The 141690-nt window shown below is 40.2% G+C and overlaps 10 protein-coding genes and 1 long non-coding RNA gene across 18 annotated transcripts; 4 read left to right on the forward strand and 7 right to left on the reverse strand.

The window, feature by feature from the left end:
• Positions 1-7717: 7717 nt before the first annotated feature.
• emilin3a (elastin microfibril interfacer 3a) lies at positions 7718-10976 on the forward strand. Its single transcript, XM_085260760.1, has 4 exons — positions 7718-7934; positions 8067-8186; positions 8287-8798; positions 9016-10976. The coding sequence occupies exons 1-4, from the start codon at positions 7774-7776 to the stop codon at positions 10974-10976; spliced, it is 2754 nt and encodes a 917-aa protein (XP_085116886.1). The 5' UTR covers positions 7718-7773.
• Positions 10977-19964: 8988 nt separating this feature from the next.
• On the forward strand, positions 19965-33293 carry opn7d (opsin 7, group member d). Of its 2 annotated transcripts, none has more exons than XM_085260102.1 (6): positions 19965-20280; positions 27285-27375; positions 27447-27609; positions 29770-29897; positions 30018-30352; positions 30669-33293. In XM_085260102.1, exons 2-6 carry the CDS (start codon positions 27285-27287, stop codon positions 31146-31148), a joined length of 1197 nt encoding a protein of 398 aa, XP_085116228.1. In that variant the 5' UTR covers positions 19965-20280; the 3' UTR covers positions 31149-33293. The 2 variants fall into 2 exon arrangements, with proteins under 2 accessions (XP_085116228.1, XP_085116229.1); XM_085260103.1 differs by having other exon boundaries at positions 27465-27609.
• Positions 33294-35423: 2130 nt separating this feature from the next.
• On the reverse strand, positions 35424-38626 carry LOC146550680 (uncharacterized). The gene is made up of 4 exons (XR_014890179.1): positions 38389-38626; positions 37078-37140; positions 36539-36592; positions 35424-35920 (listed from the first exon to the last, which is right to left on the reverse strand). It is a non-coding gene; the product is annotated as an uncharacterized LOC146550680 (long non-coding RNA).
• A 4269-nt stretch (positions 38627-42895) lies between these two features.
• On the forward strand, positions 42896-51828 carry rad21l1 (RAD21 cohesin complex component like 1). Of its 3 annotated transcripts, none has more exons than XM_085259919.1 (14): positions 42896-43001; positions 43303-43469; positions 44130-44259; positions 45255-45354; positions 45630-45733; positions 45855-45962; positions 47232-47333; positions 47491-47613; positions 47717-47946; positions 48769-48850; positions 49216-49358; positions 49472-49582; positions 49836-49910; positions 51066-51828. In XM_085259919.1, exons 2-14 carry the CDS (start codon positions 43323-43325, stop codon positions 51252-51254), a joined length of 1644 nt encoding a protein of 547 aa, XP_085116045.1. In that variant the 5' UTR covers positions 42896-43001; positions 43303-43322; the 3' UTR covers positions 51255-51828. The 3 variants fall into 3 exon arrangements, with proteins under 3 accessions (XP_085116045.1, XP_085116046.1, XP_085116047.1); XM_085259920.1 differs by having other exon boundaries at positions 51069-51828; XM_085259921.1 differs by lacking the exon at positions 51066-51828 and having other exon boundaries at positions 49754-49889.
• A 100-nt stretch (positions 51829-51928) lies between these two features.
• On the forward strand, positions 51929-59491 carry snpha (syntaphilin a). Of its 3 annotated transcripts, none has more exons than XM_085259916.1 (5): positions 52099-52228; positions 55075-55191; positions 55630-55761; positions 56241-56390; positions 56558-59491. In XM_085259916.1, exons 2-5 carry the CDS (start codon positions 55148-55150, stop codon positions 57825-57827), a joined length of 1596 nt encoding a protein of 531 aa, XP_085116042.1. In that variant the 5' UTR covers positions 52099-52228; positions 55075-55147; the 3' UTR covers positions 57828-59491. The 3 variants fall into 3 exon arrangements, with proteins under 3 accessions (XP_085116041.1, XP_085116042.1, XP_085116044.1); XM_085259918.1 differs by having other exon boundaries at positions 52208-52246; XM_085259915.1 differs by lacking the exon at positions 55075-55191 and having other exon boundaries at positions 51929-52228.
• A 778-nt stretch (positions 59492-60269) lies between these two features.
• Positions 60270-66307, reverse strand: fkbp1aa (FKBP prolyl isomerase 1Aa). Its single transcript, XM_085259923.1, has 5 exons — positions 66173-66307; positions 66024-66071; positions 65407-65519; positions 61706-61877; positions 60270-61465 (listed from the first exon to the last, which is right to left on the reverse strand). The coding sequence occupies exons 1-4, from the start codon at positions 66207-66209 to the stop codon at positions 61746-61748; spliced, it is 330 nt and encodes a 109-aa protein (XP_085116049.1). The 5' UTR covers positions 66210-66307; the 3' UTR covers positions 60270-61465; positions 61706-61745.
• Positions 66308-66972: 665 nt separating this feature from the next.
• Positions 66973-80324, reverse strand: mfsd2al2 (major facilitator superfamily domain containing 2a-like 2). The gene is made up of 14 exons (XM_085259975.1): positions 80223-80324; positions 79476-79595; positions 79279-79403; positions 79061-79187; positions 78263-78341; positions 78021-78172; positions 75603-75693; positions 75040-75161; positions 74837-74920; positions 74631-74714; positions 74448-74560; positions 74066-74209; positions 73807-73974; positions 66973-70479 (listed from the first exon to the last, which is right to left on the reverse strand). Exons 1-14 carry the CDS (start codon positions 80322-80324, stop codon positions 70107-70109), a joined length of 1884 nt encoding a protein of 627 aa, XP_085116101.1. The 3' UTR covers positions 66973-70106.
• A 521-nt stretch (positions 80325-80845) lies between these two features.
• On the reverse strand, positions 80846-84691 carry fam110a (family with sequence similarity 110 member A). Its single transcript, XM_085259922.1, has 2 exons — positions 84339-84691; positions 80846-83284 (listed from the first exon to the last, which is right to left on the reverse strand). Exon 2 carries the CDS (start codon positions 83096-83098, stop codon positions 81818-81820), a length of 1281 nt encoding a protein of 426 aa, XP_085116048.1. The 5' UTR covers positions 83099-83284; positions 84339-84691; the 3' UTR covers positions 80846-81817.
• A 117-nt stretch (positions 84692-84808) lies between these two features.
• Positions 84809-108162, reverse strand: prickle3 (prickle homolog 3). 3 transcript variants are annotated; one of them, XM_085259913.1, is made up of 11 exons: positions 107945-108162; positions 99762-99841; positions 92498-92681; positions 92208-92321; positions 91507-91644; positions 91046-91249; positions 88872-89058; positions 87787-88128; positions 87390-87695; positions 86895-87287; positions 84809-86803 (listed from the first exon to the last, which is right to left on the reverse strand). In XM_085259913.1, exons 1-11 carry the CDS (start codon positions 107984-107986, stop codon positions 86343-86345), a joined length of 2451 nt encoding a protein of 816 aa, XP_085116039.1. In that variant the 5' UTR covers positions 107987-108162; the 3' UTR covers positions 84809-86342. The 3 variants fall into 3 exon arrangements, with proteins under 3 accessions (XP_085116039.1, XP_085116037.1, XP_085116040.1); XM_085259911.1 differs by having other exon boundaries at positions 99762-99844; XM_085259914.1 differs by lacking the exons at positions 99762-99841; positions 107945-108162 and adding an exon at positions 95873-95976.
• Positions 108163-110520: 2358 nt separating this feature from the next.
• On the reverse strand, positions 110521-117746 carry plp2b (proteolipid protein 2b). Its single transcript, XM_085260187.1, has 5 exons — positions 117396-117746; positions 113188-113343; positions 112998-113096; positions 111961-112057; positions 110521-111859 (listed from the first exon to the last, which is right to left on the reverse strand). Exons 1-5 carry the CDS (start codon positions 117489-117491, stop codon positions 111846-111848), a joined length of 462 nt encoding a protein of 153 aa, XP_085116313.1. The 5' UTR covers positions 117492-117746; the 3' UTR covers positions 110521-111845.
• A 1884-nt stretch (positions 117747-119630) lies between these two features.
• On the reverse strand, positions 119631-139616 carry LOC146550688 (proteolipid protein 2-like). Its single transcript, XM_085260720.1, has 5 exons — positions 139256-139616; positions 122453-122608; positions 122261-122359; positions 121189-121285; positions 119631-121087 (listed from the first exon to the last, which is right to left on the reverse strand). The coding sequence occupies exons 1-5, from the start codon at positions 139349-139351 to the stop codon at positions 121074-121076; spliced, it is 462 nt and encodes a 153-aa protein (XP_085116846.1). The 5' UTR covers positions 139352-139616; the 3' UTR covers positions 119631-121073.
• Between the last annotated feature and the right edge of the window lie 2074 nt (positions 139617-141690).

Raw genomic sequence — 141690 nt, forward strand, 5'->3', positions numbered from 1 at the left:
AACCCAGCTGACTGGTTTGAGTTTAATTGGCAGGGTGTGGACATGAGTCGTTTCTGCAAAATCTTCTGAGGAAACAGAATGCAGCATCAGTGCTCCTTTTAAACTTTAAGCATTGGCACATTTGGCCTGGTTAGAGCTCTAAAAGATGAAAGGAACTGTTTGAATTTATAGTTTCCACAGGAGAGAACATCAAAGAGCCTCAAATATTAATAATAGACATTTGAGGCTTACACTCAGCAGCCCGGCTTTGTTTTAATGTTTGACTGAGGAATTAGATTTTTTGGTCAGTCCAAAAAAAAAAAAAACACCCAAAAAACCCCACTGGGCTCAGTTTGTTTAAATAAATATCAGACTGTAACAGTAAGAGATGCAGCCAGAGCCAAAGTTTCTTGTATTGTGATCATATTCCAAATTTTTTTTATCAGTTGATTGCAAAAACAGAAAATTAGAAGAAAAAGGGAGACACTGGAGTGAGGTGTAGTTAACACAAGGGGGCAGTCTTAGTTTGATAACAGTGAGACATTGTGCGTAGGTTGATTTTGTGAAACATGGGACAGGATTATATGAAATGTGCAATGTGAACAACACAACACACAGCAGAAATCCAACTGAGGCCACAAAATACTTAATTACCATCATTATTATTAAATTATTCACATTGTTTAGTCTACATCAAAATGGACTGATTCTACTGACTTTAGCTCCATGTTTTTATTCATGGACTCTACTAAAGCTACTCTGCGTGATCCACATTTAAAAATAGTTGGAAAATGAACCCTTTTTATCCCACTCATCTCTGGAACTGCTTCTCATTAAAACCTGTTTTCTTCTGATTGGCTGTCCTTCACAAACACAAGGTCTGGACTTCTGGTAGGTGGGACTTCTGTGCTCACAGTCAGACCTGTATGTCTGAGATGATCATACTGTGGATATTCACACTCTTTGAGATTCAAAAGTAGACAAAAACGGTCTGAAATTGAGCATTTAGAGCAGTTTGATGGACTCACAGGGATCACTCACACATACACTGACCTCTTTAGTCAGTTTGCATGTTTTCCTCGTGTTTGCATGGGTTCTCCCCAGGCACTCAGGCTTCCTTCGACAGTTCAAAGACAGTTAGTTGGAAACAATAAATTGCCCATAGGTGTGGATGTCCGAGTGAATGTGAGCGTGAATGGTTGTCTCTGTCTCTGTGTTAGCCCTGCGACAGACTGGCGACCTGTCCAGGGTTGCCCTAAGACAGCTGGGATAGGCTCCAGCGCCCCCCACGACCCTGAAAAGGATAAGCAGAACCGAATGGTTGGATGGATGGATGTGTCACATTATATAGAATGAAAAAAATCATAATGGCTCCCGTTTAAAACTATCTAAAGCATTCAAATAAATTAAAAATAGCTGAAAATTGACTTATCAGCTGTTTGTCTTTGAAATATCATTAATCTGTAAAATCCAGCATGTTAATACAAAATAAATGACACTTTTTGCCCATCTTTCTTCTGCGTGTTGCTTTTCTAATCTGTTGAGAAGGATTGCAAAATAATACGGTTTTTTTTCAGTCAATCTGTTGAATAAATTTTCGATCAACAATCCAAATACATTCTTAACCTTAGCGAGACTGAAATCATCAGAAATTTGCTGATCAGTGGGTTAAATTTCTGTCAACAAGCTAACATCAGTTAACCCACTAATGCCTTTAGCTCTAGGGCTAAGAGACAATAATGGAAGAGATGGCATCTCTTCTGTTTGAATCAAATCAATGAGGAAATCTGCAGAGTGCTAAAGGATCCCCAAAGGCCGTCCAAACAGGCATTTAATTATCCAGCTGTCTATATGTGAGTCTGTAAATATAATGAAAATATACACCGTGGAAAGAATCCAGGAAATCTCAGGATTTTCTCTGTTGTTCAGATAGTGAAATGCTGAGTCAGGACTCCAGCTGAAACCTGTCTGTTTCTTTTTGCTGCATTAAAGTCTTATATAATTAACTAAAAGTTAACTTAAGAGTTTTGGACAATTCAGCACCTATTGCATGTTTCATGAGATTTTTAAGTTGAACTGTTGAGCTGTTTTGTAAAAATGGCTTTGGTGCAACCATTTAACCAGAGTGCTGCCAGTGCCTGAATGATTTGCCCCAACAACTATACTCTTTTTTGATACATACATAAACACAGGTTAATAATCACTCTCTGTGGTTTGTTATTAGTATGCAGGCTGCTGAAATGTCATCTTACGGTTTTTGATTGAGCGACAAAATACTTATGAATACAAACTCATGAATTAAACAAAGGAAAAGGGTACAGAATGCAATGTATTTAAAAAAAACAGTCAGTATTGTAGAATGTTTTTCAGCAATGGTAAAAAAACAAAACAAAACTGTTCCACACACAAACAGAAAACGTAAGACTTTTTATCAGCAAGACAACAGAAAGCAGGAAGGATCACAGCGGAAAAAAAACGAGAGCTTTCTAAGCCAATTTGTGGCAAAACAGTTTTTGCATCCGTATGGAAATGTGTGTGTGTGTGTGTGTGTAGGTGTGTGTGTGTGTCTCCAGATGTGTACACAATGCTATGAGTCTGGCACCGACAAACACACTAAACCTCTTAACAAACCTGTGAAGTGCGCCGTGACCCCTGGCTCCACATGTGGCCACTAAATTAGGTTTGCTCAGGCCAACATTTGTCTTATTTATTGACTAAATCTTTTGAGAAGGTGAGAAGAAGGGCTCACAATCAATTCAGCATCCCAATTAAACAACTAAAACACTAAAACACTGACTTAAAAATATGCCAACATGGATTCACCAAAAGCCGACGGATTTGACATGAAGAGATTTAAGAAAGCACATAAAAGTGGACACACAAGCGCAGGAAACAAGCTCCAAGTTTGCAAGGCGCTGTTTGTTCTTTCACACAGCTGTGAATAAACAATAGTGGATTAAGACCACTCTAAGAAACAAAAAAAGGGCCACAAATAAAGAGGAAGCTGTAACATTTGCTACAGTTATCATGATGAATAAGTGCTGCACTGACTTTGTAGCTGTTGCTATATCATCATATAGCAGAAAGAAACAAACAGGCTGCTGAGGATTTGAAACCAGACTCGACTCACAACACTAAGTTTACTTCACTGCAAAAAGAAACTATAAATAATATATAGATCTTTTATACACTTTGGATTGTGCTTCAACTCAATAGTGATTTAATTTGCAAATATTATATGAGTCAGCACTGTTGGGAAAGTGCTGCAAAAGCCCCACAGTCCTGCAACACAGACTTAGCTGAAAACTTAAGGCACACACAAAGAGATTTACAGGCCAGTTCAGAATTTGGACGGTTGGTGTTAAAATTAAATAAGCACAAAAAAACAAAGAAAGGAGAAACAACAATGCAGCTCCCCATATGCTGCAAAGTTATATGGTGCTCAGTTATTCACAGGCATGCAGGACTAACCCTGCGTCCACCAACAGCTCAAGTCTGACATAAGCATTATGACGGGCAGGTGAGTGGAGGCTAAAACACTTGTAACTGTGTGATGCCATTCAGGGAAACTTCAGGGTGGAGCTGAATAGAGAAGAAAGCTGCACTTGTTTTACAGGAGCAGAGCTCTGCAACATGTTTCACGTGATACAATGAGAGCTTGTTTACAAATCAAGAGGGTTAAAGTGCTGATGGATAATATTAAAGAACACACATGCTGCTGTGTATCTGTGCTGATCCGGTGTTTCCAGGTAAAAGAGGTGGGACCTGGTATAAACAGGAAACAGGAAATGGGTCTGCTTCTAAAACAAGTCAATCAAAAGATCTCGGCAAAGTAATGGATATAATGTGAGTTTTGTTCAAAATTAGGTCGAATGTCACATTTTTCAGAGCCTACGGTGCAATGGTAGCATGTACATATAGACATCAGCAGGAGGAAAATAAGAAACTCCAGATCAAATAAGTCTGTCAGTATACGCCAGGTGATCATTGTAAAATATTAAAATTAAAAATCATATTCTGCACTCATGTGCAACACATAGGACACGATGAGGTTATTAAGGAAGCAGGATTTTACTTTTGTACAACATATGGCCCCTGAGGGGCTGAAACATGAAGTGCCAAAAACCAAAGTTCCTCTAATGGGAGCTTGCGTCTGGCTCCAAAAGCGAGTCTGTCCCCATAGACACCCATGTTAAAATGCTCAGCTTTACAGCAGAAATAAACATGTTTACATCCTGGGAAAAAAAAACTTTGATTCTATAATTTCCCAAAACTGTGACAACTGGGAAAAAAAGATTTATTCACTATTATATTGCAATATTTTGTGTAGTGATACTGTATCGATACAGGGACAGGGATTTTATTAAATAAATTAAAATACTCATGATGGGAGATAACCACTCTGCAATCATCCGCAGTCTGACTTGGACTGACTGCAATCACTCAGAGACCGTGCTATCTAATTTATAAATGCAGACATGTTGCCATCAGTCTGAATGAGTCTTCTTCCATGCATGCAGGTCATGGGAACTCAACTCAGCTGGCCGCCAGCTGATTTAATTCTGGTTAGGCTTCTAAGTGCAAATGTAACAGTTAACTGTGGACTTCCATTAAATGTGAATTCCTGTTTATGTAAACAGCAACATGTGAGTTTTACTGATTTATCAAATTTAATTAGTGTATTATCCGAAATAGATTGCATGTAATTGCCAACCTGACCCCATATGATCACAGACTGACTCTGTTTTATTAAAACATCTATGTTAGGGACGGTGTCAGCCTCCTCAACAATCTCATTTTGCAGCAAAAATCAAGTGTCTGAAGTGAGATAACTTTATCAAAGTTTAACTTTCAGGACATAATTTGCAGTTTAAAATGGTGATAAATCGTTACATTAAATGTTAAACAACTGGATAATTTCAGTTTTTCCACACACATCCATTCCTGATCTGGCTGTTCTAACTTTACAGTTACTATAATTTCAATCCAAGACTTGAAGAGTTTTACAAGTACCTGTAGATTCAGTCTTTACGAATCGCACTCAGCATCTCACACAATGTTAAAATCACAATTGTGTGTTGTCTGGTGATTCACACCTCTACCAAATATGTTTAAAAAAATGAACTTGACAAAGAAATTGATGACATCATTGTTGCTGCATCTTTTACATACAGTCTATGTGTAGAGTTAACTTTACCAACATTAAATAAGCAATTTAGCCTCCACTGAAGGGTTAAAGATGAATGACAGGGAGACTTCTGCTTCACAGTTTTCTTTGTTGATGCTTCCTTAAATCTTTTTTTGTATATACTTTTGTATAGTATATATATTAGACCCATAAAAGCTATTTAAATAAATCTATCTGCAAAGTTTATTTTCAAGAAATAAAAAATAAAAGCTGGGTCTGAGCCAGGAAACCAACCAATTTAAATGAATTCTAAAATTTTCTGCCCAGAACAGTGGTCAAATATTCAGCCAGAATTATGCCAGAAGCTTGTCAATGGCCTCCAAAAGTGTCTGGTTGAGATGCAACTTGCTAAGCAACATTTAACCAAATATAGAGCCTGTATGTACACTTTTAACTCCATGTGCATTATAAAAATATAAAATAAAATCAAACTTGGGAACCCAATTCTTGCTTTTTAAGTCATTAAAGATGTGTGCTGCACAGTTAATTCACTCTGAAAAACAAAATTCCCAGATCAAATAAATCATTAAAAGATTCATGCCCATGAAGAGTGTATGTATACTTTTGACCACAACTGTAACAAAAGTAGCACTCAAAGACGCATCATCTGCCAACAACACCACGGTTTTAAAAATAGATGAATCCTGAATCACGACCAGAACTTAATGAGGTCATGTTTTGCCCATGACTCATCTTTTCATTCATGTTATGAAAGTCATCCTGGTAGTTCTTGTATAATTTTGCCAACAAACAGCAGTAAAAACATAAGAAAAAGTTAAATTTTTTTCTTTGTAAATGAATGAGGTATGAAGCTAATACTGCAAAGTGGCAGAACTGAAATATGAGCCTAAAAAAATACTTAGTTTACCTCCAATGTTTGTACAATACTTTCCATGTTATATGGCTTTATGCAACTAAAATGTTGCTTCATATAACCAGAAAGTGGAAAGTGTCCTAGCTGTGGTGCAATGGAGCTCCCGGGCGTGTTTCTGTACCCAGGGCGGTGAACTTAAACTGGACAAGAGCCGTGTTGTGCATGAATGTGTGGAATTGTGGGGCTCAGCACTCAGTCATGGGTGTGTACTGTCAAAGCCTTTAACACAGGGCATTTGTTTCTGTTTGTTCCCCTTTCTGGAGGTTTGCTGTTAAATGAAGGCTCAGACCGTGTCAACGTGTATGTGTGAAGTCAGGGAGGCCAAGATGTGTCACCTCATATACTGTCAGGTCGTCACATAACCTCAACACTATCATCACAGCTCGGCTGTTCTAGTGAGAAAATGTGTGTGCCATCCCATTTGGGGCTCATAAAATATTGATAGCACATATTTAAGATTACTTTTTTATGTTAGCATCAAGCTAAAAGGTCAAACATTTCCTGGTTTCAGCCTCTGAATGTGAGAATTTTCTACTTCATTACTTCTACTTCATGTTACACTGTGTTATATATTATGACAAATTACTAGCTAACTGGATTTACTTGAATGTTTTCATATTATCTAACATTGCTGTATGCTGGATGCAAAGACTATATCTGATATATTCTTCACATAGCATTCACTGGTGTTGTCAGCTCATATCAGGCTATTGGCAAATAGGATGACATTTACTGATATCAGAAGCTGATTTTTTTATTTTTGTGTCACATCAATTTTACACTGGCTAAAAGAGCAAAGAAAATGAAAGAAAGGGCTATCTCTCTGGGGTGATGTAAACAAATAACTGGAAAAAAAATTGGATAAAAAATGGCAGCTATGAACACATGATATACAATCAAATTTTACATTTATTAAAAATCTATAAATCAAATCTATAGCAATAGTTACACATCAAATCAAATCCATTTGAAGACCTTCTAAACATTAATATTAGAATAAGCAGTAAGTCTGTCTCTTGACTGCTTCTTACTTACAGCAGTGAAGGCATGTTTTCTTATTTAGTTTTTATATTAAAACAAGGCTTTTACCCTGAACATGATGTTCTTGTTTTGTTTTTTCTATATATAATGTTTATGCATGTCTTTCTTACTTTATATTCTAAAGGGTGAATAAATAACCTTCCCATTTTGGGACAAAGCTGGGTACTATACTCGTTGGAGGTGATGCAGCGTTTCCTCTCTGGTTTGCCGTGATGTCACTAAAGGAAAAAAGCTACTGAGAGCTCAGCTGCTGTTCTGGTTGGTGAAAGCAGCTTCCAGAATTCTCATATATTAAAATTATATAGATGACAACCACAAAAGAGTCACAGGTGGGACATTAACCGGGGAGATGATGGGTTTTTCCCTCCTGTGTTGTCAATAGGGTGTTACTTTGAGGAGGCTGAGTGGGAGGAGATATGCAGATGGAGCCGGTGGAGCCTTTTTAGTGGCGTCTGTAGTCCCCCCCCCAAACTCACAGTGGACTTTTGTCACGGGAGTCCACTACAACCACAGCCAGCATCAGCACTCACAGGGTGGCATTTTGCTGTATAACCTAGAAATTCAAGTCTTTTTACAAGCAAGTGGAGAATATTTGAATATTTGTGGCCTCTGCTGTCCCTTGATAAAGGAATACTTTTTTCTGTTTTCAGTTTGAAGAGTTTTTTCACTCAACTTTTCACTGGACACGTGAATGCTCAGGATGCTTTTCTCAGGCGTTTTGAGCCTTTTTGTCTTCATGGCCCTATTTTCATCACTTGTTGAAACCAAGATCTACAGACCATTTGAATTTCACCAGTATAAACCTGGGCTTGGTCAACACTACAGCCAAGGAAAACCCACCAGCAGGCACAAGTAAGTGCTGTTTCTCTCCATCTCTGTCATACACATCACCACGTCAGATAATTCAGTGACAAATCTTGTAATTTTTTAAAAATTGCATCTAAGCAAGTTTTTTTCTTTCCTCTTTGATTTCCACTCTGAAAGGAACCACTGTGCCTACGTCACTGAAAAGACAGTGCCCTTCACCATACAGGATGGAGCAGCACCGTATGTAAAAGCCGAGTACAACAAGTGTTCACTGGGCCGCAAATGCCCAGCTCTTTTGTGAGTAAACGCTACTCGTGTGATAGATTTTAATTCAGGTTGCTTCACAGTAAAAAACACTGAATTTATGTTTTTAACCCATTACTGCTGCTCCCCGCAGGTATCGCCTGATGTACAAGCCACTTTACAAGGTGGCACATAAAACCGTCACAGAGCTGGAGTGGCGTTGTTGCCCTGGGTACTCTGGTTATGGATGTATGGAGGGACATCCAGTTTATCAACACCCTATGAAAATGATGCCACCATTCAAGGGCCCACCAATGAGAGAGTCCCAGTTTAAGGGCCCCCCTAGCAAAGTCCCGATGTTCAAGGGCCCACATGTTAACACTGCTGTGAAAGCCAGCCCATGGAGTCATCCCAAAGGCCCTCCTACTGGCAGTTTTAACCCCTTCCCAATGCATCCCTTTGGGCCTTCAAGGTCCTCCTCCTACCCAGACATCCCCTTCCAGCCTTATCCATCAGAATCAGAGCCAGCTCCAGAGCATGAAGAGCCACATTACACAGAGACCAACCATGAACATGAGAATAGCCAAGCACCTGAGGAATTTATACCTGAAGAAATCCCCTCTCCTCCCCCCTCTGGTGGTGAACAGCCTGTGGGAGAGGCCACAGGTATGTCCCCATTTTTGAACTGTCCAATAAAGCTAACTGGGTTTTAAAAGTGATGTACCTGAATTTACTTTCTTTTTTTTTTAAGTAAAAGAACAACAAATTCTTAACAAGTTCTTAAAATGAACTAGATTCAAAATGCAGTCACATCAAAGCATAGTGTTTGGGATTTCTTTACTGTGTTTGTCCCCCTTTTAATAGCATCTCTTTATCTCTTCAGGCCATGCTCTTGACAGCGAGACGGAGGAGCGAATATATCATATGGAAGAGGATGTGCGGCGTCTAAATCAGGGTCTGGAGACTTTGAGGGTAACTGTGAATGGGCTAGAGGAAAGCCTGCGAACCTCACTCAGAGAGGATGCTAACAGGATGCTGTCAGCTCTGCTCTCTGCTCCCCCTGGTACTGGTCCTGGTCCTGTTCCTGTTCCCCCTCCAGATGTAGCCTCTCATCCATCCACCTTTGGGTTTGTAGAAATTCCTGGGGGAGACCTTGACACAGGAGATCTAGATGGTAGACATGTTGTTCCAGACCTCGCAGAACTGAATGAAAGGGTTGAAGAGCTTAGAAATGAGGTGCAAGCCAAGACAGCTGAGATTCAGGAAGTCAAAGTGACAGTGATGAGGCATGATGAAGCACTGAAGAAGATTTCTAATAGAACAGGTATTAGAAATCTTTTGGTATCAAACTCCAATGGCAAGCTTGGAAGAGCTATGGAGAAACTGATGGATGCTAAATTAAGCACAGCCAGAACAGAAATTCTTGGCGGATTTGAGAAGCGTGTGGAGAGCGCAGAGGACCGATGCAAGGAGAAAGCTGGGGATGTGCACCGTCAGTGCCAGAAGCAGCAAAGTGAGCGGCAGGAGCAGATGGAGGATGCTCTACAGGAAAGCACCATCAACCTAAGAACAGAGCTGAGAAAGCTCCAAGCACAGATCAATGGTTGTAATGGTACTGAGAGCTGCTGTGGTAGGATGAGTGGACTTACAGAAAGGGTGCAGCTGCTGGAAAGGTCAATGGCAAGCCTCAACCAGTCCCAGGAGCATCTGAGAGTGGAGCTGGGTGGACACAAAGACCACATAGAAGGAATGCTGGAGGGGCGTCTGGCATATGTAGAGGCCAAGCTCAACCTGACTGGGGAGATCAAAAGTGAAGAATCTGGAAGGACAAGTGGTGTCCCAGACAGAGATGCGACTGGACATGCTTTGGAGGCCAAAATGGAGGTTAAGTTGAAGAATCTGGAGTGTCGTTTACTAACAGCTTTGGAGGAGCTGGGTAATGCAACTGCTCTGGAGGATCACATTGTTCCCACTCTGGAGACAGAGCTGGAGTCACTCCGAGGCAGACTGGAGGTGGATGTGGACAGAATGCAAAAGCACCTCAACAATTTGGAAATGCTCTGCACCACTTCATGTCCCTCACCTCAAACAGTTACCATCCAAGGAGACTCTGCTGTGCCAAGTGAAAACCTGGCTTTGGAGCAGAATGTGAAGGAGGTACTGGATATGCAAGGCGACCAGTTGAACACACTCAATGTTACACTGCAGAACATGCTAAAGCGTCTGACCCTCAGGGAGCAGCAGGAACAAGCAGAGCAAGATTCTTCCATCCAGGGTGAGCTAACAATCCTCAAATTCAATGTGCGCTCAGTTAACCACACCCTGAGAGGACTCCAGGATTCCCTGGGGACAGTGGTCCACCAGGTTGGTGAAGCCAACAGTTCTTGGCATCAAAGAGAGACTCGTCTGGCCCAGCAGATAAAGGGCGTGGTGCAGCTGGTTGGACATCAGGCTTCCATGCTTGGGGCAGGTGAGCGCAGACTGACCCGGCTTAAAGGTGAGCTGCAGGAGATGAAGAGACGGCTAGCTGAAGAGGTACGGGGGTGCCGAAGATCAGCTATGGTGGTCCAGAAGGAGGTAACTGAGGTTGGTGGGCGGGTTGCCAGCGTAGAGGACCAGTGTAAGGGCTTAAACTACTTGGCAGACGACCTGGAGAGAATCAGGGAGGAGCTGGAGAGACAGTCAAATGGTCTCCTACTGCAAGTCAGTGGGACTCTCTCTAGCCATGCACAGCAGCTGTCTGAGCTGAAAGGTGAACTGAAAAACTGCACCTCCAAGGCAGAGCCAACAGAGCAGAGTTTAGAGGCTGCAGAGACACGAGGGGATACCTTCGCTCTGAATTAGTTTACTTCATATGGACAATGAATTATAAAACGGCGAAGAGTAAATATTTTGCAGGCGTAAAGGGGTTCCACTAAGCCCATTATTATACAGTTTTTACAATGCAAAGGTTTCGAATGTGCACTGAAATAATGATGTTTTGTCAGCTTACAAAAGGAGAAAACCAAAAGGCAGCTAACTTCAACCGCACTCACAACTGAATCTTGAAATCTAATCATGGTGGTGCTAAGAATAATCAGAGCCTGAGTGATTGAGTGAGAGATAAACAACTGCACCTGTGTTACTCTAAAGCTTTTAAGAAATCATAAATGAACAGTCATTTAATAATGTTTACATGATGAAGTTTTTGTATTGTTTTTTCTTATATTTAGTGTAGATGTAATGTTTTTATATGGCTCTGGCTTTTGAGCATTAGTCTATATTCTTACTGCAGTCCTGCATGAAATGTTTAAAGTATGTAAAGTTTAATTTTTAAGTTTTTCAATACAGACAATTCAATAAAAAATGATTTGATCTTCATGTTCTCTTTTCTATGTTAACTTAGCAGTCAAAGGACTTTTTACTACAAGTCAAATTCACTCATTCCTGCACACAATATAAACGTATATAGCACTTAAATATATATGCTTTTAAGCATATACTAACTATCACACCCACACACACACGCAGATTCACTCAGGGGCAATGTTGTGTTTGGTATTTTACCCAGGGACACTTCAGCATAGAAACAAGAGGAACACTGGAGAAACCAAAAGTAAGCGTGAAAAACAAACAAATAGTTAATTAACTAAAATTAGAGCTAATTAGAACTTGATCAGTTTCAACAAACATGCACCAAGTACTTTTGTATTGTACTACTGTACAAATATAATCTATCCATCCATCAAAATACTTTATTTCATATCTAAGTCTAGCCCCATATAATGCAAATGTAACACTGTGGTGTGTGCTCCAAAATATTTACACAACTCCCTAAAAGGAACTAAAAATTAGGATGAATTGAATCTTATTATGATTTCCCTTGCTAGTGTTCCATCCATCCATCCTTCCATTCATTCTTTTCCAATTATACACTTCATAAGCATGTTTGGACTGTGGGAGAAAGCCTGATTACCCTGAGGCAAAGGGTGAACCCGCACAGTCCACACAGAAAGGTCCCAGTCTTCAAACTCGAAACCCTCCCTCCTGCTGCCACCGAAGGCAAGCTGTAACTCTGCTATAGTTCTGTAGTCATGTTTCACTCTGGAAGTGAAAAGTGTTGGTGCAGAGGAGTGAGGACACCACAAGAGGGCAATAGAGAAGCATTAATAGACTCAACTGAAAAGTGCAGGGAGCATTGAAGTATGAGTGTAAATGATGTCTCCCTTCCAAAAAATTAAGTTCGCAGGGACAGGCCGTGCTTGCCAGAGGAAAATTACAAATTTGCATTATAGCCAAGGTGATGGAGAAAGACAGCCAAAGAGCCCTTCAGTGCAGCAGAAGCAGCCTACATCTCATTCTCTCTCTAGGCTACAAATTTACCAGCCCAGTTTTCTGAGCGCAGTCCTCATTGGGCAGTTACAATGGGGCAAAAGGTGACCTTGCTAATAACCTTCCCCTGTTAGTTCCTGTTTCCCCATCGAACAAACAACCATTAAAATGACAGCTACGTGGGAGATGAGCCCACTGCTGTGAGAAAACTTTTTAGCCCGAGACACGTGGTGAATAATAATGATGGAAAATGCCACGGAGGGAAGGAGGGCAGACGGAAGAGATAGACACCAAATTTATGTCTGCTGAGAAGATGAGCGATGGAGCAATCTCAAGACCAATATACACCTCGATAATAATGATGCAGGTCTGCACATGCATATTGAGGAAGTGAGGGGGAGAGATGTCCACGGCTTACAGAAGCAACTGCTGCATATAACTGCCCAAAAACCATAAAAAAGTATTAAACTATTCTGTCTCTGCTAGACTACAAATCCCACATTATCTTTTCTTAGTTTGAGTGTACGTATTTTTATTATTCTTGCAGTGCCTCCACGTTCATACAAACCCAGACAACAACACATTAATCATGTTTGTTTCCAACTAGACACTTGGACAGAAAGGGCAGCCAGGACTCTGGCGAATTTGTCCCCTCTGACTCTCTTCACTGCTCACTCATGGATCCGATTCAGAGTTACATTTCCTGCACAACTCACAAACAGCGCCTGGCCAAAGGAAGCTCCAAAATCACAAAAGGCAAAGCTTTGGCACAGACACAGAGGACAAAGGATACAGAGTAAAAAGGGGGGCACACTGGAGGAAAATGTGAATCATCTGATAAAATGTCCTCTGTAGAAGTTTAAGGTGAGAGGAGAGATTTTGTCCCCATTATAGTGATGGCCAGAGAACAGACAGGGTTGATTACAGCTGGCTCAGAAGCAAGGAAGCCCAGGAGAGGCTTACCTTAAATCAAGGTCTCAGGGCTACTTAGTAATAAGCTTCAGGATTTGGCATTCTCCAGGAAGAACTACTGGGTGTTTTGGGGTGTATAGCTGAAAAGTTATTGGTGAAAAGTTTTACTATCATAAAAATCAGGTTAAACAACAATAGATCCAAGTTGTTTGTACTTGGTTTGTGACCAGTTGCATACAATTAAAATAAAATTAACCATCATTAGTTTTGAAAATGCAAAATGAGGTCAAACTTTCTACCAGGAGGAATAACATATATATTGAGAGACAAACTTTAAATTACAAGAGTGGCAATGTGAAAAGTTTGCAATGACACTAGAGAAACCTGCTCTCCCTAAGGAGTCCCACCTGACGCCAGTGACTCCCATTACAAATACCCTGCGTGATTCCAATTAAACAAATTGAATGACAACAGTAAAAGCCACTCAAGGAAAGTGAAGAAGGTTTATCATTCTGGAAAAAGAAAAAGAGGAAGTGAGGGGAAAAAAGCAGGACAGGGGTGAGCAGATAATAACATTTAAATCTAAATCTAATTAAATATAAATAAAAAATAATCTATTAGTCTAGGCTTAACTATGGGGGAGAAATTGCATAACGTTATATCTTTTCCTTACTTGACATTTAACATTAATGAACTGGTAAAGCACCCTGGTGTGTCCAGCTCGATGTGATCGAGTCAAGTGCGACTCCAGGGGTCTACAGCAGTCAAGTTACTGAGTAACAATCAGACTGAAGAAATGTGGAAGCCCACCAGGATCAGTGAGTCGTTACATTAATAACACATCGTAAACAGTCATCTCTGTCTTGGGCATTGTTACCAAAATAAAAATGGTTTTTGGAATGGAATTTTTGCTTAGGCCCTCAACTGACTCACCAGTATCTCCATTGGGGACGACAACAAATTTTGAAATCAAAATGTGGGGGCAATGTTTAAACTTTAAATTCTGGCTATAAAAAGTCAGTCAGAATAACTGTTTGATGTACTTTTTGAATTGACACATGGATTAAAATTGACACAGGAAAAGGATAGCAGAAGGTAAATGAATTCGTACCTGTAGAGTGCAGATCGTTCCATAAACATGAAGATTTAATGAGGAAGAAGTGCATAAAGGTCTTCCACATATGAACTATAGATCGTGAGATTTAATAATTTATGGAATGTGCACCGGAGGTCAGGAGCATCAAGGTCGCACAAAACTAAACTCTATACATTTAAAGACCTCTTTTATTCAACACATGGTATTTTATGGTTCCCTGACATATATCCTTCAGTCCTGGATTTAATTTGGATATTATTTTTGTTCATGAAGTACTAAAATTGGCTTTAGCTTCATTACACCAATGTCACGTAAAATCAGTATTCAGTTTAATAATTACATTAATAAAAAAAATAGGGGGCAGAAATGTTCTTCAAAAAGTTACTTTTACTTTCTTACTTTGAGTACATTTCTGAGGTTGTACTTTTTCACTTTCACTTGAGTAAAAAAGTTGTTTCAGTACTTCAACTTATAAAGGAGTATTTTTAACACTAGTATCTGTACTTCTACCAAAGTACAGCCCTGATCATACATTAGAACTGTGATGCTCATATTAAACATTACCAAAGTTTCAACAAAAGTAAGTCAAAACTGCTCTAAATGCTCTACAAATCTGAAGAAAGTTGGCTTAAAGGTTGAGGAACTCAATGCATGAGCTGAAGGGTTGCAGCAAGGTTACAATATCTTAGAGTGGCATGAACTATGTCAGGATGTGATCTGTGGCTTAATCAAAGCTACAATACTTTAGTCCAAGATAAATATATAAAGCTGGCATTGAGGACAAGAGGTTCCTACCATCCTGCAGTGCAGTTGTTAGCACTGTTGGCTCATAGCAAGAAGGTCTTCAAATCTATTCCAATCCACTGGCCAGCTGGGGCTTTTCTGTGTGGAGTGCATGGTCTTCCTGTGTCTGCATGTTTTTTCTCTGAGTACTCCGGCTTCCTCCCACAGTCCAGAAATCCATGTTAGATTAATTGACATTTCTAAATTATCTGTAGGTGTGAATGTGAATGGTTGTCTGCTTCTGTGTTAGCAACAGATTGGTCATCTGCCCTTGGTGTACCCCACCTCTTGCCCTGTGATAGCTGAGATAAGCTCCAGCCCATCTGTGACCCTGAATTAAATGAGTGAAAGAAGATGGATGGATTTTATAAGTAGCAATTATATTTTTTTAATGATAAGAATCGGGCCTATCTATAACCATAATGGACCGAAAGGCATTTCACATTTTTTCAACAACATTTACCTTCCCGGTCAGTCATGTACAGTTTAATCTTCCTTGAGATCACAATGAACAGAACCATTTAAACAGGGATTTCCAATTTAAATGAGAATGTTGGTACTAAGATGATGTGTTTACTTCAGTCAGTATAGTATAGGCTCCTTAAGTGAGTGGAAAAACTGAATGAGAAGACCTTTTTATGTGCAACCCATCAATTTTCACATTTTTATTATATCAGATTTAGCTGATGTTTTTTCCTTCTGTAAAACACATTAAAATCAATCAGTCTCTTACAAATGGGGGCGGGGCTTGTATTTAGAGCTGCTGGACAATTAGGATTCACTATGTAGACACATTATGTGCCATTAGGCAAGCAACGATAACAGCTATCAAACATCAACGTTATTTTTGCGTTGCTTGTTATGCTCAGTTTGCACTTAGCGTTCATCTCCTGCATATTTATTGAGATCAATATGTTTCCTCTTCTTAAGAACCTCCATTACCATCAAAACAAAATTTTTTGCAAGGGACATGATAAAAATCTAGAATCACTGATGTTTCTCTCACATCTATTATTGTATTTAATAATAGACTTATTTAACAGAAACTTAATGTCAAGTGAAATGTTTATTTTTAACAAACATGTAAAAACATAATGAAACAAAACTGATGAAAGTTTGTATTAGTTAAACGAATTGTGTCATTCATGCACCCACCTAAAGACTGAAGCATTTGTACCAACGGTAGCCCACCTATTCTGGTGAATGCTGTGCCTGCACACCCGTGATCTGTCTTTTATGCACAGTACCTCATTCCTAACTAAATGCTGTTTCCTCTCTTGAGATGCTCTGCCAAGACTTTGCAGTTACACTCATTTGTTTGTGGGTATTTCTGCATTTAGTTTTTATTTAATACTTGAAAACTCACTAACTTGGTCACTTATTACCATTTGATCTCTTTGCATTAAGAAACTCGAGTTTCTGTTGCAGTATACTTTGGGTCTTAATCCATTTGCACTGTGAAGCAGTGTCCACTCAGTTTCGCAGCATTTGGCTGAATCTGAGCAGAGACTACAGCTCTGTGCACTTCAGAGTCCTTCCTGCTATTTCTAGCAGAAGTCACATCATCAATAAACACCAGTGACCCGGTTCCACTGGCAGCCATACATGCCCATGCCATAACATTGCCTCCAGCATGTTTGACAGATAATGTGACAGATAGCATGGTATGCTTCAGAACATGAGCTGTTTCTCTTCTTCTTCATACTTTTCTCTTTCCAGCTGATACAAGAACATCTTGAATTAATTGGTCAGAAGATTTTTTTAGAACCTTCTTGTTCTTAAGTGTAACCAGTGGTTTGTAGTTTGTTGTAAATTCACTTGATTGCAGACCTTAATAATGATACTCCTACCTTAACAAGACTATTCTTGACTTAGATGTTACAAAGGTTTTTTTTTCTTAACAATAGAAACAATTCTGCAATCATTCCCTTTGTCATATGTGGTCTTTTTAGAGCTTTTAGTGTTGCTGAGCTGAGCAGAGCTGAGCAGTGCTTCTTCATCAACAGTATACCACGTTGTTGATTCGGCCACTACTGGTTTTGTCGTCTATCTGATAGTTTTGTTTTGTTTCTTCAGCCTAGTCATGGCCTCCACCACTTGCATCAACATCTCTTCACAGTAAATCATCATCATCATGCTGCAGTCTCAAAGTGACGCCTGAAAAGTGATAAACAAATAAACATTGCATGTTTACTTGTATTCTGGTATCGATTACAGACCGTTTCATCTTATCCTTTACTTCTTCCTGTCAGGTTGAAGTTATTTAACATGTCAGTGCTGTTTTGCAGCTCAAAATAAATGCCTCAGAGTGCATCAAATGTTCTCTTCTGACTCAGGCTGCTGTGACCAGGACAATGTGGTCTCAGCATTCTCTGTCTCGCTGTCCCTCAGGCAGGTAGAAATGACCCTAAAGCTGCAATTTAATCCTCAACACGAAAACAGACACATGATTGAAAATCAACTAAAGCACCAGCTTATGCTTATGGCATTGTTAGTAATAGAGTAGGATCCAACATGGCTATGAATGGGTATTAAACATACTTATTTGCTTTTTTGTTTTTATCTCTTTCCAAGGTCGTTGCTTTGGAACGAAAAGCAGTCCTCTAGTAGATATTGGGGAATCATCTGTTATGTAATTTATTCTTTCATTTCTTTTTTTCTGGCAATAAAATTAAATCATTTGATACTCTTATTATTTTCTCTTTTTCGAGAACATCTCAGTCTAGAATGAAGCATCCAATAATCAGACTGACAGCTATGTGAAAAGGAAGAAAAAGGGACTTTTTTTTATATGTAAAAGCTGTTTGCTTCCCTTCGTTCAAATTATTTATTGGTAAAAAGCAGACCAATTTCCTGCAGCACCAATTAATCACATTGTAGGGCCTTATCAGATAATTCTGTACCCTGAAGCTTTCTAATCCATGCTCTTAAAAGGGCTGCGGGTTGGCCTCTGCTCTCAGTCAACTGCCACTGCTAACAAGAGCTGAAAGATTTAAGCATCTTCCAGGAAGAGAAACGTATGAAAAACAAATGATTTGTAGCCACTTTTAAGCAATATTGTCAGAGTAGTAAATTGATATTTATTTCATGTGTCAGATTTACCGGTAATGTTGGTTACGTCTTTTCTGACTTTGGTGGGTAACTTTTACTTTTAAAAAACAAATGGAAATAAGAATTCCTTTGTTGATCGCTGTAGGAAAACTCATTCCCTGCATTAACCGATGCTAGACATTAGAAGGAGTAGGGCCTGGGGAGCAACTCCAGCTGTAAGGCAGTGCCTTGTTCAAGGGCACAGTGATGTGAGTATTTACTCAGCATGCTTTGATGCTGGAAGGAAACACAAGCACAAACATATCATGAAAATGCCACACATAACCACTGAGCCACCACAAGTATCATTAATACAATGAAATAATTATAGTCAAGGTGTTTTTTCTCTCCATATTTTGTTAAATTAAATAAATTAAATTCAAAAATTGTATAAGGCAAAGTGTCTGTTGACTGCATATATAGGTTTGGGGTTTTATCTTTTTATTTGAGTATTATATTATTTTATCATGCTGATATTTCTCTTCTGATCTCAGCTTTGGACCACCTAACACATGAAAACATGATCTAGCATTGTTTAAAACTAAGTGACTTGACATTCGCGCTGTCTTCAGGTCCAGAAGGAAAGTGACTGTGCTCACTTTCAACATGATCTCTAATAATTTCCACTTGCTCTGATCACTTCCTGCCATGTCCAATATTACACTAAAGGGACATCATACTACTGCAGCCACTGGCTGTGATACTAAGTTCATCTAAACGTGTCTGAGCGAGCAGCCTGAGAAGGACCAGAACCCTGTGCTGAGGTATTAATATGACAGCCCAGCTCTTTACAGCTTTGACAGCCCTGCAGCCTCGGCACAGCTCAGCGAGTGAGCCCACGCTCCCTTAAGCAGCTTTCCATGACTGTCAGTCTGGGAGTGGTGCTGCTACAAGCAAACTGCATTGGTGGGTATGATAAAGTGGGATGACACAGCGCTTCAGGTGGAGTTCAGCTGCTCCCTACCAGGACTGGATTTACTGTGTGACCGAGGATGACACTTTATTTTCTAAAGTGGCTGTCACATTCATTTTAGACTTAAATTACAGAGAGCCACCTACAAAATTCATTTTTAGTCACAAATTACACATCAAATTCCAGATGCCAGTAGCACAGCAGCAGACATACATTGATCAGCACCATAAGCCATTGTTGCTACTTCCATTCTTTGCTTTGAACTGGGACCATGACATGAGACCATTATAAGCCAAAATGATGAAACCGTGATTGAATTCAAAATCGAATGAAAATACATCAAAACACCATTGCCTTCATTCCTATAAATTTATAATCAATTGCTGCTTTTCTCTCCTGCTGGCTACCAACCTCAAGATTCATTAATTAAGCGATTTGATACCAGCAGCTCACAGCAGCATGTGAGTCAGCTGTGGAGACTGATTTGGGAAAACCCACCTTACACACTTGAATCGCATGCACGATTCATTCATGCAAAGTGAGAGGATAATCCAAAGTGTAGGGTATGTGGGGAAAAAGTAGTGGTAGTAAGAGTGGGCAGAGGAAATGGGGAGGGGAGCGGTACTTTGAGTCATCAGTGACACTCGGATCTTACCAGTATTATGCTGATCCGTCTCTCTCTCTCTCTCCCGTTATTCTCTCTCTGGCCTGCCGTCACTGTGGGCTTTTCGTTCTCCATCAGTTGAATGCCAACAATAATGATCAGCGCACATGCTGTAAGATGCAGCGAGCATGTGTCCACCTGGCCAGCTGCATGCAAGTGTATGTCACTGAAGGGGAGGAGGATACCTTAACCGGACTCTTCAGTGTGAGGCTGAAATAGAACCAGTGCTCCCCTCTCTCTATCCTTCCCCCCCACCTCTCTCTTTTTCCTCCACTCTCTGTCTCCTTCTCGGTGGCTGGCCAAGCTCCTCTCCTCTGTGTCCTGCTCTCCACCTGGCCTCCATGAGTTTAATTGAGGACAAGCCATTCGTCCCTGGAAGGTAAGCAGCGTAGCCGCGGGGTGTCAATTTTCAGAGCAATAAAAAGAGATTAGACAATAACAGAAAAAAAGAGGGGGGGATCAACAATGATGTCGCATTTATGATGAAGATGAAGGCTCAGACCTCACAGCGGACTCGTGGGACCTCCGGCAGGATTAGTGACGAGATCCTGATTATCCCACTCTGTAACAAACGAGTGCTTTTCTTTATCTGGTGGTCCAAGTTGAAGCCGTCACAACACTGACCATTTGCAAGACAGCCTGCCTTGATCCTGAGCCGCTTGCTGCACGTTGTTTATCTGGATGGGTTTGCCTGCATGCATGAACTGTTTCCTGTTGTTTTCGTTGTTGCTTGTGCAGACATATGTGATTGTGGCTCACTCAAAGCTCTCTTCGCAGAAAATCAATAAGTGTGGACAAAGACGGATTTTGTTGTGAAGTCCTTCTGTTGGATACAACATAATTTAACAAAGTGACTGAGCTCCAACTGCAGATGAGAATCAAAGGCAAATAGGAAATGAAAACAGCTGTTTGAGGGCATGACACTGACCTAATCAAAAGTTTCTTTTTCTATACTAATCAGAGATTAATCACACAATAGTTTGTGTGATATAGACTGATGAAGATGGTGATGTGCACATAGCCACAGAGGTCCATCTGAATATTATAAAACAACTTAAAATTATAAAGCTATTTTATAGCATTGTATATTAAAAAATATTTATGCCAAGTTAATCCAATTAGGATGAGCGACACGTCACATGACCAAAAGTTTGTAATTGCCTGCTTGCATCAGACCATTTATGATTAATTGCCTCAGTTGCAATCAGCTAAATGGCAATCTGTCCTCTATGTTACCACAACTGCAGAAGGTCTATGCTACAATCAAATCATGCGCCATCTCCCTTTGCTTAATTTATTTACCCGTATAATTCTGCTGACAACTGATTCACAGTTACATTAATATGATGCAGTGCTTGACTTCTTAAACACATCATGTGAACGCAGATTGCATCATATGTTAATTCTCCAGGTTACATAAGATATGTCGTATGCCCAGCAATGTTTGAAGGAGTTGCCTCCAACCATGCTGTCATGCCGCTAAAACTTGCTGTAAATATTGTACTGTGATGGCACTCGCTTGTCACTGTCAGTCACTCTCAGATGAGGTGGCAGTTCCACACAGCGACGGTGACAGTTGACTTTAATCTCACAAAGGTCTCACTAGGTTGTCGTGGCACGTACCACACAACACACTGGACATCATATTTGCTGCTTTGATTTTAAATACTGCTCAACTCAAAGGGCTTTACCACCGATTTCCAGCATCTAGTGTGGTAGAGTGCTGCTGGGTGAGGCTGTCGGTGGTATAATTATGTTGCCCTGAACTAGAACACAAGAGTTTGAGTTGTATGCACCATATCTTGCTTTCTTTTTTTTTTCCTTTTTTCTTTTTTTTGTTGACTGGTTAGGCACCAGTCAAACAGGCCTAAAGACTGGTCAGCGGTCCTTGACAACCACCAGTTGCTAGGGAAAAAATGTGTATTCGTCAACCAATTGGCAAGTGGTTGCTGGAGGCTATGGGCCATCTGTGAAACTAGCTGCTAGAGCCACCGTCACAGAGGCCTAGACACCAGTAGGAGGCGCCCGGGCACCCACCAGTCAACAGGGAAAATATATCAATTCCTCGTCTGGTTGGTAAATGGTTGCTGGAGGCTGAAAGTGGTCACAAACAGACATTTGGTGCTGCACAAAAAAAAACCTCCTTGCAATTGCTTTGGTCACTAGTCAGTTGGTACAGTTGCCATAGTTTATATGGAAGATGCTGACTTGCCTGTAAACACTCGCCTAATGGTAGTGAAACTGTCTAGTGCTATGCTGTCTATTTGACTTCAGTGAAAATAAGCTGTGGATCACACATTTGTGATAAGTGTTTCACATCGCTGGGGAGGAATGTTGGCCCACTCTTCTTTCCAGAATTGTTTTAGTAATTCAGTCAAATTGAAGGCATGAAAAGAATTTCAATATGATTTAAGTTTTTTGGTTGAATTGTTGTTGTGTTTCAGATCATTGTCCATAACCCAAGTCCTCTTTAGCTTTATGGTACAAACTGATAGCTGGATATTATCCTTCAGGATTTTCTGGTGGAGAGTAGAATTCATGGTTTTAGTGTATTAGTTTTACACCAGCTATCTGAAAATGTAACTTTTGTTTGTTCAGCCAACAGAATATTTGCCCAAAGTCTTGGGTAGACGAGCCTTTGGGTTCTTTTTGGTCAGCATTGTTTTTTCCCCCATGCCATTTTTGCCCAGTTTGTTTAGTACTGTTGTATCATGAACACTCCCCATAAAAGGAGACAAGGGAGGCCTGAAGTTCTTTAGATGTTTTTAGGGGGTTCTTTTGTGACCTCCTGGATGAGTTGATGACGTGTGCTTGGAGTGATTTTGGTAGAACATCCACTCCTGGAAGGTTCACTAGTGTTCAACTTATCTCCATTTGTGGATAATGGTTCTCATCATAGTTCACTGGAGTCCAAAGGAATTAAAAGGATCTTTCACTGTAGACCGTGGTATGATGGGTTGCTTTTAGAGATCTTTTAATTCTATTCAATTCAATTCAAATTTAGCTATACAGTGCCAAACAGTTGCCTCAAGGCCCTTTTAGCCTACTTCACTTTGTCAGGCAGGTCCTATTTACATGAAGTATTGATTCAGCAGCTCTGCCAGGTAAAAAAAAAAAAAAAAAAAGCTACATTTTTTATTTACTCTGGTTACATTTGTCTAGTGTTAAAATTAGTTTGATGTTCTGAAGCATCCTACTTTTAGAAATACTAAAAAAACAGAAAGGAAAAGGAAAGGGTCAAATACTTTTTTATGGCACTGTACACTTCTGTTTCACTCTAATAAGGATGATAATTTATAAACTAAACATAATGTTAAACCTGAAATTAGTGAGTGACACTATAAACCCCCCAGGAATTCATTTACAGAGGTCATTTCCCCATAGACGTCTATACAACCAGATATTTTTTCCCAATCAGAGGAGACGTGCCTGCTGGCTATTAGAGGGAATACAGGCTTAAGGCACTTCCACACTGGTTTCACTTTTCAGGTTATTTTTTTCAAGCATATTTGTAACACAAAAAGGCATAAATAAGTAAAAACTGCTCAATACTGCTTTGAAATGTACATATATAAACAGTGTAAATGCTCAAGGGACAGGGCTGGTAAATCAAGCCAAGCATGCAAAATTAAATGTGACACTTTGCATTCAGTTCACATTCGATCACAAACATTTTCTGATTCATAATGTCAATGCACATACACTGAGAGCCATTATAATGGAAAAGAGGGTAATTTACTTTAGATAAAAATACGAATCCTGTTGGTAACATTTTCTGAAGGAAAGAAAATGCTGGGTAACAGATTAACATTTAAACACAAATCAAAAATTGAGACTGGCTGGAAACCATGCAGATACACAACCATTGCCCTTGAGCATGTGGTCTCTTTGCTCTTTCACTCGCTGACATGCCTGTCAGCCTTTAAATGGCTGCTCATCTCCGCTGACTACAGACATTTAAAATGGTTATGAGTGACAGTTCTACTTTCAGTGGCACCGCAAATCTCACAGTTTGATAGCCTGCCTCAGGCAAACTTGTTGCAAACTTAATAGATAACTTGTCATGCTGACAACAGCAGTAAAACTGCAGAAAGATTATTTTAAATATCCTCTGCAAACCACATGATTCTACAGGGTCAGAGAAGGAAAGGATAGAGTGCACATGTGCTTGAAAAATGAAATAATAAGTCAGGTAAGCAGGTGATATAAGGTACATTTCTCACGTCATCATCTGGAGGTCAAAGTCCTCATGTCCCTGTATCAAAGGCGTCCAATTATTAGTTATTCAGGCAAGCTCAGAGACATGACAGTTGTGTCATAGCCCACTCAACTTCAAAATACTCAATCTATCACAGCAGACCAATGACAGAGTTTATCTTTCCATAACAGCTCCCTTTTCATTTCCACACTCGCTATGCTGATCCGAGTATTTCATAAACTGCTGATCTGCTGGGATTTTTCCCACACAGCCATGTCTAGTGTTTACAGAGAAAACCTCCAGTACATGGCAGCCCTCTGGGTGAAAGCACCTCGTTGATGCTAGATGTCAGTGGATAATAACCAGACTGCCTTGAGCTGATATGAAGGCACCTCTGAATGCAAAACCTGTTAAACCTTGAAGCAGCAGAAAACTCGTCAGCAAATCTGCAACAACTATGTGACGCTATGATGTCAAAATGGGCCAAATGGGCCATGTCCACACTAATACATTTTCATTTGAAATTGCATCCTTTTGTCTCCATTTTTGTCACGGTCTGGAGGGCAGACCGTGGGGGATGTAGGAGAAAGGACCCAAAACGCAGACTTAATGGAATGAACAGTGGGTTTATTTACAGTGAGGTAATTGTACACCACACATTAAATCTCCAAAAGTGCTCCCTCGACTCCCGTGACGTGTCTTCTCCCAAGTGCTGGTATCCCGTGCTCTCTGCCCCTGTGCCTTCACACACCCCGTGTGTCTTGCAGTCCTGTGTTCCGCTGTCCTCCTGGGGAAAAACACAGACACAGCCGTTATGGCACCAACTCCGGCAGGCATACACTTTAACAACACTAGAAACACTGACATGGAGTCTAACTCAACGATCCTGCGCCGGAGGAAGCTCCATCGCTCTGTTAAGTAGCTCCCCCGACGATCCTGATCAGAAGCAGGTGTGTGGTAAGCTAGGCGTGACCAGCAGCTGGCAGGGCCACACCCATCAGGCCTGCAGGTGGCTGTCCTTCATCCTCCAGCCTCACACACACACACCAGCATGGAACACAAGAGCACAGTGCAGCAAACATACATCCAATACACTAATAACAATAAAGGTCCACACTGTTCACGAACCCCGAGTCCCCGGAACCGGGTCCGTGACAATTTTGGCCTTCCGTCCACACTGAGACGGCGTTTTCAGTCAAGGAAAACGCAGTGTTTTGAAAACGCTTTCTAAAGCGGATACATTTGAAAACGCCGTTTGGACAGCGAACCCGGAGCCTTTTCGAAAACGATGACACATTTTTTCTATGCTCCGCTGCTTTTATATATAATTAAGAATGGATGTCTCTAATATATCTCAGACACAGTTTAAAGAAGTTGTACCCACCTGAAAACGTATTTATGAAGGGCAACCCATCAGACAAAAGTTGGCATAAAGGGACAGGAGCTTAAATGTCTTTTAGCGTCAAACAGAGGAGCTACACATAAACCCAATATAACATAAATAAGGATCATATTTTGAAATTTGAACTGTGCAAAGCTGCTTTTGTTTTATTATGGAGCTAATACAAAAATAAGCATATTATGATCCAATTAAAAGGAAGATGCACGCTTTCTCAGTTACAGAGCCAATTTTAAAAAAAAAGAAAAAGCTCAGTCAGTGCTTGGTGAGAGTGCTTGAGCTTAAAAACCAGCACACTTGAGAGAGAAGCATGTGCACATTCAGATCTGTGCAAAGGATGTTTATGATTAATATCAGCTTTAAATCTTCCAAAACCTGACAGTTTCCCCTCCCAAGAGATCTCATGAGATGAAAACATGTTTTGCACAGATCTGAGTGAACACACATTTTATCAGAACACATGCTCTCACAAACTGTATCTATCCCAGCAATAACAGGGCTGATCATTAATGTGGTAACAGTGTTGCTTTTAATCAATGCTGGAGATTAGATGCGGAAAGAAATACGAAGAATTGTTTCTTCAAGGTAATTAATTTGGGGAAGAAAAGGCTTTGGAATGATAGTAAACGTGTGCTACGCCAGTTCCATCACTGATTCCTAAAACACCTGAAGGGAAATTTACTTGATTGAGAATCCATTATTGTGCTGACACAAGAATGAAGTTCATGGAGTTGAGTGGTACTAAAATGGGTCACAGCTTTGTACTCCGCTGAGTCTCCTCCACTCAGACTGACTGGACATTTCGTCATTGACTGGCGTGCTGACTTGCATAGTAATGAAGCTTCATCCCTGTGATTGCCTAAGTCCTTGAACATCAATATTGCCTCTACATCATCTCTGGTAGCTATCCAACTCTTGCTCCGCATTTCGTCCCTGCACCATCCTTTCCTTCCCAATTTCCATTGTATTTTTCATTTTCTATCAAGCAAAGCATTTTCTATCAAGCACTGAATAGCAATCATTATCTTGGTTGCAAATAGCTGGGTAAGAAGAAGCCGACTGGCTAAAGAATATGAGAAGCATGAATGCCTCTGACAGTTTTCAAGTGATGGCGAGAAGACTCCATTAAGAATCTTCCAACAATGTGTTAGAAATCCTGGAGAGCCTGTCAACTCTGTTTCATGGCAGGGAAAAAAAGAATCACACTCTCACCTCGGCCCATTATGTATCTCTTCGATCACTTCGGTGTCTGGATTGCAATTGCATGTGTGCTTGGTGAATCATGCTTAGACTGCAATTTCACAAGCTTTTTATTCCCAGAAAATCTGAGCACATTTGGTCTTAATCATAATTGTTTTGTTCCCTCAACCGCTTGTACCCCTGTTGTAAATCCTAAAAATGGCACCGTGCTTTAATTTTTTCCATCTGTCAATGCTTTTTAGATATTTGTATTTAATATGAACAGTCCTCAGCTTTTGCAGAGGATTATTTTTCTTCAAAACAGCTTTTTTTATTTATTTCTACATCTGATCCTGTAGGCTGCAGATATTTCTTGCAATAACAGCAGTAGGACAGCTTGTAGTGCACTACAGACAGTGTGCAGTGTTTGAAATGCTTCAGAAACAAAACAGTTTGCATTGATTTGATTTTACATAGTGACTACATATACTTCCTTTTTGCATGTTTTCATTTTTTTAGGATCCTAAGTTGAGTATTGACTTTTGTAAATTCCTGGATTATTTTCAGCTTTATTGACCATGAATTAATTCGAGTGGTGACATTTCAGATGGGAAATGCTTCAGACACGTCTGCTGTGTTTACCTCCACCATCTCCAAGGAGCATGACATCTTCATGGGTTCAGTCTACAGCTTATTCTGTGAGTCCACACAACATTTTTTTTATGCTTTATCCATCTTTAGCACAACTCAATCTCCTTTTCTTTCACAGGTGTACTGTCCATCATAGGCAACTCCACACTGCTACTTGTTGCTTATCACAAGCGGTCAACCTTGAAACCAGCAGAGTTCTTCATCATCAATCTCTCCATCAGTGACCTTGGGATGACACTCACTTTACTTCCACTGGCCATACCATCGGCGTTTTCACACAGGTATCGTAAAAGCTCCTTCTATATTTTTATTTCATTTCAACTTCAAATTCATTTATCAGTAATCATTAAATTTTTTTCTCTATTCACTATAAATAGCTACATGTTATAGCAAAAAAATGGAGATTGATAAACATTTTGTGTAGTTGTGGGCCTTAACTATATTTTCAATCTAGCCCCATGTGGAAGGGCCTCCACATTTAGTGCCATTCCTAACAAACTGATGTGAATTCACCAATTTCCTTCTGCATCAGGACCAGACTGTGGAGGCCTTTTACAGTGAACTCGTTGTCACGTTCAAGAAATCAGTTTGATTCGTTTTGTGACATGAAATAGAACCAAGATGGATCCATGCTTTCATATGTCACAGCAGAAACTGAGACTCATTAACATTTTTCCAATTTTCCTATTATCTAAATTTGGTAAACCAGTGTGAACTGCAGCCTCAGTTTCCTGTTGTCAGCAGACAGAATTGTCACCTCTTCTGCTGCTTTAGCCCTTCTACTTGAAGGTTCAATGTGCTGTGTTTTTAGAGATGCTCTTACCTTGGTTGTAACAAGTGGTTATTTGACATCATCATTCTCCTCAGACATCTGGCTTCACTCAAAGAACTGCTGCTCGCTGGATATTTTCTTTTCAGCTCGCGCTTGGTAAACCCTAGAGATGGTTGTGTGGGAAAATCCCAGTAGATCAGCAATTTATGAAATACTCAGACAAGTCTATTCAGCAATCCAGCAAAAGTAAATCCGCATTCTTCGGCATTTTGATGCTTACTTTAAATTTCAGCAGGGTGTCTTCATCGTGCCTACATGCCTAAATGTATCAACATATTGCCACGTATTTGGCTAATTAGATATTTGCTTTAATGAGCAGTTTAAACAGTTATACCAAATGAAATGCCCAGTGAGTATATGTTACAACATGTCTAACCTAAAAATCTATAAAAAAAATGACTTTTAACAGATTTCCTGTTAAAGTTTGTGCAGTTCCTTTTTTTCTGTCACTCTGTCTAAATACCTACTTACATTTTCATCATTGACCTCAAACTCCAACTCTTGCTGGGAAAATCAACAGTGCAAAACTCTGAATGAAAACATCTTCAGTGGAGGACACTGCAGTTTCCAAGCCTGACGAAGACGTGTTACGTCACGAGCATTACCAGGTGTTTGCTTTCGGCTTTGTTTTTTGTTTTTGTCTTCACACTCACAGAGTTTTGCACTGTCAGTTTGCCCTGAGTTCAACAGCTACATCCCAAGAGAGGGCATCTGGCAAAACTGCGGTACATGTCATGAAAATGTCACCATTTCGGTAAACAAAAATAAATCTGTGGTCTCTGTTACTCACCACCATTCTTAGTTGCCAGATTTAGCTGCCTGTGAGTTGCTCTTGCCAGAAACTCATATTCAAATCAAGGGTCTCTGCTGTTACAAGGTGGAGGAGATCTAGTATGCATTTCATACGTGAAAAAGTGATCATAATCTGACTTGCAAAGAGCAATTCCAGCACTGCAGGAGAGCTTCAGTGCTCATAAAGAAACATTAAGGTGGAGCACATTTACGTGAGGTCTCTTGTCCTTGTTTTTTATTGACACAATATCCAGAGGTCCTTTGGTGCAATTAGCTTAGCAAACAGTCAGAAAATAGTCATCTATCAACCAAAAATATACTTTTTAAAAACAAAATAATGCGAACACTTTTGCAGACACAAGATACATGATGGCCTCCAGTAATAATAATGTACCTGATTTAAAATGTATTGTTCTAAATTAGCTTAACTGAACCTCTGGTTTTGAACAGGGGCTTATTGTTGTTAGAAGAGATTAATAATAACCAAGAAAGAATGAGAATGAGGAAAAGTGAGAACATTTTGGAAAGTGGTTTATTTCATCCTAAATGCCTGAATGCAACTGAAATGGATCATGTTCCAGCAGGTACTCTTAATACTGTATCAGATTGCAGAATAAATATAAACAAATTATATTGGAAATCTATGTTCGGGATGGAGAGGGCTTCCCAAAGCTTGTTATTATACTTCTATCCTCACACTCAATAAAAAGACCCTCCAAAGCTGTGACTGAAACTCTACAGTTACACTCAAACAGGGAGCAGTTTTCTGGGCCCTAGCCTCTATTACATTTTTTTTACTCATTGTCTGTGTGTACAGGTGGCTGTTTGGAGAAATCATCTGCCAGGTGTATGCTATGTGTGGAGTGCTGTTTGGTCTCTGCAGCTTGACAAACCTCACAGTGCTTTCCTTAGTGTGCTGCCTTAAAGTCTGTGTCCCCAACCACGGTGAGGGTGGAATAAATTGATAAGCATGATGTTGTCAAAGCTACAAAAAGTTTACCAGCAGCAGGAGTAAAACGAGCATAATAACTTCAAGGCACTTTTTTCTATTTCCTCTCTTATCAGGTAACAACTTCTCCTCGTCACATGCCCACCTCCTGGTGGCTGGAGTTTGGTGTTACGCGTCTGTGTTTGCTCTGGGGCCACTGGCACACTGGGGACATTACAGTCTTGAGCCTTATGGGACAGCGTGCTGCATTGACTGGCATGCACCCAACTATGAGCTTTCAGCTTTGTCTTATATTATCTGCCTTTTCTTCTTTTGCTATGTAGTCCCCTGCACTATCATCTTCCTCTCCTACACTTTCATTCTGCTGACCGTGCGGGGCTCACGTCAGGCCGTCCAGCAGCATGTGTCACCACAGGCCAAGAGCACCAATGCACACGCTCTCATTGTCAAGGTCAGAGGTTATGGCTGTGTCGCTTCAGCACCACTGACTATAGCTTTTATAGCTAACAGGATCTGAGTAGGATATGAAAACATAAATAATTAGAAGGTTATAAATTAAATTGATTACTTTCTTTATCTCTGTACAGTCTTCTGATGCATATGTAGACTTCTGAGTGGATAGATTCAAAACTAAAGTTATAATACTTAAGATATATGTTTTCATACAAATTTGCCACTAACATGAAACTAAATTCTGCATGTCATGTTTTTTGTTCAATGTTGTTTGAATATCTGCATGCATATGTGTGAATGCTCCTTCTCCACAGCTGTCTGTAGCAGTGTGCATAGGCTTCCTGGCTGCTTGGTCTCCATATGCTGTCGTGGCCATGTGGGCTGCTTTTGGGGATGCCACGCAAGTTCCTCCTGCTGCTTTTGCCCTTGCCGCAGTGTTTGCCAAGTCTTCTACCATCTACAACCCTATGGTCTACCTCCTGTGTAAGCCCAACTTTCGCGAGTGTTTATACAGAGACACTTCGATGTTACGACAGAGGATCTACAGGGGCAGTCCGCAGTCCGAGCCGAAAGAACGATTCGGATCCACATCACAGCGCAACAAGGACATGAGCGTCTCCACGCGCTTTTCAAATGGACAGCAGGAGAGCTACGGGGCGTGTCTGCACTGCACTGACAATGCAGCTCTGTGTCATGTGACACCCCAAAGGACTGCCTGCATCCTGACTGGATCCACCTACACAGAGGTGACAGTCGGCCAACTCTCAGCCAAACCACAGGCCGAGTTCCTCTAGTGGAACAGCCTGATTCTTTCATAAAGCAAACAAAGGACGACACGTGATCAAAAAGACAAAGAGGTTACTGAACAATAAAGTCTCAATGAGACTTCACCACCTTTGCAAGGACCTTTCATGTCATCCTTTCTGAGTGACTCTTTCATTGTGAAATGAAAACATGATACAAAAACTTCTCGGAAGATTTGCCACAAAAAAGTATACTTGCAATGTCTTGACGTCTACTTCTGTGTCAGCTTGTTTCCTGTTTCATTTAAATGTGCAGTAATTTAACAGGATTCCAAGAGAGCAGAAAATGAGACAGCAGAACCCCCTCCAGCTTAAAGGTTAATTAGGAAAATGTGTACCTCAGTGTGCATCATGAGGATAAACTATGTTTAATATTCCACCAGCGCCAACTGAGTATATTATAAGGCAAGGCAAGGCAAGGCAAGGCAAGGCAAGTTTATTTGTATAGCACAATTCAACAACAAGGTGATTCAAAGTGCTTTACAGAGACATTAGAAACAAGAACAAATAAAAAGCATGATTTAAAATTGATTAAAACAAGCAAATAAACTAACTAACTAATTAACAAACAAACAAAACAGTATATAAAATCAAAACAGATAAAATCAGAACAGTAGATAAAATCAGTAGTTAAATGTAAGTTTTGAAATTTAAGCTTAAAGTGTGGATTTGGTGCTTTATTCAAATGCAGCTGAGAACAGGTGAGTCTTCAACCTGGATTTAAATAAACTGAGTGTTTCAGCTGATCTGAGGCTTTCTGGGAGTTTGTTCCAGATATAAGGAGCATAAAAGCTGAATGCAGCTTCTCCGTGTCTGGTTCTGACTCTGGGAACTGATAAAAGACCGGATCCAGATGACCTGAGGGATCTGGATGGTTCATACTGGGTCAGGAGGTCATTGATGTATTTTGGTCCTAAACCATTCAGAGCTTTATAGGCCAGCATCAGAACTTTAAAGTCTATCCTCTGACGGACAGGCAGCCAGTGTAAAGACCTCAGAGCTGGACTGATGTGGTCCACTTTTTTGGTCTTAGTGAGGACTCGAGCAGCAGAGTTCTGAATGAGCTGTAGTTGTCTGACTGATTTTTTAGGTAGACCTGTAAAGATGCTGTTACAGTAATCAAGCCTACTAAAGATGAATGCATGGACTAGTTTTTCCAGGTCCTGTTGAGACATCAGATCTTTTATCCTTGATATATTCTTGAGGTGATAGTAAGCTGATTTTGTTATTGTCTTAATGTGTTTTTCTAAGTTTAGGTCTGCATCCATCACTACACCCAAATTTCTCGCCTGGTTTGTGGTTTTTAGATGTATAGATTGAAGTTCTCTGGTGACCTGTAATCGTTTTTCTTTGGCGCCAAAGACTATTACTTCAGTTTTGTTTTTGTTTAGCTGGAGAAAATTGTGGCACAACCAGTCATTAATTTCCTCAATGCATTTACCAAGAGCCTGTACAGGGCCTCGGTCTCCTGGTGACATTGTGATATATATTTGTGTGTCATCTGCATAGCTGTGATAGTTTATTTTGTTGTTGTTTATAATCTGTGCCAGTGGGAGCATGTAGATGTTAAACAGAAGGGGTCCCAAGATGGAACAAACAAACACTTGTCTGCTCAGATGTGAAGTTACCTATTGATACAAAGTATTTCCTGTTTTCTAAGTATGTTTTGAACCAGTTTAGTACAGTTCCTGAAAGACCTGTCCAGTTCTCCAGTCGTTTGAGTAATATGTTGTGGTCAACTGTATCAAATGCTGCACTGAGATCCAGTAAAACTAGGACTGACATTTTTCCACTGTCTGTATTCAGACATATGTCATTAAACACTTTGGTCAGAGCGGTTTCAGTGCTGTGGTTCTGTCTAAAACCTGACTGGAAGGCATCATAGCAATTATTCTGTTTTAAGAAGTAACTGAGCTGTTGAGAAACTGCTTTTTCAATGATCTTACTTAAAAACGGGAGATTTGAGATCGGCCTGTAGTTGTTCATTTGTGTCTTGTCAAGATTGTCCTTTTTCAGTATAGGTTTGATTACAGCAGTTTTTAGTGATTCTGGAAACACACCTGATAATAAAGAAAAGTTGACGATCTGTAACAGGTCTGACTCTAAAGTCTTTGAGACCTTTTTGAAAAAACTTGTTGGCAGGACATCTAAACAGCAGGAGGAGGAGTTCAGTTGACCTAAGATGTCCTCCAGGTCTTTGCTGTTAATAGGTTGAAACTGTTTCATGGTGTTTAAACAGTTTTTTGGTGGACACAGTACATATCCTGGATCTGCTGTTGATGTACCAATTGCTTGTCTAATTTTTTGGATTTTTTCAGTGAAGAATTTGGCAAAGTCATTGCAGGCCATGGTCGAATGAAGTTCAGCTGCCACTGACACAGGAGGGTTTGTTAGCCTGTCAACTGTAGAAAATAAGACCCGAGCATTATGGCTGTTTTTAGTGATGATGTCAGAGAAGTAGGACCTCCTTGCATTCCTCAGTTGTAAATTATAATTGTGAAGTTTCTCTTTATAAATGTCATAATGAACCTGGAGGTTTGTTTTTCTCCATCTGCGCTCAGCTTTCCTACACTCTCTTTTTTCTTTTTTCACCAGTGTGGAGTTTCTCCATGGAGACTTTTTCCTTCCAGAGATAACCTTCACCTTAATGGGAGCAATAGTGTCCATTACATTTAACATGTTAGCATTGAAGCTATTGACGAGCTCATTGACTGACCCTCTGGGCAGGTCAGGTGTTAATGGGAAGACCTGGTTAAAAATTGCACTACTGTGTTCAGTTATACACCGTTTTGTGATCACTGTTGTTGATATATTTGTGTGGGCTGAGATTTTACTTTCAAAGAAAACACAGTAATGATCAGACACGCCCACATCAGACACAGTAACCTTTGAAATGCTCAGGCCTTTGGAGATCAGTAGGTCAAGAGTGTGTCCTCTATTATGTGTGGCCTCTGTTACATGCTGAGTCAGCCCAAATTTGCCCAGAGTGTTACTCAGGTCTTTAGTCCCTTTGTCCTGAGGGTTGTCCACATGAATGTTAAAATCCCCAACAATAATTACACAGTCAAAATCAACACAGATCACAGACAGCAGTTCACTGAGGTCATTAAAAAAGTCTGTGCAGTATTTGGGAGGCCTGTAAACATTAAGAAACACAACTTTGGATGGGGCCTTCAGCTGTAAAGCCACATATTCAAAAGACTGAAAACTTCCAGGAGATAGCTGCTTACATTGAAATGATTCATTAAATAAGAACGTATTGCAGTCAAGGACTGTGAAAAAGATTGTTTAGGTTTCTTTACATTGAGGACCGTGATACTGTACGTAAAGGGGTATTCAACCTAAAATGATCAAGTATTCACCGCCTGTAGGAGTGAATGTCTGATCTAATGTTTTGTCCTTGTCAATAGTGGGATGTACTGTAACTGAGACATAAAATCAAACTGGCAGCTGCAGTTTTCTGAGATGAACAACACAACCAAATTTCCCCACTTCGTCCAGCCTGCAGGGTCTTTGAGAGGTTTAATGTTAGAGAGAGTGCTGTAAGCAGAAGATCACTTCAGTCAAGAGGCCTGTACTTGCAGGGCTCCAGTGCAGCATGTAACCTGCAGTCATTTTCTAAACAGAGACTGTAGAACAAAATAGTTCCACATTAATTTGTACATAAGTTTAGATTTTTATTTCATAAAAAGCACTGCATGTGACTCCCTTTGGTTTACAGAAACTCCCATTTCAGTTGTGGGGCCTCGCTTCTCTTCTTATTTGGATCTTAGCAAACCAATATTAAAGGGAACCCACGCTATTAAGAAAACTTAATAACCTGTCATTTCAAATCATTCTATTTAAACAATCGACTGATTAGGAATCAAGGAAAATCAGTTTCAGCAATATTTTACATCAGTACAAAGAGAAAGATTTCCAAAGTAGGCCATGGTTAAGACTGAAGGTCCTTGAGAATTATTTTGCTTTACAGAGATTTTGTCTTGCAGTTTATTTTCTGCTAAAAATATGCATTTACATCCATTAGTTAAAAAAGCGATTCCTTTACAGCAACGATGATGTCTTTTCATCCATGTCAATGCAAAAATACAAAGAACTATGTTAGATTTAATTTTAGTTTCTTTTATAATGTGGTCCTGTGCTGTGTGACATCATGTGTATGTATATATGTTTAAAAAGTATCATGTATGTATTTATTTCATTATAAAAAAAGTTCTTGTTTAGTATTATTTACTAAAAACACAAAAACAAACGGATCATTGCATTGTTTTGGGGGCACAGAAAGTTGCATCATCTGACAGAAAGTGAGAGTTCAGAAAGATTGAAATAATTTCAAATTATTCATAAAAACACTTTAAAACATGAGGGGAAATTGTAAACACAAATTTTACTGAAAACGATCGTAGAACAGAGATTATAATGGAATGTTTAAAATCAGCTCTTATTTTCTGTGAATGAGGCAATCTTAAATTTTTTTTTTCCGAGCACTTTAATTATCTGTGAGGAAGCTGCTTTGCTGGGTGTTCATTAACTTGGGAGCACAGCAGGTTCAAATTTACTGCCAATGCAATTTTCCATAAAGCAGTTTATTGACATTATAGGAGACACCTCTGTTTAAAATTCCACGGATGGTGTGCGTTGAGCATGAAATTTGCTCTCAGTTTTTAGAGAACTGCATTAGCGTTTTTGTGAAGAAGCTGGATTTGAAAAATGAAGCCAAATCATCCAAATGTCCTGCTTGTCCTGCAGTGGATATGGCATTTCTGGAAGGGAAAAAGGCATAAATAAATGAATAAATATTGGTCTGAATGAGGATAACCTTGGACAGCTTTGGTTTTAGGACTTGAGAAACAACCATCTTTGTGTGCCACACACAACATTTCAGGAGAAATCTTTCTGAGAAGGCTAATCAAAAATCAAAATTCACATTGATAGCAAAGCTGCAACTGTGAGGTTGCCTTTCCTATGACGATTACATGCATGTGCGTTTTAAAACATATAGGAAGCCCCATCTCTGTAATGAAAAGTAAAATCTATAGGGCATATGACCTAAAGTGATGTACTTGTATTTTTGCTAAACTGAGCTGAAATGAAAATCTTAACCGCAATCCCAACAGGGAGCACAAGAAAATATGCATGAAGGATCAACTTAGATGCAAAGTAATTTATTTTCCCCCAGTTTGAAAAAAAAAAGTGCCTGTAGGATAAGCTTTCACTGGCAACCAATATAGGGAAGCAATGAGATACAGCCAGAGGAGGAATTAAAAGAAAAATAACTGATATGGCACATCGCATTAAGAGAAACTGGCAGTATAGTCCTACTTGGGTGCATACTGTAGCTGGGTGCATTTTTGAAACTGTGTATAAAAACAATTATTTACCTTTTTGATTACTGAGACTAATCATGTGAGATTCTTCATTCTGGTCCGTGCAGTCTGTTTGTAGAGCCAGATGGAAATTGATCGGTAAACATGATTGAGATTATTACTGAGTACACAGTTTTACCATTAAAGACTAAGTTTACCCAGCACAGCACTCAATTATGAAATAAAGCTTCAATTCAACAGCCACTTCAGAAATAATCGCTGCTTCTCTTATCTTCATGTGAATTTCCTCTTTTCAGTCCCAATCTCCATCACCAACTCTCTTATCCTCAGTTTGTCTGTTCCTCTTAAAAGCCCAGACTATGACTTCCTATACCAACTGTTCTTGTGCACTCAGACAACTCAAGACATCATTTTAGTGCAAAACACAATTTATTTTGGCGGGTTTAATTCTCTGCTAGTCGTCACTGCCTTGAAGGTCACTAGAAGAAGGATTTTTGCTCTTAAACATGGATATGTGAGAGAAAGGCAGGTCTATGAGAGACAAAGGAGAGAGATTAAAAACTCCTCTATGAGTTTAGGCTCTTTCATCTTACCTCTGGTCGAGGAAAACCACAGTCATACCTGGCAGAATCACCCTGATGTCAGGCTGTGACCTCCTGTGTAAATTAAAATGTATCTGGTTATCATAGTGCACTGAATCACATATTTTACTAACACTGAACTAATTTTTCAGTCAATTAGTTGATTAATCAGTCTATCAGCTAAGATTTCTGTTGGATCAATGAATTGCTTAATATGGAGCCTATTTTCTTTCTTGGCTCTATATGATGTTAGGGAGAGCAAATATCCATAACACGGTCATCCAGGAGAATATCTCTGACTATGACTGCAGCGGTTCCACCCAGCTGTTATTCACACTTCCTCTTTATGAGCAGCATCCAATCAGATAATAATTTAATTTGGAGGAGCTAAAATTGCTTCATGCAAAACAAGGATGAACTTTATAAGATAAATACTCATTATTTTGAACCGTAACACATGCACAGTGACTAAAGATTTGGTGCTGGAAATGAGCAGAAAAGGTCCATTTTATTTTATTTATTTATTTTTAAAAATTTTAAGTAGAATTTTAAATCAGTTAAAATCTTGGAAAATGAGGTCAAAATTTAGCACTCTATGATACACATACAAAGTATTTACGGTAACTCTCTAAGTAAATTAGTGTTTAAGATCCAGGACGTGATGTTAAAAAGCTGACATAAAATACGTTTATTAAACACAGTATGTTTTTATTAGAATAATGAAAAGAAATATAAAGAAAACAAATGACCTGAAAATGATTATTCAGCAGAAAAACCAGACATGAAAGTTAGTGTTAGGTGCAACACTACATCTCAGCAAGATTTAACATTACAACTAAGGTCTGCAATAGACTGTGAGTAATTACTGTGCACTTCTTGTAAGGTTTCACTATATTTAATCTTCAACAGAGGGTGAAAGTTACATTCTAACCCAAACTTTGACACCGTGGCTCTGCTTGGTTTTTCCCAGCATGCTGGTGCCCTCTAGTGCATACAAACAGAAAGACAGTGGAAAGACAATAAGCCTTCATTTAGTTATATGTAAACAGATATTGTAGAAAGGTGTATGATTATTATTATAAATTTTGGGGGGAAATAATACATTTTCACATATCAAAGGGGGGAAAAAACAAGGAAGAAAATAAAAAACTGAACCACAAAGAGCAGAGGAACAAATGTGCTGTCTATTGATTAATGGAATATACACACTTTCTGGCCACTTCATTAGATGCACATTGATAGTACCTGGTTGGACCTTATTTTGCCTTATTTCAAAACTGCCCTAATTCTTCATGGTATAGAAATGCTGGGAAGATTCCTCACCGATTTTGGTCCATATTGAGATGATAGCATCAGTTGCTGCAGGTTTGTCAGCTGCACATCCATGATGCTAATCTCCCCTTCCACCACATCCCAAAAGTGGATTGAAACTGGCATGTTATCCTGCTGGAAGCAGCCATCAGATGATCTGTACACTGTTCATAAAGTGATGGATATGGTCAGCAACAACACTCAGGAAGGCTGTGACATTTAAATGATGCTCAGCTGGTACACCATTAAACCACCACCACCAGTTTGAATCAAGTCTTTCAAGCTTTCATGTTGTTTACATCAAATTCTGCCCATTTTGTAGTGAAACTGATACTCATCATACATGGCAACACTTTTCCAGTCTTCTGTTGTCCAAATTTGGTCAACTTTTGCGAAGTGTAGTCTTCATTTCCTGTTTTTAGTTGACAGGAGGGGCACCCAGTGTGGTCTTCTGCAGCCAATCCCATCTGTTTCAAAGTTTGACATGCTGTGGGTTCAGAGAAGCTCCCCGGTATACATTGGCTGTAATGAGCAGTTGTTTGACTTCAAAGTGGTTGTGCGGAACATGCCAATAGATCAGCAATTTTTAAAATGCTCAGCCCCCCATCTGGCTCCAACAGTCTAGTATCTTTCGTCCTCATTCTGATGCTCACTCTGAACTTTAGCAGGTTGTCTTCACTATGCTTACATGCCTAAATGCAGTGATTTACTGCCATGTGATTGGCTGACTAGATATTTGTGTTATCTGTGTTATATCTTTATCTCTGACCAACGCCCGGTCGAAGATAAACATATCAGGTCAATGCTGATGCTGATGGACATCTGAAACAGGCAGTTCATGCTTGAATTTGTTGAACAGAACAAGGGAACAGAAAACCTTAAGGACAAAGTGGCAAATAAAGACTAACACCTCCTTCAACCTCCTATATATTGGAATAACATTAAGCTGCGTAATCTTTATTTTTCCAATACCCATAATTCCATAAAATTCATCTTTATGTATCCTGTAGCTGTAAATAAGTGGTGGATAAAATTACTTTTAAACTTATTACTGCATTAACACATCCCAAGCAGATACTGGATGTCTGCAGACACTGTCCATTGCCTGGGGATGAGCTCCAACTGAAACAGGTGATCAAACCTTCATCCCGCATGTGTTTGAAGGAGAAACTGGGGAAAACATACACGATAACAGGTAGCACATGCAAACTCCACAGATAAGACCGCTGCCTGAGCATGAACTCTGCTGTGAGCACTAAAAACTGAGCCACAATGTTACTGTGGCAAAAGAGTCAGTACGTCAGTACGTTCCAAAACTGGTATTTAGGTTTACATTTTAAGATGTGCTTCTGCATACTGGCGCTTTTTGCAGAATGCAAGCCAGCATGTTTTTGAGGGTTTTTTTGTCTGTGTCAGCTACACATAATGCATGACTGTCAAAGTACAAAGTGCCGTTATGATGGAGTATATCCCAGTTGTACGCATTCTGCATGCAGCAATACATATTTTGTAAGAGCAGCTGTGGTATGCATTAAAGGGAAAAAATATTCAGTTTGGGATGCAGCCCAGAAAATTAAAAACACCTGTGTGTGTCTGTGCACTCCTAAATAAGATACAGTATGACAACCTCGTGCTGCACCCTCGTGCTTTTCCTTCACATGTCCACTGGTCATTAGGACCAAAAATATATTAAATCATTTTGAGGATTTAAACACAAGTAGAAGAAGTAGAAACACCAAACATCAGATTACCACATGAGAAGCATTTATGATGGACTGCTTTAAGAATCCACACCTGATCATGTGTGAAATGAAACTTGTCAGACTTTACAGCAGTAATCGCAGTAATTTGTTACTTTTTCTTTCAATACAACATCTGTCAGTGAGAGAAATTATATAATCACATAGGTTTTTAAATGACTTTCCTTTTTTTACATGAATAAGTTAAGAGTCTGAGGACAAACCAGTTTGACTCACTGAATTTAAGCCCACTGGGGCATGAAGCCTCTGAAAAGCATTGCTTGTGAGCTGTTTTCTTTAAGACATAAAACATTAGCTAATGTGTAAAAAAAAAATAAAAAAAAATTGAATTGTTACATGATTCTGAGTGTGCTTTAGTTTTAAGAAACATCAGTTTAACAGAAACATAAAACAGTTATTTAGTGCTTTTCTTGCACAAATGGACAACCTAAAACTAAAAAGGAGTCATGCTGTCAAATGTGACAAACAGTAGGCCAATTATATCTTTTTTTATATCAATACAATTGCATTTTTTTACTTTGTGATTTTCTCCCATTAATATCTCTTTCTTCAGATCTAAATGTATAAGGTCTTCATCTTAAGCAGATGTCACTCAGATATGCACAAAATATGAAGTAGCTTATCTTAACTGCATCCATAAACTGTGCCCCCTCAATCATTAGCAAATAAATTAAGCATAGAATAGAATAGTTTAGATTTTAGTGTAGAAGTTGGAAGCAGTATAACATAGCATTACCTAAAGTCTAAGTAAAACCAGGGCCATCACTGCCTTCTGGTTGGCGCCTCAGGTCAATCTGGTCCCACACCTCCAGACTCACAAACAGCTTCTTCCCCTGGGCCATTCGGACTGTCAATAAACACTATCCCCCCACGCCCCACGCACACGCACCTCACCAATCTGAGCCAATGTTTGAGTAACCTTATCACTCAGGCCACTCACACACGGACTCTATTCAGACCAAGTCTTTTCTTTGCACTACCTCCAAGCACTCTGTGACTATTTTGTTCTCCAGTGTGTGACTTTCTATTATTTATATATATTCCCTTGTTTTGTATATATATCCCTCTTGATTGATTCCTGTTTGCTATTTATCCCTGCTGTCTACTATTTATATTTTATTCTGGCACAGTTGGTGTGCAGTACCCACAATTTTGTTGTACATGTACAGTGACAATAAAGGACTATTCTATTCTATTCTATGTAGATTAAAGCTCTCCTTGAGGAAAGTACTTACATATAACAAATTAAGAGTTGTTTCCATGCTGTTATCATACATTATCAAACATTATATTGTATATTAAATAGTACTCTCAACTGGGACTGGTGGAAAAGTTGAGAATTGGGAGTGGGCAGTTTTATGGAGTACTTGCATATATGTATGTCTTGGTAACTTTATTGTAGTGGTGATTGGGGCATAAGAGTACTTTAGGTACTTAACATATGGGATCTCCATGGAGTATGACGTTTGCAGATGACAATGTGAACTATGGTGAGAGTAGGGAGCAACTGGCAAACAGCCTGGAGGGAAGAAGAATAAATGTCAGTAGACATAAGACAAAATACATGTGTGCAAATGACAGGGAGAGATGTGTCAGAGTGAAGCTGCAAGGAGTAGAGGTAGTTAAGGTAGATTAGTTTACCTGGGAGAGAAGGATGTTAGGTTAGGGTGAGATGGATTCAGATGATCTGTGGCGACTATTAAAGGGAGCAGCGAAAAAGGAAAAAGAAAATAGGCCATATTTTCTGGATAGATGGATGGAATTCAAAATCCTGCTCCTCACATACAAGGTCTTAAATAATCAGGCCCCATCTTATCTTAATGACCTTGTAGTACCATATCACCCTATTAGAGCACTTCGCTCTCGCTCTGCAGGCCTACTTGTTGTTCCTAGAGTATTTAAAAGTAGAATGGGAGGCAGAGCCTTCAGATTTCAGGCCCCTCTTCTGTGGAACCAGCTTCCAGTTTGGATTCGGGAGACAGACACTATCTCTACTTTCAAGATTAGGCTTAAAACTTTCCTTTTTGCTAAAGCATATAGTTAGGGCTGGACCAGGTGACCCTGAATCCTCCCTTAGTTATGCTGCAATAGACGTAGGCTGCCGGGGGATTCCCATGATGCATTGAGTTTTTCCTTTCCAGTCACCTTTCTCACTTACTATGTATTAACAGACCTCTCTGCATTGAATCATATCTGTTATTAACCTCTGTCTCTCTTCCACAGCATGCCTTTTATCCTGTCTTCCTTCTCTCACCCCAACCGGTCGCAGCAGATGGCCGCCCCTCCCTGAGCCTGGTTCTGCCGGAGGTTTCTTCCTGTTAAAAGGGAGTTTTTCCTTCCCACTGTCGCCAAAGTGCTTGCTCATAGGGGGTCATATGATTGTTGGGTTTTTCTCTGTATCTATGAAGCGCCTTGAGGCGACTTTTGTTGTGATTTGACGCTATATAAATAAAATTGAAATTGAAATTGTGTTGCACTTTGCAAAAGTCCTTGAGCACTACTTAGACAGCTAGAGACCAGTATTGTTAGAGGAAGACTAACTTTAATGACAATGAACATAACTAATGGAAAGCACTCTTTTGCTGTTCTAATAAGTATTCTTATGAATAATTGATTAAAAATTATTTAAATATCTGAATTTCTTTTCAACTTAAGCTTGAATAGTGAAATGTGTGATTTCTTGTTTTTTTTAATACCACAGGTACTTTTATAATGTTAGTAGTTTTTAAAAAAAAAAAAATATTTGTGGCCATTTATATCAACTGACTGTTGTTGTTTGTTTTTTAATTGACGTAAATGGCGCCAGAATAACCCCTGGCGGTGTTATGCTGTTCAATGTCAAAAGGCGGCACTTTCAAAGTTAAGGTAGGCGGCTGTGTTTGTATCGGGCCTTTACTGCGCTTGTGTAAAATTAATTATTATAACCCCTTTATGCTTTTAGCGTCACTGATAACAGTAGAAGTTAAACTCACTTGAAAAAATTCTGATAGGCTTACAGCTTCGTAGCTAACTCTTAGCTAACTTCGTTAGAGGACATTGACAGTAGAAGTCAGGCTTAGTTAGCGGTCAAGGAAACACCTATTTTCTAAACTTAGCTAAATCAGCATGAGAAAATTCAGCCGAGACGTGAAACATAATTAAACAAACATTGATATTTCCCTCACAGGTGACAGCTAACTTACCAACATGATGTTCTACACACAACTCTTCACTTCTAAGCGCGGATCACTAGCCAAAATCTGGCTAGCAGCCCACTGGGAAAAGAAGCTAACAAAGGCCCATGTTTTTGAATGCAACCTGGAAACAACTATCAGAGAAATAATTTCACCAAAGGTAAACGTTTTCAAAGCGCATATCCATAACCACATATTATGGGATAACTTAAGCCAGTTATTATAGTTTTATGTTGACATTAGCTTTATGATTTTTCGTTGTGCTTGAGCAATGACAATAAAGGACCATTCTATTCTATTTGAACTGTTTTCATTTCCGTTTAGTTTCAGTCAGTTCCTAAAGTGGATTTGCTTGGTTCATTTCGGTTTTTATGTTATTTTTAGTTTGGGGTTTGTTTGTTTTTTTTGTTTTGTTTTTTGTCTTTTTAATTATTAGAGTATAGGAGGTATTTTCCCATGGGCAAGTAGATAGCACAATATGAACGTGAAACTTTACAGTGAAGGCAGCTGACACACAACACAATCAGACATCCCAGTCTTATTAAACAAATAGTTTTCTTAACAAATTTAACCACAGTGATAAAGACTATTGCTTTCCCTTTTCTGGGTTTATACAGAGCACAGGCAGGGTGGAGATGAGTGTCAGGTGTCTACTTTTTTAAGTTTAAATAAACACACTTTTTTTTAGTCTTTGAGTTAAATAATCATGATTTCATCCCTGAAATAACTAAAACGCTTTTTAATGGCTAGTTTTAGTTAATCTTTTATATTAACTATATAAAGAGTGAGTCTGAGACGTCAGTTTGTGTGTTCTTTGTAGGTGAGAATTGGTTTGCGGACATCTGGTCATCTGCTCCTTGGTGTGGTTCGAATCTACTCCAGAAAAGCAAAGTATCTCCTTGCAGACTGCAGCGATGCCCTGATTAAGATTAAAACAGCTTTTAGGCCAGGTAACCCCGCCTTGTTGAAGTTTGTGTGTGTGCGCGTGTGTGTCTGTGTGTGCATTAAATAATTTAAATTCTTTCAGAATAACATTGTAAAATATTTTTAATCGGAGCAGCTATTGTTGTACAGTTTATGTGACAGTTCCTCGTAAATCAATAAAGCTAAAACCTGAATTTTAGCAGAACCAAAACTTATTTCACAATCTGATCAGAATCAGAAAGACTTTATTTATCCCCAAGGGGCAATTAAGATACAACAGAGCAGCGTGATGTTGAAGATGAGGACAGGGCATAAACAGGCAATAGGAGTGAGATAATAAATACACAGAATATACAGTATATACACAGTTTTAAAATTAAAGTGACTAAAAGGTAAATAAATAACTGTAAGTGACTAAAAGTGAGTAAAGTGTTGGCAATATAAAAAGAGTGTAGAGTAGTTTATGTTTATGGGTGTGGGAAATAGTCTTACCGGCTGATAATAAGGAAAGGATGGTTTTCAGAAATGGATTAACTGCCATGTAAAAAAAAATTCATTCAGATTTTAATACGATTAATCCAGTCTAACAATCCTACAATTAATCCTGGGTTTATTAAAGTTACAGTGTATGGTACATAAGACTGTGTGTGTTTGTTTTGTTTGTTTTTGAACCAACCATGTAATCATTTATTTTATATTAGCCATTTATTTGTAATGCAGCAAAAAGCTTCAACAAAAATGGCACATTGCAATATTCATGAAAGGAGTATTTATGAAAACATGCTCTATGTGTTAGAATGCATTAGTTTCACTTATATGTATCTAAAGTGGTAACAGACCGTATCCCATTTATGACATAAGTGCTTAACCAACATATTTTAAGAAGGAACGTTTTCAACCCCAAGAACTTGAGCTGATTTGTGGTTTTCTCATGTACACGATCACAGCAAACAGTCTTTCATCAAACCTATGGTGTGAAAACTTAATTTACCTGCATGCTCTTTCTCTCATAATACACCAGGTCAGACAGATCTGCCGGTGGAGGGGCTTGAGGCCACAATAAAAGCGATTACCTTGGTCGAAGATTTCACTACCTTTGATCCCCAGCTTCCAGACCCCAGGCACTGTTTTCCTCACTTCTCCAACACGTCTAACCTGTCATTTATAGAATTGATTTTTATGACATGCTTGTCAATATAAAAGGATATGAATAAAAGGATTGCTCATATAAAATATATAAAAAAATATAAGGCTGATTGTGGACTTACCTATTTTCTAAGTTATAATTCTGTGTTGACTTCCTAAAGTAAGGCTGCCCTGCAATCATACATAATTTAATTACTTGTTATTTATTTAAACCTGGTGAATAAGTATTCTGTTTGTGTCCACACACCAGTGACATAGATGTTGTGGACCACTTTTCACTGAACCAGTGTCGATTGGAGGAAATCACTCTGAAAGAGGACTTTGGAAATAACTTTCTAAACTTTGCAGACATTGGTAAGAGCTGAGTTGTTTTCTTGCTTAAGTTGAGTTGTCATTGTTTTTGTTTCTGTTGAGCCTGATTTCATTCTGTCATAGAATATTATTAATTTCTTCCCTTACTTGTCGTTGATTGTAGGAGATGAGCGCCAAAGTTATCATAATGTATTGATGGATGTGAGCTTCCAGAGCTTGGCTCAACATGGAGATGCATTCGGGGATGAGGACCGAGGATTTGACTTACTCGGTATTCCATCCATCCATTTTCTTCCACTTATCCGGGGCCGGGTCGCGGGGGCAGCAGCCCAAGCAGAGAAGCCCAGACCTCCCTCTCCCCAGCCACCTCCTCCAGCTTATCCGGGGGAACACCAAAGCGTTCCCAGGCCAGCCGAGAGATATAATTTCTCCAGGGTGTCCTGGATCTGCCCCGGGGCCTCCTCCCGGTGGGACATGCCCGGAAAACCTCGCCCAGGGGGCATCCTTGTCAGATGCCTGAACCACCTCAGCTGGCTCCTTTCGATGTGGAGCAGCAGCTGCTCTACTCTGAGCCCCTCCCGGATGGCTGAACTTCTCACCCTATCTCTAAGGGAGAGGCCAGCCACCCTTCGGAGAAAGCCCATTTCCGCCGCTTGTATTCGCAATCTCGTTCTTTCGGTCACTACCACTCGTGACCATAGGTGAGGTTAGGGACGTAGACCGACCGGTAAATTGAGAGCTTCACTTTTACACTCAGCTCTCTCTTCACCACAACAGACCGGTACAGCGTCCGCACCAATCCGTCTGTCGATCTCCCGCTCCCTTCTCCCATCACTCGTGAACAAGACCCCGAGATACTTAAACTCCTCAGATTTGGAGGTGCTGATTACTCGGTAGTCTTACGTGAATTGATGAGGATCAGTTTACAGTCAGTTTTTAGCCAGAAGAACATTTAAAAACAGATCCCTCTCTGGGATACTGACTGACTCTAGTGTTACCTTTACTGTAAAGTTGTGATGCCAGAAAATATTCTTTCAAATATATCAGTATTCAGCAGGCCATTAAAAATTGGTGTTTTGTCACCAAATGCATACAGATCAAAAAAGGAGTATAAACCATTCTTGCAGTAGGTGATTGAGTAAAATGTCACAGGATATGCTATAAACTCAATCAAAGCTCTCCTTTTTCCAGTGGTGTTTGCAATCCTTGTCCTGGTTATAAACGGAAATGTTTGACCTGGATTGCTCACATCTGCTATTAGCTTTGGTGTTTGTGAGAGGAGACGGTCTGTCTGGGCCTTCAGGTCCTTGACAGGACTCATGTTCCTGTATTCTCTCAGGGATCCGACATCTGAACTGTAACACAAAGAATAAATAGCCTTTGAGACACGGCATGGCTCCTATCTGCTTTTTAGTTTTTAATAATGAATGGTTGTATGGTTGCAGATGGTCTCTTTTTTTGCTTTTTCACATATCAGAATTAAAATGGAATTAAAACATATTAACTATATGTTTTATTTTTTCCTCCACTGACTTTGTAGATTTTCTGGCGCAGTCCAGTGATAATGCTGAGGCCACAGAATTCATCCAGGAGAATCCACAAAATGAAAACCTGCCGAGCTCGCCTTTATATGATCAGCAAGGTGATATTTCATTGTGACTGTATTTTACATTAGCTATTTAAATCACATTTTCAATTTAATTTAAACAGCTGCAAGTGATATGCGCTTGATTGTACAGCAGCGCAAGGGAATTGTGTTGTTCATTAAGAGAGTAAAGAGCTGTGTTTGCTCTGAACAGAGCCCATATGTTTGGCAGATGCTAACAGAACGGATTCCATGGAAGTAGAGACCCCGATGGCGAATCAGACCACCCTGCTCGCTAATGAGGAGGCCTTTGCTCTCGAACCTGTGCCCATCACTCGTAAGCACCAAGCATGCCAATCAAAAGCCACTCACATCAGAACAGCTGAAATGCCACTCTTTTTCTCACATAAACTCTTGTATGGTTAACTGTTTTTCTTCAGCAAACTCTGAGAGGAAGAAGGGGAAGAGGAAACGCAAGTTGGTGGTGGATCAGACTAAAGAGCTGAGCAACGAATGCATCAGAAAGCAGCTTTCTGACTTTTCAGATCTGGTCACTCCTTTGGACATGGCCCCGCCCACTGTGCAGCTAATGCAGTGGAAAGAGAGCGGAGGTGCAGATAAACTCTTTGCACAGCCGTGTTCCACTGTTTTATCGCTCCAGATAAAGGAGGTGAAACCCTGCTACATTCTCAACAATATTAATCCCACAATAATATCACCACTATTGTCTGTTTTTTCTGGGAGTCACATAAATGATTTTCGCCTTCAAAAACCTTTTCTGGTCCACTTCCAGACAGCTTCCAGCGCTGCTATTTAAGCTGAGCACTCTGCAATTTCACGACAAGCTTTAAACGTATTTACAGAGGAATCATTCATTTGTCTTTTAAACTAATGTAACTTTTGGTAATGATAGTGAATTCGATCGCTAAAACTAGTTTTCAGGTAAAGCCCGAAAGACCAAAAGCATCACGAGTGGGACCGGCAACATGCTTGTTGCTTTAGCTTGTGTTGGGTTTTCTGGTGATTGTCTTCATCTGAAAATCGCTGAGTTATCTGAGGGAGGGCATACGGTGGAAACGCTGTAATGATTACTGCAAATACACGGTTTGATCCAAACGCAAGAGACTTTTGGCTACACTGAAGCAATCATAACTTGTCACTTGCCAAATTTGCTTCCCTGTGAGTTGCTTCACTTGCACAAAATGTAGAATCAGTTAAAGGATTCTCATTTTGACACGCTGCAGGAGATCCAGCATTCATTGCTGATGTATATAGTGCGAGAGGACACAATGAGACTTCCACCAAGTGGTCTCAAAATAGCAGCCGTGCTCGAGGCGTTCTGGAGGTGCATGGGAAGATAATAGATAAGCCAGTTTAAATCAAGTAAAGGCTTTTTGATTTTACGAGGTGATTTTGATTAAACTTTGCATTTTGGCGCATAGACAAAGGTGAATCCCTGCTATTAATGTTATGTCACATTTTACATTTCCAGCTTTTTGCTAGGAGTTTTTTCCAAGTGAAGCGCCGTGGTGTACGTGAGGATGTTGAGGAGATGCGCCACGAAGAGCATAAAGGTATTTTATGTTTGTTTATTCATTTCTATGGTGTTGTTTCTGTTATTACAGTACATGTGTAATATAACAAAGTTAAAGCTGAGAGGCAGAAGGGTAAAAAGACAAAAGAATGGTGGAGAAAGTAGGAAAGATTATAATAAAATGATCTTTCCTCTGAGCTTGTTTCTGCCAGAGGCTTCTTCTTGTTGAAATTAAGTTTTTCCTTCCCACTGCTTTCAAGTGCTTGCTCATAGATTTCTTTTGTTGTTGTTGTTTCTGTATTATTGTAGGGTCTTTACCTTACAGTATAAAGCGCCTTGAGGTGACAGTTGTTGTGATTTGGTGCTATATTGTTTTTAATGTATGTGCTTTGTCCTGCTCCTTAGCTCAGAGGGAACGAAGTGCCCTCACTACAGAAGTCAGTGTCATGGATTTATCAGCTGATCCTGAAAAAACACACAACACTGAGCTGACTGAACACGATCACGTCAACGACAGCCAGCGTGAGAGCTACTCACAGCTCACACAAGTAAGTATTAACATGTTATGTAAAAAAAAAATATATATATATATTTATTATAGTTCCCCTGCTTTCACTGTTTTTCATTGTCCATAGCTCATAATCTGTGCTCTTTCTACCAGGATGAAAACAGGTCAGAGCTTACTCATCCATCACTTCCATCTGAAGACTCCATATTTGTCCACCCGCCTTACTTGGAGCACAGCACGCAGTCAACTTCCCTCCACACTCAGGTGCTTGCAGACACAAACAGTTACAAATAGAAGCAGGGCAGGAAACTGTCCTCTGCCAACCTCTGCTTCTCACCGACCTTAACTGTGGAATGAAAGTGAACTAATAATGGATGATTGTGTGTGAAAATAGCTAATACAGTAGATGAGCTCCAATCTATTAACACTTTACAGATGGCGGGTGTTCATTTCCCACCCTGCCTTGGTGATGTGCCCAGCATCACTGACTGAAATATGGTGCCTTTCTTACCTCCAGTCTATGCTGAATAGCCAGGACTTTGAGGAGAGGAGGATAACCAGGCGAGCACAGAAGCTTCTGAACGCTCTAAAAGTAAGACTCTAAAAATAAATGGTTGGACATTAGAATTAAAGTCGCACCAGCTACTCCATCTTGGATGTAACTGGAATTAAAATAGATGGGAAGAATGCATGTTCAGGACACAGGAGTGTTGTTTGTCCCATGGGGTCTACTTAATTTCAGTTTGGATGTTACATAAGCTGACTTAACATTAGTACTTGGTTCCTGAAAAACGCATGATCGAGACAAAATTCAGACCTGACTGTTATGGTATAGATATGATAACAACATCCTGATTACTCTGCAAACATTTCAGTGTTGAGTAAATGACAGCTAACAGTCTTGGCTTGACATCTGCGATCCTGCTACTGAGGGTCTAAATAGGGCACATCTGATTGTTCAAAATCAGTCACGTGGAGGTTTTGAGTGTGGCGTCCTCTTTGCGACCAATTTTATCTAGCGAGTGTGAGCAGCCTCCCACAACCACTCGAAACTATGTGAAGAAAACACATTTTTCCCTAGCAACCTTTGGTTGCCAGGAAATCACTAACCAGTTTCCAGGTTTAGGAAAGGGTTTGGGGTTTTTTTGAATACTGGTTCCAAGATGAAAGTTGTCCCAATGTCAATAACATAACCTCACCACCTTCTGGATATCATTGTTGGCCTTAGGGAGATGTTGTATTCAAGAATTGTTTAACGGTATCCTTTTACTAATTAGAATAAAACTGAACAAATCTTCTTGACCTAAAGGAGAGTAGCAAAGTCCAGAAAAAGCTTAGCATACCGGGGTCGTCTCTGTTTCTCTTTCTGAAACTTATTTGAGTTGTTACTATCCAGAAATGTAACTTCACCATGCATTAAAAAGAGAAAATTAACATATACATAAATGTAAAGGGATTAAGTTTTGTTTATACTTACCAAAAAGAAAGGACCTGCTGGTCTGTTGGTTAGCACATCTGATCGCAGCCATTTAGTAACAAAATTAGTTGACAATCAAATTTTACTTAATAAGTTTATTTTAAATGTGGACACCCTGTACTGTGTTTTTCTGCACCATGCCCTACTTAACCCTGAATATCAGAAACTGTAGTCAGCGTGGACAGGAATTTAACAATGAGAGGGATGGGAGAGGATTAGGGGTGATGTACAGGAAATTAAACTCTTGTCTGTGTGTGTTTGTGTTTGCAGCAGAGCCAGTATGACAGCAAAGACCCCACGTTCAGCCTGCAGGGAATTTGTGAAGGAAGCAGTCGCTGGCAAGCTGCAACCACCTTCTTCTGTTTCCTCGTCCTGAAAAAACAAGAAGTCCTCCGCCTGTGTCAGACCGCTCCCTATGAGGACATCTCTGCCACACCTGGACCCAAATTCTACAATTAGTAAAAAGCAGAAGTCAGTCTTCTAACATGCCAGCTTGGGTTTGTAAATGACGCAGAATCACTGTGTCTGTTTAACTCTGATAAGATTATATTAAAGTTACTGAAATAAGCTTCTGGAATAAATAGTATAAACTGCATTAAATGAACACATATTACTCTGTTTATATGTTTGCTTGTTCTGGGTTTCAGTGAAGGAACACGTTTCCTAAAATGCTTGGCCAGACTGTTTTATCAGGTCTCTGATTTTACATATTCAATTCTCTATATGTTTTAGTCTGCTTTCTGCTTTTTCTGTCGTGTATATTTATTCCAGACACAAGATCTCAGAAGTTATTTCTGTGACCAGTTACACAAAAAAAATGTCACATAGCTCTTTGTTGTTTTATCTGAAATGTTGCTGTTCTTCATTCTTCAAAACTTTCTTTAACAAAGTATTTAACGTGACTCTTTAGCAGGTAGAAATATGTTGTTAAAGTTAATTATTTAAGTAGTGAAAATTTAGAAGTTTCTCTATTCGTGCTGTGTCTTGTATTGGCTGAAGCATTGTGGATTGCATTAAAGTAAATGCATATATCAAAGCACAGACTTGTATTTATTTCTGTTCTATGCAAACAAACTTTGCTTTATCTGTGAATTGGAGCATGATTTTCTTTCTGCAAGTCCGTCCATCAGCTGGGTTGTTGAACAGGGAGCTCAGCAGCCTGCTTGTCTTTATTAGAATAAAGGATTCACCTGTCAGAAAACGGAGACATGCGGGTACATCCTGCCGGATGAGGCTTTATGATTCCCTGCTGTCACTTTAAGAAGCAGCGATGCAGCAGACGCAGTCGCCTCATTAATCTGCGGGCTTCATGGCTGCAGGATGGACCCTCATCAGCACCACCAGCATCTTTTCTTCTTGCTGCCACCGGGGACCGTTAAGTCAGGCAGAAACCGAGGCTTTTCCGCGATGCACAGCTGCCACCTGCCCAAATGGTACCGCTTCACATGCAGGTTGTTGTCGGTCTTTTGTGTCTGCAGGGAACGTTTGTTTTGAGCTTCAGAGACATGGTGATATACCCTTGTTTAGTAACCGTATCATACGGTTACTCAACATGATCGTATGTAGGACACAGCTGGGGCGAAATGTGCTTGTCAGCGGTTTCGATTAGAAGCGTTGTCTTCGGTAGAAAGTACCTGCTGGGGTGTTGGGTGTCCTATTTAGGGACTCGCTTGCAGTCAGTTGGCCATGCGAAAGTGATGAGACTTCTTTAACTGCTTATCTAACAGCGTCTTATTTTAGGCGACAGATGTTGAAAATCATGTGATTCAATACCGTAATGATGACTCAAGGACAAAGCGCACCGTCCCCATCTCTCCTTGTGATATTTATCCGGAAACATTCCCGGCATCCCCCACCTCCTGGATCCTCTGCAGAGTGCCTAAATGCTGCTTTGAGTACAGTTTTATGCACCGGCTGTTTGATGCTGCTCGCCTACACAGTGAACACCGAAACTCACACTTACGTAAGATGATTGCGTATTTCTCGCCAGCTCTTAGCACTTGTTGCGCAGACGTAGGAGAGGGAGGTGAGATTTCCCGCCTCGTCGTCCTAGAAATTAAATATAGGGCACAATGAGACTCTTCCGGCTCGCTGGGTGCGCTTTTCATTAGCGGCAGTGTTACAGGTCTGTTGTGTCTGCAGCTGCCTGAATTGCTGGTACATTTTGAGCGTGGATCAGCAGGTTTCCTTAAGCTTTACGCAGAGCTGTGAGACTTCTGAAAACAGATGAGAACATTTTGTCCTCATCTTGGATTTTTTTTTGCTGGTTGGGCTGAACAGAAATGGGCTGTAGCTACCATTAGATCACCTTGATTATACAAGTGATTTATCTGCGAAAAAACAATATTTTTACCTATGGGATAATTAAATTCAGGGAATGTATATGTATTTAGATTCTTTTTCATTATCAACATGTATCAAACTGCTTAAATTAGTAAATACTTAGCCTGATTTACAATCACAGTTAGGGAAGATGCAGTTATGAAATATCTGATAATAATAAACCGAACAAGTCTAAATTCTGAAAAAGTCAATACGCAATATTTGCTTTCAATCCAATATACACTCACCGGCTACTTTGTTAGGTAACCTGTTCATCTACTCTTGAACTCAGATATCTCATCACCAAACCACAAGCCAGGATCTCGGTGCATTTAGGAATGTAGACATGGCCAAAACAACTTACTGAAGTTTAAACTGAGCATTAGAATGAGGAGGGAAGGCAGATTTAAGTGATTTTAAACTCAAGTTGTTGGTTTCTAAAACTGAGGATCTACTGGGATTTTCCCACATGATCATCTCTATGGTTTACAGAGAATTAATGAAAAAAGAGAAAATATCCAGTGAGCAGGAGATATCTGGGTGGATATTTCTTGTTGATCAGAGGAGAATCAGATCGGAGAAGAATGGCCAGACTGCTTCAAGCTGAGAGGAAGGCAACTGTAACTCAAATAACCACTCATTATATTATAATATATACAGAAGAGCAGCTCTGAAAACACAAAATGTTGAACCTTGAAGCAGACAGGTTAGGGCAGCGGAAGACCACAGCAAGTGCCACTCCTGTCAGCCTTTTTGCTTTCTACTCTTTTGTAAAGTGTCCTTGGGTATCTTGAAAATGCTATACACATCAAAGTTCTTCTTCTTATTATTATTATTATTAGCCAAGGAGAGGTAACTGAGGCTAGTATTCACACAAACTCACTAAAATCGGATATTAGCAGATTGAAATAATTCTGTCTCGTATTAATGGTTCATGCCGGTGTATGTGCAATGATGTGGGTGATATTTTCTTGGAACACTTACTGTTGCTAACTACATCCATCCCTTTATGATCACAGTGTATTGAGTTTCTGATGGCTACTTGCTGCAGGATAGCACGCCATGTGAAATAATCTCAAACTGGTTTCTTGAACATGGCAGTGAGTTCACTGTACTCAAGTGCCCTGCACATTCATCAGATCTCAGTCCAATAGAACGCCTTTTGGATGTTAGGGTGGAACAGTAGATTCTCATCAGGAATGTCCTGCTAACAAATCTGCAGCAGCTGCATCTCCGAGAAGTGTTTCCAGCACCTTACTGAAAGATGGAAGGAAAGCAAGGAATAAGTCAGTTCTGAGGGCAAAAGGTGGGCCAGCCCAGTATTTCAGTCAGTAGTCAGGTTGTTTTGAGTTTTAATACCACGGCTGACATTAACATTTTAAACCTGCTGTTGTGAAGAAGGGATTCAAACTGATTCAAACCTTCATGTTGGAGAAGACAGGAATGAAATATATTAAATTAAATATAGAGATTAACACAGTTGAAATTACAATAGTACAAACACATGCAGGAACCATCTCTGTTCCACTATTTAAGTATTTGTGAACAGTTGATAACCTCAGTCACTGTTGACTCTGCCAGCCACCAAAAGTGAGGCTTTGTCTCTGTTTTATAGCTTTTTATAGCAGTTAATGTGAAGTTTCATCATGTTTGCCTGCAGCTCTGCAGACAGGGAGGACACAACGTAGAGAGAGGCAGCTGCGCTGATTGTAGACTTACTGTGTCGCCTTTGTGTCAGCAGAGAAAGGAGGCTTTATCTGCTGCTGCCTAGACTATTTATTTTACAAGTGTTAGCGTTAGACTTTTGTCACTGCCTTCCAGCCTAGAGCCACATAATGGCCGCACACAAGACACAGTGTTTTAGAAGCAAAACACGCTCCTTGTCAGGTTTTGGGATTCAGTTTTCTTCATGCTGGTTTTACCTGTGATATGTTTGTGTCTGTAACGGTGATTACAGCGCAGCTCTGAGGGCTCCTAGTGTCCCTCTCTAGAGAGAGCCGTGGAGACGTTGGACATTCCTTTGCACATCGATGTCTCTAACTCCGAGTCGAAAGCCCTCCTCAGGTCAGCGCAGGTACTGTTTCTTCTCATTTTTCTCTCTTTTTTTTTTCAGCCAAATGGCAAAAAATATTACGTATTGAGTGTAGCATTAGTTCAAGCTCAGCTGTCACCCCAGCAAATCAGCACCTACCAGCTCAGCAGCTATCTTTCTACACATCAAATTGGCTCATATAGGGCATGCTATTTAAGCTGCTTCAGCCTGCTTACAGTTGCTGCATATCTGCAAGCTGCTTTGCGACCCACTTCCACCCCAGCTCTTTCTTGAATGTGCGTCTCGACTCTGTCTTGTATCTGTTGCCATTGATGTTTGCTTTTTTAAATTTTCTCCAGTTATAAATTTTTGCACATCGAAATAAAAATCCTCTTACGATTATAGTTGTACTGATTGAAATCTGATTTTTGTCATTATTAATAATAATATTATTAAGTAATAATTTGATCTCCCAACAAGGCGCTCGGTGGGAACTAGTGGCGGCAGCGGGCGATATTCCCACAGCGACACATCAAGTACTCACACCTACCCTGGTCGAGTTAGGCCACCAGAGGGCAGTCCTACAGCCCGGACTTATCCCAGTACCCCCAGGTAACATGCAACTTACACTCCTGTAGTCTAACAGTCGGAAAATAAGACACCAAAATGTTACTAAAATTACCCCAGATCTTTTTATACTCAGTCATCTTCTCATAAAACATTCAAGTTCAATGGACTGCACACGGAATTGCCCAAAGCCATGGATGTAACTGACTGTCTGAATGTGTTAGTCTTGTGTCGGACTGGCACGCTCTTACAGGGGATTTGCCAGCTGAGACTTCAGGACCCCTCGGCTTCTGCAATAACTGTTGAACTGAATTACCAGTGCTGACACAATGTCAGCAAAAACTGGCTGATATTAATCTAGAGTAAGGGTTTATTGGAAGGTTGTTGGATTGGTTTGTGTTTTATTTTATATCACCAGATTTCTGTTTAATGCTACTATACTTTACTACTCACTGTCAGTCAGCTATCAATTTATACTCATCATATGTGATTAATCCAACCTTTTTCATTCACGTGTGATTCAGACGTCAGGTGAAGCACACAGCTTGCAGCGACAACCATGGGATCAGGCCCCCAACCCCAGAGCAGTACCTTACACCCCTTCAACAGAAGGAGGTGTGTATACGACACCTGCGAGCCAGACTGAGGGAAAATGTGGAAAGGCTACAGCACAGGTTAGTCTTTTTCTCTATACGCCTACTTTCCTTGTTGTGGTTGCAGTTGTTGTTGTATGAATGCTATTTCATTTTCTGCACTTCCCTAGTGCTTCCCTACACTGTGTCTGTGTATGAGTGACTCTGCAAAAATAACTGCTATTCAAAAATCTTTACTTCCTCATCAGGGACTGTGAAATAGATGAGTTAAGGGCACAGCTGTACAGGATGCAGGAAGACTGGATAGAAGAGGAATGCCACCGTGTCGAGGCCCAGTTAGCCCTAAAAGAGGCCCGCAAGGAGATCCAGCATCTCCAGGAGGTGGTTGAGTCGGTAAGGTCCAACCTGGGTGTACGGCAACAAGACTCCCATGACCACAAGCCATTCTCAGGGTTGCAGGGAGGTCGGCCAGGTGGGAAGTCTCGCTCCTGTGGATGTTCCCCAGCCAGCACTTTAACCCGCAGCGCCGCCCACTCCAGACTGAGCAGCGAGGCTCTGCAGCTGGAGCGCGGCTCAAGTGCTCCCGAGCCAAGCGGAGCATCGCAAACAGCAGGACAAACTCACCTGCTCCTGGAGGCGGCCCTGCTGTCAGAGCAGCTGCCGGCACAGAGCCACATCCGAGGCCCCCCAGCTGTGCCACGCTCTTCCACCTATGAAAGGTTGTGCAGCGGTGGGGCTGTGTTGCCAATCTCACACTCCTGCCACACTCTCAGTAGTAGCTGCAGGTGCAGTGGACACACCTACCTCCCCCACCATCACTTGTTTCTGCACTTACCTCAGGAGGAGGCCCCAGTTACAGCTGCTGCAGTCCCGGTTACGGCTGCTGCAGTCCCGGTTACGGCTGCTGCAGTCTCTGCTACTGAGTCTAACCCCATTCCTGTTCCTGCAGCAGAGAAGAAACCAGAGGTCCGCTCCCAGGCCTGCAGCCCCACCATGACCTGGCTTTGTGAAGAAAGCAGTGCAGAAGGCCCAAGTGTAATTTCTTTAGTCTCAGCAGACATAACCCCATCAGAACAACAACGATTTCCATCATCTTTACCTCCTCTATCCCTTCCTCAGTATATTTACAATGCAGAGCCATCAGAACCGGACAAACCAGCGGGACCTCAGACCTGCCAGCCCCACCCTATAGCTCCACTACCAGTTAAGCAGGAAGCTACAGTAGTGGAGATAGAAGAAGACAATAAGGATGAAAATGGAGGAGCTGGTGAAGAAGGTCATTCCGCTCAGCGGTGCCACTGGAGCCGGTACTTCCTAGTAGATCTCTTGGCTTTGGCAGTGCCGGTGGTTCCAACCATGGCATGGCTATGCCGAGGAGCACCACAGGAGGTCATGCCGGTGTACCACATCGGGTCCTTGCTGAGAGGTTGCTGTGCTGTGGCTCTCCATTCACTTCGACGTCAGGGTGCAGGCAGGGGCCGCAGACCCGCCAGCATGAACGGAACAACATCAATCTGAAGCTTTCAGCCACGTTTGGCATTAAGAAAAGACTCCAAACCTCTCCAGGCACAACACTGACTTTACTTTATAACATTTCAGTCTCAACCTCGCATTGGATATCAAAACTTATAAGATTTTTAGAGTCTGTGATCATGCTTTGCCTTAGAGAACAAAAGATTAGTTGTACATCAAATACTTTCCTTACTGATATAGTCTGTATTTACTGCTACTGCCTGCACTTTAAGTGGTTTTCTCTTTATTGCGGTTTGCATGTAACCCACAGTTTGTTTGGACTCTTGCTTGCATTAAAAAGCCCCTTCAGTATGAGATGCCTTCAGAGCAACAATGTACACATTATGAAAATAAGAGAAATAGTGTGTGACTGAATGCTTCTCTAATTTCTTCATCACATTTTCTAAATTGTTCACAGAGAATGTGAGAGTCACAGTCATGAAATTCCTTTGGCATCACTGATGCCTCACCAAAGCAGAAAAGTACGTTAGAGTCAGCTCTTTTGTGACGTGTTCAGAAGCAGTTAATAAACAGAGCACACAGGGTGTGGGTGCAAAAGAGAGGAAAAGCATTCGTTTTTGTATCACAAACAAGGAAAAAAGGTTTTGGACTTTCTGAGAAGCAAAGATGTGAACTGACTCTAGTGAGAGTGAAACAGACAGATGGATGATTTTTTTAAATTCCTACAACATAAGGAAAACTGTATAGACTCCATTTCAATCCTGCTGGGACACATGAATAAGGAAGAGCATCCGTGACCAAGGATAGAGAAGCAGAAATCTGCAGCTTAATACAAGGTTATTTTACATAATGGAGATAATGTAAAGGTCTAAATTGTGAAAAATACTTTTATAAGGACAACATTTATTACATTTTGGATCTTAAAGATAACTAGCGTAGTGTGTGTGCGCGTGTGTGTGTGTGAAAGAGAGAGAGTCTGATTTGCTCCATCCTTTAACGCACACTCAGATCATTTATCTACATTGTACCTTAAGGAGATAAAGAGGGAAAGTTGGAGATTTAGTCACCGGTGATCCACACAGATGAATGGCGTGAGTCGCGAGAGCACTTTAGTGAATTTGTAAAGAGATAACAGTTTGATACAGGTATATATTTTCTGATTTTACATGAAGAAAAAAAAAAAGAAAAGATGTCTGCACAGCTGCTAGAAAGAATTAACATAATTATTTTTGGCATCAACTGTGGCTTCTTTCACTGTACTGCAGTCAAGCCTAATGCAGTGTATCAGTGTTTGAGCATTAATATTATAATGTATCTATTTCAAGTGGCCCTTTGATGTGACTCAATTGTAATCACAAACTATGACGTGCTGTAAATGTAGTTACCGATTTCAGCCTTATTATGCAAAAAGAACAAAGGTTTGGCTTTCAGGGATCCTTCCAGTGAGGTTTTTGAGAAGTTTAATCAGAGGTTCAGCGTGAGGAAGAAGCAGACGATTTTACTGTATAATAAAGTCTGTTGGAGCAGCGCACAATGTTGTCTTCAAATTTCACGCTATTCGTTTTTGTTTGACTTTTGTTCCGAAGCAACAGTATTTCCTTTATGTATTTGTATTTGCTCAGTGTCACTTCAGTCATTAGAAACAGCCAAATATTGCAAAAAATACTGTTTCCTTTGTTCTTGGAAATAAAACATGCTTCTGTTTTCTATTTTCTTTTGTTAGTGAGACATAATAATATGAATTATTAAGGCGAGACATTACAGGCAGAAACACTTTTTGCTCCATTGCATTATCTATGCAAATGAATGCATATTAGATAATACATCAGCTCATCTGCATATTTAAATATAAAATTTCGGGAAATGTGCAATGCCAAACCTTTTTTATGTCAATAATTATTAGGGGAACTTTCATAGTAACTTACCTCTTAAGGTTTTACAAGAACATTTTTACAATGTATATCTTTAAAGGTTGCTTTGATTTTTTTTCTCACATATTCTGAGCCTGATGCATTCACCTAACAGGTGAAAAAATCCCCAATCAGTCCTGGGAGGACACAGAAATCCCTTTGTAGTTGCAGCATTAAAGGGCACCCGGCATAAAAACTGCCAAACCAAACGTGGAGCTACCTGCTGTGGCGACCCCTTGTGAATAAGGGAACAGCCCAAAGTAGCTTCTGTATTCTGAGCCTAGAAATCTCCATTTAAGTAGCACTTACATTCTTTAAAATCCCCAGCTCGATTCTGTGTTATATTATTGAAGTTTCTAAAGATTTATAAATATATCAATCTGATTCCTGAAAACATGGTGAAAAGGTCATTTTTTCTGTCTGGAGAAACAAGAAAATATATCAAAAATATGCTGTGTAAAGAATCTTTTGATTAATTTGTCAATAAAATGAAACAAGAATATTCCAACAACCACAAAAACAATGGAAACAAAAAAAATTGATGCCACATTAGAAAGAGAATGAAACTAACTCAAAGTTTGGAATACAGAAAAAACAATAATTTTATTTTTTTAAGACCATTACAAAAACCAACAAACACAAATATAGCTCTGTAAAAAGCAGCCATCAAAAACTGAGCTTTGTCCAATTTTTGCTCAAAAAAAAAGAAAAAGAAAAAAAAAAAGTGAATATTTTAATAAAACTAAGACTTAGAAAGTATTACACTCAATATTCCTTACTTAAGATTAATTGGGGGAAATAACACGGTGGTATTTTATACCCTGTTCACCTGTAGAGTCTCACCTTATTCATGCATCAGTGCAAAGCCCCAGTAACAGGCCTAGAAGCCAGTTGACAAATTAAAGAATCCTGCAGCATCCATTGAAAAGCTGAATTTAACATTTTTATACCCTACGTGGTTGCATCAGAGAATGCACATTTTCCCTAACAACTGCTGGTTGCCAGGGTCACTGGGCCTGTTTGACTGTGGCTTAAAATGACAAAAAAAGGGCTATGAAGTGACACAGAATAACTCTGAGGAGAAATAAACATCATTTTACTTAAAAATCACTCTTTAATGTATTCGAATAAGCCATTCCTAGAGGAAAATTTTTCCCCTTTAGCTGCGGATATTAAAGCAAGCAGGTATATTTGGCTCATAAATTAAGACCATCTTCCAGGTCCTCTAACGCTCTTCAGGAAAACGTTTGATTTTTGATCCCCTGATTATGACATGCTCTGGGCATTTTTGTATTTTAGAGTACATAACAAAAGTAATTCATAAAAATATTGTGTCAAACAATTTATTCTTATTTTGAATCAAGACAATTCATTACCCGCAATCAATACGATTTTATTGTAAAGGCCACAAAGCCACAGGAATGAGACTCATTCAGTATTTATGACACTTAAAACATGGTCCTGGTGGCAGACGCATTTAGTCAGTCAAACAGCGGCAATAAAGTCAATTTGAAGTCAAAAAAAATAATATGACCATAAAAATACAAAGCAGTATATGACAAAATACATGTGATAAGATGGCCTATGACTTATTACTGTCTGGAATCTAAAGTATAAGGGATAACATTTTAAAGCAAGTGACAAAACAGAACTTGTATATAAATGTAAAGGAGAGTGAAATAGTGTAACAACAGACATAGGTCCTATGCAGGAATCAAGAGCAGGAATCATCTGTTAACCTTTTTCCTCCATGTTCCCGAGATAGGAGTCAACCTGCAGTGAGGGGGAAGAGGAAAAAAAAAAGCTCAGAGCTGTGATTAAGGAGAGGAAGAGTGGATTACTGACACTAAAGCTTGTTATATGCATACTATTTAATCTCTGGACATAAGCAATAAAAGATAACTGTATAGTCACTGTAAGCATGTGGGGAGCGATAGTAATGTGTTTCCCTAATTGCGCCGGGTGTTACAAATCTAATCATGTTGAATATTCACATTATTAAACACGTCTCACCCTGAAAATCTGAGTGGAATTAAAGTTGAGTGCACAAGTTTCAGGCCTCCAGACCAATCAGCTCCACATCAAAGGTGAGAGTGGCATTTGGTGGGATGATCCCTGGGTGACCTTTGCTGCCGTAGGCGTAGTCTGGTGAGCAAATAAGCTTTGCCCGCTGACCCACACTCATCTGTGGAGAAGATGGAAATCAAACACTACTGCTGCAATCGAACTAAGTAATAGATTTATTTAAAGGCCTCTTAATAGTACAGGCTCTGTTTATCTTAAACTAATGCAGTTAAATGCAACGGCAATCCAATAAACTCGTCTTCATAATGTTAGTCTGTGGTGATGCTGAACTGCGTTTTTCAAAGGCATTATTAGTAAGGATGGGCAAGCGCGCGGGAAGAAACAAAACTGAATTATGTAACCATGTGTGCCTGGAGTTAATTCTTTCAGATTTAACAGCAGCTGGGAGGATGTTGTGCTTTACTACTGCCAGAAGGTGGCAGTAACGAGCCGTTTTCCAACCACCATTGAAAAACAAAATTAGACAAAGAACACTTATGGGAGCGACATTTAAGACGCTGAGAGTAGATGGCGCACAAACAGGAGTAACCTGCAAATCCACAGATTAGCAAAGCTTTAAATAAGCCATGTTTAGCCCTTCTTTGAGTAAGGAAAGGAAAACAAGGCTCAGCGTTAGCTTGGCCAGGGAAAGCTAGCATGTCACAATCATAAGAGAGCAGTTTAATGGTAGTGTGCAGTGATCATGTTTCCTCTTATTTTCTGTCAGATATGTACAGTTACAGCGGTGGATAATGTTTATTATGAGGTCAGCGCACAAACAAACAATGTGAGGCAAAAGCTCCGGCACAGTATAATCACAGTAGCATGTTTAAATAAATAAATAAATAATTTAATTAATTAAATTACAAAGATCTATTTCACTTCATGTTTCTGAGATGATTGCACCTCACATTATGAAAATCACTGCTTTAAAGTGAGAGGACATAAAACAGCTTGTTTCAGATGGAGGATGAAATGAGTGGCTGCACCAAGGGTCAGTATATGATAAACAAGGGTTATCTTGAATGGAGAATCTGCAGTAACAGAGTTAACAGAGATAATTTTTATATGATATAAAATTTGTCATATACCTATATCATTGCTATAGTAACACCATGCGTTTATGGGCATGTCTGGGAGTAGGGATGGGTACCGGTATCCGGTGCCATGATGGCACTGGTTGTGACATAAACGGTAGTAACCAGACCGAAAAGCAGTGCACATTTCGGTGCTTTATTTCGGTGCTTTTTTTTCCTGAGATGTCATACACTTTGAATTCTAGCCAATCATTTTACGTTTCCGAGGATAGTAGGCGGGTCCAGGTACGTACGTTCTTTTAGAGCAGAGCTACAGATTAAAAATGCCCAAGGCGAAGCGGTCAAAAGTCTGGCTGTACTTCACAGCAAACTATGCAAACTCAGCAGCCTGCAGCAAGTGCTTTAAGCTGATACTGTGATACTGTGAAAGGAGGTAACACCTCAAACCCGATGAAACACCTGGCGACGCATAGCGTTGTTTTTTTTAAAGCCGAAAAATGCGCCGTATTTGATAGCTTGCTGCGAGACCTCACACCGAGCACATCTACTGCGGGTGGGTTGCCTGTTATCGGACCCGGAGTTAGCAACATCCCCCAAAAACCCGAAGAGTAGAGTCCTGGCCCCTAGCCCTGTCAGTGTAGCAGAAATGATGACGGATGATGATGGCAGCAGCAGCCGTTCTTCTCTGCGTCAGTAGCTTAATGTTGTTCGTGTGTAATTTACGTTGAGTAGGCTAACCACGTTATTACATTAATGCATGTAAGGTGAACTAGCAAACACCGTTGTAGTTACATGCAGCTGTCTTCTTGTTTGATGGCAGATACTCCCTTCACCCTGGCCAAAAAGGCTAAAATGACCAAAGAAAAAGTGGAAAACAGTTAAACATGAGAGGTTTTTGGACAAAGTTTGTGTTTTTTCCATTGTTTAAGCACTGCTTCCAGCCAAGAGTGATACCATATATGCCCTATAGCTGCAGAAAAGGCTAACATTGTTATCTTTTTTTAAAAAAAAAAACAAAAAAACAGCTGAACATGAGAGGTTTTTGGACCAATTTTGTGTTCTCCATTCTTTAAGCACCGGTTTGAGCACCGTTTAAGCACCGGCACCGTTTCAAAAGTATCAGTTTGGCACCGGTATCGGATAAAACCTAAACGATAAGCATCCCTATCTGGGAGCGACAGCCATGGGTCATCCTCCAATAACGATTTAGCACCTAAAAACTTTAATAACCTCCAACAGAACACAGTGTTTTACAAAATATGCAAGAAAACTATTCATGCTGCGGGTGAAAACAACAAACTTGTTTCACCACTTGTGGCAAAAACAGACAACCAAGTGCAACCAGGCTACAAAGAAGCAGATACTAACATCTCATGATGTGCAACCCAAATGTCCACAGATCACTTCAACAAGCATCGCTGGCTAGCCTCACACCACATAACTGGAAGCACAAGCAGTGGATAGAAATTACTGACATGGTTACGTGGTGGAAAACCAGGACTTTAAGCAGAAGGATAAAAAGCTTGACCAAAGACACAACATCCTGTGCAGCTTCAGAGCAGTTATGAGACTGAGTTAATTCAGTTATTGTTAAACTAAAATACTGAGCAGTTCTTTTATACTTTTACTTAAATTTTCTAGGGAAGAACAAGTGCCTAGGCTACTTTTGTGCTTGCATTTGATTTATGCTGTGTCACTGGACATAATGCTGCTGCTGCTGGCAACTTGTTTCAGTACATTCACACTTGAAATTAGGAAGTGTGCCATCAACGACAGTAACTTACTAGAGAAGAAACATAGAAAATTCACTTCATTTACTTTCACTTATAAAAACTGCTGCCTGCAAGCATCACTGAAACATTTTTCCAGCATCGCAGTTCTTGTTATTGCAATTTTTTGTGAAAAACTGTAATATAATTTTAAGGCTATATCACCCACCCCTTGTAATCCTATAATAGCTACTTTAGTAGAACCCATGAATAAAAATATAGAGACTAAAGTGGGCATAATAGGTCTTTTGTTCACCCATCTGATCGTGCAAAATCCCCAAAAATCTTACATGGTTCAATAAAACACAAGTGGGAAACAACAGAACAAACATCACAGCATTATATCATTAAATATAAATCATTTCTAACAGTAATAATTGCAAAATTACACTGGGTTAATGGTGGCAAAGTATCATAACAGCGTGTTAACAGCTGGAACAGGCTCTGTGCCACTTAAAGCAACAGGAAAGGCAGATAGAGGATGAAGAAAAGAGAGCAGAGATGCTCCAGCATCACTTGAAACCACTAAAAGAGCTGTGAGTGCTATTTGGATGCATTTAGTTCTAATAAAAGAGGCTAAAAAAGGCCCACTTATGCAAAAATAATACCATCAATCTGGAGTAACACAAATTTATTTCCATACTCGTCACTACTGACAGATGTTACAGCTGAGATTGGGCTAAATACCTCCCAATATAAGCAACGCAGTTAAACGTAACTATAAAAGCATTTCATGCCCCCCAAGAGAGAAAGATCACAATCGTTACTTTTAGCCGTTGTAAGGAAAACATAGCTAGTTAAGTAATACCTGCATAAAGGTATTCATTGCGAAAATCTTGCTCACCTGGGCTACTCCTTCTTCCCATCCCCGAATCACCTCCTGGTGTCCGATCTTAAATTTGAACGGCTTGCCCCGGGACCTCGAAGAGTCAAACACTTTACCGTCTGCCAGTGTGCCTGGAGATGAAATAAGAGTCCGAAGGCTGGTTAGACATGTCTGAATATCTAACTCGACACAGAGCTCGGCTTGTTGATAACTAATCCCACTTTTCTGCACCCTTCTCCAACATGAGCTAACTGTTTAGCCGTGATGCTAGCGTTAGCATAACGGGTTCCCGGATAGTTTACGTTAGGAGGCTTCAGCTCAACGAACTTAACTACTCTTCGTTCCCTCAATTAAAGACAATTCTGGCCGGTTTAAAAGACCGGGGGTATAATAAAAGTATGCGAGCATCAGAATAGCTGATGATAGCCCAACAGTCAAAATAGTCAGTCTGTTAACAGAAGCTAGCTACAATGCTAACCAGCAGAAGAAGCAATGGACACTCGGGTACTGTTAGATGAAACTAACTTGGCTCACAATTCACCCAATCAGACACCTTTCACCCAGGTAGGGGCTAGAGGAAACATTCAAAACGTTAAAGAGCATCCAAATCTCGGAGCTCCAGCCTCCGCACTCACCAACATAGTGCACCACGACGCGCTGCCCCTTCTTCGGAAAAGTCCGCCCTGGAAACAGGAAAACAGAGAGAAAAGTGGCAGAATAATGAAGCGAACACTCTCGGGATAAAAACAATATTAGGCTGTTTAACAAGTCACATAATTCTCACCGTCACCCGGAGTTATAGTCTGAATTTCTACTCCCATTTTCGCTCCGCTGTATCCTTCTTCTGGACCACCCTACAATGCGAGCGGAAGCTGGAGACATGGGCGGCCTCCTGACGAGCGAGTGGGCACGGATGGAGGAAAAATCCACCAATGAAGCAATATTATAACAATTTTATAAGAATATCCTACTTGGAAACAAGGCCCAAGTAAGCGTTTTACGTTTTACGATTGCGTGTGTACTAAGACGAGCATTTAAGTCAGATGATTGGTCATCATCCATATATATATATATAATATAATATAATATAATATATATATATATATATATATATATATATTATATATATATATATATTATATAATATAACATATATATATATATATATATATATATATATATATGTATGTTGGGGTTTTTTGGGGGGGGGGGGGGGGGGGGGGGCTCTGCATGATTTAAGTTTTAAGGTCTTACCCCCGGGACATATCCCAATTAGGAAAGGTCTCATTTGAGATGACCATGCGGGATTTGGATTATTAAAAAATCAATCTAAAGTAGTATTAGGTTATCTTGGAGGGGTCATGTTACTTGAACACTTTTCAGTATAAATGTATAGGCTCGTGCAGAGATCAGATCTTGGAGGAAATGCGTTGCAAGAACTGACACAGTGAAAAATCAAATCACTTTTAAGAGTGGATTCTTTGCATTTCAGGCCCCTTCGTGCATTGTATTTTATAACAGCTAATCAAAACTCAGATGAAATTAATCAGACATATTGCAGTTGAAACTTGAATACCTCTACATTTTCTACAATAAGGGAACTGATACTGGCACTGGTATCAAAAACTCTTGTTAATATCCACCCATCTAAGTAACTGCTGTCACTTATTGCAACTCTGAACCTTTTTTTTCAGCTTTTACATCTATTTCACATCTATTTTATATCTATTGTGTTCCTACAAATTTGGAAACGATTATCATACACAGAGCAGCAAAGTCAAAAACAACTAGGTTCAGTATTGAAACTGTAAATCTGTGGTTGGGATAGGTGTTTACAGCCTGCATGACACTGTTTGTAATCTGGAACATTGTTAAAAACTTGAATGACTGTTTCATTTCCCATGTTCTGCACCCCACCTGACTTCTTTGTTGTTTCTTTATCGTGATGGGATGAGCTACAGAATGCCTGCACATATGCACCATGTTTCGCAACAAAGTGAACGCAACACTGTTACATGTTCAACACATGAACCTACTGACATTAGCACCGTAACATCCTGTTATTTCAGATGAGGATGGAAAATGAATTGATGTGACTTTTATTTGTGATGGCTGAGGATTTGCAGTATTGTTTTGTTTTTGTTTTTTACTATATGGAAGCAAAAGAACTGGTTCTCCAGGCTCTCCAGGCTCTCCAGGCTGCCATGTCACTCATTTTCAATCCAGTCCTGAGCATTTTTTGTTTGTTTGTTTTGTTTTGTTTTGTTAAGCCTATTAACACTGACCTATGAATCATATAAGCATAAAAATACACCTAAGTCAAGGGATGAAACAGTCTTTTGTCTACACATAACAGGCAACATTAAATTGTATATTTAGGGACTTTGTTACTAGCAATCTGTTGCAAAAACACATAATTACTAGTTATTTCCTCAGTTAAATGTATGAAAAATGCCAACGATAACACAGTTTGACAGGTATAAAATAATTTTTTTGCACCACTAAAGTGATTCCCAAAGCGTTATTAGCCAAAATCTTGGCATATCTGGACAACATGTACAGTGTCCTCAAAGTGGAGGATAAATAAAGAAGTGTCAGGTCTAAGAAACTATCCACAACAGATGAACAGTATCTGAAAGTCATGTTTCTAGAGAAAAACCTCCTCACAACTGCTTTGATCACTAGCAGATTGCTGTGGTCAGCCACAGTTTGCATAGAACACTCTGGCTTGACTGCAAACACTCGTCAAATTTAATAAATGATGGCACAAATAAGTGATTATGGACATAATGTATTTATATGAAATTCAGGAACAGGAAATCTGCTGACCTTGGTCCAACTTAAAGAACAGACACTGACAACATGAGTATACTATCACAACTTTACAGATTTATATTATGACCTGTAGAAATTTTTTTATTTAGTTTTAAATTGTGAACTGTTGTCTATTACTGCACTGTTTTTTTATTGCGCTTCATAAAGTGTTGAAAACTGTGTATAAGACATAAAAAAGCTCTAACTCTCACCTTCTCTCTGCTCATCACAGCAGTGTCCTGCAGGATATTTCACATACATTACAGCTTAACACTATATATACTTTGAATTCAATTAACCAAGTGTCATGCTTCTTATATACATCACATCACAGTTGCTGAAAGAACTTCCTCTAAGGTTATACCTGTGCATCCTTGCACCTCCGCTGACCCTTTTCTATTCTCGTACTCTCTACTGAATATTTATTTTTGGAGATGAGAAATCTTTCACGATGCTTCACTGAGAATGACTTTTAGGTCACAGGCAGGAGGACAGAGGGGAGATGAAATGAGGTGGCACAAAGTAGAAAATTAAAGAAACCTATATATGACCTTTGCCTGTACTTTTCCTTTACGTAAGTTATGTGTAATCATTTTTAGCTCTATATAATATTTTAATATTTTTTGTGTTTACACTCACTCTTTCAAATAGATGCAAGTAAAACACAGCAGAAAATAAATAAAATCAAAGACTAGCGGTCCTTTTGCTCTATTTTCACCTATAAAGCAGGAGTAGGGCAGGCGGAGGTTTACCCTGGTGCAGGTGTGCCGCGGCGGTCAGTGGAAGAATCCGCGAGTTTCTCTGTGAATTTCCCATTACGTCTTTGCGCACTCGGTGCTTGCTTGGAAGTTTAGGGGGTTTTTTTCGCTGTAAAAATAAGTTTTCTTCCCACGCACACCGGACGCTAATGTTTTTGACACTTTTTATGGAATCAAACTTAAAGTAAGGTCAGTACTTCCATGCTTTAAACGCTGCACGCTCATACTCTCTCCCGCACTCGATATAATATCCACTGTTGATCTGCAGACAGCTGTTGTCACAAACGTAGCACTTGCTTATGTCACTGTCATGAGACATTCTCGCAAAAAAAAATCACGGTTTTAGTAACGCAGTAACGCAGCGTTCCTACAGGAAAGTAACGGTAATCTAATTACCATTTTTGCAATAGTAATCCCTTACTTTACTCATTACTTGAAAAAAGTAATCGGATTACAGTAACGTGTTACTGCCCATCTCTGGTTAGGAGTGATGGCACCATAACACTAATGCCATAACCTGATTTGTGTGACACATTTCTGCTAAAGAACATCTGCTGCCTAACTGAGACTAACTATTGTCTCACAATAGTTGAAATGTGCAATTCCCTGGTATTCCTATTCCTATTTATCGCTATTATATACTCTGTGTTTATATGTGTCTCTGTATTTATATATGTGTATATGTGTATATATGGTATATTTCTATTTCTGCTTAGATTCTTTTGCAGCTTCTGTTGGTGCTGTGCTACTGGAAACAGAATTTCCAGGAGGAACCGAACCGAGGGATTAATAAAGCTTTATCTAATCTAATCTAACCTAATGCTATTTGTCTATGCTAAATATAATGCTAAAACAGGTCAGATTGATACCCTAACATAAAGACATGACCTGTTAAAACAATTTTTCCACTCAGTGTGTGCAAAGAGTTTGCAGGGACTAAGCTTGTGTTCTGCAAAGATTTCTTGGCTGGGTCTTCTGTAACTCTCTATTAGTTTCTTAGCTATGCATTTTCTAGATTATGCCGATCCAATGATATGCTAAGATAAGTGAACCAACTCCCTGCTGAAGCATCAAATTACAAAGTACAGACATGAAGGCTGTATCATGTTTAAAACAGGCTAAAACAGTTGCTGTGGGATGTACTCCTCAAACCCATGACACCTTGGCTCTCACATGCGACCTGTTAGAGGCAGACTCGCAATGATTCTCAGGAACATTTATGCCCAGTTTGGCCCATCCTGAGCACTGGTGAGGGCTTTGTTCATGACATCGAGGACTTACAATTAACCGATCTGCTTTATGCCTGCTGCCATTTCCAAAAGATCTGTTGGAAACATTTGAACAAACAGACTTGACTGAATTTTTTTTCTCCTGACTGTAACAGTGTGGTAAGTTCTCAAATTTTAATGTGTTTGAGTCATAATGTGATGTTGATGTGACTCCAGCGTGGGCCTGCTGCAGGATTGTTGGCAGCTCTGTGTTTTCTCTTCGCTCTGAAGATGATGATGTAACTTCTGAGCTGGATAAAGAATAAAAAATACAAAATAAATAATAAATGTATTATCATTAATATCCATCTTTCATTTTAAAAGTGGTATGTTTAAGTCCTGCAAGGACTATTGTAAGGCTATCTGTTAAAGCATGTAGCAAATGATTCTATTCTGCTGCAGAGAATGATCTCCTTTGATTTACTTTTGCTCACTATGTTGAAGGTTTATGGAAAACTTTTTTGGAACAATGACATCTGGGCATACTCATGGAAAAAGAGCTGGAAGTAAATATGGAATAATGACTCCAGCAAGATGCCCATACACTTTAGAGGTGCTGTTGGGCACGCTTGGGTCAGATTACTTTGTGTTCCGTGGCTACTTTGTAACCAGTTAATGAACACAAGTTGCCTGACATTTTAATGAGCGATGTAATCCCTGGCGTTACAAAAACCATTTAAACAAATCTGATAAATAAAGATAATAATACCACACCTTATACTGCAGATGGGTGAACAAAATGTGTTCTTACAATGTAATCACATAATCTCCAACAATTTAACTAAAATCTCATTTCACATCTTTCTAAATGTAATCCCGTTCAACTGTTTGTTAACACAACTCAACTCACATGGCAGATTTCTGTTGTTATTCATTCTAGTATGTTGTTGGCCACCTTTTTTCACTATTTTGTAGTTCAAGTTTTAAGCTTTAATCCACAAACAAAACCAGACCTTCACTCTTATTCTTTTATGTTCAAAATCCATATTGATCCAAGTCTGTGTGACAATGCTATTTACATTCAAAGAGTTTATAAATTTGCTTACACATTCTTTGATATTGTAGATGCTGACATATTGAGCAGCTGAAGTGAATAACTGAGAATTTACAATCTGTCTTGATAGTTTACTGAACTCTTCATCCATATAATAATAGCAAGCATGATGACGCTGTTAAAAAGATCATTTGGGGGTCAGTTGTATGTTTATAAATTTTACATTTATTGTGCAAAAATATTTAGCTTTACTATTACTAAAGACTACTTAAAGAAATAATGAGAAAAGGTTCAGGCCATCTTGACAAAGGTGGTCATACCAAGCATAGTCTTTTGAGCTTGTTAGAGTTGTACAAATACCATATTGTACTTGCACACATTTCAATAATTCACTCTAGCTATTTCCAGTTCTCTAAGCAACATATAGAGAGTTCAACAATCCCTTGAATTAAATATTGAATTTGCCTGTCCTTCTGGCCAATCCATATGGGCAGAGTCTCAATGCTTTATATTAAAATGAACTCTCTTTAGTGATTTCACTCAACAAAGTCAGTTTATTGCGTTATACTTTTTAAAATTACAATTATCCTTTGAGATTTTATCTTTTTGTGTTTTTCATAAATCCCAAACTTTTTGTTTGTTTGAAGCTTAGCATATCAGTTTCCCTGTTTCTGGTCTTTGTGCTATTCTGAGCACAGCGACTCCCTCTGTACCATCTCGTGCTCAGAGAGTAACCTGTTAAAAATCTTCTCAAGAAACTCTTTGGAAAATAACTTAACTTATAACTTATTAACACCAAGACTTGACTTGATCTTAAATCTGTGAGTGTGAACTTGCTGTGAACATGCTATAACAGACAACTATGAACTCAGTATTTAAGGTTTTACCTCAACCTTAATGGCTAAAAGTCTATTTTTCTCTCTTTTCTTTTTGATATCTCTTTTGCAGCTAAATTATTTCACGTTTCTAACTTTTTGCTGGGATTTCATTTTTTACTTTTAATTTTTTTAATGTATTTGTTCATTATATTGTACATGAAGTGGCTGAAAATTATTTACATCTAAATATGTATATATGTAATGAGGTTGATCATGTGTCTGGCTAAACATTTATGATTTTATCAGCTATGTTGGGTATCTAAGTTGATTGTTCTACTTGTCAAATATACGTCAAAAATAATATTGCCTGATGAAGAAAAAAGGGATCTTTCCAAGTTAAACTGTGTGGGAGTCTGTTTGCAATGCTGGATCTGTTTGTCCTTCTCCTACGCATCTGTCTTACAAAATAGATGTGCGAAGAGTCTTTTTTTCCTGAGATTTCTGCCATGAAATCAGTTAAGATGTTGTGATACAATGAGCTGAAACTAAAGCTTCAAAGGTTCATCAAAATGAGCAACTGTGAACTGTATATAAAAGCCAATGAAGAAGTGCCTTAAGCATATGCAGTTGTATGGTGTGGTGTTGCTTGTTTCTTAAACAGTCACTCTTCACATCTGGTTTAAAAAACACCAAAAAAAACCCCACAAAACTAAACAGTGGTGGACTTCACAAACCAGCAGTTGATATCTCAGTGGTTTGGTCCATCTTGTATAACAAATTCCAGTACTGCAAACAACTTGAAACATCTCCAGTCATTTACTTGGGATGTTATTTAGAAGCATTAAAATTAATTTAATTAAATAATCTTTAATTTTAATGGTCATCACAACATAAACAATGTCATGGTCTTGGGTTTTGAACCCAGAGGTTTCAGTTTGTGAACTTTGAATGTTTGCATATTATTTTAATGTTCTATTTGGTTCTTAGTTTGTTCTTGTCCAAATTCTTGAGCCTTAGTTCCTTGTTTCAGCCGAGTTTTGCTATCAATATCCCTTTTAGGGTTTATTCTGTTTAGTCTTTGGTTATTTGTGTAGTTGCCCATTTGTGTCTCATTGTGTCAAGTTTGTCTCTGTTTAGTTACTTTGTGCTATGATTTCATAGTCATTTGACTTCGGTGTCGTGTTTTAGTTTAATTCTCTCATGTCTTGTTATTTTGATTTAGTTCAGCTGTGTCTTCCAGCTGTTTCCTCTCCTCCTCACCCCCTGTCTGTCTTCTTTGTCCCTTGTTACATTGACCTTCAGTGCTGTGTGTTATCCTGCTCTGTGTTCCTCGTGGTTTCTGTATATCTTGATCGTATTCCCTGGTTGGTGCTTTGTTATTTAGAATAGCCGACATTAAAGGCTCACTTTAGGATTGACCCCTGTGTACCCCGTGCATCTGGGTCTGCAATCTGCCTCCTACACAGCTAATCCTGACAAATGTCAAATCACTAGTCAAACGTGATTTTGCCCAACAATTACATTTTAGAAAGATTTTTGTCCTCTGAAAGTTATATTTCTACCGCCATCTTTGCTGTTGTAGGGTTCTCCCATGATTTCAGTTTTACTCCTCTCTGTGTGTCTTGTGCATAGTGCTTCTGTTTATAGGCAATCTATGTGAGCAACTCTTTTAATGCTGTTGTTTTCACTTCTTAATTTGATGCTTTTTCTAATGATATAAATCTCCATTGTAGCTGTTTCAAAGATGACATGTCTGAGCCTCTTACTGGATTTGTTCCCGGAGCTGCAAGCTTTGCCTCTCGTTAATTGGGTAGAAGTGAAAAAACACCATCCCTATCAGCAAAAGTGTGATGGGAACTGGCGAGAACAGTACGATCAGAGCAGTCGCCACTGTGTCACCATGGTTACAAGCACCTGCTTCATAGCCCACAAACCTGCAGACGAGGAGAGCACATAATGTGACAGACCAAGTGATGTACCCACGTAACAAAACACAAGAAGTGAGTGGACTGGAGTCTGACTCACTGTAATGTCATGGTTGAGAGTCCAGCAGACAGCCCTCCTGTCAGTTTACTGCAGAAGGCATAGCAGGAAAAAAACAGAGGCTCTAGGTCCTTACAGGACGGGTGTCTCACAGCAAAGTCATCCACCACGTCTGGGAGCATTGACCTGCAGCACACACACAACAAGTTGACATATCACATGTCAAAACCACATGTCAGTTTTAATGGAGAGTTCTGGCTGGTCAGCAAAGCACATCGTTTCTGGAATAGTCATCACTGGCCAGGGTTGAGTACAGACTATGAATGATTCATGTGCACCGCATTCATCTCTGACACTGATTAGATCTGACAGGGGGCCTTGGAAAGGACCTCAAACTTTGTGTTCAGGCTGGGAGCTGACTCACCAGGGTAGCAGGAATATGGTTGCCACACTGAATCCCATCAGAACGCACATACTCATGAAGACCAGCAGGTTACTGGGAACACAGGCAACTATAATCACTGCTGGGATGAAGAGCTGGGAGAGACAAAAACGAGGATTCAAGGTGTGGAACATTTCTCTTATCATCAAGTTTCAGAGGTCTTACCGACAATCCGATGAAAACGGTGGACTTTTTCCCAATTCTCAGAAGAATTATTTGCCACACAGGAACTGCTACAGAGGCAGAAACCTGTGGAAATGTTGACTGAATTTCTATTTTGAACTCAAATCATATCTAAACTGGCCAGAAAGCTACTGAACCATGCAGCAGAGCAGGGTGTGAAAGAGTCTGTTAAGTTAGCTGCACCTTACCAGTAAAACCAGCAGGAGGTGCTGGAACTGGGCTCCCAGCCCAGCAGCATGACTGCAAAACAGCGCAAAGTTACCCAAGGACATCTGAGATCAAAACAGATGGTAAGAAAAAAAAGGACAAATTGTTTCACATGTGACTTTGAAGTGAATAAAAACAGAATTAAGAAGGAGAAACCATATGCAGAAATGATTACAAGTTGAACCTGAAAGGCAAATGTACTAAACACAAAGCCCAGCACCAGCCTTTGGTAAGGAACGTGGCACGTGAGCATCTTCAGCGAGCTCAAATAGGAAGGTCGTACTTTATCTTCAGAGCAGCGAGAGGCTGGGAATATAACATATGAGAGAAAAGAGTGAAATATCAGACTCGTGATTTTACTCTGTTTGTGGAGTAAAATCTTTGGCTAATTTTACATTTTGATTAAGTCCTCAGCTACACCTGTCCATGCCATGCATATATCAAACTAAATCACTTTGACTCAGCATAATTATGTTTTCATTTAACAAAAAAATGTTCACTTCAGAGGTTCAAAGGTTTGTCTATACGTATAGTTTAAGCTTTGACAAGTTTATTATTCTGTTCACAAACGGTGCCGAAGCAAAAGAAAATGAAAACATTTTTTTTATCCTACTCGACAAATAAAGGTTTGAAATATTTGTTACCAGATCCTCATGATAAAATGATCGCCTCTGCAAAGCTGTTCAACAAGAACAAAAAAAATTTTATTTATTGTGTTTGAACGCTGACTGTCTCTGAATGACTCACCCTGCTTCTCCTTCACCCCGAGGAACAAAATCAGGCTGCAGAGGAAAAACAAGGCACCCATGATCATAGCTGAGGTCAGGAAAGCCTTTTGCTGGGGGGCAAAATGCACACATGAAATCATAACTTTTAAACAAAGCATGTTATTCTGTCTACAAAGTCTAGAGGCTTAAAAACAGAAGTTTTTCCACTGTAAATAATTGTTTTATAGCATTATAAATAAACACAAAAAGCACAATGGTGTTTCTACAGGGAGCACGTGAAATACACAAATCAGCTTGCGGCTGTAGATGTCGATCTCATTCACATAAAATCCAAAAAAAAAAAAGCAAACTACGTAAAGATATAGACTCACTGGCTTTTGTTAGGGACACCTGCTCAACGTCTTATTAATGCAAATAATCAGCTGGCATTTACATGGCAGAAGCTCAGTATATTAAGGAATGTAGACACGATCAAGACGCCCTGCTGAAGTTAAAACTGAGCATCAGAATTGAGAAGAACAATGAATTTAAGTGACTCAAATATGTTATGGTTATTAGTGCCAGACAGGCTTGTCTGAGTATTTCAGAAACTGATTTGGATTTTTCCACACAATCATCTATAGGTTTTTCTGAAGAATTATCCAAAAAGAGAAAATATTCAGTTAGCAGCAGTTCTCCAGGTGAAATGACCTTGTTGATGTCAGAGGACAGGGAAAATGGCCAGACTGTTTTCACCTAACAGGAAGGCAACGGTAATTTAAGAAACCACTTGTTTCAACCAATGCGTAATAGCATCTCTGAACACACAGCATGTCGAATCATGAAACAGAAGACTTACATTTAAATTTAATTTAATCAATTTTCCAAAAACTTACTCTAACCATTAATCAAGATGTCACTCTACATGTAATGGATTCAGTTATGAGGATTTGCAATGAAAGTGAGCACCCACAATGTGCCCATATATCTCCATAATATCAAATCAAATCACCAAATCACTTTTTATTGTCACATCACATGTGCAGGCACACTGGCACAGCACATGCGAGTGAAATTCTTGTGTGCGAGCCCCACAAGCAACAGAGATGTGCAAACACAACAACACAAACGAGCAAAATACAAGAATGGCCAACCTGAAACTAATAAATATATGTACAATATATAATAGTGTATGCATTTCTGGATGTGTATACATAATATGAGTAATGTGAGTTCACCTCAGACACACAGAAACCCCACAACAATGGTGTATACATCAAGCAAAGAGCAGTAAATTACAGGGTAACAAGATATCCCTGAAACTATGTGAGCACAAAAAGAAAAAAAGCTTCTGCTCTACTAATGAAATGTGAGTCCTATGAAAGGGTGAACAATTTTTATTTTACATTAAAGGGGACCTAATATGCTCATTTACAGCTATATATTTTATTCTATATATTTTATTTTATTCTTACTGAGCTAGACTGTATATACTGGATGGGTGTGGCCACCATGACACCATCAGCTGTTTTGCTAAGTCTCATTTTTGAAACCTCAAGCTGGGAGTTTCTTCTGTTGCTGATGCACATCTAACTGACACTGCGGGGTTTTTAGGTTAACGACTTATCAATGAAAAGTTCTGACATCCACACTGCTTCATGACTCTTTGGGACACTACCAAAAGCAATCATTTACAAAATTAGCATCACATTGTATTCGCTAAGCCTTAAAACCAGCAACTGAGGTAGCTTTAAGGCTTTCCTAAGTAAATTCACCAGGAAAGAGTTTACTGATGTCACAGTTAAAGAATCCTTTGCCTTTTTTTTTTATTTTTTTTTTACAGTTTTATAAAATCAAACTTTTTATATCTGGCAAGCGGCACCTTATGACAGACTTGACATCAAATGGACAACTGTCAGCTTGCTGTCACAAGCTGACAGTTGTCCACCTTTTTTTGTAACCTGGTACGTTGTGCTGCTGCTGGATTGGAGACACGAGTGTACGATTATTTCAGTGTTTACTGGTATTTCAGTGATAATCAGTACAGAAGCTCAGAGAGTTGCAGGTAATAAAGAGGATGACGCAACAGTTTGAAAAGATGAGACATTGTGGAAAAAACTTTGCTTCCAGGTTAGCTTCTTCTCCTCCTATACCAACACCTATTGTTCAGGAATACCGTAGCACCGAGAATGCTGCGCCATAACGGCAATCGTGAGAGGAGGCTGTGTGATGATGACATAATCAGATTGGCTAGTTTGTAAAGATCGGTCAGCAATGGGAGGGGCTTCCACAGAGCTAAAAGTAGAAAAAACTGGTGTAGATAAAACAGTTGGTGTCTAGATCAATCTGAAGCCTGAACGTGCTTTTATATATGCTTGGCCATGTTTAATATGAAAATCCAAATATAACAGGAAATAAAGAAGAGTGTATTTGCCCCCCCCCCCCGAGAGTAGCATACTGTCTGTTGAAAGGAAGCAGTCTGTGGTGAAGACGTGCTTTGAGGTGTTTCATGGTCCTGGCAGGCCTCCTGCTTCTCTGTATTGTACACAGCCACAACTTGTCCCTGAATTACTGATGCCAGCAGCATTGCCACCATCTCCACACTCATTCCTGGCCAAATAAGTAAAGAAACTCAAAACACTTTGCATTTAGTTTGGGGTCTGATGAGGTTTCTGAATGTAAATGAGTCAATATTCTTACTGTAGGCTGTGGCAGAGTCCCTGTCTCTCTGATCTCCTCCCAGAAACATATTCAGTGATAGGTAGGGGACGTTGTAGCACTGTTGACAGGAAGAAAAATGTGATGCCAAATGACACTTCACCATTGGTGTGAAACTCAGTAGCCATGGTGACATTGCTTGGAGCAAAAATAACAGTAGGATCAGAGTACTATGAATTTCAGTCACCAGAAAGATGACCAAAGAGCTAACAAGCGTTCTGAGCTAAAATTCAGAATTCTCTTTTATTTTTTTGCCTGCGTGTTATCCCACCTAATGTTTATCTTGCTTGAGCTGCTAAGCGCTAACAAGAGGACTCTAATTAGCTAGTCCAAATGTCTTTTCAAACTTTATGCCGTCCAACGTATCTGTGTGCGATTTAAAAAAGGGTATTGTATCTTGTCAGACTGTGCCATGTTGTCTGAGTCGGCCCAAATAAAAACAACAAAAAAAACAAAAAAATTATGTCTCATTTGACTAAATTCCTGTTACCCCGACACCTTCCTCCTCCTCTTTCTTGCCTCTTTTGCCTGCATATCTGGTGGGAGGGACTAAGATGTGAGAAGAGGAATCCAGGATGTGCAATATCAAAAATGAGAAGGGGGAAAGGCGTGGTATCATGACCTCACTAATCATACAGTCTATGCTATAGGTGTTGTTTGGTAACGAGTATATCGTGTTCTTTTTATGTAGGATCTTGATTTTCAAACAGCAAGCTGAACTTTTACCTATGAAATGTGACAAATGAAAGTGATTGTGCCTGCGAACATCCAACAACTTACAGTCATGAGGGACTCGAATAGGCAAGCCGCTGTGAGGAACCACAACACGCTGACAGACATCGAGCCTCGTGGCACAAACCACAGAAGCAGATAGGACAAGATGCCAAATGGAGTGGAAATAACCATCCTGTGAGATAAAGATTGATGGCTAAGCACAGTGCTGCACCAGGAATCTAAATTCAAAGTGAAATGCGTGTTAAATGTGTGGCTCAACCAACCATGGAGTGAGTTTGCCAATGGGCGTCCAGTTACTGCGGCTCACAAGATATCCAACCAGAGGGTCAGTCACAGCATCCCAGGCCCGACTCACAAATAAAATCATGGAAACATAGAAGGCCTCCATCTGTGATATTTTACCCACTTAAAATTAGAAGCAGTATAGAACATTATATTGTGGAAAGTACTGAACTTTTACCTTTACAACATCCAGAAGGAAAATTTGCAAGGAAATACCAATAGCTACTGAAGTAATCAGATGTGGGACCCCACCCACAGCATAACACAGCTTGCAGGCCAGAGGAATACCACCTGAGTCCTGTGAAAACCAGAGAGAGGATGGAGGAAAATCCTGAATGTGGTTAGTTCAAATAGTTCATTTGGCTCATGTACAGTCTCTCCTCCACGGAGGGAGTGTCAAACAAAACTAAAATAAATTCAGAAATATCAGTTGTCTTATTTTCAGTTATTAATTAGATTATAATCCATGTAACGTAACAAAAGCACTATTTAACAAGGGTGCTAGTTTGTTACATTTTTGACTCATGCAAGGGTTCATTTTTTTTATGAAAACAAGAATATTTTGAAGCACCTTGTGTAATTTTTTTGTGTTTTCTTGTATCCGTGTTTGTTTTATTTTTCTTCAATTTCTTAAAAATGTTGTTGAAAAAAATAAAAATAGAGTAGGAAACACAAAGTTTACTTTGACACCGGTGTTGAAAGTAATACAGTAGCTAGCTGCCACTGATTTCAAGTGAAAGCTTGTTTGAGAGGACAAAACTAACATATTTAATTGAGAACAAGCTTCTGCAGCAAACATTAAATCATAATATTCAAGGGAAAATTGTAATGCTATCACTATTACAGATAATTTTTAAAAAAAAGAAAGAAATGAAGGGTTTGAATGTGAATGTAAACTCTACGAATAAAGAGAAATGGTCCTTACCCCCTGCTGATCTTTCCTGCACGAGTTCCTGCTTGTGTTTTGCTTGAATAAAATCCTTTTAAATGTCTGGAAGTGCTCTGAAAAACTTTTAAGGCAATTCATTGTTAACACTTGAGTATCACTGGACATGTAATGCTTTCCCTGCACACACAGGTGAATGCCACCCGTTTGAAACCAGATTCTGGTTCAACAACTCTTTTGTGTTTTGAAGAGGGGTATTCTTATTCAGTACAGCTGCTCAGACTTAACAATAAATGAGGTGGCTCAACAGTAAAGCATAAGAACTACCAGTGCTGCAGATCTGTTTGAAACAGCAAACTTGTGGAACACGTTTTAAAAATATTAAAATTAAAATGACAGAACTGTATTTCCACAGCTGCAGTGAGAGTTTCTCTGACTCTGGAAAAAGGCCACCGCTTTCACCACATTGTCAGTAACTGCAGTATACTTCTGTACTGATGTGCTGTATTGGAGTGAGGTAGTGTGGGTGGCTGTGACCTCTTGTGGAGCTTCAGTGAAATGCAGGTAAGATTGTAAATATGGGTATCAACGTAAAACCCATATTTACAATCTTAGTCAGGTCAGGTGGTTTATATCACTGGAAAAGAAATTTACCACAATAAGGCAAAATTTCAAACTAATTCTCATCATTTTTTATTTATTTTTTCATTAGTTTGAGTTAGTAAGCCAACATTTTGAGATATTAATCAGAAATTTTGAGATTATAACTGAATTTTTTTTTGATTTATTCATGGCAGAAAAAAAGAGGTTTCAGTGGTGGAAACAAGCTTCAAGCCAAAACTTGCCGCAGAACAGACACAAATGTGAAATAATCTCAGGACAGAAATCAATACCACTCATGTATTGGTGCAGAGTAATGACATTTTTGTAGAAGATAGTTTTTAATGCCTTTTGTTTATTCACACAACTGCGAATTCTACATATCAAAATACCTTTGGGTAGGAATTGCTTTGAAATCAGAGATGGAAGATTCAAACCTTTTAAACTGAAGGGCTTTTGCATCAGAGGAGTTTTCAGAGGTGGTGGACAACCATGCCAAAGGTCTGCTAAATGGTTGTCTGCCAAGGGAGGGCAATACTAGTGTTAGAAGCCAACTGTGCACCAATTGTTTGAAATCTCACTTTTTTCCATTAAATTATTGTTCATACATCACCTGCAGATGTGTATCTGCATTGCATTCTCTACATAACAGGGAGAACTAAACAACTTTCATGCAGCATTTTCTCTTTAATGGCAGCCATTTACAGCACAAAGTGATTTTTTTTAAATGAAAATGTCACATCTTTGCCAGACAGCCTGGCTGTGACACACAAAAGTAATACAGCATTGAAAAGTCAAAATAGCACAAGAAAAACCTTCAGAACAAAGATTGTGGCTCACATTTTCTAAGTATGGTGAAAAAGAAGAGATATAACAAACTCACTATACTTTCCCATTAATAAACACTCTTCAGTGTAATAACAGGTTAGTAATGGAGCTCCATCAGTCAATGTCTTATCCAAGTTAGTTCTTAAAAAATATTAAAGTTGGCATTTTTATTTTTAATACAAAGCTTATAAATGACTTGAACCAGCCTATAAATTGGTGCTCTTTGTCGAGTTGTCCTTTGCCTGCTTGATTCCATAGAGCCACTTGATCACTCGTGCATTTCTCTCAATGACAGAAACACCGTAGGGAACACGATTTGCAGCTTTGCCAGCCTCCTCCTCATCCTCCTCATCCTCGTCTTCTCTGCCAGAGGCCGCGCACTCGGACCCTGGAGCGCTCGCGCTGCGAAAACGAGCCATGGAAACAATGTCAGAGCTAGAACCAGTCAGCTCCTGCACATCTGCGGGGTCCAAGCCGCACAGGTTGAAGAAGCGCTCCAGCTCTGTCCCAGCTCGGGAGTACCTGTCGCTCATGTCCGACTTAGACCGGGTTAGAGAAGGGCGTTTCCTGGAGCTGGTGGAAGACAAACGGGTAATTGCTGGGGAAGGAGGAGGTATAACAGGGTAGCTTGGTGTAGGTGTGGCAGGAACTGGGGTCTCGGCTGGAGAAGTAGAAGAGGTATCAGGTTTTGACTGAGCAATAACAGGTTTCAGAGGAGAATGACCTGGTGTTGTTCTAGGGAGAAAGAGATGCAGGTTTGAAGCAGTTGGGCCGGGTCGAAACTGAGACTGTAGAGATATTGGCTGAAGGGGCTGTCGAATTAACTGAGGTCGTCTGCCTGCTGTCCTCACAGGGCTGGCCTGAGGCATGACATCCACTCTCCGTACCGTCGCTGCAGCTGGAGGCCCAGGAGAGCTCGTGCTCTCTACGTTGGCAGGGTCAGATGCTTTTAATCTTACTTTAGCTGCAACTAACCTATCAGGACGTGGAGGCGGACACGGCTTCTCCTTTTTCTGCTGTGCCCCTGCAGGAGTAGGACGGTGAAAATTGTGTACAGCTGCAGCACAGTAAGGAGGTTTACTGTCGTTTGGCTTTGCAGTTGCACCGGACCGTGGCGCTTCATTCACTCCACTGATGAGGTTACTCAGGTGCTCCATGTCCAGCTGTAATCCTTCCTGCTTTGTCTTTGCTGGGTCTGCGGTCTTTCTGGTGGGCCACAGGGCAGAGCTGGGGCTGAGTAGAGGCTTACGCACTTCAGGAGGCCTGACTGGCTGCTGCTTGGTAAGAGCTACCTGACTCTTGACATATTTAGCCTTGTCTGCCTCCAGCCTTTCCACAGCACTCTGCTTTGGTCTGCTCGCAGCTTTTTGGTACTTCTGGTAGAAATCTAGCCCCACTGGCCCCTTGGGTCGCAACCGTGGGGGTGTAGGAGCAACAGCAGTCTTTGTTGGTTGCCTCACGGAGTGTTGAAGCGTTTCCACAGGCATTTTGTGGCCAGGCAGTCGTACCTTGTCCACTTCCCGAGCCACCTTGGAATTCAATCTGTTTAGTCCTCACTGTTATCCTCTGTTTATGTGGCCGTATGGTTCTCTCATGATCACCTTAATGGCATATTTGAAGTGACTCAACCTCGGTAAGTCAGCTGATCTCTAGCTCCTTGACATTTGGACTTCCTGCGAAAAAACAGTGTCAGTCAAATTAGAAGAAAAGCAGCTTAACAAAATAAAAGACCAGTGAATAGAAAACATTTACCTTCAAACACAAGCAGAAACTTGTGTGGAGCTACAAAACTTCACAAAGACTCTACAACCACAAACCCTCCCACTTATTTCAAACTGCAGCCAATCGCTCTCCTGAAGCCCCATGCTTCTAACAAGTTCATTGGCTGCCATCTCAGAGAGATCCGAACAATTACTCGCAGTCATCCATCTCTCCGCAGACAAACACACAATAAAACCTCATTTTCAGTCAGTAGAAAGGCTGTGAAAAGAGTGATACAAGTGTGTGTGTGTGTGAGGGGTGATGGGGAGGTGGATCAGGACAGCTGTCAACAAGCTATTGTCTGAAGGGAATACAGAGCAGATCACACACACCAACAGCTGCTAGGGGAACAATGACTCTTCATCTTTAAATATAGCAGCCTGTTGCCAACTACAAGCTTCTGTGGAGTAATTAATGTTGGGAAAAAAAAGGAGCCTACTATTTTAAGTCCATAAATAGTGACGGTCAGACTTCTTCTGTGCATACTTAAGATCCTGTAGGTGCATATGGACTATGCTGCTTGAACAGTCTGCATCCAACAGTCAAATTCTCTACATATTTGCCATTCCAGCCTAAGCCGGGCTAAACTCCTGCTGACATAGTTATGAAAGTTTTAGTAGAGCTCCAGGCTTAACTGTTTTTACGTCTCCAGTTCCCCCCAAAATGATCCTCAAATTATCTACAGTATCTCATTAAAACAACCGGCCGGCTTACAAACACAATGGGAATTGCAGGAGTTTAGTCAGACAAGCAGAATTAGATCCTCTAATTTGATGTTTCCGAGTCAAGTGCTGGCACGTTCGTCTGACAAAGGGAGTGAAGCAGGAAGCCAAGCACAGACACCCGGGAAGGGCAGGTAAACAAAATGGCTTACACACTAGTCTTGCCCTGCCAAACTCACACCCAGCCTTTCTGAAGGTACAAGTTAGTAAAGAAAGCTTTTCTTTCTATCAAGAGGAAACTCACCTTCACAGGTTGCCTTGAGTTCCTCAGTCTCACCTGGGTTTCTCCTTCGTGTGTTCGTGTATTTCAAATCACACAGGACAAACCTGTTTGACAACTCATGTGTGCTGCTCCTGAGCCCACCCCCTTCTTTTGATTTGTCCAATCAGTCTCTTACAAGGAAAAACACAGGCTTGCTTTTTTTGGTCATGTGACCTTATCACTGTCATCTGCTCTCAACAAAGTGATAAGCACCGTTTCCCAGAATCCAAGAGTGGAGCAAGGAAACTGCAAGCAAAGCACCAATACGTACTGAAACTGTTACAAAGGTTAAGTCGAAAGTTGCTTAAAAAAATAAATAAAAAAAAGTAAGTATTTCTCACTAGTAGTTGAAAAACACAAAACATGTACTTTTCCAATCCCTCCATGATTCCTCTACATTATATCCAGACAGTTCCTGCTGTTCAAAGGTCAGTGCTGAGACTGTACACACATTTAGGCAAGCAAGTTAAACAAATTTACTCATATATGCAGCATACAGTCAGAGAAACACAAGGGTGTTACAGACTCTTGCTTTTGCCCCAAATAAAACCAGCAACAACAGTGACCTACACCAAGCATAGAAAAATAAATGACACTCCAATGACGAGTGAGTACAGACTTTAAGAACGTTTACAGATTTTGCAGCGTTTCATTTGAACTATACAAAAAAAAAAGATAAGCGACCTCCAAAAACTCACACAAATTACACTTTTGATTTTCAAAGTCTGAAACAACCACAGTTTGCTGAAGTCATTAAACGTCACCTCCAAACTACTGGGCTATTCAGTGTAAGTATAACTGTAGTATTTTACAGCCACATACAGATTGCACATAAGAGCACAGGAAAGTGGTTACAGTAAGTCAGACATAAAAATATATTCTTTTTACAAAATGTGCTGGAGCCAGTTTAACAGATATTTTTGCCTGGTCTGCAGTCTTTGTCCCATCTTAACTTTGCTCTTAAGTCAGTTGGATATAACTTAGATGCAGCCTCCAGGAGTGAGAGGGCTCAGGAGACAGACACCCTCTCTACATTTGTAATTAAGGCTGAACTGGTTAATCCAGAACCATACATCAGGACTTCCCTCAGGGACTTTACATGAGCATTACCATTTCTTCTCCACTCCCCTCATGTTTATAAGCCATTGTCGCATGTCATTAACTTTTAACCGCGCTCTGTTTGTGTTTTCTATTGTTTTTTTGGTCTTCACCTCTCTACAACCCTCTTTTTCCTCTTCTCTTTCATCTCACACCTCAAACTGGTTGCACCACACAACTGCTCCACCCTGATCCTGGTTATGATTTCTTCCTCCTCGCTGTTGTCAAGTGCCTGCTCATATGGGAACCTTACTCTAATATTGTGGGTTCTTCAAAACAGAAAACACAGCGAGTTGATGGTTACATCCTGAGCTTGACTTGTGTGTTGTATTTAAAGTAATCATCCTTTGTATCTTCCATTTTTTCCGGAAGAGAAAACGCTTTCTGCAGTTAGCTGTGCAGTTTGAGATGGCCCCTCAGCTTTATACATCAGCCCGACTTTAATTTACACTGTATCATTTAGGCACATTTAAACAACAGTGAGAGCTTGTCTGTAAAACTGGCCCCAGGTTACATGTGTTACTGTGTGTTATGGTAGTGTTTAAAAGTTCAGTTCAAACAAGTATGAGCAAACTTACAAAGGTGTGTAACAAATAATGACTCCACATTGCTCCATTCATCACTGCCTGCATGACTCATTCACCTCAAAATGAGGCGTCAACGGGAGGCAGTGACTTCTCTCAGGTTTATTTTGCTTCCCTTTGCTAAGTCAGGAACTTTGGCTGTGGTTCACCCTTGGATAAGTCTAAACATGTCATCTCGATCTGACATTACATCGCTGTCACAAAGCCGATAAACATCAGAATGATGATGGTCATTCGTTTTTCCTTTGCACCATAATCTAAAAAAATAACATGCTGTGTTTTTAACGTGGTTAGCTGTTTGTGGTTAGGAAATAGCACAGTTTTTATCTTTGTCCTTTGCACCCAGGCTGTGAGCTCTTCTCCGCCTTATGCTGCCCCTCAGGCCAAAGTCCCTCTGCCCCTCCTTCCCCTCCTCTCCGCCTACGTCTTTGCCCTCCTCGGGCGGCTGCTTTCGAAGTTGCGGGGGTAGAGGAATGGGCTGTCCCAGGAAGTAGCCCTCTTCCTCTGAGTCTGAGGATGAAGAGCAGGTAGAACAGCAGTCTTCGTGTTTGTATTGTCCCGGATGGAGAGTCAGAGAAGAGCCATCGGAGCCGCCTCGGCTGTCTCTGTCTTTCTCGCCTCTCCAGTCTAGGGAGTCCAACCTGGGCCTGTCGGATTGCGAGCGTCGAGATCGCCTCTCTGACCCCTGGTGTAGAGCAGGGTCTGAAGGGATGCGGGAACGACCCCAACCTCGCCTTAAATGGCGTTGCTGGTACGAGGATCCATCTGGAATAAAAAGAATGAGTAACTATGAGAAACACACACAAAAGAAAACTTCATTTGAATGAGTTAATATTCAAAGTGCCTGAAGACATACCCAGCAGATCCATGTGTGGGGGGACGCCTTTCTTCAGATGTAACCTGCTTCCGAAACCTCCCTCCCCCTCATCTTCATCCTCCTGGTTTTCCTCACCCTCTTGCAGCTCCTCCTTATTCTCATCTTCATCCTCATCCTCGTCCATAGAGTAGCTGCTGCTGATTGGCTCTCTGAAGCTGACTCTGGCTGTGTTGCTGCGAGTCAGCGGGGGTGGAGAGTCACAGGGTCTGTCCTCTGGTTGCTGGAGTTTTGGTGAAGGTGAATCCCGGGGCAACAAGTCACGAGACTTCACGGGCAGGGGAGGTGGGAGGACCGAGGGGTTGTCCAGAGGAAGAGGAGGCGAGTCAGGTGAAATGAGTTTGTTCACATGAGAGTTCTTTTGAGGAGGATTTGCTGAAGAGAGAAAAATAGAAGACATATTGTAGTTAAGAGACAATGAAAAAAGGGTTATAAGAAGCATATAATAGTCATGCCAGTATCAGTGGTTTCTGATACCTTGCATAGCTTTATTTGTCTTTTCCACCCAAGTTCTACAGTCAATTTCAGTAGAGGTTCCTCTTGAATTAAGACCACTTAGTCCAGTACTTCCATTTAGCTCTCCTTCGGGCTGGGGACTACTGCCTGGAAGTTTGATAGCACAGTTCCCTGGAAGTAAACTGTAATGTGGAATGTCACTGGGCCAAGAAGGACCTAAGCCATTCCCTAAATGAATGTGTGGAAGAGGTGAGTACGAGCCTCTTTGACGAGGATGATGACTGGGTGAAGGAACTCCATTCTGAACTGGAGCCGTGCAGTGGACACCTGAGAGAAGCAGAGAAAATAAATGTGTTACAATAAGCACAAAAACATAATCCATGTGAACTCACTGCACAACAGCTCCACCGTTATTCACCTCTGGTTTCCACTGCAGTATGAATGCAGTCTTTTGCAGGAGCTATAATGGGGTTGATGCCCTCTAGTGGCTGCAGTGGAGAACCACACTGTAGCTTGTGGTGTTTCTCTGCTGTCCCATACTGTCTGTTATGGTGAGGCGATCTAGTCTGCAGAGCAGAGTCGCAGGAATCCGAGTTATTGGGGTCTTCTCCCAGAGAGCAGGACCTGGAACAGAAAATAAGGCCCCTGCGAGGGAGGAAGGGACGCCCCAGGAGAGGTAGCTGACAGCGGGCGCAGCAGAAACACGAGTCCACAGCGTGCCAGTGCTGACCGTCGTATGTCATTTGACCCTGGTCGATACCTGAGGAAATATTTGTGTGTCAGCTGTGGAATTTTAAAATCAATCTTTATTACCTCAGAACACATTTAAAAGCAATGCATAACACTTTATACTATTGGTCAGTAGTTACTTGTTAGAACTCTGACATTAGTGATGCGAGTGATGTGCCCTTAGAGAACAAATATGGTGTATTACAGGCTTCTTTGTAAGAATATACCATCATCAGAATATCTGCTTACGGGATACATGTAAAAGTTTGCTTAAAGTATCACGACGTGTCTTTGCTTCATCACAGCTAACACCTTTCTCACTCAGCACTACATCCTACATGAAAAAGACAAAGGGTCTCTTTAGCATACAGGAGATCACATTACAATGATGCAGAGCTGTTATTAAAATGATTCACAATTTAAAAAAGGCAGACATCATCTTCATGCTCTCAGGCAAGTATTGCAAACTAATCCAGATCCAGATTTTTTAAATTAATTCATGCATGCTGATTTTTTAATTTTCAGGCATGGTGGAGGTGTGCAGTCTCTAGCTGCTCTTCTTGATATATTAGTAAATTATTATAAGTCCTTTTGTAGGCTCTGATGATGAATAACAACATGCTAAAACTATGCAATATTATAAAAAAGTGACGTCAAAAAGATGGAATGATTAAAGACAAATAAACACTTACATTGCTGGTATATACAAATTAGGCTGGTAATGTGAAAACATGGCTTCACTATAAACTTAATTCATTAAACTTAGTTCAGTACCTATGTGTTCTCCACAGGTATCACAGTACTCTGCGTACAGCGACTCGTAGCAGGAGCAGCAGTACGGTCGACTCTCTCTCATGATGTAACGCTGGCCGCCCAGAGCAGCCTCACATTCAAAACAGCAGAAGTGCTTCATGTGCCAATATCTTCCTTCAGCCTCCGTACACTCATCTGCTAGAATAATCTAGGTTTAAAAGAAAGTGAGAGACAGAGAGGTAATTTCACAGGTACAGAAGTAAGTAAACTTTAGAAGACTGAAGAACTAGGTTAACAAAACAGAGTACAAAATATCCAATCAGTGCCGTTCTGTTTGTAGGCTTAGCCACTCCCTGGGTCTAACCGCCAGTTGTAGGTCAGTTGCGGTAGATCCATTTGTCAACTATCTCAACTAATCCCTTAACTCACAGCGATGAGCTATTCAAAACCAGAAGACACCAACAGAAAATTCTACAAATAGCATGCACTGGTTCTGGGAAACGCTAAAATACAACAATAGCCAATCTGGGAATGGCTACATGAGAAAGGAAAGATATTTGAACTGGATATTCTGAAGTCATGCACACTTATGTCCCTTATTATTTAATGACAAATGAAGCAGACATAATATCTGAAGCTGATTCAAAGTCTTGAATTTGTACTTTAGCTTTTCACTATAAATTTACTTATGAGGCCCAAAGAGATGTCAATGCAAGTGAGGAAGGCCATCATAACGAGTGGCCAAATCAACAACCTGCTCCACCACAGAAGACAACTAAACTGCATAATGACTTATGAGAATTATTTCCATGGTTAAGAAAAACACCTGCATAACATCCAGCCAAGCAAATCAAGGACATGGGTACATCAAAGTCTACAATTAAGAGAAACCTTTATGAATGGAAATACAGAGTTTCCAAAACAATGGTAACCATCAAGAACAAGAAGGCCAGATTAGATGTTGCAAGAAAGCATTTAAAAAAAAAAAAGATTCTGGGGAAAAAAAAAATGGACACATGAAATCAAGTCACCTGATGCCAGCCCAACAGACCATGATTTTCAGTTATTAAATACAAAACTAAATTCAGAGACCCACAAATAAGCAGCAACTGAAGGCAGCAGCAGTAAAGGCCTGCCAGTGAATCTAAAAGCAGGAAACAGAATTTGGTATGTCCATTGATTCCCCTAAGGCAGTCATTTTTTACACTTTATCCAAGTATAGAAACAAATATTCATATTTAAAATTAAAATTAATGTTGAGCCTCTGAAAGTGGGGAGTATGTAAAAAATGTGTGTGATTCCAAAAAAAGTTAACATAAATTTCTTTGTTAAACCCCTTTAATTAAAGCTGAACGTCTGCACTTAAATCACATACTAACTGTTTTATTTACAATCCACTGTGGTGGTGTACAGATGAGAAAAAAATACAAAAATTGTGTTCTGTCCAAAAAAATTAAGAACATAACTATATGTTTTTCTCTCCTACTGTAGTTTACTTCCACAAACCTGCAAAAAAACATCAACAAACTATTTTGTGTAACTTCCCAGTTGTACTAATAGCCTCCCAAGTGCATTTAGCAACTTGGCATTTTTTATTTGTGTTAGAGAACAATGCCACCTGTGACTAATTGACTAATGCCCTCACTATGAAAATTCAGTCACTGCTAACTCTAACTAACTCACTAATGTTTCATCCATTCACGTCATGTTTTATGACATTATGCTGACTTGCTGGCTCATTCTCATTCAGCTGCCTGGGGATGGACTCAAACTCCACCATCTTGGGCTGCAGCTGTTACTGTAGCTCTTGTTCTCCTCTATAGATTCGCTGTTAGCTAGCAGGCCACTCTAACCAGAAGTAGCAGCAGGTGGTGCACCGACACTGAGCTCACGCAGGCTTTGGACACGAACAAAGACTATCATCACCAACTTCTCTCCAGGATGATAGAGCTGGCGTGTGGCCGTGGAGAGGCAGTTATTGTTTGTTAAAGTAAGTCTACTCTTCCTTGTACACCTCATATATATAATTCTTTAATAACACAAGTGTGCACACTCCCCCTTTTGCATGCACTCATGTATACAAATAAAATACATTACTGTGGGAAACATTTAAAAACATTTAATACTGTTGTTGCTGAGATTTTATATTAAAACAAAAAAAAAAAAAAGCAAGAGGATTTTGGGGAGACAATCACCTCATCGCAGGCCTGGCAGCGGGGCTTAAGCCTTTCAGCGTGGTGCCGACCGCAGTATATCTGTCCATCCTGGTAGAAGTAGATCAGATCGACCAGCAGTTCGCTGCAGGAGGCACACTGGAAACACTGAGGATGCCAACAGCTGCCGTGTCCTGCCCGACTCGCAAACACGGCTATATCACCCCCGCAGATCTGTCTGCCACACTGGAAAAATAGATGGGTGTGGGGTGGTGCAGAGGGAAGCAAGTTAGGTGGTATATCCTTTGACAAAATGGTAAATGCTCCAGGTTGCACAGCAATTTACTTCCACAGCCCTGTAATCATGTGGCCCCTGAGCTGTGCCTGTATCTACTTGCACCTACACTGACTTCATCCTTCATGACTTGGACGTGCTCTTTTTATGCTTTCATATGTGAGGTTTATAACTTTATGTCGGCCTCAACAGGAAAAAAAATCTCTACCTGCTGGCAGATTGCTCCAGTCATAGTTACTGGGAAAAGTCTTACAACACCCCGGCCCAGGTTTTCTCTTTTTCTCTGCTGACTGAACAGACACAGCTCCTTTTTCTCCTCCTCGTCCAGAGAATTACAGTACTGGGGCTGAAAAAGACACAGAAACTCACATCAGCATTCAAACAACTAGACCTAAAGTATGTATGTATGAAGACTGTCATTAACAATTTATCTGTCAATTATTTTAATGACAGTAAAGTGTAAAACTCTCATCCCAAACCAAAAGATAGCAAGTAAGAGTCTGCGTTATCCATGTCCCCTGTATTTATTTTCAAGAAATATCTTTCTCTGTTAAAGCTGACATTCATGTGTTGCAGCTGTGAAACCTTTTCATTCTTTTCTTTAATATATTTGTTGTATAATTGAAGCAGAAAGGACCATTATTAAGGATTAACAGACTATTTTATTGTAAAACTGGCTTTAAAAATGACTATAGGAAGAGATTAAAATATAATTTATTTTTTCCAAAAGTTGTGAATTTCCTCTTTACCTACCAATCACCCAAAAAAGAAAAATTAAAAGAAAGAAGCTTAATAAAAAGAAATAAGGCTGGTTGTTGATTTTCTTTGTTGCTTTTTTAAACTAAAAAAGGCACATCACCCCTATATTCAAGTCTAAAGCATCCAAAGTCAGAGTCGCAGAGATGTTACCTCACTGTCGTGGGCTGGAAGCTGGTGCAGCAGCTGTTTGATTCGGTATCTCTCTCCTGGACTGTTCACATAAGGCACCCTGTCCTCTGGTAAGCAGCTAAAATATTGGTAAACCTGAATGACAAGACAATTATCCTCATAAAGAGAATATAAACACCCACTTATCCAAATATAGAGCAATTTAATTTACAACCAGTCTATGCACGAACATGTCCAAGTAAATGAGCATCACGTAGGCCTGCACAGCATTAATTTATGTCTCGACTTCTCTTGTGCACCCTGATTGTTACCTGTTCAGGCTTGAGCCCAGGTGGAACCCATGCATACTCCTCGGAGGCGCAGCCTGAGTCGTCATCAGAGATGGAGTGTCTCTGGAAGTCAGATACTAGCTTTGTCATCATCTTTTCCAGCTGCCCTGGCACCGGGCGCACAGCATGCTCTTCTCGTACACACTTGCAGTGCACACAAATCTTCCTGTGGAGACAGAGGAGTTCCCGAGGCAAAACTGAACTAATGTCAAAAATCTTGGTAAACACAACTCCAAGTGTTCTCCTGGATCTTCGAGTGGCCAGGTGTAAAATACAAAGTTTTTAACCTGATTTCAGATGTATCCGTAAGATTTTTTTCACTGTGACCATTAAAACATATTAAACATTTATTTAAGCCAGACTTTTATTAGGATTAGGCCACATTAATGCAGACACTTCCACTGTGCATAACCATATTATTTATGAACACACACTGCGTTGGAAACATTACGTCACAAACCGGCCCACACACTCTGCGAGACTCCCTGCCGTCACAAATTACTAATACAGCAGTTGTCACAATCTGATTAGGGGCTACGCAATCTACAGATCACTATCTCAGACCAGTTCATGCCCTCATTACACCAAGATCTTACAGGATCTGCATCAGCGCCAGCACATCCAGAGTATTTTTCTACCAAACAAGCAGGAAATCAGGTCATTGGCATAAGCTTAGCTGTCAATCCGGGGCAGTTAGGACTGGGAGGTGAAGACGGGAGCAATAATCTCCCTCAGCCTCGTATTACAACCTATCTTGTCCTCAGACTGTTACAATCAATCTGGTGGTGGGTGTGCCTGTGTGTGGGACCAGTAGAGTCAGAATAAAGTGCCCTGGGCTAACAGTGAGGCGTGGGTGTCACGTTTTTTGTTGTTGTTTTCTGGAGATTGAACAATATGTCCATAAGCAGCATGTATTGCATGTGTACATCTCTGTTGCGATTGCATAACAGTCTGCCAGCTGGCACTTGTGGCTCAAGTTCACAAGGCACAAAGCTGCTTTATATCAGCGCCCAACCCCCACATGACCAAAAAGCCCACACACACCATCACACAACTGCTTGTAAAATGCATGAGCACTCCACCTCTAATCAATTGCCTCATAAAAATCATCCAGGTGACAGCCAGTAATCACTGCATGTCTTTACCCAACACAAGGTAATTCTTGAATAGTTGACAAAACAGAGATGAGAAGTACTTCTATGGGATTCCAGTTCCTTTTCTCAGGCCCAGAACTGCACATTCAGTATATGCAGCTGTCTTGCATTGGCATGTTCTATGCACATGGCTGCCAAGCAGTTAGCACCAATATAAATAATTATAAACACAGCAAGAGAGCTTAAGCTAAGCTACAGTGGCACAAATCTGTTTCCCAGCTGTATTTATGTGGATTCCTATGCAAATAAAAGGTTAGGGGAATGAAGATGCTCAGCAGGTGACCTGGCACTATGGGACACAGATGGTAGATTCTCCACCCTCTCACCCCACCAGTACCACCAGCAGTCTGCGCACCACGAAAGCATTAGCAAGTGCTTTAATTACAAGCAGGTGCCAACTCTCACATGCAACCTACAGTTACCAAGACAAGAGCCAATTTGGAAGTATGTGGGGTATAAAGGTATTACAGGAAAATCTCAAATTATGCCTCTCTGTGCAAATGCCTCTGCAGGTATTTTACCAAATTAGGGTCCCTGTTTGAACAGATGCACATGCCAAATTATTGACATATGCTACACTTTGATAAAACACGTTCCGTCTGATATTAGCCCTGTTTTGTCTTTTATTTACACACATTGTCACAGATCATTGAAATATCCATTTGTTTACATTTATAAACTAATTTAAAGGGTGATTTTTTTTTAGCAAGATTTCTGTTCTGGTGGATGAAACTGTATGACTGAAATCAAGAACAGGCTACAGAAATGTGATAGTAGTGTCTAGTAGTGCCTTTCTTCTTTTATACAAAGATGGGGTACACGCACATGTTCCAAATGCCCTGTAAATATACAACCATAAATCTAAAGGCAGTAACCCCAGTATATGGTTATCTGCAGTTATCGTACAGAAACTCAGGAAGCTTTTCTAAAACATTCCCATTTTATGGCTCTTTTGCAAGTAGCTGTTTGATCATGACTTTAGAAACACACAAACAGAGGGCTATTTCAGCAGTGCCATTTACCAAGCTGTGCGGTGCTGAGCCTAGTCCTGTTCTATTACTTCATTCACAAGCCTCTGATGTAACACATCTGCGCTCTGTCCCCTCTGGATATGTGCAGCGCCACGTTGAGCACTGATGAGTCAAAAACTCTACCAAGAACGACCAAAAGAGACAACATCCAGTCAAAAAATACTTGCATGACATTTTTAGAGCAGGTTCTGCTGAGAGTTGCAATGGTCCCTGTCGGCTGCTATTTTGCAAATGGCAAAAAGCACTGAGGGTTTTTGATTGGGTTACATATCGTGAGTGGTGCCTTACTTAACAGAAGTCTGTCGCTTAAATAAATTTTAAGATTGATTCAATGATACCACTTAAACTGGTTAAAAATCCTGGTGATAAAAAAAAAAAAAAATGTAGTGCTGTGCCCAAACTTTTTAAATGCAAGAAAAATGCAGCATTAATCCAAGTGCAACTACTGCATGCAAACAAGAAACACACCACTCAACAGTTTGTAACAAAAGAAGCCAATGTGCAGTTTTTTAGTGGGTTTTTCTTACATGTGTAAGAAAAAGTTAGTTTGTTTTTATTAAGACATGGCAGATGACGCTTTCACACTCTGCCTCTAAGCTTGCTTTAGCCAACCAAATCACAATCACCGATACGTCCGGTAAAACTGATTCTGTTATTGTTAATGGTGTATCCTTTGTTTGTATTACTGGCTATAGCAACTGAATAATACTAAATGAACTTAATAGTCTGACTGAAAACATACAGATAAGAAGTGTGTGTTTTTCCACCGACAGAATGATTAAATGGAAAGATAAAAAAAACGAAACTAATGATTTACAATTTCTTCCCTTTGGTTACTGGGCTAGCCAGTAAAACTTTACCCTGCACTATCACTGATTTCTAAGTCTTTAAATAAAGCCGCCCTTCTATTATGTTACCATGTCCTCAAAAGGTAATGCGCGATATATAATAAGCCAGTTGTGTACAAGGAGGGATTGAGTAACAGCAGTATCAGTACATGACCTCATATTGCACACTATACAGATAATTTTACAAAGTGTACAAAACAACATAAAGTCAGACTAAGGAACAATAATCATCTAAAAGCATTTTCCTTCACATCTCCCAACTTAATTATTATTTGAGTTTCTTTTCTGTCTAATCCTAACAGTAAAATCTGGTTTCTCCATTACCTGTTGTAACCATGACAAATTAGTCCGGCTTGGCCTGTTGATGGAGTCCCATGCAGACTTGTTCTGTTCTTGCATCCAGTAGATTCCTACTGCCTTGCCGTCTGTCTGTCAGTGAGAGCAGGATATTCTTTGGCAGGTCCTTTCCATCTGATAATTTCTCTGTCTGAGCAGCTCTTTTCAATGTCCCCCTATAGCCCCCACTCCCACGCTCCTCCGCCCCGATAGTAGGTGCAAACAAAAGGCTCTGAACGGAACCATACACTACACAAAATGCAAACACAGATCTCAAAGTACACACAAGCCCTGTGACTTTTAAATCTGCCCACAAAGATAAGCTAAAGTGTACATGCCATGAACGTTTCAATTAAGCCTCTCAATTTACTCACGCTGCCTTTGAAGATATGAAACATCAAGTGACAATCACGATGCATAAAGTCACTGCGTCTTTCCTCCCCTGACCAGACTGCTGTAACTGATTCATAACAGATGGACTATCTGTAGCTTGTATGCAGTTATTAATCATAAGCGGAGCAGATTTTGATCCTGTGAGCAATGCTGTGCTGTAGAGTGGAGTATTTATAATGTTATGTGATCAAGATGGCCATGCATGAGTACAAAGTGTCTCTAGTGATATATCAAACCGACAGCATGGCTCATGGTCTCTGTGAAGTCACGACACATCTCCGAAGTCATAGCGGCTCATCCGACTTTGGTGAAGATGAATGATGAATGATGAATGAATACCAGGAAAAACATGATTGCTCAAAAAGACGCAGCGTGATTACAATCTTTTAATAGAATGATCTGTTTTCTCTTTTTTTTCAGGATCAGCATCCGAGTCATCAGAGGTGCTTCAACAAACAGTAGATTATCCCTTTAGTCTACTGACAACAAATCAATCTGCAGCTATTTTTGACCTCACTGTTGCTTCTTAAATCTAAACACTTGGTGCTCATAATATAGTCCAGAGATTATGTTTTCATTTTGATGGTTACACAGACAAAGAAATGAAAACAAAAATTTACTTTACTACTGCTTTACCTGTTTCTTTTGCACTTTAATGGCAATATGATTGATCAGGAAGATAATCAGAAGACTAATCAATACTGACAAATTTGCCCCACTACAACTAACTTCAAGCAGCCTATCTAGCAAATTATAGTTAACTAAAATAAATAGAAAAAAAACATGTGTGGAAAAACACATTTTATTAAACTGAAAAACAATACCCCATCAGCCTTTTACGGCTGAGAGGTACGATTTGTCAACGTGTTTGTATTTTTGTATTATATTATTTTTTAGTAGTTAACAACAATCCAAAAAGTAACAACCATATCATAATAACAAACGTAAAGTAAAACTGAACATTTTTGAAGATAAAAACAATGAAATGAAATGAGGAAACCTACTGGAAACTAACTTAAAACAGTTGTAAACAAAAAGATAAAAACTGGTGAAAAAATAAATAATTCTAATCCAGACTGTGAGTGAACCTATAACTCAGCATATATTATTAAAACTGGTGAGGGGTCTAGTATAGCAGCCATATGATAACTCTTTAAAATGCTGCTGCTGGTGTGATAATCTATACCTGCAGCAGGGAACTGTGAACTCTCCACAGATCTGGTTCTAAGAAGCAGATGGGCCTCCTCCCATAACTCCCTGCCACTAATTAGTGACAGAGTAATTGCCGCATGGCCACCCAGACTAATAGCAATGGCGACTTTGAACACTTCTGAAGCGTGTTGGGGACCTGTGGGTCAAAAGTAACTCAATTCACTTGCTGCTGGGCAGCGGAAGCACCATCTGCCCCCACCTCAGTTTAAGCTGTGCCTGATAAAGCTCAGGATGAAGATGGATCACTTCCCTCTCACCGAGCATCAGCAGCTGAGCCTGTGGTCACTTGGAAGATCTTCTCCATCAGCAAAGGTGTGAGTTTAAATTGGTTATTTAGACAGATGCAATTAGTGCCAGACTCCGAGGTCTTAAAGTCTGACCCCTATAAATCTCAATCATTTAATCACTTTCATGTTTTCAGTCTTCTGGATCGCCTAAGAGACTTACAATGTCTAAACAAGACATTTATCCTTGTCAGCTCACCCAATGTCATTTCGGATCTGCCCATCAGCCAAACGAGTAATGAAAAAACGTAAACAATGAACTACAGCATTTTGTTAATGCTACACAGATTAAATGCACTGTAAACAGATCAACGTGCATGGTAGAGTGCGGCACACGTGTTTCAGATTCCGTGCTAACTTCTAAGCTTTTATCTTGACCCGAATAGAGAGAAAACTGAAAAAGGAAAAAGATAAAATTACAGGCTTTTGGCTTTATGAAGTACACATTCCTGCCTTTTGTTTTATTCTCTCATCACGAGGCCAGTTTGTCTCAACCATGTAGTACACATTAGGGGTTATAAATGCAGCCTTCATTATCAGGAATAAATCTTGTGTGTCAGTGTCAAACCCTGTGATCATCCTCAAGAGTTTCTGGGTCTGTAAGCACCAAACACAGCACAATGTAGTTGAATCACCTAGTTTCCTTCTAAGTGACTCATTCTTTAATCTTTAACCTCTGAAATAATGTGAACAACAAGCAGTAACCCTTAGCTTTGTAGTATTTGTCGAGCTGGAGCAGCCTCTGTTTTTATTCCATACATTAAAGCGTAATGAAACACAGAAGTCCCATCTGAAAAAGGAAAAGTGCACTGAAAAGCAGAAACTGGAGAGACAGAGGGGGGTTTGAAGTGGTTGAGAGGGTTGCTATCACAGCAGTAAGGCCTAATCTTATTAGCAAGATTGACAGGATTAGACTAACCAGAGACCCCACCAGCTGGATATACACTAAAGGACTAAAAGAGAGAGGACAAGGAAAGACGGGCTCAAAAGAAAGCACACAAAAACAGACCTGACAGAGGAGGTTGAATTGTTCATCAGGAGGGACTTTGGTAGTGTTTAACAACTCTGAACAAATAAGTAAAAGAGGTATACAGCAGTTTAAAAAATACGAATAAGACAAATTAAACTCTCTGAACACAATGTGGACATGGTATGAAAACATTTATCCCCAATTTTTGGGTCAGCAAAAAAAGAAAAAAGATAAGAAAAATTTAACTCGCCATTTATCAATTTAAGTATTTTTTGCCCATTAAAAAACATTCAACTTAAGACTCATTCCACGAAATTATATAAAAAACAAATTAAGGTGCAATATAGGGCAGTGCAGGGCTTTGTATCTACCACTGCTGTGATATAATGAGCAGTCATGGTCATGTAGCTTTCCATTGCCCTTGAGGTCCACCCATCTGCAGTTCAGCCATAACGTTACACTTTTTCTGCTCATACATGCTTGGAACGATCTTGTCACTGAAGTGGATGTAATAGCAACGGGATATAATAGCGTGGCTCAAGCACGTTCATCATATGTTTAAGCCGCTTGTTTTGCACAAAGGAATACGGCCTCATGCCAGCAGCTATAAAAACCCCAATAGCTTTTGTAATAGCTTTAGCCCGGTGGGATCGGGCAGCAAAGGGCTGCTAAAATGCCGCAAACTCCTCTGCTCCTCCACTTGGACCACTAGCGCTGACCATGACTATCACTTGACAAACTGACCGCGCACACCACACACATACTTTTTTTCCTTTTTAATGCATACATGTTTTTTGTTTGCAAAACAATTAAATAGCTAAGGGGTCGTGTTTCTATAAATCACGTTTCCAGCTAAAGTGGCATAAAAAAAAAAAAAACAGCCATAAAATCATTGCTTTTATACTTTGTTTTGCTTCTGAAGTCCAGCAGGGCAAAATGACTCTACGGTATGAAACAAACATTTCCTGCAAAGCTCACAGGCACCGCTGTCAGTGTTTAAGAGTCCTACAGTTCATACCTCCAGCCATGGACACGGAAGCCGGGGCACTGGTCTCCGCAGCGCATACAAGGTTGGCCTCTGTCTGGATCCTCTTCCTCCTGCTGAATAAAAACACAAATCACTTTAGCTCACGTAATTTCTGACTGGAACATGATTCAATTGTGCCTTTTGGCAAAAGACACAAAAGAATAAGGATATAGAGTGTTTGCTAGACATGAAGGAAAAGCATCAACGCCGGAGTGAGCTAACGAGTCCACCTAAGCCTCAAGCAGAATGTGCTTAAATTCAATCACTTCAGTCTTTAGTTTAGCATGTTTGTGGGGGGAGCGTGGGCTGTCATTACTCGTCTTAACCAGTTTATTAATACCCCCCATCCTATTATACCAAAACCTTACCGAATACTGCAAGCTTGGAGTGGCAGAGATAGACATAATATCCATGTGTTATGTCAGTGCAGATAAAGCAGCAAACAAAACGGCCAGGTATAAAAATGGTTTGGGCACTATGAATTAGGGGTGAGTTTCAAGACTGCTTTCTATATTAACGAGAAATCCCTAATATGGACAGTTTTGATTTTCAAAGTTTAGGTGAAAATGTTGATTTTGCTATGGCTGTGGCTGTCTATGTATCATGTCAGGTAAATGAGCCATAAACCAGACCTTTCAACCATGTTTGTAGAAGTTATTTCAGACTAATTAGCAGATACTGATGTCTGTGTTGCCCTTGAATAGCCTATGTTCTATTCTAGTTAACATTAGTTGATAGCTTAGCACGCCACCCTTTCACCAAAATATAGTCATTTCTGACTCAAAGAAACCAACATGGCAGCAGCCAAAGTGTTAATACTGAGGTTTTGAAATGTTTGGTCAAAGAAATCACTGGGCCACATCCTACTGGCTACATTTATACCATCTATGACTTACATGTTAATACTTCCAACTTAAAAGCAATAAAAAGCAGGTTTAGAGCCTGGTTAAAGAACTGTCTTGGGCTCTGTGGATTCAGCTTGCTAAATGAGCTTGCTTCCTTTACCCAACAACTGCATTCTACCCACTCGCCTAAATATGGTCACTATTCTCCAGCCCATCTATCTTTTATATACAGTCAGTGATGTGTACTTAACACTGTATTTGTACTAACACTGTACTTAAGGCACATAAACCTAACATCACTGATAGTTTGAGTAGATACTGTGTGCTCCGGTACGCCATGCCTGTACATAATAAAGTATTCTTATAGCTGTTTGTGTTTTTAATCAATGCAGCAGTGGGTGTTTAATTTTCTAGGTTACAAAATACACACACACACAATGGTAAGTGATACCCATAATTTGGCATAACGATCCTCTTACAAAACCTGTTTACTTGAGCTCAGCTCAGCCACACAGTTACATATTAAACTCAACAGTGAGTTCAAGCAAAGCTCTTTGTTTTGCAGAAATATATGGAGGAATACATGACAGGTAGTTAAATCCCAAATATTCCTCCTGCCAAATATGCTGACTGAGCATTGCTGAAGGCAACTCCGCAGCTTAGCACTAAATCAGCCGCTTCATATCTCAGTTCTATTGCTGCAGCTTTACTGCATACACAAAGCTCTTTTTAGAGATGGGAGGAAGGAAGCAGACACAGGATGAGAGCTGCACCCTTTCCCTCTCAGTATAGTTACTCTGTCTCTACCTTTTTTTCTCTAGTCCTTTAATATACACAACCTCTATCTTATTTGAGAAGAACTTACTGTTGACAGAGGGGAAAGCTTACAGTTCTTCCCAGGTTGGTAAACAAAAAGGAAGCTACTTAAGTGTTTTTCCCTCTGCTGAGATTCTTACTTTTTTTGGCCACAACTGGTTTGAAATTCTACATTAAAAAACAACAACAACACCACTGAGTTTAACAAGCGAAGTAATAAAATGCAGATATGTGATACAACACGGTACCTGTGCGTGCCTGTTCACCTGTCTTTATTTTTCAGGCCACACTAACCACATAATCATTGTTGTTCACGTTAAGCCTGTTTTCCCAAGCTGAGATATTTATGAGCCATCTCAGAAACTGCAGCACATTACTTTGACTAGTAATCAGGATACTTCGCTTATCTAACAGACATCTGAGGGCTGAAAGTATATTATTAGTGGAGTAAGAAACCACAGAGGCTTAAACTAAAAAAAAAGTTTCTTCAATTTTAAAAAATTTGATGGTTTGAGGAGTTATGTAGCTGTTTTTAGGGTTGATATATTGAGGTATTTTCACTAATGACAGCACAGAGCTTCGTGGGAACTAGTTAATCCAGAACTACTGTATGAGTTATAATTTGCATGCCTTTTTTAAAGCTTTGCCATTTAAAAAGAACACGATGACACACACTGGGATCAGTTTTACTCCACGCTGCCTTGCTTTGCTAACAGCAGTCCAAGCCAAATTAGGCTTGGACTGCTGTTAGCAAAGCCAGGTATGAAAAGTGACAAGACGGGTTAAATGAAGCGTTCAGATGATTTCTGGGTGACTGAACCTTTCAGTTGTTATTTCCTTTGGAAGGAACGGCTGAGATGTCGCACTGACAAAGTGACAGACCGAGCCCTGGAGGCACACACTAAAAAAAAAGGTCTGTACATCTAACACAGCCCTACATATTGCATTTATTAAGGTTTCAGCGAATGAAAGTGAATAGCTGCAGGATAAAAATGCTTTTGGAAATTGTAGCTGACCTGATATGATTACACTTCAGGATACTACAGGGTGTTACTACTTTTCAATTCAAAGAGTTAAGAAATTAAATGACACTTTATATGTTTATGCTTTCGCTGTAATTTCTCTCCATTCAGACACCCTTTTGATATTTTAAGCAAAGCAGAAATTGATTAACAAAGTTTCTTGTGCCGGTGCACAAAAAAAAACTGCTTAGCTGGCCAATTTTAAGAAGTGACATCAACATCACAGAGGAATAGAAAACAGATTTAAAAATGTTTTCACTTTTCGTAAGAGAAACCAGTGAAACCGATGCTTGACGTTTGTTGCACTTGTCTGAAGGTGTAACACAAGTAATTTGACAAACATTATAGTCTCTCAGCCCCAATAACAACAGACATGGAGAGCCAACACTACAAAATTGGACAGAGATTTTGTACTCTAAGTCTACGTAACTTTCAAGAACAATGCAGATGTGAATGAAACCCATAGTCTGTTTACTGGGCAGCACTGGGTGACTGGTTGCAAAAACATGTGCAGTTGCATGAATGTGTATATAAAAGCGTGCCTCTCCAACTTTGATCTGTGACCTCAGTAAACACTTTTCCGATGACCTTATGTCTTAAATATTCAGTTTTAAGTCTTACTGAGAAATTGTGAAAAAAAAAAACAACGACAACAAAACGATTAACCAGAATATGCTTTAGGAAGGGTCTGACTTATGATTGAAGAGTTGCTATCCTATATTGTCGTGCCCAGTTTAATAACACAAAAAAAAATGGTTAAGTCGCTCAGCTCCATAACCTGCTAATGGATGATACCAAGGTGATTACATCCTCCAATCAGTTTATGGATTGTTTATATAAAGCCACAGAGTGTGAACATTTGTCTCTTTTTGTTTATAAACAAAATATTTGGGGGTTTTATTTTATCAAAAGTTTTGATAACCCGCCCCATCTCTTAGTTATGCTGCTATAGGTTGCTGGGAGACGTTCCATGAACCAATGAACATTTCTTCTTCTCTCTCTCAACTTTTCAAATTTTCATGTCATGAATGTTTGTCTTCTTTCTCCTATAGTTTATTTTTTGTCCTTGTCTCTCTACACACTCTTTCCTTTCTTCTATTTCAACTTACTCCCCAATCAGTTGTGGCAGAACGAGTCTCCAGGAGGGCACAGCAATCTGCCACAACTAATTGCAGATTGCTTGATTCAAACACTCACATGCTTTGTGAGTGTTTGACTCAAGACCCATTACACATGATTTAAACTTTATTGAGACTTGAGATGTTGACACGACTGTTTGTGAACTGCCTTCACAAAGTTCTGTAATACACACATTATACCATTTGGAACTTTCTTTTTTCATTCAAACAAATAAAAACAAAAACTTACGATTTTAACTAATACAAATTAGGTGATCATATCCACTCTGGAAACTAACTGAAACATATCAAAGTGGCCACCCTAGGCAGTGAAATTTATCAACTGATTTACTGGAACTATACAAAACAGATTAGAGGGTCAACATTAAAGCATAACTATTCACTCACTTAAGTGCAGACAGTAATGAAGAGCTAAGCATTGCCTCAATGGTGACGTAATAAAGAAAGAAGGATTAGGAATCCTGAGAAAAGCTTAAAATGACCTAAAAATGAGCCAAAAGAAGAACATGGAATCATATCTGTCAGTTCTATATTGTCTTATCAAGGCTACACAGACCTGAAGGTTTTGTGTGTGTTTTCTTTCAGGCTTCCACCACAGATAAAGTGTCAAGTTTGCATCCTGACAAAGAGGTTTTCCTTTTGTGTTGTGAGTGAAGGATGTGATGGGAGTGGTGATAGGAAGTTTCTTCTAAACCGAGTGTGGGTAAAGTAAATAATACATTCACAAGTCCGGGGGGGTGCGGATCATGTGTTCACACTTTGAGCGGCGTCAAGACTTTTCATATCAGGTCCTTTGTTTTCACTAAGTAGGTATAAAGTTTAATCACGTGGCATGTAACCAGGTAATGGACAAACTGAAAGACTGCTAGCTTTGTTATCTGGCATCAGCATGCAACAGCACTGGCTAACCAGGGGTTACATGCAATAATTTAAAGGAAAGGATAAATAATACATCTGAATGATATCATGTGGCCCATACTGAGGCTGAGTGAGGTAGTGGAAAAAAAATGGCTCCCCACATAAGAGAGAATGACTAAGTGTTGGTTTTGGACCTCAACGCTGAGGTGTTGGATGGATTAAGCATCAACAGGAAAGGTCACAGGTTGGGGGCCTTTGTGGTCTTAGCACGCTAAGTGGACGCTCCTCTCTTCAAACATTCTACATTTTCAGTGTCCAACATAACACCTTCCCACATTGGTCCCCTGGGACCTGCGGATCTGAGTTTTAATTGCATGAATATACTTATAGTTGTAAATGTGAGTGAGTGTGTAAGTCCTGCAGCACCATTGTCACTTTTCTGCTACGTTTACCGTATTTTCCGCACTATAAGGCACACTTAAAATCCTTTAATATTCTTTAAAAAAAAATCGACAATGCGCCTTATAATCCGGTGTGCCTTATATATGAATTCTGGTTGTGCTTGCCGACCTCGAACTGATTTTATGTGGTACACGGGGCTCAAAATTCTGTCAAAAAATGTTCTAGTATGACTTTGGTAAGCTACGAAGCCACACCGCTTGATGGATTGTCTGAGCATTACGGCTACCGTAGTCAGGAGCCTCGTGGAGTAATCTGGGTCCAAAACTCCGTCCCCTTCAGGTCCCAAAGTCAAACGAACACCACAGCATCACTGAGAGGTAAAAACTGGCTAAATTATTTCATCTTCAATAAAATGATCAGTGTTGCTGCTTTACCAGGTGTAACAATTAAGTTTAACATCCAGGCATCCATGAAAACAGAATTTCTTTAATTTAACGGAGTTAGAAGTTAGCAGGAAGTTAGCTCGCTAGTTTCCACCTAGCGAGCTAACCACCTGGCTACCTGTGACAGTAACAAACCCCGCTTTCCTTTCCTCTTACATTTACTTTAATTATAAACTTTTAGCAAATCAAGGCATTGCTTCACAGGTACAACTATAATTGGTGAAAACACAGTCACTGGCCAGAACAGGCCACTGAAATTGCCCGACATACTATTTTACTTGGCCCAAGCTGGGTTATGTTGAACCCTGATTTTGCAGTCACAGTAGAAAAAGCACATGTGTTACTAATACCATGAATTAAGTGACTGCACCAAGACTCAAACCAAGGCAGCTAAAGGGATTTCTAGTTGTGACACTTCCCCTTTTCCCTCTGTTATGTTTCAATATTTTTTAGTAAAATGAAATTCAGCTATAGCCACATCTACATCTTTATTGCTAGAAAAAGTAGGCAAGTTCAGTACACATTATCTTATGACAGCAGCTTCTCAGATCCCAAATAATTGTAGCATAAGAAAGCATACAGTCAAATTTGTCAAGCTGTCATTTGGGAAGGAGTTGAGAGCACAATTAAATTGGTTATATCTTAGCAGATAAAATTGCAGATTCATTATATCAATAATAGGGAAAGTAAGAGATCGCCATCTTGAACGACAGAGTAGGGTTTTTTTCCTTTACATATTACATCTACTTGAGAGCCATATGGGAAATATTTGAATCTAATGAGGCTAATCTATCACTTCAGCACTTGAGTGCTTCAGTAAATATATTATTTGAGACACTGTGGCAAGGAAATCATGAGTTTCAAATCGCTGCTGAGGGCCTTGTTTACTTACTGTGTACACAGTCTCTATTCTCAAATCATGTACACTAATTAAATTTGTAATCCAGCCTAAATCAAAAGGCTTTTGTTCAAATATGTGTTCAAAGCTGCACTGTGGGAGAGCAAAGTCTACAGTCTATGACTTATTTATCACATTTCAATGTCGATTACACCACATTTACGCAGAAGATTTCTTGAAGAATATTTACAAGAAAAACAACAGAACATAAATTAAGATGTCTGTGTAGTGCTGTTAAATTACATGACAATTTATGACTAAAATGTATTTCAATTGCCAAGAAAAGGAAGACGTTTAATTTTCCATCAATTTTCTTAACCGCTTAACCAGCTCAATGTCGTAAAGGCTGCTAACCCAGCTGAAACAGGTTGGGAATGGGGTATGCCTCGATCCATCAGAGGGTTAAATCAACCAATTTAGAATTACCAGTTAACCCAGAGGAAACCCATGCCACTAAAGGGGGAATATGAATAACCATTTAACCACATTTAATTAAACTGCAGATCATTTCTAATCTCACATCCTGGCATGAATTACAAAGCCAGTTCATCCCTACTGAGCCTCACATAGGTCTAAAAATTGTTTAAGTTAGACGATAAGGATTTTTCATGGCTTAACAGGTCTTTGGGCCAGTGACTAACTGCATAACCATGACTGGTCTGCGTGTAGTTAAGAAAAGTCTTTGATACCTTATTTAACAGAAGTATGTCTTCTTCTGTTATTTGCAGTAATTTTGCAAACAAACTGTACTTTAGTAAGAGTAAACTGAACTCCTTTTTGAAAAATGGTTAAAAATAATTATATTGGGCTGGCTGGTTGTCCTTTAGTGGAAGACCAAAATCTCTTTGGTCACCAACACTGTTTCCTGTAGATGCAGGAAAAACCCCAAAGATATATACATAGGTGTTTAACACTGGTGCTGTAAGATGAGTTAAACCTCACTTTTCTAATGCTGGTGTAATGAGAGTGTTGCATTAAATATTCATGATATTCATTAATTCTTAAGGACTGTTATTACATGCACAGGTAGGAACAGGTGTGTGCTTTGTGTTACGATGGAGTATTTATACAAATTAACATGAAATACTATACTTTTTTTTATGTTAATTTCAATGTATAGGTTAGTTATAATAGTAGCTGGATCTACAGTCACTGAACTCACCTGGACGTTGACGAAGTCCAGGTGAGATGCGGAGCCAGATATTCCGTGTCAAAACAGACGTAGGTGTTCTCTCGTCACTAAACTCCTGACTATTTAGGCTGCTTTATAAAGCAGCATTCCAACCACAACATAATTGAATACACAGCATGAAAGCTTGACAAAGGTAATAAACACGTCCAGGTAACAGCTACCCCATCCTAACCTGCACAGGTACAAAGATGACGCACAGTCACCCTTCTGACTACACCTGAGGCACTCGACATGATCCAAGAAACAAAGAATGTGGGACTCTGTGGCAGATAGATGATTCTATTTTTTGTTGTCCTATTTCGAGCGTAGGAAAAAAAATGTTGGAGGGAAACAAAAGCCAGGTGAAGGTGGGACGAAGTTCCGCTTGGGCTGCTTTCTGCGTTGGATTTCAATGTACTAAAAGTTCATTTCACGCCTGCTTTTACAATGAAAATGCTTCGGAAGCTTTAAATCACTCCAAACGCTACCTTGTGCTGAAAGATGATGATATTCAAAATGACCTTGAAAGTTATTAAGGTATAAATGTACGGGAAAAACAAAAAATAAAATAGGCACCTACCGAGCGGTTGGACCGTCGCTTTTTAGATCCGCGCAGGAACATGATGTTGGCTGGACGTTAAAAGCAGTTTTCCGGTGAAGAAGCAGAGCAAAGCAACGGCGAGCGACAAAAACTGTAAGTAACACGCTTGGTGTAAACTACATGCCGTTTCTTGCAGACTACCCCCGGATTCTTCTTTCCGTCTTTGCTAACTAACTAAGGAAGGAATTTTGGCATTCGAACTGATAAACTAGCTTAAGTGTAAAATACAACCTCCGGCGGAGACTTCAAAATAAAAGAGGTACTGAAGTATATTCTTCTCGATTCTTGAGCAGAGTCAAAATTTAAGCAACGTTAACAAATAAACTTTAACTAAATATTCATTAACATTTTTACTTATTCAATTTATCACTTTGAAACCCATTGTTCAATCAAATTGATGCCGTGCCTTTTTTTATTTTGACTGTGTGGACACGGATCTGCCGCAACCTGTAACCTTGGTGAACCTCCAACTTTACCTGTCCTGCTCAACAGAGACTAGCCGACTGTCCCAAAGTTTTGGCCCGTACTTCACCTTGGCTACAAGGAAGTTGACATGGATATATGCAAAGTTTTGTAAAGTCTACCAAGACATTTTGTTTTATAAAATACGCACATTCAGAGCACAAGAGAAGTCAGCCACGTTGGCTTTAGCTTCAAATTAAATATTCCTAATGGGGCGACAAAATATGCACACAGATGGGGTTAGGGTGGGGGGTTAATATTACTCTCGAGTTCCAGTGGGAAATAGTTTGATAACATCCATCATGACCCCAAACAACGGATTATCATTGCACTGCAGGTCTTTAAAATAACACGGGTCATAAATGGTTATTGCAATTCGAAGGCAGCAGCATCAAAGCTCAAAACAAAGTAGGAAAGGATTTACATAAACACACTGTAATCTCAGAACGAAGAGTAGGGGCAGCATGTACAAACTGCAAAAATAATAATATTTAGGGGAGAGAGAAAAAAACTCAGACGAGATTACAGATCACAGATGTTTGCTGTACAAGGTCATTCAGATCCGGGCAGGAATTGTGTCAAATCATAGTAATTTCCGATCGTATCTGAATATTGCCCTGCTGATAAGGGGCACCAGCATAACTTTGTTGATATTAGATGGTTTTACACTTTCGTAGTGGCTTATAAGGAAAAACAGTTCACAATAGAAGAGTTGCAGACTGCTTCCATCTAGTGGCAGTGAAATATAAAACAGTTTAGAGTACAAATACACAGTATCTAAAATGTAGTTATGGTAAAAAGAAAGTGCATCCTCCTCCTCGTTCAAGATTTTACATTTCATGTCCTAATGAAAAGAATCTGGTCCTTTGTAGGTCTTAAAATTAAATGAATACAAGACAAGCAGCCCATCAATTTTGATGGGTTGATCTCTGATGACCTTTCCTTGATTGCCAACAGTTTGAAAAGAGTTATAAGACCATTTCAAAACAATTTGAAATATATCATTCCGAAGTGAAAACTATTATTTACAAGTGGAAAATATTCAAGACAATTGCCAATCTTTCCAGGAGTGGATGCCCAACTAATACATCTCAGACTCAGTTAGTCTCAGTTAAATGTTGAAGTTCATGACAGTGCAATTAGGAAAAAGATTTATAAATGTTGCTTGTTTGGAAGGGTTGCAGGGAGAAAGCCTCTTCTGTCAAAAAAAAAAAAAAAAAAAAAAAACATGACAGGATGACTTAGATTTGCAAAGTTGCAGCTGAACAAACCACATGACCTCTGGAAGTCCTTTCAACAGATGTGTCCAGAGTGGAGATGTTTGGCCATAACACACAGTGCCACAATATGCAAAAAGTAAGCACGGCACAAAATCATTTGGACACAAACACCTCATACCAATTGCGCTGTAGAAGTGTTGATTTGAGCTGGTCTAGATCAGCTTGTTGGCTACAAAACCTGGATACATTAGAGTCAATGACTTGACTATGAACTCTGCTGTATAAGTAATATCTAGAGTTAAATTTTAGGCCATCTGTCCAGCTAAGGCTTTGCTCAAATTAGGTCATGCTACAGAAAAATTGCTTGAAGTACACCAGCAAATCTACAAGAGAATAGAAAAGAATGAAGGTGCACGCAATGGCCCAGTAAAAGTCCTGACGTCAACCTGACTGAAATGCTGTGGTGGGACCTTAAGAGAGCCGCTCATCAACGAATACCTGCAAACCTCGATGAACTGAAGCAATAGTGTAAAGAAGGGCGGGACAGAATTCCTCCACAGCAACGAGGGAAACTCATAAAGTCATGCGGAAAATGATTACGTCAAGTTATTGCTAGTAAAGGTCATTCCATGACTGAATCATGGGAGCGTATTTAGTTTTTCTCAGGATTGCTTCTGTATATATCACGTCATCTTTTTATCTCGTGCTGTATTTACCCAATTTTTATAGAACTGACAAGGACCAGGTGTCCTGATATGCAATACCTTTGAACAGATAGTGTACTTTTTACCATGACTGTATACACTTGTAAATGAAGCACTTTAAGATAATTTAGCAGGACACATGAGTGTACAGAGCAAGCCAGAAAACTCATTTTCTTTGTGGTAAAATGGCTTTTATTTCCCTTTGAACTTTTAAATTACAGACTCTTGTAAAGCATATTAAGATGGAAAAAAACAAACAAAAAAAAACCACCAAAGGGGTTGAGGAAACACTCGCAGTACATATCCTAATGTTAACATAGCATGTTCAAAAAATGGACTGTGCTACTGAGCAGTATACAGTCTACAGAAAAATATTGTAGCACCTTAAAACAATGTGTTACAAACGTAAGAAAAATGCATAACCTGAGCAGGAATCCAAGAGCTGTAGGCAAAACTTGAGGATGACGATGTAATTTTAAATAATAAGTGAGGTTGTTTAGTTAATGGGCTATCTATGGGTCCTAAATTCCAAAATTCTAGAAGAAAAACGACCAAAGACTGCTGATTAATAAAAATGAAATCAAATGTTTTAGTACTTAGAAACAAAAGATGAAACGGAAGAAGGTGAGGGAACTGGTTACTCTGAATGAGACTTTTAAGGCACTGTAAAACACACAGAACACTATTAAATAACAGAAAAGCAAAGGTGTAACCAGCTGAGAAAGTACAAAAAAAAAGTCCCCCAAGAAGACATTTATAATATTAAACGATTCAAAAAGCACCACCTCTGTGTCAGTTGCTTCTGAAGCCCAAATAACACAGTTACTATTTACTACAGCAGTCCAACAGTGAACAGTAGACAAGTGTATTAGACAAGTTGCATGATGACGTCATCCAAAGTCCTCCTAGAAGGAAGTCTGGCCATTTGGCATCTTGATAAGACCATTGGGCACTTATATGGGGAGATATTTTAAAGGATTATGAAAATGAACTCTTATTTCAGTGATTAAGGGGACACCTGGAAAAAAAGAGTGCTTTATGAGTTTGCTGCCCCCAAAATAATATTTTAAAAAGCTTTTTATCACCCAGGAGGTTATACTTCACCAGCGTCTTTGCTGTTATGGAATTATCTCAGAAGCATCGGTTGAGGATTCTGTGAGTGCTAGGTCGCTCTTTCATAATCTCTCTGCATTAATCAAAGTGTTCCCTATTATTGGCAGCTTTCCCCTTTTAGTCTGGTTGGAATAAAAGTTTGAGAGGGGAATCCCTCATGGAGTAGACATACAGACAGATGCCAGCACCCCTTATTAAGGCTATGTCATCTTCTTTTCTGTTTCTTATCTGTTCAGGCCCTGCAGCAGCATTTATTAAACTGTGACTTGCTCATTTTACTGTCCATCCTCCTCTCTGACCCGCTCCTCTGTTAACCTTTGCCCAAATGACTGCTTTTGGTTCTTCTGTGTTCTTGACAGAAGTATTTCTGTGTGAGAACATTTAAACTCTGTCATCTGTTAAAAACAAAAACAGTCAAGATATTAGAGAAAATTGCACATATCAAATAAAACCAAGAACGCGTTTTGAATGCATTAACAAAAACTGTTTTTCTCACCAGTTGGAGCTGCTGAGTGCTGTCTGTTACTTTTGACTTGGAGGAAGATTGTGTAGGTGTCGTATGCAAATATCAGCCCAGCGATCAAGCCAAACACCTAAGAAGCAAGAACTGACAATCAGAATCACAACTAACACAAATACAATCTAAATAAATTATCAGTATTTTGTTAAAGTTAAGTGCCAGAAGACTTTGTGCTCTTCACACTATTGGACACTTTGGTTCATGAAGAAGCCAATGTGGGGACAGGCCTGTGCCTGATATACAGCTGCAAAGCACATGTTTGGAGCTATACACGTGATTAATACAAAAGACTACGTGTAGACATAGCATACCACGAGGATGGTTGTGGTGGGGAAATGAGATGTGAAATTTATCTTTAACATACAGAAAATCTACTGTCATTAGGAGCATAACAAGCCCACTTAGTTCATTTTTTAAAAAGTAAACTGATAAATAGTAAACAAAATCTTTCAAAAACCGACAAAATAATATTTAATGTCCTCTGATTCAGTGTAAAAGGAAACAGAGATTGTGATGCAGTTACAGGCTCAGTCTTACCATTTTGTTCATGCATTATTTTTAGTTTTCCAGTAAGAAATTAACTGTATTAACACTTCCACATACTATAAGCTGCACTGCCCTTTCCATCTCATCAAAGTGTTTTCTGAGATCATCCATATAGCCTGATATCTCTGTAACCAAAAAGAATTGTCACCTGCTGGTCATTACAAAGAATGCAGGTTTGAGACACTTCTGCTTTGGCTTGCAAAGTTTTTAAAGGTTACAGGTGTATCCTGCTCAAAGGCAAAAACTAATGATAAAGCAACTTTAAAATGGGGTTGTTGGTTTTTTCTGCTTAAAAAAAAAAAAAAACCTTTGTTACACCAGGCATTCAGTTTTCACATGTATAACTGGCAGCACCGAAATTAGTCAGTGGTAACAGCCATCAGTTGTCAAGATAAACAGAGAAATAAATATGAGCGGATTCAGTATGCAGCTAAGAACTCAGGCTGAGTCATTCTGGCTTAACGAACCGCGCCTGCGATACGAGCTCCATCCCCAGATCCTCCAATGAAATTGGCCAGAGAGATGATGATGTAGAGGACGGCACCAATCCCAGCACGGAACAGATCCTGCACAAAAGAGGGACGCAAAAGATGAAGTATTATGCAATTTAGCACAGAAATGTGTCATGTGCATGCAGTTATGTGTGTGCGGACTCACAGTCCAGACCCAGTTGATCACTAGGATCTGCTTGTCCAGGTCCATCATGAAGATGCCGAAGAAGATCATGGAGAAGATCATCTCACATATGCCCAACGCAGAGTAGCCTCCAGACACGGAAGAAGCATAGCAGATGATGACGATAAAACTGACAAGCTAAGATAGAGATGAGAGAAATTAGAAGATAAGACTTGATATCAGTGTAAATTTCACAGGAAACTAACACCCACACTGCGTAAATTCCTCTACCCTGTTAGAATTTCCAGGTATAAAAAAATCAGCTGCAATTTCTCTGAGATGCTGCACATTTTTGTAGCGTCACACAGCAACAGAAAATAATCTGTCTATAGAGCTGTCACGTCCAGCTGGACAGTAAATGACTCCAACAAAGCCATCATTATTCTGCTTACAGCAGCCACTTGACTACTTCCAAGTCAACATTCACATGACAAAGCTATTCATGCTAACAAATTATTTTCTAGACAAAATACTATTAGAGTGAGACAACTGAACCGAGCATAATGCACAGTGTCTGCCTATCAGAAGCTGCTTTCATCTTAGATTTACAGCCAGTGATTGTTTCATCATATTTTTCCATATAAGGGGGGAAAAAAAAGTCAGCGTGCATTCTTCTCGCTCCAATGAAACGCGGCCAGTGTGGAGAAACCATAAACTCAGGCAGCCTACAGCTCACTATCAGTCTGTTTTTCAATATCGCTATTGTTGCCGCTGTCAAACTGTGTGGGCAGATGCTTTCACACAAAGTTATATAACAGCCGTAAAGGAGAGCAAACTTCAAAGGTTCAAAAGTATAACAACTATATTTGCTAAAACACACTAACTGGCATTCATTTTATTTGATTTGTGACAACATTCAGGGAATCCTTTTCCTGCACAGTTGTCTTTAAACCTCACAGCAGGGTTTGTGCCACTTACAAACGTGCCAAAAAACAAGACTGCATATATAGGAAAAGGGGAAATTACATTAAAACCCACTGAAAACATTAGATTTATGGTGCATAGGAATGAAAAATGATATTCCTTCTTTTAACTAATGAATTTACTAATTAATCACTACAGGTCTTAAACACGTAAGCATCCTAACACTAGAAAAAAAATATATATACTTACTTTTTTACCCTAAATCTTATATTAGGTATGATTCTTTTTTGACCCAGAGCCTTTTAAAGAAAGCACATCACATCATAATCTATGGTTACATTCATCATAGTCGTGTAATACTTACTAAATAAAAATCACACTCTTAACTCTGACATGCATCTAAAAAAGGCAGTTGCACTCAATGCAATGTTTTATTCTCAGACACAGACGACTCAGGAGACAGTGTCAAATCACAGCAGTCTATATGATACACGCATGATTTAACTGACTTGACACCAGCCCCTACATCTGTCACTACAGCCTCCCCTCCCCACACACGAACAGCCAGCCAGCAACTCTGATGCATCAGTAGTTCGTGTGTTCCTGAGACTGGCACAGGCTGCCTCTGTAGTGCAGTCAGGAGGCTGAGGCCAAGGCCCTACACAAAAGAAGCTCTATTCGGGCTCGAGGCGGCTGCTCTGAGAGCAGTGGCTACTGAGGAGGCCGTCGCACAGAGAAACACCCACTACACAAGAGTCCCTCTGAACAAGAAAGTCTCTGAGTTGTTGACACCTTTATGTTTTGCACACAGCAGTAGATCTGTTTGCACCAGGCAGCTTTAAAAGATCCCAGGCAGGATCTTTTCAAATCAGAAAAATAAGCTGCTCTCGTTGAATTGACTGGGAGGGAAACTGTTGTGAACGGCTGGCTATTTATAGTCAGCAGCAACATGAGGGCAAAGACGTAGTACACAGTGCAGAGCCATTCCAAACAGCAACAGTTGCTAGGGAAGTCAATGAATGTGTGCAAGAGCAAGAAGGGAAAGTCCTATTTCATCTCTCTTCTTACTTAAAATTACTCATTTGTACCCATTATACACGTTGCATTCCCCACCCACCCCCAAAAAACCTGAATCACTAAAAACGGATTTCCACTCTTCAATCACTGAACTAATTCACATTCTTAATATTATAAACAAGGTCATTAATTAGCTCATCACAACTCATTGCCAAAGACTTAACTGTGCCATGTGAAACATGCGGTACATGGGTGTGACTGCGACCTGCTCTGCAAATACAAACATGTTCATGCATGGTCATGCTTCTTACAGGCAGAAAATAAAAATGGGTCTAAACCTAATTTGGTGATGCACTGAAACCTTGAGGCTAAAATACTGTGCGTGAAGTCAGGAAGTTTATTCCTTCACATTTTTGGTTTAACAACTGGCATGCTTCTGCATCCCTGCCTGCTGGGATGAGATACCCCCTTTTCCTATTAAAATGGAAACACCCATAATAAGCACTAATCACATTTGCCTTCCTGTTTGCTCCCACGGTCCTTCTCCCTACACTCCAAAGCATTTCAGATATCCACCATCAGATGACTTCCGTCTGAGTTTATCAGTCTCCAGTAAAGTAATGAGTAGGAGAGGAAACAAACTATGAAGGGTGTTCAGTGAAGCATAAAGCAAACCTATCCTTGAATGGCAGACCAGAGATGTGTGCGCTAAACATTTCATGCATTCTTTGTTCCCAGGGTAAAACTTCACACCAGCTTGGAATTTCCATTATCTGGCAAAGCGGATTTTTATTTTATTTTTTTTTTGGGGGGGGGGGGGTTTACAGTGGGCAGACTACTGACCACCAACATCTGAGGGGCTGCTTTATAATGAGCTTGTCGAGCTATGAGAGCAAGAAGTTTGATCGGCGGAAAAAAAGCGCATTCTCCGTTTTACTCAGTGGAACGCATTAATTCATTTTGTTTTGGATATTAATGCTGACCCATTTTATTTGTTTTTCCTTTTGTCTTTGCAATTTACTATGTTCAGTTTATCCTTTATCGGGTGGATGAATGCTATTAAATATTTGGGATCTATGTTCACAGTGAACCTATTAGAGCAGAAACATACAGGAAATATCTGGCAATTTGTACAGTTTAATGTTTGGTTGTGTTAACACAAGTCATTTCCCTCGACTCATGTAGGGTGATCTGATAAAACTTCGACTCAAGAGCTTAATGTGAAGCTGACAAACACTTTAAAAGGTATTCATTCTCTGCCTGAAGGAAACATAAATCAACTACAAGTAAAAGTCCTATATTCCAAAGCTTCTGTAATCATATTACTCAATCCATACTGTTGTCCTTTTACTATGCATATGGAATTTATTATGAGTCTCCAAGTGGTGCTGATTGTTTTGCATTCTCATACATTGCGTTATATTTCACCAGCTGACTGGAATCTATAACAAAAATCTTAGTTTGTAAATTGCAACACAGAAAAAAAAAGCAGTGGAAGTGCATCAAGTACAGTACTTAAGTAAATTTACTTAGATACTGATCCACTGACAATACGGAACTTATGCAAAGTATTTAAACTTAAAGTGACTCATGTGTTAAGAGATCACACCGCTGTGAAATGCAAACAAAGGCGTTCATGTGAAAATAGTGGTCAAGGACAGTAAAGTACAACAGTATTCCCAGACAGGAAGTCATTTTAATTTGCCACTAAGACAGTTTATTATTAGGAGCTGGTGGTTGTTTGCATTTATACTTCTATTCCTGCCTTTGCGGGGTGCATGCAGTCCTGTTAACCAGAGCCAGATGTGCAAACCTATAATGTGGGATGGAAAATCCTTTTATGAGCCTTTATACTACCAATAATGTGATATACTTTGCATTTTGCTACTCTGGCTACAGACAATATCCAGCCTGTAAGCGAGCACGTGAGACGGTGGGCTGAGTTAACCTATGTGACCTTTAATGATCAGCATTTCAGCTCCTTGGTGCAAAAAGCAAAAACAGTGGAGCAGCAGTGACAGGTGGAATCCCTTCAACTCTGAGAAAGCACATACTTTTCATTCCTTATACAGACTAGAGTGAGAAATGTGAATAAGAAAATAGAAGAAAACCGAGCAAAGGGAAAATGACACATTAGTGATTAAAAAAATCAATAGATACAGAACACAAATCCACTTAGCCATCTATAAATTATTGATTAGTTACAAGTGAGCTTTACACGCAGCATATTAAAGCCATATCTGTGAGTCGTTAAACGTGGATCATCACAGCAGAGCGGCACACAAATATCACAGTGAGAACAAACTTACTATTTCTGCTGCCAGGATGAACCCTTTCTGGGTCTTCACGTAGCTTTTCAGCCTCTCCACGCAGCTGGGAGAGCCGGACGCACTTGTCTCAGCCATTCTGTACTTTATCAAAGTTCACTAAACAGACAGTGTGTATTCGACCCCTAACTACGAGCAGATTAAACAAATGTTCTTCTTTCTTTCTTTAGTGGAGGAAAGTTTAGAGAGTGCTGCCCTGGTGCGGTTTATCGTTGCTCTTGCTTAAATTGGCGAGTCGTTATTTTCCCCTCAGGCGGATGAATCAACTTCTCCGAGCAGAGGTCTTGATGAAATGCGGTTATTGGACTCCAGCACGACCACAGAAGCTCTGCGGAAACTCTACAAGAGGGAGGGACTAGGAACCAGCGTAGGAGTTCACTGCCGGGCGTTGGCTCGCTACCGCTTTCCTCAAGGGGAGCTGTTTCTCTGCAATTACCCGAAGTTATTTTAATGTTTTGTTATGTCATTTTAGGTTGTTTACATTTGCTTTATACCGTGGCGCTGCCGGGGATTATTTAACTGCAAATAATTGTTATGATTGTTATGCTGGTGCTTGTGCTTTATTATTTGCACAGAGCGCTAAAATCCCTAAAAACTATATGTAGGACGAAGAGAATGGGTTACTAGAGAGCAAAGAAACCATGCAAGTTACAAGTTTACTTACAAATATGTTGCTTTATTACATACTTTCCCCGTCTCCCTTAATAAGTGAAAACAAGAAGGCTGACAGGAAGCTAAACAAAAGACTAGAGCTTCAGTCCAACTTTGTTCTTTTCATTGTTTTCCTTGCATCATATTCGCTGACATATGCATAATTTGTGACTTTGAGCACACGCAGAGCAAAAAAAAGAAAAAAAAAGTGCGACATGCCAGCTTGCACGTGAACAGGGGCGTTTCCAGGTTTTTTTCTATTGGGGTGGCAAATGGCATAGAGCGACGACGAGCACGAGGCGTGAGGAGTGCAGGGTATTTGATCAGAAATAAACCCAATGTAGAAAACGGGTGTGCAAAACATTTTCAGCCTTGTGTGGAGTCTTGATGCAGATGGTATTATGAGAAATGGGAAAACTTGTTTTGTGGTTAGTAGTAGGGGCGTGTTTTGGTTATTGATTTAAATCGATTCTAGCTTGGATAACGTGATATCAATTAAAATCCTGAATCGATTTTTTTTATATAAATTAATTTTGCCGGAAATGCCAGAATCTCAGGTTAAACCGCACACAATTTCAACAACCACCAAACAGCTAAAACAGTAAATGAGAGCAGGAACACGGATTCTGCACAAAGTGGCCTTTCTCACCTGACGGGGCTCAAAGCCGACAGCTCGCTGATTCTGATGTTTCGGCGGGTCCCTGCTTTGTGTTTACATCTTTTTTGCGCTAGACAAACAATATGACTGAACCAGCAGCAAAAGAAGATCCAAACTACGCTTCACATAAACATCGTCAAATTCAAATTTTATTTGTCAAATTTGAATTTGACATCGTCATGAAATACCTCTGACTTTTGCTGTTTTGCCTCCACCACGATAAAATCACACTTCATGGACATCTCTCTCTCTCTCTCTCAGTATACTTCAAGAAAAGTTCCCCGTCTAAAAATCTGTTCTCTTCATTATTCGCTTGCTTGTTGCGCACAAGTCTACGGTTTTTTTACAGCGCTGTCGGCCGCTGTCTTTTCCTTTTACCTATACTTCCGAAAATAAAACCTAATTTCTGCTGAATTCTGAATTGTAACTTGAATAAATGCTTTTAAAAACTGAATTTGAATTAGTCTAATTTGAAATTCAATTTATTGGTTTGAAAATGATCATCACTAAATTGAATTTTATATTTTGACATTGAATTCCTTTGCTTTGAAACTGTATTTTATCCTTTAAAAATGTAGCTCTCGAATAATTTCAGGTTGTCTTTTTGTTTATCTCGTGAAAATGATTACGTCAAGTTATTGCTAGTAAAGGTCATTCCATGACTGAATCATGGGAGCGTATTTAGTTTTTCTCAGGATTGCTTCTGTATATATCACGTCATCTTTTTGTTTATCTCGTGCTGTATTTACCCAATTTTTATAGACCTGACAAGGACCAGGTGTCCTGATATGCAATACCTTTGAACAGATAGTGTACTTTTTACCATGACTGTATACACTTGTAAATGAAGCACTTTAAGATAATTTAGCAGGACACATGAGTGTACAGAGCAAGCCAGAAAACTGATCTTCTTTGTGGTAAAATGGCTTTTGTTTCCCTTTGAACTTTTAAATTACAGACTTTTGTAAAGCATATTAAAATGAAATTTTAAAAAAAAGCAAAAACACCAAAGGGGTTGAGGAAACACTCGCAGTACATATCCTAATGTTAACATAGCATGTTCAAAAAATGGACTGTGCTACTGAGCAGTATAAAATGTCTACAGAAAAATATTGTACCACCTTAAAAATGTGTTATAAATGTAAGAAAAATGCATAACCGGAGCAAGAATCCAAGAGCTGTAGGCATGATGTAATTTTAAATAATAAAAGTGTGGTTGTTTAGTTAATGGGCTGTCTATGGGTCCTAAATTCCAAAACTCTCGAAGGAAAACGGCCAAAGATTGATTTCATTTTTATTAATCAGCAAATGTTTTAGTACTTAGAAACAAAAGATGAAACGGAAGAAGGTGAGGGAACTGGTTACTCTGAATGAGACTTTTAAGGCACTGTAAAACACACAGAACACTATTAACCCTCTCAGGCTCAAATTAAGTTTTTGTTGCTAATGCACAAAAGAATACCTGCAGTGGTACTTCTCAGTAAAAAATCCTCATAAAATATGTATGTGGGTTAATCAGGTTGTTAGCTTTTACTTGTTGCAAATCTGCAACGCCTGCCTTCAGAGGGTTAAATAACAGAAAAGCAAAGGTGTAACCAGCTGAGAAAGTACAAAAAAAGTCCCCCAAGAAGACATTTATAATATTAAACGATTCAAAAAGCACCACCTCTGTGTCAGTTTCTTCTGAAGCCCAAATAACACAGTTACTATTTACTACAGCAGTCCATTAACAGTAGACAGGTGTATTAGACAATTTGCATGATGACGTCATCCAAAGTCCTCCTAGAAGGAAGTCTGGCCATTTGGCATCTTGATAAGACCATTGGGCACTTATATGGGGAGATATTTTAAAGGATTATGAAAATGAACTCTTATTTCAGTGATTAAGGGGACACCTAGAAAAAAAGAGTGCTTTATGAGTTTGCTGCCCCCAAAATAATGCTTTAAAAAGCTTTTTATCCCCCGGGAGGTTACACTTTACCAGCGTCTTTGCTGTTATGGAATTATCTCAGAAGCATCGGTTGAGGATTCTGTGAGTGCTAGGTCGCTCTTTCATAATCTTTCCCGTTTTACTCTGGTTGGAATAAAAGTTTGAGAGGGGAATCCCTCATGGAGTAGACATACAGACAGATGCCAGCACCCCTTATTAAGGCTATGTCATCTTCTTTTCTGGCTTCATTCTTTAAGATCCATTTCATCTGTTCAGGCCATGCAGCAGCATTTATTAAACTGTGACTTGCTCATTTTACTGTCCATCCTCCTCTCTGACCCGCTCCTCTGTTAACCTTTGCCCAAATGACTGCTTTTGGTTCTTCTGTGTTCTTGACAGAAGTATTTCTGTGTGAGAACATTTAAACTCTGCCATCTGTTAAAAACAAAAACAGTCAAGATATTAGAGAAAATTGCACATATCAAATAAAACCAAGAACGCATTTTGAATGCATTAACAAAAACTGTTTTTCTCACCAGTTGGAGCTGCTGAGTGCTGTCTGTTACTTTGGATTTGGAGGAAGATTGTGTAGGTGTCGTATGCAAATATCAGCCCAGCGAACAACCCTAACACCTAAGAAGCAAGAACTGACAATCAGAATCACAACTAACACAAATACAATCTAAATAAATTATCAGTATTTTGTTAAAGTTAAGTGCCAGAAGACTTTGTGCTCTTCACACTATTAGACACTTTGGTTCATGAAGAAGCCAATGTGGGGACAGACTTGTGCCTGATATACAGCTGCAAAGCACATGTTTGGGACTAAACACGTGATTAATACAAAAGACTACGTGTAGACATAGCATACCACGAGGATGGTTGTGGTGGGGAAATGAGATGTGAAATTTATCTTTAACATACAGAAAATCTGTCATTAGGAGCATGATCAACTTCTCTCACTCAAAGGGACTTGTCAAAATTGCTCATTGTTCATCTGAGGATTTGTGAATCTGCACTGAGAGTTTTCAGTGAGAGCAGCAGTATGTTCAGTCAGACCTCATGACCAAAGTAATACAGTGACAGTTGTCAGTACATCCAGTAGTATATGTCAAAAAACTACATTAACTCCCATCTTTTTAAAGGTTTATCAAATTCAGGGTCCCTGGTCCCGGCTGGGAAATCAGTCTGAAACTGATTTCCGGTCATCACCGTGTCCTGTTTTTGGCAACAATAAACTAACATTCAAACTAAATGACACATGGATTCAGTGTTATATCTGGATTTTTTTTGTCTTAGAAATTTTTGAATGAGCTAAAGTAAGGTGATAAGTCACAGTCTACAGTTGTAGTCAAAAAGGAAGGAAGTATTGCAGTATGAACATTACTCAATGTTGAGTGCCTGCTTTTTCAGAAAGTCTGAGTGTTTCATATTGAACACAAAAAAGTGACAAAAACACCAGGCATTCAGTTTTCACATGTATAACTGGCAGCACCGAAATTAGTCAGTGGTAACAGCCATCAGTTGTCAAGATAAACAGAGAAATAAATATGAGCGGATTCAGTATGCAGCTAAGAACTCAGGCTGAGTCATTCTGGCTTAACTAACCGCGCCTGCCATACAAGCTCCATCCCTAGATCCTCCAATGAGATTGACCAGAGAGGTGATGATGTATAAGACGGCACCAACTGCAGCACGGAACAGATCCTGCACAAAGGGAAGCAAAAGATGAAGCATTATGCAATTTAGCACAGAAATGTGTCAGAGTGTGTGCATGTAGTTATGTGTGTGCGGACTCACAGTCCAGACCCAGTTGATCCCTAAGAACTGCTTGTCCAGGTCCATCATGAAGATGCCGAAGAAGATCATGGAGAGGGTCATCTCACATATGGGCAACGTAGTGTAGCCTCCACACCAGGAAGAAACATAGCAGATGATGACGATAAAACTGACAAGCTAAGATAGAGATGAGAGAAAAGAGGAGATAAGACTTGATATCAGTGTAAATTTCACAGGAAACTAACACCCACACTGCGTAAATTCCTCTACCCTGTTAGAATTTCCAGGTATAAAAATCAGCTGCAATTTCTCTGAGATAGGACTGCACATTTTTGTAGCGTCACACAGCAACAGAAAATAATCTGTCTATAGAGCTGTCACGTCCAGCTGGACAGTAAATGAATAAAATCATCCATCCATCCATCCATCCATCCATCCATCCATCGTCATCCGCTTTGTCCGGGGTCGGGTCGCGGGGGCAGCAGCCTAAGCAAAGAGGCCCAGACCTCCCTCTCCCCAGCCACCTCCTCCAGCTTGTCCGGGGGAATACCAAGGCGTTCCCAGGCCAGCCGAGAGATATAATCTCTCCAGCGTGTCCTGGGTCTGCCCCGGGGCCTCCTCCCGGTGGGACATGCCTGGAACACCTCACCCAGGAGGCGCCCAGGGGGCATCCTTGTCAGATGCCCGAACCACCTCAGCTGGCTCCTTTCGATGTGGAGCAGCAGCTGCTCTACTCTGAGCCCCTCCCGGATGGCCGAACTTCTCACCCTATCTCTAAGGGAGAGGCCAGCCACCCTTCGGAGGAAGCTCATTTCTGCCGCTTGTATCCGCGATCTCGTTCTTTCGGTCACTACCCACAGCTCGTGGCCATAGGTGAGGGTAGGGACGTAGATCGACCGGTAAATTGAGAGCTTCGCTTTTACACTCAGCTCCCTCTTCACCACGACGGACCGGTGCAACGTCCGCATTACTGCAGCTGCAGCCCCAATCCGTCTGTCGATCTCCGGCTCCCTTCTCCCATCACTCGCGAACAAGACCCCGAGATACTTGAACTCCTCCACTTGGGGCAGGAACTCATCCCCGACCCGGAGTGGGCACTCCACCCTTTTCCGGCTGAGAACCATGGCCTCAGATTTGGAGGTGCTGATCCTCATTCCCGCTGCTTCACACTTGGCTGCGAACCGTTCCAGTGCGAGCTGGAGGCCTTCACCCGATGAAGCCAACAGAACCACATCATCTGCAAAAATCAGAGATGAGATTCTGAGGCCACCAAAGCGAAAGCCCTCCGCCACTTGGCTGCGCCTAGAAATCCTGTCCATAAAAATTATGAACAGAACTGGAGACAAAGGGCAGCCCTGGCGAAGCCCATCACCCACCGGGAACGAGTCCGACTTATTGCCGGCAATGCGAACCAAGCTCTTGCAACGGTTGTATAGGGATCGAATGGCCCGTAGCAATGGGCCAGACACCCCATATTCCCGCAACACCTCCCACAGGACACCCCGAGGGACACGGTCGAATGCCTTCTCCAAGTCCACAAAACACATGTAGACTGGTTGGGCAAACTCCCATGCCCCCTCAAGTATCCTGGAGAGGATAAAGAGCTGGTCCAGTGTTCCGCGACCAGGACGAAAACCGCATTGTTCCTCCTGTATCCGAGGTTCGACTAACGGACGAACTCTCCTTTCCAGCACCCTGGCATAGACTTTCCCAGGGAGGCTGAGGAGTGTGATCCCCCTGTAATTGGAACACACCCTCCGGTCCCCTTTCTTAAAGATGGGGACCACCACCCCGGTCTGCCAGTCCACAGGTACTGCCCCTGATCTCCACGCAACATTGCAGAGGCGTGTCAACCAGGACAGCCCTACAACGTCCAGAGCCTTCAGGAACTCGGGGCGGACCTCATCAACACCAGGGGCTCTGCCACCAAGGAGTTGTTTAACTGCCTCAGTGACCTCACCCCCGGAAATTGGCGGGTCATTCCCCTCATCCCCAGACTCTGCTTCCTCCTCGGAAGACGTGTCAGTGGGATTAAGGAGGTCCTTGAAGTATTCCTTCCACCGCCTGACAATTTTCTCAGTCGACGTCAGCAGCGCTCCGCCAGCACTATACACAGTGCAGGTAGAGCACCGCTTTCCCCTCCTGAGACGTCTGACGGTTTGCCAGAATCTCTTCGAGGCAGTCCGAAAGTCTTTTTCCATGGCCTCTCCGAACTCCTCCCACACCCGAGTTTTTGCTTCAGCCACTGCCCGAGCCGCATTCCGCTTGGCCTGTCGATACCTGTCGGCTGCCTCCGGAGTCCCACAGGCTAACCAAGCCCGATAGGACTCCTTCTTCAGCCTGGTGGCTCCCTTCACCTCTGGTGTCCACCATTTGGTTCGGGGATTACCACCACGGCAGGCACCCACCACCTTGCGGCCGCAGCTCAATGCAGCAGCTTCGGCAATGGAGACGCTGAACATGGTCCATTCGGACTCAATGTCCCCGGTCTCCCTCGGAATGCTGTTGAAGCTCTGCCGGAGGTGTGCGTTGAAGATCTCGCGGACTGGGGCCTCTGCTAGACGTTCCCAGCACACCCTCACTACGCGTTTAGGTGCACCAGGTCTGTCCAGCGTCTTCCCCCGCCACCTGATCCAACTCACCACCAGGTGGTGATCAGTTGACAGCTCAGCCCCTCTCTTTACCCGAGTGTCCAGAACATATGGTCGCAGGTCTGCTGATACGATTACAAAATCGATCATCGACCTACGGCCTAGAGCGTCCTGGTGCCACGTGCACTTATGGACACTCTTATGTTCGAACAGGGTGTTCGTTATGGCCAAGCTGTGGTTAGCACAGAAGTCCAATAACAGAGCACCGCTCGGGTTCAGATCAGGGAGGCCGTTCCTCCCAATCACGCCCCTCCAGGTCTCGCTGTCGTTACCCACGTGAGCATTGAAGTCTCCCAGCAGGACAACAGAGTCTCCAGGTGGAGCACCCTCCAGCACCCCCCCCCCCCCCCCCCCCCAGGGACTTTAAGAAGGCTGGGTACTCTGAACTGCCACTCGGCGCATAAGCGCAGATGACAGTCAGGACCCGTTCCCCGACCCTAAGGCGCAGGGAACAAACCCTCTCGTCCACCGGGAAAAACCCCAACGTACCGGCAGCAAGCCGAGGGGATATTAGGATACCCACCCCAGCCCGCCGCCTCTCACCAGGGGCAACTCCAGACTGAGACAGAGTCCAGCCCCTCTCCAGGAGACTGGTTCCAGAGCCCAAGCCATGTGTAGAGGTGAGCCCGACTATATCTAGCCGGTACCTCTCAACCTCACGCACTAACTCAGGCTCCTTCCCCACCAGAGAGGTGACATTCCATGTCCCTATTGCCAGTCTTGGCAGCCGGGGGTCAGTCCGCCAGGGCCTCCGCTCCTGGCCGCCACCCGACACACAATGCACCCGACCCCTATGGCGCCTCCTGCGGGTGGTGGGCCTGCGGGAGGATGGGCCCATGTCTCCTCTTCGGGCTGTGCCCGGCCGGGCCCCATGGACTAAGGCCCGGCCACCAGACGCTCGCCCTCGGGCACCCTCCCCGGGCCTGGCTCCAGGGCGGGGCCCCGGTGACCCTATCCCGGGCAGGGTAAACTGTTCCCTCGGTGTCCTTTTCATAAGGGTCTTATGAATCAATTTATTTATATAGCACTTTTCACAGGATAAAAACCACAAAGTGCTTCATAGTAATATAAAAGAAATACATAAAATACATTATTAATAGGGCTGTTCGACATAACGATATATATCGGATGATGATATAAAAACGTCTATCGTTTCATTTTACGCTATCGTTTGTTTCGTGGTGTCGCAAAATAAACTGTTTACGACAATATTTTTTCATCGTTTTGATGGTCACTGTAGTGGCTATATTGATTTATTAAAGTTCTCTCTTTCTCATATTTAATATAACCACTACGGACGGACAGGCGCCTGTTTTTATGTGTTGTGGTTAGCAACAACGACGGTAACAGCATTGCGTGTCCGCTTGTTTATGTTCCACATAAACCTTTCACAATAAAGCTCAAGATCCTGTTGAGACTTTTCAAAATAAACAATCACGTGAAAGAGCAGATTATTTACGGATGAGAATTAAAAAAGAGCCGACAGGTGCTAAAAAAATAAACCTTAGACTCAAACGTTAGAACAGGCTTTTCCCCGCAGCACGCTGTGTAATAAATACTCAAAGAAAACGGCAGCCTTTACAACTTATGTCTAAAAATGTATAGTTTCATGCATCGGTTAAAACACTCGACTCCAGCAACATGACGCGCAGCTGGAAACACTTCCCGCAAGACGAGCTGCCCGAGATTCACAGAATTTGCAGAAAATGTTACATTTTTGTGATTTATATAGTTATCGGACGATAGAATTCTTATATTGGGATATGAGATTTTGGTCATATCGCACAGCCCTAAATAATAATCAAACATACAGCAGAAATCTAAAAGCCAATCTAAATTGCCAATCCAGTTGGCACCTTTATTTTTCTGAGTGTATGCCATCATTATTCTGTTTACAGTAAATACTAAATACTGAATATTATTGTGCAGCACGTAAGATCGACAGCGCACAGTGTGCTTTGAGGTAGGAGCCAAAAAGGGTGTAGTTTGTGTGTGTGAGCACCCGTGTGTACACCTGTGAGCATGAGCGTGCTTGTATTTAAACAGGTTCCTCAAGTAATGATCTGCTAGAGGGCACACACAGATACTCCTCCCAGTCCCCCCACCCCAACAGGCAACAGAGAACGGGGGTGTGTGAAGACTCCAAACCTCCCTCCGCCCGCTCATATGTAGTGTTGATGCATGTGTGCACTAAGGTGCATTTAAAACTCAGGAGGGCATGGAGCTACCTGTCAGAGAGCAGCAGGTAAGCACATAGCCCCTCCTGATAGCCCTCAATGTCTAGGCCCATCCGGACCGGGGCCCAGTTCAGCAGCGCCACCCGGCCCCACAGAGCCCGGGACAGCCCACCCAACCCCACCACAGAGAAAACTGCACCCACCCTGTCATCCAATTCAATTCAATTTTATTTATATAGCGCCAAATCACAACAAAAGTCGCCTCAAGTAGATCCACTTATCTTCCAGACTACACAAGACAATAGACAAATATCTGGCAATTTGTACATGTTTGGTTGTTTTAACACAAGTCATTTCCCTCGAGTCATGTAGGGTGATGTGGTAAAACTTCGACTCAAGAGCTTAATGTGAAGCTGACAAACATTTTAAAAAGGTATTCATTCTCTGCCTGAAGGAAACATAAATCAACTACAAGTAAAAGTCCTATATTCCAAAGCTTCTGTAATCATATTACTCAATCCGTACTGTAGGGCTGCCACGATTTGTCGACTAGTCACGATTACGTCGACTATCAAAATCATCGACGACTGATTTACCGTATTTCCCGGACTACAAAGCGCACCTAAATATTAGCCGCACAAGCTAAAATCAGGGGAAAATCCTGTTTTGTACATACATTAGCCGCACCTGACCAAAAGCCGCAGGTGTTTCAATGTTGACTTATCATATGTAAGAGAATATGCACAAAGGGAATTGTCAGGAAAGAGATGGCTGTTTGGAGACATCACTTTTATTAATATTTTGAAAAACAAGTTATGGGTACATATTTGCACATGTAGTACATAACAATAACCTACAGCACACCAGAACAATAGATTCGGCCTACCTTTTAGGCTCAGGTGCAGTGACACAGCTTTAACAAGAAGAAAAGTCAGTCATTCACCACCATCTTTCTCTTCTTCCTACGCACTAAAACCACCAAAGTCCTCTTCTCCAGTGTCGGATACAAACAGGCTCATGATGGCTTCGTCATCCACTCTTCTCTCCTTCGTTGTCACTTTCAAAACCAAAGAAATCCTCATTGTCAGTGTCAGAGTCGAACACCCTCAGAAGGGCCGTGGCGGTGTCCTCCTCTCCATCATGCAGCAGTCCAGCCCTTCAAAATCCGTTGGTGATCGTGGATGTTTTCACACTTTTCCACGCTGTCAGAATCCACTGGTGGAGTTGGGCATAACTTGCTTTTTGGGCATAACTTGCAAGTTTATCGCCGCTCATCATCCACGACTCCCGCTGAACGCGTAGCGCTACTTTGAAGTTTGTTTTTCGCGCTACTTCGTACGGCACTACGTTGCCTGGCGGACGGACATGTGACTAACATACCACTCTTGAACCCCGATCCTTCCGCCAGGCAACGTAGTGCCGTACAACAGCGGAACACACAAAACAAATCGTCTTACGATATGACAAAAATCACGGACAATCCACAGAAAAGCCGCACCTGACTAAAAGCCGCAGGGTTCAAAGCTTGTGCAAAAAGTAGCGGCTTATAGCCCGACATTTACGGTAATAGTCGACGCGTCGTTTGAAGCTTTGTAAGATCACAAAAGACGCAGGAATAAGTGGCAGGATTTAAGAGTGTAATAACGGACTGAAACAGAAGATGGCAGCATTGCATGTACAAGGATGTCAGCTACCGCTAAACCCCGAAGAAGAAGAAGAAGAAGAAGGAGCAGCTGTGTCCCAGAATTCATAGCACGGCCCAGCGCAGTTTCCAACAATGGCGGCAGCTAGTTAGTTTTAATGTTACTCTTATTATTCTTTCTGGGTCACAAAATAAACGTTTAACATATTTTCAGGCGAGAATGTAGCTGTGTAAACCTCAAATATCTGCTCAGTTTATCAGGACACCACATATTTTCAAAAGCGCTCCGACGTTTTCGGAGACATCTGTTACCCACTAGCTCGTTAGCGAGCCGGGGGCTAGGCTCACTAGCGCCGTGAGAACACCGGACTCCCCACAAATCGTTTTCAAACCCACCGCCGTCTTTCGCTACTCAGGTTAAATATATATGATTTCACTTAGATAACTTAAAATGTTATTGTTTGGATTTTTTTTTTTTGTATTTTATTTGTTCCTGAGTAAATCAGTTTGTCTGAGATTAAAGTTATAGTTTTTACACAGCTGAATAAACATCAAGCAGACAACTGATTATCAGAAGTGTGAGATGCTCCAGAATATACTCCAGTGTCCTGTTATATTTTAGATAGCAAGGAGTTTATTAAACTTCACCGAAACAATCTGCAAATTTCATTAAAATTTAATAAACTATCATCTTGTCTTTATTTTTAGTTAGCACAGACCTTAAACACTTAAAGCTGTAAGCTAATGATAGTTATGTAAGAGCAGATGCTGCTGGTGCAATAAGCTGTAGTTTTACGTCCAATGGATGATGATCTGATTAGTCGACTAATCGCAAAAATAATCGGTGACTAGTCGACTATCAAAATAATCGTTTGTGGCAGCCCTACCGTACTGTTGTCTTATTACTATGCATTAGGGCTGCCACGATTAGTCGAATAGTCACGATTACGTCGACTATCAAAATCGTCGACGACTGATTTAATAGTCGACGCGTCATTTGAAGCTTTGTAAGATCACAAAAGACGCAGGAATAAGTAGTAATATTTAAGAGTGTAAAATGGTAAATGGCCTGCATTTGTATAGTCCATAGGACCCCAAAGCGCTTTACACTACATTCAGTCATTCACCCATTCACACACACATTCACACACTGGCGATAGCAAGCTACATTGTAGCCACAGCTGCCCTGGGGCGCACTGACAGAGGCGAGGCTGCCGGACCGGGCCCTCTGACCACCACCAGTAGGCAAACATGGGGTTAGTATCTTGCCCAAGGATATTTGGCATGCAGCCAGGATGCAGCCTGGGATCGAACCACCAACCTTCTGATTAGTGGCTGACTTGCTCTGCCACTTGAGCTACAGCCACCCCCTGTAATAACAGACTGAAACAGAAGATGGCCGCACTCCATGTACAAGGATGCCAGCTGCCGTTAAACCCCGAAGAAGAGGTAGCTCTGTCCCAGAATTCATAGCGCAGCCCAGCTCAGTTTCCAATAATGGCGGCAGCTAGTTAGTTTTAATATTACTCTTATTACTCTTTCTGGGTCACAAAATAAACATTTAACATATTTTCAGGCGAGAATGTATCTGTCTAAACCTCAAATATCTGCTCAGTTTATCAAGACACCACATATTTTCAAAAGTGCTCCGACGTTTTCGGAGACGTCTGTTACCCACTAGCTCAATAGCTAGCCGGGAGCAAGGCTCACTAGAGCCCGTGAGAACACCAGACTCCCGGCAAATCGTTTTCAAACCCACCGCTGTCTTTTGCTACTCAGGTTAAACATGATATAGGAGTCACTTAGATAACCTAAAAATGTTATTGTTTGGATTTTTTTAGTATTTTATTTGTTCCTGAGTAAATCGGTTTGGCTGAGATTAAAGTTATAGTTTTTACACCGCTGAATAAACGTCAAGCAGACAACTGATTATCAGAAGTGTGAGATGCTTGAGAATATACTCCAGTGTCCTGTTATATTTTAGATAGCAATGAGTTTATTAAACTTCACCGAAACAATCTGCAAATTCCATTAAAATTTAATAAACTATCATCTTGTCTTTATTTTTAGTTAGCACATACCTTAAACACTTAAAGCTGTGATAGTTATATAAGAGCAGACGCATGCTAGTGCAATAAGCTGTACGTTTTACGTCCAATGGATGCATGATCTGATTAGTCGACTAATCGCAAAAATAATCGGTGACTAGTCGACTATCAAAATAATCGTTTGTGGCTACTATGCATATGGAATTTATTATGAGTCTCCAAGTGGTGCTGATTGTTTTGCATTCTCATACATTGCGTTATATTTCACCAGCTGACTAGATCTATAACAAAAATCTTAGTTTGTAAATTGCAACATATAGAAGAAAAGCAGTGGAGGTGCAATGACATCAAGTACAGTACTTAAGTAAATGTACTTAGATACTGATCCACTGACAATACAGAACTTATGCAAAGTATTTAAACTTAAAGTGACTCATGTGTTAAGAGATCACACCGCTGTGAAATGCAAACAAAGGCGTTCATGTGAAAATAGAGATTGAAGATGTGACGTCATTTCCGGGGTAAAACCAGTCGCATGACAGCCACGGGAAGGCGACGGGTAAAGAGATCGTTTTTTTATCGGATTACGTCGTGGAAGAGAAATTGTTCAAGCCATGTTTCTGAAGTAACAAAGAGCCGACGAATGGCCTGGATTGCAGCCATTCGAAGACCAAATATAACTTTCCAGAACACTCCAGTTCACAAGTTAGTCTGCTCCAAGCATTTCCACCCAGTCTTCTGTTGTAGTTATTACGTTTATCATAACATAATTGTTGATGTAGGTTACAAATAAGTCTTATATTGATTTGAATTGAATTCGATGCGCTTTGCTGCTTTGTTCACTGTGGCTTTGTGGGCTAATGTTCGTTGTGTTTTGTAGGAAAACCAGCCTACAAAATGCAGGAATACGATCCAGACTGGGCACCCTCTATCAACCTGGGTCATACCGAGTTTAAAGCTGCTACCACAGTGCGATTTTATTGGTTAAGAGAGAAAGCGATATCAAAACAGCCACGAAAAGTCACGCATATATGTGCCCAAATGGTGAATAACTGTTTTCCAGTATGTTGTTTTGTAGTGCGTGGGTTTTTTTTGTTTGTTTTTTTGCATTGTTGAAGCAGCTAATAAAGCATGATGGAATACAATTTTGCTTCTTTCTTGTAAGATTCTATAATAGAATGAAACAATAATGCCAGTTATAAATAAAAACAAATTGAATGGATTACAAAACACTTATTTTATTTCTATTAGATGTAAAAATGTTGTGTAATACTACAACCTGAAATGACAAATAGTTATTTCCTGTACAGGCCAACGCAAAGGGAAAAAAATGTAACAACAGCTGTCAAATGGAATAGTCCAAATCACCAAAGTAAACTGGACCTGGGCTTGTTGCAGGGATCTGAAGTTACTAAACATTTTGTGAGTGTATGCACTCACACTTAGGACCATATAATAATAAATATGTGCGTGATGAAAGCTGGGCAGCACGCTAATGTCCTTACTCCACTCTGTATGCTCGTATGGGTCTAACCCTTTCACTCCTTTGATTTTTTCCTTGTACTTTTTTTACTTTTTGCCTTTTCGTTAAGTCTGTCTTCGTACAGACCTGCCGTGTTCTGCTGTTTTTGGGGCAAATAAAATTCAAGTAGGGATTAAAACCGCAGAATTAATGATTACCGGTGCTGGAAATGCTAGCGCTTGATGCAGTGTTTTGAATTTGTTGCCACTTGTACCCACAATGCAATGCCCGAAAGTCACGTGTTCTGTCAATCTCTATAGTGGTCAAGGACAGTAAAGTACAACAGTATTCCCAGACAGGAAGTCATTTTAATTTGCCACTACGACAGTTTATGTTTAGGAGCTGTAGGTTGTTTGCATTTATACTTCTATTCCTGCCTTTGCAGGGTGCATGCAGTCCTGTTAACCAGAGCCAGATGTGCAAACCTATAATGTGGGATGGAAAATCCTTTTATGAGCCTTTATACTACCAATAATGTGATATACGTTGCATTTTGCTACTCTGGCTACAGACAATATCCAGCCTATAAGTGAGCACATGAGAGAGTGGGCTGAGTTAACCTATGTGACCTTTAATAATCAGCATCTTAGCTCCTTGATGCCAAAAGCAAGAACAGTGGAGCAGCAGTGACAGGTGGAATCCCTTAACCTCTGATAAAGCACATACAGTGGAACCCCGACTTACGAATATCCCATTTAACGAAAAATTTAAGTTACGAAGGCGCTGAACAGCAATATTTCTGCCCGTGTTACAGCAAAATGCCTGTGTAACGAAATCCGCTGGCTCTGATTGGCTGAGCCTACAATGCCCACAATGCCTTACGAATCATGTGACAACCCCTTGACTTTCGTAATGGACTCTGTCACTACCCAATCCGTACCGGAAACCTGATCGGTACCCCGCATGCGCGAAGGTGTCTACTTCCGGTCGAAGTGTTTTACGATAGTTACAGGTCAGAGTATCTGTTAAGATGTTAAGAATAATAAGAATCTCTTAAAATGTTTCCAATAATGAAATCTTTCAATATAATATAGACAAAAACAAAAAATAAAAAGATAGTTACGGATTAGAACTCCCCGATCCTTACTGCGCATATGCAAAGTTGGACCGTACAAATCGGGTCTGCCCGATCCGTACCGCGCATGTGCAGATGTTTTCTTCTTCTTCTGTTCGTTTAATGGCAGTTTATTCCTCAGTGTACGAGGATACTGCCACCTGCTGACCGAGCGAATGAAGCCTATTGCAAACTGAATTAGCATCATTACAAAACGTGTTAAATTTGATTTAGTGATAGTCGAGTGTGTTTATGCTTGTCTGTGTGGAGAGGATTGATTGGAATAGTGATGATGATGTCCGCTATCACTGTCAATTGTCAGTAAACACTTCATCTGGCTGATGAATCTTCACATGACATATTACAAAGTCTGTATTATTAACTCTGTAATTAGGCACCATTGTTCTTATTTTACGGCGCTGTTGTTCAATCAGGGAACGCTCTCTGTTGAGGAGAAAAACATTTGTATACGGATTATCCATAGTTTAAATGTCCCAGTAGTCGAAAAGGAGGCAGAGCTGTTGAGAAATGCTAGGAGCTAATTGGGCGCTAACCGTATCATTCAAATATATTGAATGTCGCAATGTTGGCAAAGAGAGGAAGTGACATAAGATTTGCGCATGCGGGGTACCGATCGGGTTTCCGGTACGGATCGGGTAGTGACAGACTCTGTGCACGAGAAAATGCTAACTTCCTGGTTTGAGACTGGATGTATGGTTGTACATTTCCGGTGGCTTTACTTTGCGGTGAATCGCTAATGTGAAGATATACTCCAAAATCATGTCCAAAACACGGAAAGATCGCGTTAAGTTACAAAGAGCAGAAGGTGGGAAAACTCACCACTGTTGTGTCATAAAAAAAAAAATCTAATGATCAATTTTGACGTTTAAAGCATTTAGATCAGTTGTTTACTATGGAACGCCAGGACTGCCATAATGAATTAATTAAATACACCATTAAATAATTAATTAAATGTGGCAATAATTAATTAAAATTGGAATTAATTAATTAAATAAATAGTTATGACACATGTAATTAATTAATTATTGACACATTTAATTAATTATTTATGTATTTCACATTTTAATTAATTATTGACACATTTAATTAATTAATTATTGACACATTTAATTAATTATTTATGTATTTCACATTTTAATTAATTATTGACACATTTAATTAATTATTGACACAGTTAATTAATTATTGACACATTTAATTAATTATTTAATGATATATTTATTTATTTCATTTTGGCAGTCCTGGCGCCTGGCTCTCATCATGAAATAATTTTATCTGTCAGCCTCACCCATCAAACTCAGGGAGCGGGGCTAACGCTGATCGAGTCAAAACCATTGCTTTGGCCTGGTGGCCATTGTTTCTAGCACACAACAACCGGCATGTGGAAGCTAACAGAACTGAACTTTGAAAAACCCTGTTTGTGTGTCACCAAATACCGTTTTAATATTTTTTTAGCCGAGAATGTAGTGGTTTAATCTTCATGTGTCTGGTCGGTTTGTCAAGATACAGCCTCTTTGCAAAAGTGCTTCGATGATTTCGGAGATGTCTGCCCAGTCTCACGGCAAAGCGTGGGATAGACCCGCTCGCTTCGCAAGCAATCCCACCGACAAAGCGCAGGCCCCGGTACACAGCTGTAGTAACCCCCGCTGACTTCTTTTACTGAGGTTATATTTATCGATGTTTTATTTCCTGATGTTCTTATGTGTCCTACGTGTTTCAGTCGCCAATTCTGAATTATAACTAACATTAAAAACATGTTTAAGGAGGCGAGAGAGCAAATAAATCTGTTTAACATCTGATCTTTGGGTTTTTGTTCAGTAATCAGCGTGACCTGTGTATAAACGCATAAAAGAGATAACGTTGGTGTTTCCGTCATGTAGTAACTGCTGGCTTTAACTGTACAAAGGTTGTTCGACACTATGAAACACATACAGACTTCATGATGTTCGGCTAATATTTTTATTGTGAATAATCATGCTGACCTCGCTCTGTACACCACGCAGCGAGGTCAGCATATCCACGATATCCACGATATCCTCAGCTCCATGAGTTAACACAAAGTTTCCCAGCTGACTATCTAACTTCCAACTATTCCAATGACGTGAAAATATACAGCATAAAGAAAAGTGTAAGAGACTCGGCAGCAGATTAGAATAACAGTTATACATTTAATAAATCACCAAATGAATCCAAGAAACGAGCAAACCTGTTCCGACAATTTGAGTTTGTATTCCCTCAGCTGCAGACTCGCTGCTGTTTAAATGTTTGAAAAGGAAGATTAGATATAAACAAACGTCAAACATAGATTCAGTCTGCCTTCACATTTGATATGAGGCCAGCACGTATAGTGGCTGTGTCCTGTTTTAAGATCATACATGTAAAATTGTTGTCTGACCTCCGTCGATCCAGCCGCTCAGAGTCCGTGGTTACCATGGTTACTGCATAAGCAGCTATAATGTTAACAGCTGGCACTGAGGAAACCTACCGGCAGCATGGGTGTTTATGTTTGTCATTGCAAAAGAACTGTCTGAATGGTTAACTGAAGTTAACTTGGATAAATTATAGTTAAGGAGTATCACAGATAACGCCTACGTGAGCTGTGCGACTGTTCACCACTACACTGAAATCAGCAGGCTATTACTGAAATACACGTGCTATATCATAAACTATGATATAAATAGGGAGGTCCTATTAACATGTTTAGTTTTAAAGGACACCTTCCTGCCTTTAGTCTCCTTCATGAGCAGTATTAGTTTTCTTCTAACATCCAGAAGTCTGCACGATGTGTTTCATAGTTTGTAACAAGCCTTTGACAGGTAAACATAACATGACCGAAAAAGCAAAAAAAAAAAAAAATGAGAGAGAGAGTGTTGACATAAGAAGAGAAAATGCTCTCAATTATGGAGACAGGCAAATGGTTCATTTATGTTTGATGTGTGTTTATTCCTCCCTAAATATCGTCGGTAAAAATGCGCAGGAAAATCTGACGTGCATGGCAAACCATGCACGTCAGATTTTCCTGCGCATTTTTATACCTCTGCCAACAGAGAGAGAAAAAAAAAAATCACATTCTAACAGACAGCTGGTGCTTAGAATACAGTTGAATAACTATTAAAAAACAGATGATATTTAGATGATAGTTCAGTCTAACACATGTGCCAGTGAACCATTAAACGTCTGTGAAACTATGCAGTTATGAAACGTAACTTTAACTTCAGCCAAACCGATTTGCTCAGTTGTAAATAAAACAGCGAAGTAAACGTGACCCGACAGACAGAACCTGAGTGAATGAAGTCCAGCGTTTAACCACTGAGAGCTAAAACTCTGCTAAGCTGTGTGCCGGTGATTGGACATCAGCCGCTGATGAAGCTGGTTCGCCTATAATGTGCTCTGTAAGGAAACAAGCTCCAGCAGCTCTGCGCTCGGGGAAAACACTATATTTACTTATCTTGTGCATAAAAATGCGCTGACATTGCTTTATATCGAGCACCGGCTGCCCAGTTAAACTGTGACTATCACCAGGTAACGTAGGCGTGTTTCTTGAATTAGCAGCAGGTGTTAAACAGCTGACAGATGAGGAGGAGGATGCATGCAGGTAAACTGAGGGTCTGTTGAGCTGATCGCTGGTTTCGTGAGAAAAATGTCAGCTCGTTCTTTATGTTACAGAAGCACAGAGACACAAGACCAGGCGGAAAGAGACGATCGTTCGGTGAAAATGAGAATCTGCGAATGCAACATGTGGAACACGGAGAGTGGAATATGTAAACAAACCGGTTAACGTAACCCCCTCGGTGCACTCTGCATGCTAATTGTTAGCAGAGGTAGTGAAATCTCTAAAAACATCTGAGCACTTTTGCAAACATGTTCTATGTTGACAACCTGACCAGACATACGGCGCGACATTCGCCGCTAAAACACTGTTAAAAGTGTAGCTGGTGACAGAAAAACGGGGTATTTTAAAACTACACCACCACCATTGCTGCCTGTGATTTGATCTGCATTCTGGGATACCTGGCTGCCCCAAGTCTACACAAGCAATCGATTATCTAGGATCGGCCTGTTTTGACTTACTTTGCACGGCAACCAATCAAATGTTAGAGAAGCTGCATGGGCAGCGTTAACCCCGCCCCCTGAGTTTGATGGGTGAGGCTGAAATTATTTCATGATGAGAGCCAGGCGCCAGGACTGCCAAAATGAAATAAATAAATATATCATTAAATAATTAATTAAATGTGTCAATAATTAATTAAATGTGTCAATAATTAATTAAAATGTGAAATACATAAATAATTAATTAAATGTGTCAATAATTAATTAATTAAATGTGTCAATAATTAATTAAAATGTGAAATACATAAATAATTAATTAAATGTGTCAATAATTAATTAATTAAATGTGTCAATAATAATTAAAATGTGAAATACATAAATAATTAATTAAATGTGTCAATAATTAATTAAATGTGTCAATAATTAATTAAAATGTGAAATACATAAATAATTAATTAAATGTGTCAATAATTAATTAATTACATGGGTCATAACTATTTTTTTAATTAATTAATTCCAATTTTAATTAATTATTGCCACATTTAATTAATTATTTAATGGTGTATTTAATTAATTCATTATGGCAGTCCTGGCGTTCCACAGTTTACATCACTCAACACAAGCAGAACTGCATTACAAAATCAGAAGACACATCGTCCACATTCAGAAGCACATCTCTGTATAGTAACAGTTCTTATGGTTTAAACAGGCAAATGTTCAGCATTCAAACTACAGGTATATAATAGTCAAAGCCAGATGTTTCCCGTTATGTTGATATCAGCTAGTCAAGTACACACCTACACAGCATGTCAACAAACCGTGGGAAAAAGCCACACAAAAAAAATGAATTATTGCTAGTAAGGGTTTCTATACATTAGTATTTACAAAAAGTATGTTGTGACTTACTTTCAAAATTACAGTGGTCCCTCGCTATAACGCGGTTCACCTTTCACCTTGCTGTTTCGCAAATTTTTTAGTGCAAGTTTGCATTTTTTTTTTTTTACATCACATTGTCCTGATCGGCTGCCGACGATCTACTCCGTGCCAGTACAGTACTGAATCGCTGCATCGATCGCTAGCAGTGTGACTCTAAAGTGCAGTAGGGGGGCCGCTGTTTGCAAATACTGAGAAACATAGAATTTGAATCCTTTCTCTGTTTTGCTCTGAGGCGCAGGGAAAAATATCGACAGGTCAATGAACAGCATCTACATATATATTCCGTAAATGCCCAAGACAAATCGAGAAATCTAAATCGCCCCTTGATTCATCCATTTGGTCGACTTGTTTTGGAAAAGCCTCAGCAAGGAACGAATATCACACCGGAAACGAAGCGCCCTACAGGAGTTTCGCACCGGAAGTAGCATATGCTAAGTCGCACGTGTCCTGTAGGGCGCTTCGTTTCCGCTCTGATATATATGGACAGACTAGAGTGAGAAATGTGAATAACAAAACAGAAGAAAACCGAGCAAAGGGAAAATGACACATTAGTGATTAAAAAATCAATAGATACAGAACAAAAATCCACGTAACCATCTATAAATTATTGATTAGTTACAAGTGAGCTTTACACGCAGCATATTAAAGCCATATCTGTGAGTCGTTAAACGTGGATCATCACAGCAGAGCGGCACACAAATATCACAGTGAGAACAAACTTACTATTTCTGCTGCCAGGATGAACCCTTTCTGGGTATTCACGTAGCTTTTCAGCCTCTCCGCGCAGCTGGGAGAGCCGTGCGCACTTGTATCAGCCATTCTGTACTTTATCAAAGTTCACTAAACAGACAGTGTGCTGCGTGTGTTCGACCCCTAACTACGAGCAGATTAAACAAATGTTCTTCTTTCTTTCTTTAGTGGAGGAAAGTTTAGAGAGTGCTGTCCTGGTGCGGTTTACCGTTACTCTTGCTTAAACTGGCAAGTCGCTATTTCCCCTCAGGCGGATGAATCACCTTGATGAAATGCGCTGATTGGCTTCCAGCCAGCACGACCACAGAAGCTCTGCGGAAACATGAGGGAGGAACAAGGAACCGGCGTAGTAGTTCACTGCCGGGCTTTGGCTCGCTACTGCTTTCCTTAAGGGGAGCTGTTTCTCTGTAATTACCTGAAGTTATTTTAATGTTTTGTTATGTCATTTTAGGTTGTTTACATTTGCTTTATACCGTGACGCTGCCGGGGATTATTTAACTGCAAATAAACAACTGGATTGTTGTGCTGGTGCTTGTGCTTTATTAATATTTGCACAGATCCCTAAAATCCCTAAAAACTATATGTAGGACGAAGAGAATGGGTTGCTAGAGAGCAAAGAAACCATGCAAGTTACAAGTTTACTTATTTTGCTTTATTACATACTTTCCCCGTCTCCCTTAATAAGTGAAAACAAGAAGGCTGACAGGAAGCTAAACAAAAGACTAGAGCTTCAGTCCAACTTTTTTCTTTTCATTGTTTTCCTTGCATCATATTCGCTGACATATGCATAATTTGTGACTTTGAGCACACGCAGAGCAAAAAAAGAAAAAAAAGTGCGACATGCCAGCTTGCACGTGAACAGGGGCGTTTCCAGGTTTTTGGAGCAACGATGAGCACGAGGCATGAGGAGTGCAGGGTATTTGATCAGAAATAAACCCAATGTAGAAAACGGGTGTGCAAAACATTTTCAGCCGTGTGTGGAGTCTTGATGCTGTGGAAGCCCGTTTCCGCCACTAAAAAAAAAAGGATCCATAACTCAAAATTTCGAGTTATTTTCTCAAAATTCCGAGTTACTTTCTCGAAATTTCAACATATTAACTCGAAATTTCTATTTATTAACTCAAAATTTTGAGAAAAGTAACTCGAAATTTCGAGTTAGCGCTGCCAATCAGTAATCTACGTGAATGACGTCATTTCCTCGTTACCCGGAAGCTGAAGCCCTCAGCTACAAATGCTACAGCTAAGCAACCGGTATTACATCCAGTCGTGGATGCACACATTGCTGAGTGTTTTCAGCCTTGCTTCACAAATGATGAAATCCCTGTGTTATTAGCTGAATCAAATGGTGTTACTATCAGCAAGCGCCAATTTGTTTGTTTGTTTTTTGGGTTTGCAGCCTTTTTTTTTCTTTTTTTTTTAAACTTTATCACATTTTAGACATACAGTCAAGTAAAACAGGGATCACATAAAAGATGACATTGTGGTAGTACAATGAAGAACAGAAAGAGTGACAAGGACAGTGAGACAAAAGTGAGTACAAAAAATAAAATAAATTAAGGGGAACATAAATAAACAAAAGTTTGCAAGAGCCAAAATCAAGTTAGCAGTTTCAATCGGTTATAGATGTTAACAGTCTTGAGAGCCTTAGTGATTTTTGATGAGGAGATTGTCCTTATATATTGTGCAAGTTCCATTTTTAATACAAGAAGTTCAGGCTTTCTGCCGAGGACTTTGCTTTTGTGTATATGAAATTTTGCCAAAAATAAAACCAAATTTATAAAGAAGAAAGCATCATTGTCCTTGTCTTTAAAATTATAATAGCCAAAGATAACATCCTTATAGTATAGTCGAAGATTAGGGAGAACAAAGTCAGCAATAAACTTGTGGAAATCCTTCCAGAATTTACACGTAAATTTACATGACCAAAACAGATGAGAAACTGTTTCAGGTTGCTCTTGACAGAAAGTACAATTTACATTTATTTCAGCCATAAATTTGGACAAATATTGTTTGGTAGGGTAAAACCTATGAATCAACTTAAAGGAAATCTCTTTAATTTTGTTTGTCAAGAAAAACCTTTGTAAAGTCCAAACTTTTTTCCATTCAATATCTGTTACAAAATTGGCCCAATAAAATATGGCTGATGGAACAGAGACCATTGCATCCTGAAAGAGAGATCTTATTTTGGTATTTATAGACTTATGAGAGGAAAAGCAAACATTGCCAAGAGAAGAATGTAACACATCCGGGGGAGTGACCTGTAGTGGAGCACTGTGGGAGCATCTGTGTAACATGGACAGACCAGATGGGATGGCATCGAACACTATTGAGAATTCTTTAGGCGTTATCGGTACATTGTATCTCCTGAGGAACTCAGAGTAATTATAAAAGAGTCCATCTTCTCTATA

Source organism: Mchenga conophoros, linkage group LG20, assembly GCF_057382185.1.
Source record: "Mchenga conophoros isolate Kocher_MC1m ecotype Shallow Benthic linkage group LG20, M_conophoros_male_GT1.1, whole genome shotgun sequence".
In the NCBI taxonomy this organism is placed as follows: Eukaryota; Metazoa; Chordata; class Actinopteri; order Cichliformes; family Cichlidae; genus Mchenga; species Mchenga conophoros.

What these genes read in the sequence shown, in the direction of transcription:
- opn7d (XM_085260102.1), top strand. Translation starts at nt 27,285, where the DNA reads ATGGGAAATGCTTCAGACACGTCTGCTGTGTTTACCTCCACCATCTCC. An exon ending in AGTCTGTGTCCCCAACCACG is followed by an intron (nt 29,898 to 30,017) that starts GTGAGGGTGGAA and finishes CTCTCTTATCAG; the next exon opens with GTAACAACTTCTCCTCGTCA. An exon ending in CACACGCTCTCATTGTCAAG is followed by an intron (nt 30,353 to 30,668) that starts GTCAGAGGTTAT and finishes CCTTCTCCACAG; the next exon opens with CTGTCTGTAGCAGTGTGCAT.
- rad21l1 (XM_085259919.1), top strand. Translation starts at nt 43,323, where the DNA reads ATGATGTTCTACACACAACTCTTCACTTCTAAGCGCGGATCACTAGCC. An exon ending in GAGAAATAATTTCACCAAAG is followed by an intron (nt 43,470 to 44,129) that starts GTAAACGTTTTC and finishes TGTTCTTTGTAG; the next exon opens with GTGAGAATTGGTTTGCGGAC. An exon ending in CAACTTCCCTCCACACTCAG is followed by an intron (nt 49,583 to 49,835) that starts GTGCTTGCAGAC and finishes TCTTACCTCCAG; the next exon opens with TCTATGCTGAATAGCCAGGA.
- plp2b (XM_085260187.1), bottom strand. Translation starts at nt 117,491, where the DNA reads ATGGCTGAGACAAGTGCGTCCGGCTCTCCCAGCTGCGTGGAGAGGCTG. An exon ending in TCATCCTGGCAGCAGAAATA is followed by an intron (nt 113,344 to 117,395) that starts GTAAGTTTGTTC and finishes TCTCTATCTTAG; the next exon opens with CTTGTCAGTTTTATCGTCAT. An exon ending in GAGCTCGTATCGCAGGCGCG is followed by an intron (nt 112,058 to 112,997) that starts GTTCGTTAAGCC and finishes CTTGCTTCTTAG; the next exon opens with GTGTTTGGCTTGATCGCTGG.
- emilin3a (XM_085260760.1), top strand. Translation starts at nt 7,774, where the DNA reads ATGCTCAGGATGCTTTTCTCAGGCGTTTTGAGCCTTTTTGTCTTCATG. An exon ending in AAACCCACCAGCAGGCACAA is followed by an intron (nt 7,935 to 8,066) that starts GTAAGTGCTGTT and finishes CCACTCTGAAAG; the next exon opens with GAACCACTGTGCCTACGTCA. An exon ending in GCCTGTGGGAGAGGCCACAG is followed by an intron (nt 8,799 to 9,015) that starts GTATGTCCCCAT and finishes TTATCTCTTCAG; the next exon opens with GCCATGCTCTTGACAGCGAG.
- mfsd2al2 (XM_085259975.1), bottom strand. Translation starts at nt 80,324, where the DNA reads ATGAATTGCCTTAAAAGTTTTTCAGAGCACTTCCAGACATTTAAAAGG. An exon ending in ATTGGCAAACTCACTCCATG is followed by an intron (nt 79,188 to 79,278) that starts GTTGGTTGAGCC and finishes TTTATCTCACAG; the next exon opens with GATGGTTATTTCCACTCCAT. An exon ending in CAGCTCCGGGAACAAATCCA is followed by an intron (nt 70,480 to 73,806) that starts GTAAGAGGCTCA and finishes TTCTTTATCCAG; the next exon opens with CTCAGAAGTTACATCATCAT.
- prickle3 (XM_085259911.1), bottom strand. Translation starts at nt 107,986, where the DNA reads ATGTTCCTGCGCGGATCTAAAAAGCGACGGTCCAACCGCTCG. An exon ending in TTCCGTGTCCATGGCTGGAG is followed by an intron (nt 92,682 to 99,761) that starts GTATGAACTGTA and finishes CTGTCTCCACAG; the next exon opens with GAAGATTTGTGTGCACTGCA. An exon ending in CTGGGCTCAAGCCTGAACAG is followed by an intron (nt 92,322 to 92,497) that starts GTAACAATCAGG and finishes CTTGTCATTCAG; the next exon opens with GTTTACCAATATTTTAGCTG.
- fam110a (XM_085259922.1), bottom strand. Translation starts at nt 83,098, where the DNA reads ATGCCTGTGGAAACGCTTCAACACTCCGTGAGGCAACCAACAAAGACT.
- LOC146550688 (XM_085260720.1), bottom strand. Translation starts at nt 139,351, where the DNA reads ATGGCTGATACAAGTGCGCACGGCTCTCCCAGCTGCGCGGAGAGGCTG. An exon ending in GGATCAACTGGGTCTGGACT is followed by an intron (nt 122,360 to 122,452) that starts GTGAGTCCGCAC and finishes CCCTTTGTGCAG; the next exon opens with GATCTGTTCCGTGCTGCAGT. An exon ending in GAGCTTGTATGGCAGGCGCG is followed by an intron (nt 121,286 to 122,260) that starts GTTAGTTAAGCC and finishes CTTGCTTCTTAG; the next exon opens with GTGTTAGGGTTGTTCGCTGG.
- fkbp1aa (XM_085259923.1), bottom strand. Translation starts at nt 66,209, where the DNA reads ATGGGAGTAGAAATTCAGACTATAACTCCGGGTGACG. An exon ending in GACTATAACTCCGGGTGACG is followed by an intron (nt 66,072 to 66,172) that starts GTGAGAATTATG and finishes TCCTGTTTCCAG; the next exon opens with GGCGGACTTTTCCGAAGAAG. An exon ending in GGGAAGAAGGAGTAGCCCAG is followed by an intron (nt 61,878 to 65,406) that starts GTGAGCAAGATT and finishes TCTTCTCCACAG; the next exon opens with ATGAGTGTGGGTCAGCGGGC.
- snpha (XM_085259915.1), top strand. Translation starts at nt 52,116, where the DNA reads ATGGACCCTCATCAGCACCACCAGCATCTTTTCTTCTTGCTGCCACCG. An exon ending in AGCTGCCACCTGCCCAAATG is followed by an intron (nt 52,229 to 55,629) that starts GTACCGCTTCAC and finishes TCTCCCAACAAG; the next exon opens with GCGCTCGGTGGGAACTAGTG. An exon ending in ACTTATCCCAGTACCCCCAG is followed by an intron (nt 55,762 to 56,240) that starts GTAACATGCAAC and finishes CGTGTGATTCAG; the next exon opens with ACGTCAGGTGAAGCACACAG.